At 40.3% G+C, this 109,767-nt stretch overlaps 1 protein-coding gene across 4 annotated transcripts; it reads right to left on the bottom strand.

Moving 5' to 3' along the window:
• Positions 1 to 4,366: 4,366 nt before the first annotated feature.
• On the bottom strand, positions 4,367 to 96,216 carry si:ch211-200p22.4 (phosphatidylinositol-binding clathrin assembly protein). Of its 4 annotated transcripts, none has more exons than XM_061710514.1 (20): positions 95,427 to 95,562; positions 68,197 to 68,339; positions 44,003 to 44,078; positions 43,749 to 43,851; positions 42,339 to 42,432; positions 41,752 to 41,863; positions 39,761 to 39,867; positions 38,592 to 38,633; positions 32,338 to 32,423; positions 32,043 to 32,166; positions 27,083 to 27,216; positions 24,924 to 25,024; positions 23,341 to 23,442; positions 17,247 to 17,390; positions 16,783 to 16,813; positions 15,570 to 15,702; positions 14,336 to 14,359; positions 8,853 to 8,909; positions 7,801 to 7,917; positions 4,367 to 6,229 (listed from the first exon to the last, which is right to left on the bottom strand). In XM_061710514.1, the coding sequence occupies exons 1-20, from the start codon at positions 95,554 to 95,556 to the stop codon at positions 6,215 to 6,217; spliced, it is 1,875 nt and encodes a 624-aa protein (XP_061566498.1). In that variant the 5' UTR covers positions 95,557 to 95,562; the 3' UTR covers positions 4,367 to 6,214. The 4 variants fall into 4 exon arrangements, with proteins under 4 accessions (XP_061566498.1, XP_061566499.1, XP_061566500.1 ...); XM_061710515.1 differs by lacking the exon at positions 38,592 to 38,633 and adding an exon at positions 36,309 to 36,329; XM_061710516.1 differs by lacking the exon at positions 14,336 to 14,359 and having other exon boundaries at positions 95,427 to 96,216.
• Between the last annotated feature and the right edge of the window lie 13,551 nt (positions 96,217 to 109,767).

Genomic DNA, 109,767 nt, shown 5'->3' with positions numbered 1-109,767 from the left:
ACAATGATGGTTGTCTTTGTTGAGTCAGCGAGATAAATAACAACCCGGGGCGGACTTAAGAAATTTGGGGCCCAGGGCAAAGGCAGGCATGGGGCCCTGTGAAATGAAAACTTGTCATTTTCCTCCTCTTTTCAGCATCGTTGGGGTAGCTTCTTTTCATTTTTGTGTTGCGTTTTCTCTTCTCGATTACGGTACTCTGCTCTTCCTCTCTCGGCACTTCGCGCCGTTTGTTTTGCCACCGTTTTCTTGGATCCGTTCTGCACATGCGCAGTAAGGACTGATCCAATGTGGTGACACTGAAGGGGGAGCCCCAACACACAATATGATACGCATTCTGCTGGCATTTTAGCGAGAGGATTTTAATCATAAATATAACTAATACATGCAAATAAGTAATAACTGTATAAGTGTGAAGATTTCACGGGGCCCCTCCACCACCTAGTTTTGCCTAACGGTAAATCTGCCCCTGATAAGAACATTGTGGCTACATGCCATCAAGGATCAGTGAAGAACACGAACTTCCCACCCCAGGTCGAGGCCCGTCACCCGCTGAACACGTGGAGCATTTAGAAATTAGGAAATACAAGCTTCAGGCAGATGAAATCAGGTGGTATTAGTAAATATTTCACTTTCAAAACTACAACAAACAACATTTCTAAATCAATAAAAACGGTGGTAGAAAAATAAGACAACATGGACGTGAACAGAAATATGTTTATGAAAAGTGCTGCTTTGTCTTTGTAGTATTTAAAACAAATATGTGATATTCACATGAGAAAGTGACTGTTGCATCTTTGCTGGAGTAAATTGGAGAAACACCACCCGCAGAGGCTGAATCAAGGAAGTCAAGGACAAAATAAATAAATACAAACTGCTTAGGAATGGAAAATGATTTTATTTCTTCCAAAAAAAGAAAAAAAAAAAGAAAACAAATCTCTAGAATAAACAAATATACTGCTGTAAAATAAAAGCTTGTAATTTTTGTCAACTGTAACATTTGGTTGCCTTTCCATGCTTGATACAATCCATATATTTCTGCTTTTAATAAATAGAAAAAAAAATGTACAAAGAGATGGGGGGAGGAGACGGAAGAGAAAGAGACAGATAAACAGGCGTCCTCTGCATCGCCCGTCTGCTGAACCTGCCCCCACCAGGTAGTAATCATCCTCAGATACCTCTGCAACGATGCTAATATCTTCCACGTTCAGAAAAACAAACAAAAAAGCGAGAGCAAATTAAAATAATGCGGTTATGAAGGTACGTCTTTAAGTTCTGTGTTTTGACCGTGTCCATTTCTTTATATACAGAATAATGTGGCAGCAAACTTTCTTCTTACCCAAAAACGCAGATTTAGAAAGAACAAAAAGAGATTTTGGAGTCAACTTAGTGACACTCAGGACCTCCGTCACGACTCTGACCCGCTGCTACACACAGCCACCCACAGGTGGCGCCGCAGCAGCAGCGGGGGGCTCTCGGAGAAGGCGTGCTGCAGTTAGAAAAATGTCTTTGGAAGAAGAATCAAAATAAAAATGGTGCTTTTTTTTAATGATTTAGCCGTCTTGGACTGCTAAAGATCCATCGCATCCGACCACTCTGGGGCCTGACATGCCAGATAATAAAAACGAGTCTGGCGTATCGTCATGCTTTTTGGGAGGGGGGGGGAATGGACATCAACAAGACTACAACCATGCACTCGCTGACCCCCCCTGAGGAGGAAGACCTGGCTCCTCCAGGAGGGATCTGCTCTCTGACGCAATCAGAGCACAGACGTAGCTGGACGTGACATCAAGGTGCGTCCTCCTGCACCCAGGTTCGTGCTACAGTGATGCCGGTGTGCGGCTGCAGCTTCGGGGATCACGAGGGGCCGCGGTCGCCTGCGCTGGGCCAACCCGTGGACCGGGCAGACACCGGAAACTAGCGGCTGCAGATGTGAGAACAAGTCTGAGGCAGGGAGAGAGACAGGGCAGAGCTCCCCTTCCCGAAAACAAAAAAAACTGAATCCACGATAAAGCTGTAATAATTACCGGCAGTTACATCGACGCGGGCCAGAAACGTTTAACGGGCCTGAAACCCGCAGCAGGAAGCTCGGCCACGCTCACGCGCTTCCTTGGCACTTGATCGAGAACCACTTGGGACGCACGAGAAGCATCAGATCCCACTTCCACGCTGAGCAATGTGAGGTTTTACTACAGATGCAAAGAGGAGACCCGACACAGACGTGCAGCTTTCCCCTGAAGCTCGAGCCAATCTGCTTTCTAATGAGATAATTACAAATGCCAGACCTCCAGTGACCCCGTGACCCGGCTCGGGTGCCACAAAAGCAGCTCAAGGATTAGAGGCAGTAGGACGGCTCGGATCCCGGAGCCACGAAAAGCAGAGAAATCAGCCTCACATCTCAGAAAGAGGAACCATTCATCTGAGGAAAACGATGTTAGTTCATATGAAAGGATGGGAAACGATGATAAGTGCCGTTTAGGAGGCTTGAGCCAAGCTCGGGTGACTCCACCAGGGTGTGGAAGTGAACTTTCGTTCAACCGTGTCTGTGATTACGGGACTCTTTGGCTCCGTCTCAAGACTTTGACATTGAATGACGTCTAAAAGCAGGTCCAAATAAGAGCTGGTGGACCTCCAGACCCCCCCCATCAGCTGCTGGTCTCTCCCGGGTAGGACCAACCCTCCGGAGGAGAAATCCCAAACATTAAAGCAACAAGGGGGGTCATATATCAGACACACCGGCTTTTATTTTGAAGTTGCACAAATGCTCTGACAGGTCTGAAGGACTGATCTGCATCTTCAGCTGCCACTGAACAAACTTGCTTATTTTAGTCCCAATCTTTTAAGAAACAGTTTTCTTTCAACAATAAAAAACAAGTCAGTTGTTTCCAATGTTTATGTCATAAATGCACCAGATTACAATGGTACACCTTCCACAGAACTTCAAATGATTTCTCCATCCATCATTTACCAAAATACTAAAGTTTACAAAGGTTTTTTTGTAAAACTGGGTAAGTATTAACTACACTTGTCCATTGTTTTCAAAACCTGGATATTTAAGCTCGTCTGCAGCCAAATCAGTAACGGTTTGTGGCGTGCTGACATCACAACAAGAGGCAGAAGTGATGATAGATGGGAGGACCTAAAGAAACAAACCAAAAACTCGCCCTAATAAACACTGCAGTAATGTTGACAAGCAAGAAGCGAACCACTGAGCCTGAGAGAAGCAAGAAGCCCGAGAGCCTCTGAACGTTTTCGTCTGGAGCTGAGAGAGGGACACTGATGGGGATGAGAGAGGACGGTTAAGGACGGGGGGGAGAAAACGACGAGGAGGTTAAACTAACACAAGACCATGACAAGACTTCAAAGAGCGGTATCTACCAACAGCGACAGGCTGGTTGTTTTTAATTTCTAACATATCTACAGAGTAAATAGAGACAAAAACAGGCCGAAGAAGCACTCGACACACCGACTAAAGAGGCTGAAGCGAGATTTCACAGAGTGGACAATGAGCTCGATACTGGACTATCACTGATGGGTGTCAATGGGACGAGAGAGGAAGAAAAAGAAACGAAAAGAAGCTTTGTTCATCGTTAAGAGTGGCAGGAAAAGCAACTTTCAGTTACTCGCCAAAGCGGCCAGTAGGTCATTTGTCTCCGAACAACCGGGGACGACTGGTAGCCACTTCAGTGCAACGTTCTCGCATTTGTGCAACAATACTCGACCTTAGAAAAACTAATAACCACACATTTTCTATCAAACTCAGGGGCTCAAGTTTGGCTTAAAATGTGACACTCAGAAACAGCCCTCGATGGGGGGGAAAAAGAAAAAGACTGTAAGGGTAAATGTGGCACAAACACACCGACAGACTCATGGGGACGGATGTGCCGGCTGAGGAGCAGCCACGACCTCTTCCACGAGTTGAACGGGAACTCCAGACGGAGTTTAGGTTCACTCTTTGTACAGACAAGTCCCACTCGCAGCCTCCAACTTTGATTCAGTGCAATTTAACTGGATTCAGAAAGATCAAACTCACCCACTCGGTGCTGCGTAATGTGGATCTGCCAAGTGGTTGCAGCGATGATAATAATAATAATAGTAAAAAGCTCTTAAGAAATCTTTGCAGTCTCAGTTTGGTTGGGAGAAAAGAAAAGAGCAGATCCACACCAGCTGCTGACGTCGCTGCCAGCCACAGAACGGGCCGTCATCCTGTTAAACATACTCAGAAAGCTGAAAGAGAGACATTTCTTCCATTGTTTAAGGCCTCGTCACACCACATTTATAAACAGCAATTTTATCAGCTGAACTGGCTTTCACTGAGTCAGTTGTTTTACTCTGATCTACAACCAGTTCATTACAAACACTTCTTGGCTCTGTTGAATCATCATCTTTTTTTATTCAGATTCCTCAGCTGGAATTTAAACTTCTGGACAAAAATGGGAATGTTTGCAGACCACACATGAAACATCTTGTCATTAACTGGATAAACTGTCACAGTCTGAGCTAACAGACAGAAAACCAGCCATCTTAACCCCTCCCCTCTTCCTACATGATCCTTTGACCAGATGTGTGGCTGCATATCCCTCTCAGACCAGGTGCAGCATTCGTTTCTCCCTTCAGCACTGCATCACGAGTGCATTAAATGTGTCATGAATCATTGATGGCAGCCGTGAAGCTTTTTTTTTTCTTTAACCATATGCATTTCAACAAATCATGATTCTGTTCAGCTCTAAAGGAAGAAGCACAAACTGAAGGAAAAAAAAAAAAAGGAAACATCCCATCTTAAAGGGATATACACACACATATGTGTTGTGTTTAAAAATTAAATGGACTAGTGCTTTTTATAATTTTTTTTTTTTCCACATTTCCCACAAACAAAATGCTAGAAGACGTTACTCTGGGGAGAGAAAAGGGTCTGCATTTCTCTGGCTCTAATACTTCCCTGTTCAGCGTTTTCCACACTGACAAAGTTGATTGGCTTCCAGATACAACATTTCATGTATAAACACCCATTTTTGTATTTTTTCTTGTACATATATTCATTCTCAGGTGAGGACAGTGATTAACCCTAACCCCCTAAACCGAGACACTCGGGTCTCTGGGAGCAGACGACTGACAGTATTAACATGTTACTGACCATGAAGCACGCTGGCCGTCTGCCGCAGATCCTCAACCAACCAAATTTTTCACACTCAAATGCGTTTTGCTGTGACGTTTTCTGGTGTGACCGGGCCTTAAGACACTTCCGTCCAGCGTGAGCCCCGTTGTCTTCACTAATCCTCGTCTCTTTTTGGGCATCCGTCGCTTTAAGAGCTTTAACGGGAGGAAAGAACGTGGTGTGAATAGCAAAGACTTCGTCCTCGAAACTCACGACGACCAACAACAAACGCTTCAGTAAATTACTGTACAAGCCCCGGGAAGATTAAAAAAAGGCTGGCAATGAAAACAAGACGGAAAAATACAAAGTTAACCCAACAGAGTGGAAAATTACAGGAAACACACTTGACAAAATTTGCCTCTAAATCTCGGATGGACAATTTTGAACACAATCAGCAAATGAGTGGGTGGGGGGGGGCGGAGAGGACGATCGGCTGTGAATGCATCGTCTGAAACAACTTCTGCACGCATGCACACACACACACACACACACACGCACATGCACGTGTCCCCTCATAAGTGCTCTCAAGTTGCTGTTGCAATCAGACGTCAACCCAGAGGGGACAAAATAGCACCATATGAAATAAAGCTAATTCTGCAGCAGAGACTCGACAGAAAACCAGAGGGAGGATTCCTGCAATCCCCATCCTCTGTTTTCTTTCTCCTTCTACTCATCTTTGCTCCCTCTCTTGAAAAATCTCTCCATCGGTACAATTTGAAACACAAACAAGACAGGAAAAGGACAGAAGCCCCACTTCCCCCACCCACACACACTCACACACACACACACACACACACACACACACACACACACACACACACAGGCAAACAGTTGTTTCAGACAACGACCAGCCAGGACGACGTCTCCCCTCCATCCCCCCCTCCCTCCGTTCGTTCGTCTCCTTCCGTTTCCTCCGTTTTGGTATCATTGGTTATCTTGTCCTCTGTCTCTTGAGTCGGTTCATTGGATCAAATCATTCCTCCGTCCACCTGATCGTCCGCTTGTGTGTTTTCTTCTGCTGTTTGTGTGTCACTTTTGGCACTCTGCTTACCCCTGACTGGATTACATGAACTGCATCTGAAGAAGAGAGGAAACAGAAAGAAAACAGAGCAAAACTTCATGAGAACCAATCTGGCATGATGTCAAAGGAACCAGATGACTAAGCAGATGCAGAAATATCCATCAAGAGTCATCTTTTTCTCTTGAACAACTGAATCCTTATTGTTTAAGTGTGGTCTAAGGACCGACCCCTGGGGGACACACGTGGCTGCCTGCACAGCATCCAACTGATGAATCTTTGTCAAACTGATGCATGCTGGTGATCTTTTGCGTTAATATTGCGTGAGCCACTGATGATACCGTCTAAATTAAACATGGCAGTGTTGCTTCAAGTGTAAAGACTCAACAAAATGATGTTGTTTTTAAGCTGCTTTCATTACATTTACATGAAGAGTGTTGTCCTAAATGTTTTGGTTGTTGCTCCAGAAGCTCACCCGCTGAGCAACCGCTGCATTCCTGTGACCGTACACTAGACAACTCAACAAAAACTTTAGACAGAATAATCAAGTATGGCATAAAGCATCCCACCACGTCTACAGAATGTGATCCAGGGATCCAAGTTAGACCCAACATTTAGCAGCTTTGGGACCTTACGGGGGTAACTAAACCACCAACTACACCAAACAGGTTGTTGACACTAATTATGCCACTGAACGAGAAACTTTGCATGTGACAAGACTAGGGAATTGCTGAGAATTTACTGATTCCGGTTCCATTATCAATATCGCTCATCAATTAGGTTCCTTATGGCTTTTCATCCAGTTATGTTTAGTATAAATGCCTTTGGTTGTTTTGAGACTTTATTTTAGAAATGCACCGATATTTTGCACTCAACTTCAACTAAATCAAAGCTGAAAAAAAGGATTTTTTTGAATTGAACATTGTGACAAACGCAGGTATTTCCACCCTTTGATGTGAGCAAAGCTAACAATGATTGATGTACAGTGGGCGTGTTCCCGAGTGAAATGGCTGCGCTCTGTACGAAGGAAAACGGGCTTCAAAACTGGTCTTCAGAAACCACTGGGTCACGTGACCGAATGTTATAACATTGTTATATACAGTCTATGGTTGCACCTGGCCTTAGTATTGTACTATTTCATGAAAAATAACCAAACTTTGGAGCATTTCTGCCTCAACGCCATGTTGAAAACATTCCGAGCAAAACTATGAAGCGTGTACATGACGTCATCACGCAAATGCGCCAGATGTTGGCAGAACCTATAAACGTAATCTTAAGGCAGACGGGTTAACTACTAGCTACTGGGTTCCCATCGATTCCCATCCCTAGACAAGGCGTGGAATATTAACCATGTTTGATTTTGAGGCTGAGACGCAGAAAAGACTACCTGTGATGTGCCCAACTCAAACAGGATGCTAATGAATATTCTCATAACTGTGGTAGTTTGTCTGGGACCTTGAATTACTTGTAAACTCACTGAATGTAAACAATCGATTACATAACACAACTCATTTTAAAGATATGTTTCAGCCTCGTCCCATCATTAGCACATCGATCAGCTGTCAGAGAATTAAATCTCTGCATGTGTGATAGTAAGACGTGTAATGGTGCCGGGGGGTGCGGGGATTACCTGGGCTCCTGGCATGGGAGCGAAGGGGTTGGTGGGTCTGAGAACAGGCTGGTTGTACATCATTGGCTGTGGAGCCATCATAGGTACCCCACCCATCTGACCCATCTGGGGAGGGACCTGAGGGATGGCAGGAGGCACACAATTACAAGACCACCAGAGACAGAGTCACCGAGGCCCAAAGACTAAACCAAACGTGGGCATGAAGTGGCGGTAAATGTACAGACTGAGGTAGGCCTGTGTTGAAAAAAAATCGATTTCCCAATTCTAAATCGATTCTCATATTAATTCCTAAAAATCGATTCATATGTCTAAAGATCGATTTTTTTTTAATTTATTTATTTATTTATTTTTTTATTCATTTATGTTTTTTTTTTTCATCATTATATTACAACTTTTGGTTATTTTTTTGTTTATCCCCAAAAAAGGAATGTTTTGTTGGACACGAGAATAACTGGTGCCATGTTTTTGCCTTTAAATATGTTTAAAGGTATGAAAACATTAAAGTGTTAGGTTATAATTGCATAAATTGTCTATATTTCATTACTTTATATACTGTCTTGGGGTTACATTTGCAAAAAATGCTAAAAAAACCAAATGCTCAAAAATTAAAAACCAAAATAGACCGAAAATGGAACCAATAAAAACGGAATGTGGGAAAAAATAAAACCGATTTCATCTGTTTGCTGCCCTGGATCTGTTTGGTAATTCTGACCCACATGATGTTTCTGAAAGCAGTTCTATCAGCATTCTGGGAGCTGATTGGTCCTTACAGCATCATTAGCTGCCAATACTTGCTGTTGAATCTCAATATAATACTAGTAGTAATATTTTGCAGAACTACAGTCATATAATTCATGCAACAGCTCAAAAAACAGTTTTAATAACACTAACCCAAATCAATATCGGAATCTATTTGAATCTTGATAATCGATTCTGAATCTTAAGAATCGGAATCGATTCTTGACATTTGAATCGATCCCCAGCCCTAGACTGAGGTGAGGGGGATTTGACTAGTATGCGTTTCACTTTTCCGTGCACCTGCGGATACTCACCATTCCATACACAGGCACTTGTGGTGTGGTCATGGGGAAAGCCACTGGAGCAGGAGCCTGGAAGGAGAACGCAGGAGCTCAGGTTATATCTCAGACAGGTGAAAACCTCTTTCATCCTGATTCCAACAGCATTCAGTTCATGTCTCAAATACAACTTGATGAATTAGATGAAGCAAAAGTCAAACTGAGCATCTTTAGAGATGTTGGCATAGGGTGTAGCGCAGCACGGAGGGAACTCCTCGTGTCTTGAGAACTATTCCCACCGAGGAAGGAGTTTTGCTGTCTTACAGAGACTTTTCATCACGACATAGTCTTCAAGTAACTCCTGAAGAATTCTCAGTTGTCGCCAATGCTATTCCATCAGGCACCTTAATGCTTTTTAAAAACAGTTGTACTTCCTCATCTAGAAATGTGTTTGTCCCATTCTCAACTGACCAATAGGTAAAATATGCTTTTCACTGACCCAAAAGAATAATAATAAAAGGGTACGTGCCTTATTTCAAAAAGATATTGTTGCTACCCCTAATATTACTGTTTATTGGAATCGTTTCACAGATCATATTGATTGGAAAAAAACTTGGATGCTTCCTAGCAAATTTTTAAGGTTAAGGAGGTCTCCTACAAAATCATACATAAATATGATCCTGCTAACCATTACATGCAGAAATTTAAAAAGGACATTAATACAAATTGTTCCTTCTGTAAATTACATCCAGAAACAGTTGTCCATTTATTTTGGCTTTGCTCTCATTCGAAAAAACTATGGGCAGATATTAGCAAATTTTATTATTGACTCCTTTGGTATAGATTTTAATTTATATTGGGAAAATGTTGTTTTTGGTTTCCATTGTTTCTCTAAAAAAAAAAAGAAAATGTTACTTTTTGATAAATCTGTTTTTATTTCTTGCCTAATTCCATATTCATAAGAGTAAATTTTCAAAGAAAACCCCTTGTTTTTTTGTTTTCCAGAAAGAAATGGAACTTTACTTGAAATTAATCCTAAAATCAACAAATGAAACGGCTATTAAAACCGTAGACTTGTATTATATGTTTATCTTCTTGAATAACAAACATCACCCCTGGCACATGTTCTGTTTTGTTATTTGTATACTGTTTTTGTGATAATTCTTTTAAATAAAGTTTAAAAAAAGAGAACTATTCCCACCTCTTAATTAGGACGGTGGACTGCCAGTTGCACAGTAAACATCACATTCCCTGAGGAGATTTATCATCTAATATGGTGGGAAGTTTGCAGTCATTGTTTGCAACCCACATAAATCTACATATTTCTGTCCAACAAATCTGTTGGAGTCTGGAATATTTGAGGATACGTTAATGTTAAAGACTGTCAAACCTAACAAGTAATGACCTGAACCTCTCATGAGTTGGGGGTATATCTTTCCACCCCATCACGTAACATTTCACAGCCCCTGCCGCGGTCAGGAGGGTGAGACTGTCTGATCTGCTGCAGGTCACCCTGGTCCCTCAATCCCAGCTCTTTCCAAAAACCCATTAAAAGCACATTGCAGAAACACACTGCTGCCTTCACAGAGATAATCCATCACTTTAAATGAGACTGTGGCGTTTTAACGTGGCTTTATAGAGCCTGGGTAAGTCCTACTGTAAGGACACTACTCCCCTCCTGTCACAGCGGAGCATCTCCGGCTAAAACAGTAGCGAACAGAGAGGACAACGGTGCGATATTTCCATCAGGTACAGGAGCTAGCTGCTCTGTAAAGCCACGGATTACAGAGAACGGTGGATTACATTCATCAAGGCAGCACAATGGCAGTTTCAGGCTTTCATGAGCAACTTGAAAAACCCTCGGATCAGACAGAAGCAAAAATAATTTTCTATACGGGTGTGCAAACCGCTAAATTATCAAAAATACGCCCCAGAAGCAGTGAGAAGTGTTTTGTAAACATTCTCCATTTTACCTACATGGACTTCCTCCCAGCAGGGTCTTATCTGTGTTTACTGTCGTCGTTATTTCAGATACAATGAAGTCACCACATATCTGTGTCTGATTTCATGAGACTCCTTTTACGTGTTTCCAGTCTTTTTGTTCATTAATCTGTACGAGGATGAAGCAGAAACATGTTCCTGGAGTTTTTTGTTAACTTGTTGAGAGTTAATCCTCTTTAGCAAATTGTAAAAGCACATTTTCCTGTCTTACGTTCCAACAATTTCATGATTTTTTTTAATTTTCTTCTTGGCAGACCTGTTCAAGCTCAACTAGGTTAGATGGGGCACGTTGGTGCATTTTATCTTTGCTATCTGTGCTTTTATCGTGGCCATCATGAGATCCTCTTTTTTGAGGAAAAGAAGAAAAAAAAGACAAAAAGGTTCGGGTTATCGTCTCCTTGAAACATAAAAGTTGGCTCCGGTCTGAGACCCTGAGCACTCCGGACAGCAAGACGGATGCACAAATCAGTCCTGATCTTTCCTCCTACACAGTCTCTCATGTCCTCTCAGAGAAATGAGGATCATCTGTGACCGCTGGGATCCTACAGATGGGATGCTTAGTGGCTGTTGGAACTTACAGACCATTTAATCAAGTCGGATGATTTTACTTATCACACCGAAAGACGTTTAAGATCATCTTGGCAGTCTCCCAGTGTGAGATAATGCACCTTTTATTAAAGAATGGCCTCCGGCACCACACAAAGGACTGAAGTTCCCTCTGTAAAAGGTTTGGCTGTCTCAACAAAGGAACTTTGCATTTATCCGCTTTAAAAGCTGCAGAAAGTTTGTGTCCTCCAGATATGCGTCTCAAGAGTCTCAGGTCTGTGGACATTTCTCTGCTTTGGATTTATGCCATTAAAGTAGACCGAAAGGCGGCCTGTCATAGGCGGAGAGATTAAATCACTTTTACAATGTTATTACATCCCACTCTCAGTTTCTTTTCCGTCACTACTCGAGTCTCTTAGCTGCCTAAACCGTGGCGTTCATGGTAGCCCTGCGAGCTAGTTTCAGTTTCATGCATGATCTATGAATATGCAGTTGTCTCATCAGATCGCCGGGAGAGTTATTCTGGCTGGTTTTTGACAACAGTAAGCAAATATTCCTTTGCATGAAATTGAAAATGACACCCTAACATTAAAGAAAGTATTTTCTGCTGCTTTAACTATAAAAGATGCTTTCTAGACGGGTGTGGACCTGCGTTTTTATGCCCAATAACTCAGTGAGACGCAGGTGGACCAGGTGGTGTTCAAGCACCAGAGCTCGGTCGCATTTCATGTCATATCAGGATCTGCTTATGCAAATGTGACTGCTTTTCTCTTATGAACTGTAGATTTATGAGATTATCAGACTGAATCCTGTGTAAGAGGGGTCTGAAATACAATAAGTGGGCTACTTAAAGACTCTACATGGGCTACGAACTAAAATTAAAGCCAGTCTGACTTCTACAAGGTAATTTACACATCTCCCCTTTTACAGTAACATCTCTGAAGTCTCATCTAACCAGCAGAAGAGCTGTGATGATACGCCATCGGAAAGGACACGAGGTTTGAGACCAGGTCAGGTGGAGCTGGGAACTGATCTCAGGAGGTCATCAGTGTGGCTGCTCATGAACATCGATCAAACCTTCAATCTGGCCGAGAAACCACGGCTCAGCTGAAATAATCTGTCAGACATATTTATGGCCAACTCAGTAATACAGTCATGGTTTAGGGGTTTTAGTATTTTTTTTTATTTAAAAATCATATATCGATTAAAAATCGACTTTACCATCACCTGCGGTTTAACCAGATTAGACTAGACCCCCGTTACTTTTCCTTAGGGCTGGGCGATATATCGAGATTTTAATATATATCGATATATTTTCAAACGCGATATGGTACGAGACAATATCGTTTATATCGATTATTAATTTTTTTTTTTTTTTTTTTTTTTTTTACGATTTTGATATAGCTTATTTTGTGACAAATTGACTTGAATGTTTTATTTGAGATTTGCACAAATGTTTTGTTATTTGCACAACTGTCAACCTCAGTGGAAAAGTCTGCCAGTTACTGTCTACATTGTATTAATTGCAGTGTATTTTAATTTAATTATGCAGGAAAGGAATATTTGTTTTATTTTATTCAAGAAGCATTTTTATTCTATATATGCAGGCAGTTTATTTTTATTTCATTTGTTTTATACATTTTGATATTGTGCAGACCTCTGTTAATAAAGGTACCTGTGTGACATTTGGCACGAGGCTTTGACTTAAAACTGACTGTTTTTTTAAGGGTTTGCCTCAGAAAAAAATGAAGCTAACAGAGATGCTATGCTATAATGCTTTGGGGGAAACCCCAATTAAGGCACAGAAAAAATATCGAGATATATATCGAGTATCGCCATTCAGCTAGAAAATATCGAGATATGACTTTTGGTCCATATCGCCCAGCCCTACTTTTCCTGAATGAAAATGGCAAAGTGGATTGGCATTAATTGAACTGTAATGGGCCGATTTCTGGCGACCTGATGATGAGAACCTGAAATAAATAATAATGCCCACCCAGGTCCCACCATCCTGCAGGATTACATCTACATCAGACCTAAACTGCTCAATACTGCACCCTGTGTCCGTTAATATAAACAGGATAGGTGACATGCTAAATTTGGATAATAAACAGCATATTCTGCAATGTAAAAGGGGCCGGAGAGAAAGAAAAAGTGAGAGCGGTTATGCACCACTACAGAAGACACTACATGCACCGCATCGTGTCACTCACGATGCGGTGCGCGTGATTGACAGCCAACCTAAACACTCTTCTGCTGCATTTCAACCCACGCTTGTCATTTTACATGTAATCACGGCAGACTGGGATGCCGGATTTTCCCGTCTTAGGAACCGTAATGAGCTGCTGTTTGCATCAACAACAGATAAAGCCGATTGGGAGGAAATATTCAATCTTTGCATCTGCTGATCTGGCCAAATGTTGGCTGAGCTTGTTAACCTGGTTCCTGCTAGGATTTACCTTTAAGCTTGTATTAGAAGGAAGAGAGAAAAGCTTGTGTTACTGTATTTTTTAAATTAATACCCAGAGGTGGTTTGTGTTCTGCTTGTAAGTGGAATGAAAAGTTAAATAATGCAGCCAGCATCAGTCCTTTAGATGTACATGTAAAAAGCACGGGAGGAAAAAAACTAGAGCTTAATTTTTTTTTTAAACCTCAAGCAATAAAAACTGGAGCTCCATGTAAGAAAAAAAAAAAAAAAAAAAAAACTCAAAGGCTCATGTTAGTTGTAATAAAGTATCTTTGACACTTTTGGGAATCAGTTAGGGCAAACTTTCAGCTTGTTGCTCATATGAGAAATTCGTGGAAGTTGTACAAAACACAGAGCAACATTTTTTTTCCCCCAATAAGCTTCTCGAGGGAACGCAAAGAAAAAGAGGAAGTGACAGAGGAAGGATGAAGAGGAGGATAAGCAGAGCAGACATTTGTGAGCAGCTTGTTAAGACTCGTCTTACTAAACAGAGATAAGTACTTACATAACTAGTATAGAACATTCCATTCTGCATCAGGACGCAACAGGAAAAAAGGACAGAAAGGAAGAGGTGGGAAGACAAGTAAAGAAAGGACACAGCGGAGAAGTAAGAGGGGGAAAGTCAAGGAAGCAGAAGTTAAATTTAGAACCCAAAACAATGAGACAGGAAAAATGAAGGAGGGAGGCAAAAAGGTGTGATGAGATAATTGAAGACGTGGAAAGAAGAGTATTGCAATGAGAGAGGGATATTGTGAAAATTGGATGTTGTGAAAGAGGAAGATGAAAGTAGCAGGATGAAAAGAGGAACAAAGGCAGGATGATTGAGAAAAAGGCAGTTAAGGGAAAAATGAAGTTAGAAAGTGTGCAGAAACAGCAGATTAAAGAGAAAATAAGGTCAAAACGGCAACATAAGTACAGGAAACAGGGGAAAAAAAGGTCACCAAAGGCAGTGTTCGGATGTCAAAGGCAGTACAGCGAAAACAGGACGAGCACATGACACAATACAGGATCGCCATGAAATAAAACGCAAGCAAAGGAGGAGGGAAGGAAAACGAGTGGATGACAGTGCAAAACAGCAGGAAGGAGAGGTTAGAGAAAACGACAACAGGGGTGAAGAGGACAAGGAAGGAGGACAGAAAAGGAAGGATCAACAGGAGAGGAAAATAAAAGAGAGAGAGAGGAAGTGGAAGGTTAGTGACAGTTTGTCTTTGTCAGCCAGAAATTGCAGCGCAGAGATCACGAGGAAAACCAGGAGCTGCCAAGATCAGCACACGCTCACGCAGCATGCACAAGCAACGGCATCCTGAAACGGGTTCATGTGTCCACATGCAACACTAGCTTCACCTGTACACGACACACACACACACACACACACACACAACTCTGGCACGCACAGACAGGAAGAGCATTCCCCATGGTGACTGTTTCTATGATACTGAATGTGATACTGCAAGGTGTCGGCAAGTTTCAATCAGTGCTGGTAATCCCACTGATGATGCTGAAACATGATCAAGAAATTCAGTTTATGCCTTTAAAAAGCAAAAAATACACCTTACAACTCACAATATATCACCACTCTGCACCATCACAGCAACCCTTCAATTTGATTTGAGTTTGGAAGAAGCCAAAAAGATTAAAGACAAGAAATCAACCAAGCCTCATGAAACTTGCAGACACCTTGATGGATTTCTTTGGGATAGATGTGTGTATTTGTTACTCTGAGTGTTTGAAATTCTTACCACATGTGGTACAGGCATGGGCTGAGGGGCCATGGGGGCCGGACCCCACTGGGTGGTCGACATGGTCTTATTTTGCCAGTTCTGACCACCAGTCAGCTTCTTCTCTCCGGGCTGGTTCCACAGCATATCTGGCCTGTGGAGGAAGAACAGAACCGAACACGATTGCAGTCAAGATGGTTTTTTTTCTTCATCTTATTTATAGCAACTAAACTTAAAAAAAGGAGGAATGTGTAAGATTGCGTGTCAAAATATCTAAAAATAACCAAAAACATATGCAAGAAAGAGAAGAAATAAGTGCAGTCATGTCACATAAATGATGACCATGGCTGCTCATCTCTCTGTGTTAGCGCGCTACGTAACCAGCTTTGGGCTGTTCACTCTTGTAATACCAGTTTCTGCCATGTGTGGCAGTAGTGAGCAACATGGGGGCCTCACTTTAACAAGATGACACTAAGAACTCCCATGGTTTGTGGGCGTACTTGTATATAGGTAAACAAACGGCAAAGATGGCTGAGGCGCTCTGGCGTAGAACTTAGCAACCCCCCGATTCACGGAAAAATTTAAAATAATCAATTTAATGTCAAATGGATTCATCTCTATGCCACACCTGCCCACATTTGACTGAGATGACGCTGATTTGACGCATTTCATAGTTTAACAATGCAAAAAGACAAAGCGCAACATTAGAAACGATGGCTAGACAAAGAAAATGTAACTGAGAATAATGATTGCACTCTTTGTTAGAGATTTGGATTTCTTGGTCACATATTCCGTTTGGATTCTCAGTACATTTGGTGTTGAACTGATGAGGCGGGACTGTTTCCTCATGTCTTACGTGCGTATACCCACTCACTTTGCACAGCTGTACTGACCCCATTTAGATTAGTGTGGAGTATGAATTTAATGTTTGGCTTCACATCACACATTGCTCCTTTAATAAATCTGAGGCCAATTTATTAAAAAACAGATGTGTAGGAGGGGGGAAAAAAACCAGAACTGGAAAAACCAAGATGAGATTCTGCCTTTCCCCTACAGATGGACTTTTTTTTTTTTTTTTAACTTGTGCTGATGAACACCTCAAAATAAATCATTTTTATAGTTTAACACCAAAAAGTGATCTCGGCTGCTGTCAGCACTCCCGACACCTGTAAAGATACATGCAAGATTTATCTTTTGAATGCATTAAACATGTGCACCACAGACAACAACTTACTTCTTGGATGGATTCCCACCAAACTGCAGATCTAAATAAGGGGAAGACGAAAAAGAAAAGAGCGATCAGAGTGCAATAAAAGCACAAAAATGACAGTACTTTATTCTTCTTTCTTCTCTCGTCCTTTTTTATACTAAACTGTCCACCTCTGATTAAACTTTCCATGAAGAGAGGTTTAAAGTTCTGAAGGCTTAATGAGACTAGGGAGTGATATAGGAAAAGAAATATTTTTAAAAAGTGCAGTTTGACTAGAGAAAGCAGCAAATGTAAGAAAGGCTCCTGGAATTCTATATGCAGCCCGTAAAACCACTGAATACGTTCTGGTTTATTTTATTCTTTTACATTTAAGGTAGAAATGCATTTGTTAGGTTATACCACTATTCCAGAGTGAAATTATAAAATCACAGAAAGTCCAACTACATTCTTCCCCCCAGTGTTAACACATTCACATGCATGACACTCACTGCCCACAAGGTTGGCCAGGGATGAGTCGAGGTCACTGGCTAACAGCTTTCCTCCAGGATGGATGGCCATTTGGGGGGGGAGAGGAGCAGGTGCAGCGTGTGTGGGAACCGTAGGCTTTAACAGGTCTCCCAGAGCATCGAAACCTGGGGGAGAAATCAACTCGTGCATGTCAACAAGCTGGGATGAGCTGTGCATGCCTGACAAGGCTGGTTATACAACGCTACAGACATTAGCAGGTGGAAGGTTTAAAAATACAGGCATGAAAACAGAGAAAAGCAAGAGAAAGCATATTTATACACTGTAAAGCTGCTTAAGCCCTTCACTGTTTATTAACAAGCACTGTGAAGCTTTGGTTCTCTCTACAAGTTGAGGGAAAAAAGTGATTTTCTGCTGCGGGAAAATTGGAGCGATCTATCATCATTTGGCTGTTTTTATGCAAGCCACACCATAACTAACTTAATGATTACATTAGCAGCTGAGCACTTCATTAGTCTGAGCAGAAATGAGAATGACCAGAGTTGATTTCAGTCTCAAGTAGTAGAATTATGAACAATGATGATCACTTTAAAATAATCAGCCTCAGAGGGCCACAGCTTCCCCATTAAGACACGTCAACTTTTAAATCAGTAAATGATGGAGATGAAGACTTTTATAATAAGTCAAGTTCTGCAAACAAAAACACAACAACAACAACAACATGCTTTAAAATGGGGGGATTGTTTCTACATGCAATAATGTTCTGAGACCAAAAAAAAAGGCCCCTAGTGAAAGAGCTGATGCGTGGGAACAGTCCAGTAAGCCCTGTAATACTACGTCATGCCACTACAGCAGATATAAATCATTGTGGGGTTTGATGCTCCACTTGGTCTAGAGTAGTACTGGCACAGTATGCCTTTAAATCCATTTTTTTGATTGAGAATCTATACTGCCTGATTGCATGAAAAAGATCCAAAAATAATTGCAAAGCTGTGAGCGGAGATCGCTGAGACGGCTAATCTATTTCTATCCAAGGCGTGAAAGTGATCCCCATCATTTGTGCTGCTGGACGGATCTGCAACATGAGCAAGCGACTCGGATGAATCAGTTACCTTGTTGGAAACACCATTAACTATGAGTGATAAGTATGTTTTGGTAATTTTGTACATGCTCTGAGTATTACTAGGGATATTTTCAATACATATTCTGGTAATAACAAGTAATAGAGCTGTTTCAAATGAAAATAGTCAAAAACCATCTTTCTCTCTGAAACGCATTTAGTATTAGCTTATGTCGGAAAGAAAACGCATTTTGGTTTATTATAAAATTTCATGAAGCTGTTGCTTCAAAAATTACTGAATTTTGATGATGATTCAGCACCCGTCGTCCCTGGCAACCGCTCAATCGGATGCCAAAGGAAAAGGAAGTGAGCGAAGAGACGAAAATACTACCAAGTTTTCAGATCAAAGCTATGAAGTTCTCAGAAAATGATTTAATGAAAGCCGACCCAAGTTCCTAACTACCCCCCCCGAACTTTCCAAATATGTCGACTCACACTTGGATCCTATTAATTAAGGGGAGGACAGTTTTGATCAAAGAAGTCTGCTTCGACGTACCTCCTTAATACAAAACCCAATTTGACTACTTGACTTTCTGTTAATTAAATTCCTCCTGACCTGGTTTTAGCTTTTCAATCCGTGGGCAGAACGTCCCGTTTAAAGCAGATTCTGCTCATCTTTTACAAATCGCTCAGCAGCACATAATCCCTGACGCAGCAGCCTGTAGCACCTCCTCTGGATGATTGATTTATCCGTTTCTGGCTGTCATGTTCACACTCCGACTCGCCGCAGTGATTGGTTTTGAACATGGACGTGATTCTGTCAGAGTGTGTAAGAATCGTGTTTGTCTACAGTTGGCAGGTGCAAATGGCAGAGTAATTTCCTGTGTGAGTGTGCACGTGTGTGAGATGTGTGTGTGTGAGAGCCAACAGCAACAACTCCATATGCCGGCACTCATCCAGCTCGAGGGTTGTTACTACTCTACTTGTACAGACCTGGAGGTGCGACTGTGTGCATAAAATTGAAGGAGTGTTCAACATGAGTCAAATAAAAGCAAAAAGAGGGCAAAAATTAGGGGGACTGAAAGAGAAAGAACACTTGACAAGCTGTGTTTTACCCTCTTATGTATGAAAATGGGAATTGAACTCATGCCACGGGCTTTTAAAAACAACCCAGAGGGTGAACAAAGCAGAAAAGAAACAAAATCATTCTGCTGTGAATGTACAATATGTCTACAACATCTGTGAGGAGGGGGGAGAGAAAACAAAGATGCAACCAACGGTAGAAAAAGAGGAGAGGTACAATATTTAGTTAGGAAGCAGTGTGCAAGTCTGACAGCGGTGCTGACACGAGAGATTCAGAAAACACTTTCCCTGCTCGCCTTGCAGATGAGAAAGGGAGGGAGTGGTGGGAAAACGTACAGAAGCAGAAAGAGAGTTGGGATGGAGACAAGACCTGAAGGAAAATGAAAAAAGAGCTGGGATGAAAAAAAAATAATCTAGTTTTCCCCCTCCACAATCTTTAATTCTCTCAACTAATTTCTGTCCCATTGTCGACACTGTATTGAAGCGCTTCTGTGAAGTGGCTGGTTTAAAAAAAATCTTTTGTTGTTCTTTAAACCACCATGTCAGTAGAGCACAGTGAAGTAAATTGAACCAGGACAGCAACACAGGAGAGGCTAAGAGAGGGTATAGAGGGAGGGGTGTGTGTGTGTGTGTGTGTGTGTGTGTGTGTGTGTGTGTGTGTGTGTGTGTGTGTGTGTGTGTGTGTGTGTGTGTGTGTGTGTGTGTGTGTGTGTGTGTGTGTGTGTGTGTTCTCAGTACATCACAGAGTACAGGGCAGCGAGACGAAGGAAGCAGCGAGTCAGGAGTAAAAGACAGATGTGATGATCAAGCACAAAGTTGTGCTCAGCTGGAAGGAAAATGATATCGGTAGAAGTTTAAGCGCTTCAGCAATAGATCTGATAGTCAATGTAGTTTAAGATCGAAGGAGGAAGAGGAAGTCAGTCCTTTGGTTTCAACAGATTAAAAAAACAAAAAACTTTCCTGTAAGAGCTCAACATCCCTGACTTTATTATACTAAAAACTTTTGCCGTTTTTCTTTTCTAAGGGTATAATTATATAAACTGTTACTTCTGTTGAAACAAAGAAATAAAATAAAGTCTGATCTATGCTTCTCCGACCCAGAGCCTCTCCATCGACGAGGAAGCGATAGCTAATGGCCATTGGCAGAGCCGACTGTCAATCATATTAGAAATAAACGTAATGCTTTATATAAACTATTCTGGCGTGGTTCCAAAAATTAACCCCCTTCAAAGTTATCGTGGAAGGGAAATCAATGAGACCAAAACGGGTTTTTGAACCAGGCTGTAAATATGTTTATTTCTGCTCTAAAGTTGGACATTTTAACATGCGAGTCAATGGAGATCAACCTGCTATTGGAGCCAGCCTCTAGTGGCCAGTCGAGGAACTGCAGCAAATCCTCTTTCAGCGTGAGACTCAATCCGGAAGTAAGACGATAGCAGTGATGGTTGACTCTGCTACATGCAGGAAGTAAACAAAAGGGAACTCCAGACCATTACCCAGAAGTGTAAACACCTATGACAGCTGCTATAAACCAGACTTAAGCAAGCAAGCATATGAAAACTAATTTATTCACAGAGGTTGTGAAACCAGTTCCATCTTTTCCAACAGTTGCAGGTGACAGAAAAAAGTCTGACCATACTATTTACTTGCCTCAAGAACAGAAAGACCAGAGAGGAAAACATGATAAACAGATCTTAGACAACCAGAAATGTTTAGGAGGAGTATTGTTTGGGGAGATGACACCAACATCAACCTGTTCCTGAGTAGTGGGGAGAAAATTAATGAATGCCCTGTTGAAAAATACATAAAATAAACGAGGAAACAGCATAATGGCATGAATATGAACATCCTCCAATGACACTGGGCTTACATATCTTCTGCTGGAAGATCTACAGACCAAACTATTATAAGCTTGTTTTATTCTAACACGATGATTACATTTTCTTTTATGCATAAGTAAATTAATTGTATCACAGAATAAAATGCGCATGTGGGCTTCTACAGAGTTACAAATTTGATAATGTTTTCAGACTCGTAATGGAGTATTCAACTAATACACAAGCGTATTCAGATTTACTGAAGTGATCACAGAAAAAGCTACAAATTCTTTCAACTTTTCAATAAGCTTTAATTGGTATTAGTTTCACTTGAAAAGCGTCAGCGATGAGCAGATATGAGGCTGATTAAAATAAATACAAAATGTTAAATTATACGGAGGAGACTACGGAAGCCTGCCCCCCCCCCGTCTGAAGGCTCATTCTCTGGGATGTTCTAGAGATGGCTTTGCTTTGGATCAATAGAAAAATGACACAACGAGGTCAAACAAAAGGAAAAACTCGTAAGAAATACAAGTATCTGAGTTTAAGAGTTGGAGAGATATGCACCCTGTGGTGTCCTAGAGGGGAAGGAATCATGAGTAAAAAAGAAATTCAGATCTAAAAATGGAAACAAAACTGCAGATCTCCCTCAGAGGGGGGGGGGGAAGAGAGAGAGAGAGAGAGAGAGAGAGAGAGAGAGAGAGAGAGGTATTTTAACTGTGAATGTGAGGAGGAGGAGAACGGAGGAGAGCAGATGGAGGAGTTGCCTGGGTGATTCTCGCCTTGTGAAGTGTGATGAGGAGACGACGAGGCAAAAACAGAGGGAGATTAAATAAAACGGAGGGGGAGGAGGAGAAGGAAGGTGGGAACGGGGTAAAAAAAAAAAACAACTAAACCACGCTGATGAGCAGAAAACAGATGGGATCAATTAAAAAAAAAAAAAAAAAAAAAAAGAAGACAGGCGTTGCTCATTCAGATGTGGGTGAAAATGCACACGAACCCAAACATAAGCATGTAAGCGGACGCATAGAAATACCCAGATAACACACGGATGCACGCATTCAGACATAAAAAACAATGGACGCACACACGGGTTTTGTGAGATTCTGCCAGAGTCCCAGATGGTGTACCGGTAGTTGTAATAGCAACTTTAACACAAGCTCTTATAATAGAAAAGTGTTAGTCTTTAAAAGCTGGAACCGGTGACCCGGCCAGTCTCAAAGATTCAGAGGAAAATTACCTTTTAGACATCCTTAAAAAAAAAACCTGCCCATCAACATTTGTGATTAGTGATCCATCTCTGGGAGATCTGAGCATCTGTCTTCAGGAACTACTTGTGAGAAAACAGCCTGACTGCTGAAGACGGGCCGCTAAGTTCAAACCCGAAATAGCAGTTGGAAATAGACCTCCCTCGGTTGTTATTGCTCAAAAGCTCAAGAGGGAGGAAAAAAAAAAAAATTATGAAAACAGAAAGAACAAAAGTATCGTGACAGTTTTCCTTACCTCTGCAACAAAGGAGCGGTGGCTTAAGAAGCTGACACTTTCAACAGAGATCTCCACTGAAACTATAAAATACATTCTGAACTTGTCCCCCCCTTTATGATGAGCGTGGCCTTGATATGACCCCCCGAAAGAAGCCTCTCATCTGCTGCGCCGACTTCCGAGCGGCAGATAAGTTAGAGAGCCTCAAAATTAATAGCTTGGCAGCAGAAACCCAGGACTTGAAAGGGCGGAGAGGCACAGAGATGGATCGTGTCAGTTACTGAGAAGTTAAAGGAAAGTAAGCTAATCAGAGAGCTGAAAGCCGAAGTCCTGCATCTCGTAGAGAAGGCATCAGTCTGTGATGGTACCACAACAGAACAAACGAAGCTGACGCTGAAAGAGGAATTATAACACCACACGACTCCTCCCTTCAAGACTAAGACATGGGTAAAAATGATTCAAGTGCCAATCAGCCCCGTGTCTTTTATATAATATTAGGAAGCAATCAACAGTTAGAAAGCAACAAATGCCCAGTGAGTTGCAAAAGTAACCACAGGTGGCCGAAACCTATCAGAGAGTTAGTCAAATGCTGCGCTTGCACTGCCGGCGAAGCCAAAAGGGGGTTTTAGTTTTCAGTCTGGCTCTGTCTGGACAGTCAGGCAGAAGGGGCTTTACCGGCTGCAGGCTGCGGCCCGTTGTTACTCGCTGCGGTCTTATTCCCGAACACGGCATCAAAATCTACGGAGATGGCCGGGGCGGTCTGCTGGCTCTCCAGTCCTGAGGAATGCAGTTACATACGACTCATTAAGGCCCTTTAAACTGCACGAGGCAGCAGCTGGAGCAGTTCTGTGTGGCACACTTTGATGAAGGACTCGGTTGTAGATGCATACCAACCGATTGTGTGGCGACCAAAAGCTCCACCACCTCCCGCTAAACTAATCCCTTTAGATTAGGAACATGAACATAGTATGCCTCAGTGCATTTCTATTGTTGTTGCTTAGTAACTTAAGAGCGTGCAAGCTCTCTCAAACATCAGGCTTTGCAGGAGAACTAAGGGTGTGCACATGGAAAATAAGTGATGCACCTTTTGGTTTTTTTCTCCCATCCTTCATTGAGATTAGAGGCTGTAGTCTAGTCTTGGATTGTGACAGTTTTTAAATGCAAAACAAGGCTGCCCCCCCCCCCTCCCCCAAATCATTACTACTATTGAGTAAATAACTACCATGCCAAAAAAGTTATTGGTGCTTTTGCTGAGAGATGAGTCAGAAACAGACATGAAATGCAGCTCATATTGCTGAAGGCAACGAGATCAGTTACCAGCTCCTCTGAAGCTGTCGATTAGCATATTACACCTCAACACTACGCAAACAGCTACCGCTTTATGTCTGTTCTGCAGCTTTCTCCTCCAGAAAGCTGCTCAACGTAGCCTCACTTTTCAAATAACTCCTTTTAACAATCAACATCCACAGTTTGACCCGTTTGCACATTTACTGTCCAGCTTGGCACATTTACTGAAGCAAGCATCCTTTGAAGGCAGGACTGTAATCGTGGCTCGTGTCAAAGACGCTGATAGTGATATTCACACTACGTTAAGTATCCGCTCCGACTATGAAATCTGGCCAAACTCTTTCTAAATGGCTTCGCTGTAATCCTGGGACATAAAGCCTTTAATACTGCACAGCACCAGAGCTTCAAGATGCATCTCTGTGCAGCGCTTTGATTCCAGACAGCTGATAGGGAGCTGAAATGTAAGCCGCCTTCTTTCAGAAAACATGTGGGGGCTACTCTACATCACAACAAATATGTGAAAGTGCTTAGCTTTTCTGCTGCAGCAACATTTTTGACACTAACGAAATGGAAAAAAAAAAAAAAGGAGGCGAGAGCGGTTGAATCTCAGGCGATGTTCCCTTTGAATGCTTTAGATTACTGCTCACTGTGCTCAGTGTGGAAATCCAGAGTTTCAGCACTTCTTATTACAGGATTCTTGATATTTACTCTGAAAACAACTGCTTTCTAAACTTGTTTCTATTTAAGAGACTGTCTGGGTCACAAATCATTAGATTCTTAAGAATGCAGGGAATGACTGTGGGTAGACTTTGGAAAAATGTGAAATAGATGGACTGATGGATGGGTAGATTCAATTATGTGCAAATGCGTGAAGGCAGCTGCCTGATGGACCCTGCTGGTGCCTTCGTATTCGTGTAACTCCGAGTCCGCATGGATGGATGTCAGAGTGTCTGTGTGTGCAGGTAACGTACCTCCCCAGGCACTGTTGGTGTTGGAGATGGAAGGAGTGCTCTGCACGGTGGGGACGAAGGCCGGCTGAAGATCAAACAGGTCACTGTTCAGGTTGGGCACACTGAGGGGTGAAAGGACGGCGGGACAGGAGAGAAGAAATGACAGAGAGAGAGGCGACAGACACAGAAAACGGCAGGAGAGAGAGAGAGAGGGGGGTTGAGAGCAGTGGGAGGAACAGAAATAAAATAAATCGTGAGTTAGTGAGAGATGAAAGGAGAAAGAAAATAGAAATGAAAAGGACGGATGGAGACTGAGGATTAATATTTAATCAACTGTGCATAAATAACTAAAACCACCACTAAAAATGTTCATTTGTCACAGATCAAGATAAATCCTGTCTCTATGGGCTGTAAAAACTTCAACTGAGCAATAAAACGGTTAGCTGCAGTAAATTCAGAAGGAGTTACAGGCTGTGCACATTATGTCCACATTGTGCTCCAATTATATAAAAAAAAAACTACTAAAAACACAAAAAAACAGTTACGTCTTTGACTCAGTTACTGTACATCTGGAGTAAAAAATGCCAAGATTACTTCTGCAGCGAAGGAAATGTAAGACAACCAGTTTTTTTTTTTTAATTCATGATTTACACAGTGGCAGGTGACACCTAAACTTTCAGACCTTCAGACTGTGAAGCTGTCAGGAAAGATCGGGCCACTTTCTGAAACCTTCTCCCTACAAATCAGCAGTCACAGGCTTGTCAAAGCAGCTGGTAGCAATAATTAATAACTGATAACTGATTCCCACAAGGAGGAGACACTTTAAGACATAGCTGTTCACATGAAGACATCAATATGACATCTCTACAGTTACACAGTGGTGAACTTCTTTGGGACTGTGATGCAGACACTGACATGATGGGAAGCTTTACTGATTAAAAAGAACTGGTATAATATCAAATTAGTACATTAGAAAGTCTAAAACAGCTGAAACATCAGAAATGCCCTAATGCAAGAGGATCAAGGTCCTAAACAATGAATACTGCACAAGCTGAACAAAAGCATAATTAAAACTTACAAAATGTACAAGAGATTTGAGGAACCAGAGGCCTTTTATAGTGGGGATTTTTCCCAGATGAGAACAGAAAGACTCTTAGTTCATTAAAAAAATGTAAGTTCAAAAGCTGTGACTTATACTGTACAAATTGGTGTAACTAAGAGGGACATGGACTGCATGTATAGAGCTACTTTGGTCTTGGACCGCTCAAACACCAACCACACTCACCTGTTTTACATAGAAGCACATGTATGACCTGGTGTGTGTGTATAGTAACATCTTTAAAGCCTTTTAGGGGTTCAACTAGGGCTGTGCGATTAATCGATTTTAAATCTAAATCGGATTTATTAATCAAGACGATGTTAAAAAAAGGAAAATCGGAAAATTCGATTTTCCTCTCCCTTTTTCATATACCGGTAGCTGGAAAAGAAGAAGAGAGCTGTCTGCATTACAGACAGAGCTCATCTAGTCATCTTTGTTTGGTCAAGAAAATTGTAAATGTTGTCACTTTACTAAACTCAAAGAGGATTTACAGTATCTTTCAATTGCACTTCATTCCCAATAGGGAAAATGTTTGCTATTTTTCTTTAAAAATAAAGATAAAATATTTGAAACAATTTATTCCATTGTCTATTGTAGTTTTACCAAAAAAATCAAAATCGAAAATCGGGTTTTCAGAGAAAAAAAAAAAATTGGGATTTTATTTTTGTCCAAAATCGCCCAGCCCTAGGTTCAACATATAAACCAACTTTCAGATTCCGAAGTTGTATGGGAAATGTTTGAGCTATTTAAAGATTTAGACTCCTATCATTAACAATACAATCTGAGGAGCCCCTGACTGGTTTCAAATACATCCTTCAATATGCCACTGACCTCAAAGGCCTAATTACAGTCATAATGATGCTCAGTATCAAACAATAAAATAAGAGAAAAACCTGATTGCAACTGTAAATCAAATATATCTCATCAAAATAAACTAATAAAACTGCACCAGTGACAAATTACAATGGAAACATATCTGTTCAATCAGAGAAAGGAGATGGATGACCAAAATACAGACATCATCATCATCATCATCATCCCCCCCGGAAACCTTTGATGGTGTGTTTGAGTCGGAGCCCACCTGTTGGCAGTCACCACGGAGCTGAACAACTCCGGGGTTTGTGTGATGTGGTTGTTGTTCATGCTGCTGATGGACTGGCTGCTGGGGGAAGCGGAGGGGGGAGTGTGCATGTTGATCTCCTTCAGGCGCTGGTCCTGGACGACAAACACGCCGACGCAGCAACAGGGAGCGTGAGGAAGACAGGACAGCGTGATCAGGGACTCTCCACACACTTGCAAATGAGCACGGAGATAAATAATGTCTTGTCTAACATTGAAAACCTCTCAGAGTCGTGTTGCTACGCATCACATCCCCAAACTGAATGAGACATCCAGGAGGGGTTTTGCTGTAACCGAGTTGGTTATTGGCTTCAGATGGAAAACAGAGGCAGAACCGCTGAATTTACAAAGTCAGTTTAGTTCTCGCTTCGATGGCCAAGGCTGCCTCGCGCTGCACATTTCAGCATAAACTACAATATCAGGAAAGACTGGAGTATTAAAGTGTTTTCAAACCAATTAGACGGAGTTTTCCAATGATTTATTACAGCGACGTTTAAAAAAAAAAAAAGGAAAAAACAATTCCTCTAGTATTTGACCCAGCTGCTGCTGAAATGCACATTATTGTTATCTCTGGTGATAAATATAAAGCCCGATGTGACTGAAACAGCAAAATTCTTTCATTCACCTCTAAATGCAGCAGGACTACTTGTGTTAAGACGGCCACAAGTCAACCAAATGTTATCTATTTACTCTCTCCACACACGCACCTGGTAAAGGGATTTTTACTTTCTTTTGATAAAGATTTGTGGGTTCTACTGGCTTTCGTCAAGCCTCTAAAGATGGGAAGGTGTGGAGAGAGCAGGGGAGTCGGTCAGGTGAAGGCCAAAGCAGAGACTCCAACCTCAGCCTACACGTGTGAGGACTTCTAGCTGATGTCTTTGCTGCTTATGTTGAATCTGTATTAAAGTTGTTTTCATCAACGAAAATTATGACTAAATATCGTCATCAACGAACCTTTATCACCTGAGGAAAACGAGACAAGACGCAATGAAAATGCTGGTCATGTGAGGATCACGATAATTAAATACATAAAGCAATATCGTAGAAGAATAAAAACGAGACTAAAATGTAGATTACAAAATAAAAACTGCTAAAATGTGTCTTAAATGTTCTAACAAAAATCCTCAATCTCCATGTTTTCAGTAGTTTCCTCTGGTTTAGTTCTGCTGCTGGGTGACATTAGTCCTCAATCCCAGTCGCTGCAGCGGGGAATCAGATCCAGAAGATGCAGTTGCAGAGTTAGAGGCTGATGCCGTTAACGCAGAGCTCTAAGTTCACGTCAATTAAAAACGAAGTTCATTAGAGACCATCTTTGGTTACACTTCCCTACATAGACGTGGAAAAGAAAACCGAATGCGTCTTCAAAAAAGAAAAAGATGGGGAGAAATGTGGAAAAATAAATGTGTTGTAAACTCAAATTAGAGTCTTCTGTATCTGGAATGAATGTATTCTTGAGTCTATAAGGTCAGAGTCAGAGTCAGAGTCAGAGTCATTTTTATTGTCCCTCTAGGGGAAATTATTTTAGGTAACAATAATATAATAATAAGATAACCTTGTTTGAATTGTAAAATGGGTTTGGCTAAATACAATCTTTGACTAAAACGAGACTAAAATGGACCTGGACAATTCTGACTAAAATAAGACTAAAATGCTCAGACTTTTAGTCGACTGAAACTTGACACAACTAAAAGGAGAATGAACATTACAAACTAATAAAAACTAAAATGATAGTTCGACCCAAAGACTCAACTAAAACTGAAACATGCTGCCAAAAACACTACTCTGCATAAGTGATTTTAAATCTAAAATAACGTCATGAACAATCCATACAGCTTTACACAATTCACAGAATATGTTGAACCTGGCAGCACTGTTTAATATTCCCTTAAGCTTAAATCGATTTTACTATTCTTGCCATCTTATGTTTGATGTTATGCTTTTCTCTCTTGATCTTATGCTCTCCTGCTTCGACAACACATCTCTGCGGAGTTCAACATGTGTCTCCCTTTTGGGAACATGGTTTGAGATAGAAGTAAAAAAACAAACTTAAACATTAACAGAACATGAACTGCTTGGTGAATGTGAATCAATTTCTGGTTTGGCAGCAGAGCAGATTATGAGAGGGGAAGGTACAGTCTATTTTATTTACACATGCCCAGCAGTGAGTTTTAATTTAGTGAAAGACTTTAAGAGAAGGGAATGTTACGACCTCCTCTACCTTTAAAAGGTTTGTGGACTTGGAGCAGATTAATAAGCAGGATCTCCTGCTGTACCAGGCTCAGCCGGCCGCCTTGTCCTCATTTATATTCCGACTGTGTAGCGAGGAACAAATGTGAACCGCTGTTATTGTTTGGGCGAAGGCCCCAGCTGGACAGTAGCTGAGTGTGTAAGTGTTTTTGTATGCACACGTTGAGTCCATATGGACACCAGAGAGAGCAGACAGCTGGACTGGAGTATTTGTGATGACCCCTGCTAACCCCGGCTCTCTCGCTCCGTTATGCTCCCACTCTCACTTTATCTCACCTGCCCTTTCCAACTAAACTCAAAGGTAATCAGTGGACCTTGTCTGAAGCCGGGGCGACCAAGGCCACGGAGCAAACAGTGTGCTAAAATCCAATCAAACTGGTAACACGCAGTGAATAATCCCACATGCTTCAAACACACAACGCTCAGAGAGATATTGGCAGCACTATTGAGAGACTGTATCTTCTCTCGTGGGATGGAAGCATTTGAAACATGCACGCACTCTTGGTGGTAGGGCTGTTCGATTAATCGATTTTAAATCGTAATCGCGATTATGTAATTAGAACGATGTTAAAACGTGAAACTCGTAAAATCGATTTTTCACATTTTTTTTTTTTTAATTTTTCACTTTTTTTTTTTTACCTTGTCTGCACACATATTAATGATTGATGGAAATACCTCTCAATACCTGCGACAAGTGCCCCATCGGAGAGGCTCTTTAGTGTAGGAGGGGGCGTTGTAACATGCCACCGGGCATCCCTCAAGCCAGATGCGGTAGACCGGCTCGTGTTCCTTGCAAAAAACTTGCAAATATGAATAGCAAATGTAATGACTGACATTACACACCTCTACCTCCTTCATGGGTTGCATTATTATTTAGCATGGAAAGACCCAGTTTAGTTTAATTAGAAAATGTCTTGTTTTATTTAATTGGAAATATAACTTACTGTATGTTTGCAAGTGCTGATTTGCTGATTTTTTTTTCCAGAGATAAAACTTTATATTTTATTATATTTTTTAAAACTTTTTTTCAACTTATTTTACAGAGTTTTGCACTTTATTAATTCATTTTTGGTTTAATAAGAGCAAAGTTTGCACTTAAAGCCCAATGGGGCAAATGTTCAATAAAAAAAACAGCATATTTGAAATCATTTTTTTGCCTTTTGTCAATTCACAAAATAATCATAATCGAAAATCGGATTTTGAGAGAAAAAAAAAAAACGAGATTTTATTTTTGGGCAAAATCGAACAGCCCTACTTGGTGGCATCCTCACGCCGAGCTGCTGTGTTGCAGCTCCACTGCTCTTACTCAATTCCAGTTTGCTGTAAAGGGAGGACTCCCCAGGCTGGAGCAAGAAATGTCAACACATTTTACACTTGACTTTTCTATTGCTCAGCTCGCCACCGAGGCAGTTAGCCTTTTATCCTCAACCCGAGTTCAGATCAGCAAACAGCACAGTAACGGGACGATCCATCAGCAACAACCTGATTTGTTGAGCACTACAAACATTATATATATGCATTTTCCAACAGCAATTTGTGCCAGTTATGAGGATGGAAGGCTGCAGCGAGTCTGCAGTTTATTTTCCCTTTGCCAGCAATGTCACGCTACGGCCTTATAGGGAAATTACAGCTGTTACCCTGATTGATGTAATGTGATATTTTAATGCATGCACATTCTCCTACTTCCCATAGCTAATAAGCCCTGCCGCGACCTGTTCCTCTGTCACTGTCAACACCTTTTTTTCAACGATTAAAAAGGTTTAACCCTTTCATAAGGAGTGGTCAATACAGTGGACAGCTTGAATGGGTCTGGATGGTTTAGAGGCAACCCATATCCATTCAATACATTGCATTGATCAATAAAGGCCAATTCGTGTCCCTTTAGCTATAAACTTAAATTGTTTGTGTTAAAAAGACACTTAACAAATGTAAAACCTTTTGATTCTGTCAAGAGCATGTGCACTTGACAGGAAACAGTTTGAGCTCATCATCATTACATTGTCAAAGAATTGTATCACGTCTACAGGAGTGAACGCCAGTATCTGTTAATTGAAAAAAATCTATTTGAAAGTACCTTTGAAAGAAAACTACCTTATTCTAAAAAAAAAAAAAAAAAGTATGTGTGCATTAAAAGGATAATTGTGTAGAAAGTACATTTACAATTTGATAGCTTTCGTTTGCAACTTTTGCGAAGCAAGTCCAGCTTAGATCTAAACCTTTTCAATAAAAACGGAAAAACAAATAAAAAAAACTATTTTGCTGCTGATACGAGTGATGGATTTAAAAAACACATTCTGCAAAAATACTTGTATAGACAAACATGGGTAGCACAAAGAAGAAACCCAACAGCAGAACGGATTTACATGATCATTTGACAAAAATGGGTCATGCACCATCTGCACATCATAAGTAAACTTGGCCTGTGATCAGTGTCTTGTGGGTACAGGGTTTCACATCTAATGTTTAGTTTAGTCCCAAGCATATATACATAGAAGAAAAAAGCCAATCATGTAGCAGAGGCTGTATGAAAAGATCAGTGCTAAAAACCTGATCACCTGCTCAAACAGAAAAGCTCCTTGACAAATGATGCGGCCGCTGCCCTTTTTGATTTCATAGATCAGAGTCTGCTCATGCACTTCAAAGGCGATGCGACTTTAATGCTGAAAATCTGTTACCTTGAGAGACTGCAGTCTGGCCTGCTCCTCCTCCAAGGCCAGCTGCTTCTCCTTCTCATCCATGCGGCTGAAGGACATGCCGGTGGAGGAGAGGGATGAGACGGCGCTAGACAAGGTGGATGCTCTGAATCACAGGAAACGGGACACATATTGGAGGAATTAGCTCAGGAAAGAACTGTAATGTTTCATAGACTAACAAGTACTGTGAAACTCGTCCTTTTTTAAAAACATTTTGAACAGATTTTCACGAATAAACGCGATGCAATGGCAAGCAGGTAAAATGTAAAATGTCTACCTGGTATCTGCATTCAACTCCTTTGTTTTCTTGCCCTCCAGAGAGGCCAGGTGCTGCTCCAAGGCCTCCAGCAGGCTGCTGGGGGCCTGTGAGAAGAATCATTATGAACGAAAAGAGAAAAGGACAAAGAAATTCACAAATCTGCTCAACTTTTCTGAAAAACACCCCATTTTTCAGATTCTCTCAAACGCTAAATCCCACCTACACACAGTTATACATACACAAGGCGCTCAAGAGTTAGTCGGTCTCACAGGAAGGTAACAGAGTGCATCAGTTTCCAAGAATAGCCATGGCAACATGCAGCAAACACTCATATTGTTAGCAGGAGACTCAAAGGGGAGAGACAACAAAGCAGGAGGTTGAAAAACAAAGAGCAAGGAAAAAGGTGGAGAGCAAAGGAGAGATTGCACCTTCCTCCATCGAGTTCACACAAGCAGAGGGCAACACCACCTACACTATGAGGTTTTTATTATTAGATACGTTTGGCACCGTCTCCTTTTTCTTATAGAGCCTTTCACTAAGCAAAGTCCATTCAGACGTGCAAACTGCAGCATCAGCATGCCTCTGCTACGGTCTTGCTAAGATACTCTGCACCTGTTGCAATCAGGACCTGACACACTCTTTAATCTTTAAACATTTCCCTACATTCTCGTCCAGAAAAAAAAAAAAAACAAGGCCAAGTTCTTTTTAAACGGTTTTTTTTTTTTGTTTTAACAGGCAGCAGTCCAACATTTGAGCTCGTTACTAAGACGTTGTTGCTATGCTACTAAAGATAACACACATTCGCTGAAAATTCAAGTTGAGCTCCAGTTTTTCTTCCTGCAAAACAAAGTCTTCAGTGCTCCTTAGGTGCCTCATTAATGCTCAAAAGAGCATAAGAAAGGAGAGGGCAAAAAGGAGCCAGACAGCTGCATTATTCAGTCCACAATCTGTGGTTCTCTGTGCACATCTAGAACGTCCAACACATGGGACGGAGGGGGAAACAAAAAATAAGAAGTGTTTGGCTAAAGAGAGCAGGGAAAAATTCCACTTCCACTGAAAGTATGACAGCATCGCGTCTGTCTCTCCGTCCACAAGAATGTCTGCAGGGCTGCAGACATGTATGCAAACATTTCTGGTCTTTTAAAGTCCACTTCTGGCTAGATGCTGGGCTCGTGCCAAACTGTCGCCTGGTTGCTAAAGAAAGGGCGACTCCCAGAAGAAAGAGGCCGTATTTAACCGTCGGGAGGTTTCAATGAGTGGGGAGAGGAGGCTGTGTATGCCCAGTCAATATTAATTCTAACACGCGCACACACAAACTGTCAGCATTGTGTCTCTTGGCTGTCCTCAAAGTGCATTTCAATCAAAAGCACCTGGAACCTAAACAGCCCAGGGCTCTTTTCAAGGAGCTGAAAGGATATTTCAGCTCGGGGCCTTTTTCATCTCCTCAGAGGTCTAAAGTACTGGGTAGCTTTCACATACATTTGAACATGGAGATTATACAAGTGGAGATAAAAATGCTACGGAGAAAGAAAGCAGATTAAATGCTGGGAACAGGCGTGTAAATGCTTCCACCGTACAAAAGGTTGTTTTTTGGGGGGTTGAAATATTTCCCCTGGAACTCTGTCCAACTCCTGGTTCCTGCTGCGCAAATAGATACCTTAATTCCTGGAAAACATTCCTATGGTTCAAGTGCATCTGTGTGTACGTTAGACTTGTAGTTCTCGAGACCTGTGTTGTTCTCAAAACCGGTCTCGAAACCACTTTTTTGTGGTCTTGGTCTTGTCATGGTCCTGACAGTCTTTGGTCTCGGTCTCACCAGGTCTCGGACCATTGAGAGTCTGTTGCACACCAAGGTGACAGAATCTTGTGATCACCAGTTCTTCCTCTGGTTAATGCACAGTTTTGTAAACTATTTGTATTTTGCATTTGCTTTAATGTTCTGATGCATCTGCATGTGTGTCTGTATTTAATTACAGTATAGTGTTTATAACGGCCTTGTTTGAATAAATATATGTTATCATTGGCCTTGGAATAATATTTGCATATCATTGTGATTAAGCATTAGGTCTATTTCAGTGGTGCTGATATACGGTGTAATCTGGCTACTATAATTATAAATAATGCAATTTCAAGTGGATAATTGTATATCTTTAATATTTAAAATTCACGTTTCATCTACAAATGAAGTATAATTTAAATCAGTAACATTTACTATTCAGACTTTTCTGAGGTGGAGGGGGGTGTTGGAGGCTTGTTATTTTATTAGATGACTTTGGGACTAGTTAGTAGTCGTGTCAATCCTTAAAAGCACTGGAGTCAATCCTCCAATAGTGTAGAAATAGCGGTAGTGCAGTCGCCACACATATGATCTCAGCTGATTGATGAAAACATTTATAGTGAGTTCAACATCAGACATCCACCTCTCTGTGTTATTGTGCTGCAGTTGAATACAACCTCATATGGAAACTAAGCTGCTGAACCAGGATGGTGCTGATGTTCTACAACTCACACAAGATGATGAAATAACTAGGCTTTTTTTGGTCCCGGTCTCGAGCTGAACTAGTCTTCTGTCTTGGTCTTGATACTCTTTGGTCTTTGTAGTGTCTTGGTCTCGGTTTAGGCGGTCTTTACTACAAGTCTAAGGTACGTCTCCATTAGGTTTGGGATACTATTTTGGGGGCTAGATCGTTGGCCGGTGTCTCCATTATCCATTGCAGGGATGTTCCTGTACAAACATCCCTGCAAAGTGGGTATCAGGAACCTTTAGGGGGCGAAAAATGTTCCTGTGGTAGGGAGTGTGACCAAAAACAGCCTACAGGAATTACCCTGTGGGGGTGGGTTCCGTGCTGATTGGGATTTCTGAATTACGGTGGTCCTTGTTAAAAAGGTTCCTGTCTAGCAGGTTTACCATGAATTCCTGTAAATAAAAACTACCTTTACAACTTTTTAAGAAGGTGATGACAATAATACCCACTCTATTCCCCATTAAACCCTCTCTGCCAAGCATGCTGCAGCAATGATGGCGTGCATGACGAACTTGACAATATCTAAGGAGGAAGATGGCATTTAAATGAGCAACTCAAAATTCAGAGCCAAATTTTGTTTTTCATGCGAAGGACAGAAGTCTGATTTCCTATTCATGAGGTTTCATGGCCTTTTGCTCGAGTCGCCGGAGCTATGCATGTGCAATTTGCCATGTGCGTGTTTGACAGCTATAAGTAAGCCACCTGATGCCAGCGCACACATATTGGACAGAGGCGACATGAAGATCACTCCACGCTGGAAAGAAAAAGGGGAAGCATGCCTCCAAGTGCCGGGGGAAATCGGTGTGCATGTTTGCGCACACACAAGTACAGAATATGCTGTTCATGCAGGGGCTGAAAGAAAATTTCCACTATTTTTTTCTTTTTTTTTTTTTTTTTAAACCTGGGCCCTTTTTCTCCCCTTGATTTGTTTACATAGGGACAATAATCTTTACAATCCAATGCTTCGTAGCAGCATCTATGAGGCTTCTTTAGATTTGGTTGAAGTATATAATCAGATATAATTGATGGAAATGGCAGTTTAAAAAGACAAGCAGCTAAAATAATTAATTCAAGACGTGGGACCAAAATACAAATCTAGATTTGATAAACTGCCTAAAAATCGACACAGACTAGACTGAGCTGCCAGCTTTCCATATGGAAAATAAGTACTTTTCATCTTATTCAAACAATACCAGAACGTACGGACATCATTTAATTTGGTTTGTTACTAATGTAACAGGATACAAAAACATGGGATGCCAGGTAGTTAACATTTGGGTTTACTTTCTGTTACATGAAGACAAAACAAACAAAATCATGCACATCCTCTTTGAAATATCATTCTTAGAGATTTTTGTCCCTATAATAAACAGTTGGAAGACCGGGCCAAGGTCAAGCATGCTGGAATTTTCCTTTGAGCAGGTTTGTGGGGTTAAATGTTACAGTATGCAACCCACCACCTACAATGTATGATCCTTTTGTTTTCTGCGACAGGAAGAGAAGAAGGAGAAAAGGTCTATTTTATGACCCCAGAAAAACGTGCAGCTTCAAAATGAGCTCAATACTCAGTCAGTACACATGCTGTTAACATCCTGCTTTACACCGTTTTCCAGTCGTGCACGACCATAGCTAAGCTCCACTGAAGCCGTGAAGGGAGAACGTCATTCCTCAGAGAGCGTTTTGGTTGTTTTTGCTCATTTCCCCTTGAACTAAAAGAAGAACACCCAAACTATGAATTATGCGCTGAGGTCCCTGCACTTAAACTGTTAATCTATTTAGGGCTGACACAAATTATAATTAGGCATAAATCAGGAAGCTAGGAATGCAAATCTTGAAATAAGTTCAACAAAACTGCCTTTATTACTTCACCTGAATGACCAGCATATAAGCTCAATGCAACAGCCAATATGTTCTACTGTGATACGTTTTGGGTTTTTTTGGCAGTGAATTCAGTTGCTTCCTGCTGCTGTTGAAGAAAACTAACCCTTAAAGCAAAGCAGAGACAGCTGGAGAGGCTGAATTGAATTTGGATTAGTTAAGTGTAAATCAGTCATAATGTACATAATATGACTTTGTATTATGAATTAAGTAAATGCCGGAGTGAGCGTGGCAAATCTAATCACTACATACTCAGTTAAGGGTCCAGTGTGTCATTCAAGGTGATTTATTGGAAGGGAGAAAAACAATGTTTACATAAAAACTTTGTTTTTTTTCCTATTAGTGTAAAAGTACTAAAGAAAAACAAACCTCTGGCTCATAAGTGGAGGCTATTCGATTAGTTGCAGTTTGAGATGGTGACTTCATGCGAGATATTAAAGAGTCAAAACATGTCCTCATCCACGTCATCTCAGATCAGCAACTTGTATACGTCAAGAAATGTTACAAGATGGTGACAAACATCCCTGGAGATATAGTTTCTTTCGAAAACTATCAACAATGATGATGATTTACTGACCTACAATCTCTAAAGCTCCATTTTTAGTTAATTTTCATCTTAATTTCCTTGACTTCAAGGTGATGTTTTAAAAAAAAGTCATATATTCCTTTATCTTAAACTTAAAGATAATCAATGACATAATGCTACAGGTCAGAGAGGATCAGCATTTAGAAACTGAAAGGGTATCAATTTTTCCAGAAAACACATTCAGAACAAAGGCCTAATTTAAATAATTATCATAAACCTGAGGAGTTTCTGGAAAACTTGAACCCGTTATTTGATGGTCTCTGAAGAAACTAAGGATGAAATAAATGTGAGGCGCCAAACCTGGTTTTGTTGTGAAATTGACATTCCTACCGTATTCATCATCATTTTTATGAATTTGCAACAGCTTTAGAAAGCATTTCTCAAACACTGATGTAATTCGAGACACTTGAGGCTTAGCAAACACTACTACTACTCTTTTTATTAAAGATTCTTAATTATTTTCTCAAATATGATAATCGGAGACTTGGAAACTAAATGCCTCTGAGATTTGATATTCTGGTCAAGAAAAAAAAAATGATAGTAGCATTTCATGTTAATAATTTAAAAGCATCAAGTGATGAAAAAAAAACACTAGTTGACACTGCTTCTTTTTCTAACATGATTTAAGATTTAAAAGATAAGTAGTATACCCATTTTTAATTGACCGCTTAGAAACGCTGCTACATGCAGAGAAGCATCTCTGACAGTCTAACTTAGAAACTCTCGTCTCCAAGGTCCACTCACACACCATGAAGTATAATATCCCCGCTATCAGCAACTCAAGTGAACTGCTTCACAACAGGATAAAAAGGCACTTGCAGTGTGGCCAATTCATCCTCTCTTACTATGTTTGTCTTGCGAATTCAAGGTTTGAGCTCATCGTTTGCTTTTATTAAAAGGGTTTCGTAACAAAGAAAACATCATAAAACTTTCATAAGGTCTGCTGCTGTTGCAGTGCTCAAGCAGGCTTTTAACACTTCTCAACCTGGATCTCTAAAGGGGGATTTGTGAAGAAAGAGAATGCAGGAAAGCAAAATCTATCACACCGGAGGAGAGTTGTCTAGATTCTAAGAGTAAGATCAGGTTGGAACAGATGGATGGATGGCGAATAGGGGCACTGGTAACGGTGGGAAAACAGGTAAAAGCATGGGTTAAATTAGGTGCATGAATGAGAGCATAAAAGTGGACAATGAAACCACATCTACTTGCTGAGGAACAAGGAAAGACAGAAGGAAGGGAAAAAAGAGCTGGAATCAGAGAGAAGAGGTGAGAGGCACACTGACCTGTGAGAGATCTGGGATGTCACCCTGATCTATTCCAACTTGCTGTTGTCAGAAACAAACAAATAAAAGAAAAAATAACATAGGGGGAGAAGAAGAAAAGTGGGGTAAAATGGAGAAGAAAAAGAAAAGGGCAGGGTCCATTTAAAAGAATAGAAGATGAAAAAAAAAAAACAAAAAAAAAACAGGGGCATCATTACTTCATGCAGTGGCAGTGTCAACATAAACAACAACAGAAATAAACAAGCAAATGTTTCCGACATCTGTACTGGCTGATGAGGCAGCCGATGCCCACGGTGAGTGACTGATGACGGCACGGTGGGAAATGTGTTTGACCGATGGAGGAGGCATGAATGATGGGAGGATCACACTTCTGAAAACGACACTTACTCAGATCCCAAACCAACTCTGGAGGACTGACAGCTACGATAACACGTGTGAACATGCTGACTTTTTGGACACAGATAAAGAACATCACGTCCCATATGTAGATAAAAGTTCAAAGAAATAAAAAAAATACTCAACATGATCTAAGACATGGACTCTAAAAGCAGAGCAGGTCATTTTTTAAACATTAAGTCGTAGCTAGCTGGGAGCTCCTTGATTATAAAACACAAAAGATCTTTGAATGGGAACATTACTGCAGACTGTAGTTTCCTGTGCTAAATTTACTCTGGCTGATTCTCCCCGTTTCAAGTCTGCTGAAACAGCGGAGGGAGGGAAGGAAAAAGTGTTCAAAAAAAAAAGGGATAATCTGGGAGTGCTGGTCAGAAAAGAGCCACACAAGTATCCATCTTTGTCAGGGGGAGAGCAAGGATTAGATGGAGGGTGGGGAGCAGAAGCAAAGGGAGCGCCCAACCACATCCTCCATCTTCAGGTTATTTTGGGGAGTAAAAATGTATGTCAGGTGCGCTTGTTTAAGCAAAAATGAGGCAGACTTCGTGTGAAAAATGTGCTCATTAAAGTACTGTTTGAACATTTCCGCCTGCATATGCATTATTGATGTATTCATACATGTTCAAGAGCTCATAGGATCTGAAAAAAACTATAGAAGAAGCATCGCTCTTTGAAAATAAAGGACATTAGGAGGTGTAGTTACAGCAGACTGAGAACACGTGTATTCCTGAAGTGTGTTTGTGCTCCATCCGTGTGTTTGTGTGGGTGAAATGTACCTCTGCCACTTTGAGGAACTCCGACAATTTTGTCATCCTGTAAAGAAATTTCTTGTAGATGTCCAGAGCATCTTTACACTGGTTCTTCTTCATGTCAAAGTATTTCTCTACAAGATAAAGGACAGTAAATTAGGATTAATACAAAAAAAAAAAGAGGGAAAGAGACCAGCAATGAGGAGAGTGGCAGAAACCATCAGGATACAATCAGATGGAGACAAAGAAGCATCTGGAAGCTTTAATGACAACTTGTCGAGCCCTGATGAGTTGTTGGGACTGGGAATCTTTTTAATTTATCATTATATAAAATAAGGAAACGGCTGATGAGTGTAACATCAGCAGCAAGACGTCACAGGTAGGGCCTATATTTGCAAGATGAGTAACTGGACAGACAAGATCAGCGTAGGGCTGGGCGATATATCGAGATTTTAATATATATCGATATATTTTCAAACACGATATGGTACGAGACAATATCGTTTATATCGATTTGTAAAAAAAAAAAAAAAAAAAATTTTTTTTAATGATTTTGATATAGCTTATTTTGTGACAAATTGACTTGAATGTTTTATTTGAGATTTGCACAAATGTTTTGTTATTTGCACAACTGTCAACCTCAGTGGAAAAGTCTGCCTGTTACTGTCTACATTGTATTAATTGCACAGTGTATTTTAATTGAATTGTTATGCAGGAAAGGGATATTTGTTTTATTTTATTCAAGAAGCATTTTTATTCTATATATGCAGGCAGTTTATTATTATAAATTATTATGTTTATTATTTCATTTGTTTTATACATTTTGATATTGTGCAGACCTCTGTTAATAAATGTACCTGTGTGACATTTGGCACGAGGCTTTGTATTAAGACTGACTGTTTTTTTAAGGGTTTGCCTCAGAAAAAAATGAAGCTAACAGAGATGCTATGCTATAATGCTTTGGGGGAAACCCCAATTAAGGCACAGAAAAAATATCGAGATATATATCGAGTATCGCCATTTAGCTAGAAAATATCGAGATATGACTTTTGGTCCATATCGCCCAGCCCTAGATCAGCGTCAGAACCGAGGACGCCATAAACCAACGTATGTCCAGAACCACAAAGGATGATGGTCCATTGTTTGAACCACTGGCCACAAAAATGACAAACTGGGGCTTCACAAGAAGCAAAACCCATCCAAAGATTGCTCATCAGGATGTTCACCCATCCTCGTTTTGGAAAATCACACCTGTGACGGTGTATAAATCTTGCTGCCGTAGGGATAATGCATCATTCTACACGTCCACACAGGTTATGTCATGTTACGCGGATGACAGCTCCCAATTTCCCTCTCCTCAATCAACTCACCGTCAGGCACGGGGTGCTACATGACACGCCCTGCGTTTACATTACCAACGCGGGTTAAACACGTGTTCATCATCCAGAGATAATAGAGGGATCTAATCTAAAACCGCCTGCTGCTTCCCAAATGTGCTGCTTCTCTGTTTAACTGTTTTTTTTTCCCTCTGCAATTAGAATGAACTAATATTTGTGGATGGATTTCAGGAATGTTTGAGGAACAAACCAGGGGCTTCAAATGAAAAAGTCGCAGTACTGCTGCGAGACAGATAAGAAGATCACAACATTCTTTTTCAAATATATAAAATAACTCTTTGATTAAAAGGAAAAGAGAATAAAAATGTTTGATCTCTGCCGTCTTTGTACTATTCACAGCATCAGCCGTGTTCCCCCTGCAAGTGCATCTTCATAAGTTAAGCTTGTTCTCAGTCCTACGGTATGCTATATAAATTAACAACCCTTAAGAGCACAAGCATTCACCCTCAGGTCTCCATTACATTCATGTTATGTGGGAAGTTTGACATTTCTGCGAGAATGGATGAAGTATAACGTCAAAATCTTTACAACCGCCTGTCACATTGCTATAAAAATCCCAGTCAAATTTATGAGCGTTCTTTAAAAAAAAAAAAAGGGGGGGGATTTAATTATGTGTCCTACCCAATAGGTTGATGACTCCTTCGTTGTAAGCAGCAAAGAGCCTGATGGAGTCTTTGAAGAGCAGCATGAAGGCTGAGTTGATCACTCCATTGGTGAGCTCGTTAGGGTTGGCCTGGAGAGAACAGAGGTGGAGGATGAGAGCGAAACGTTCACACGCTTTTTCATGCATTATATCATAATTACATCCACAACCATCTATCATATACACCTCTCACCCTTGGCATGAGGGCACATATCACACCACATAGATGTCTATATGTGATCAAAACATTCCATATAGACAAGGACACCCACGCCGAGACTCTCACACATCCACCAGCCTTTCTAATGAGAAACTTCCATCTCCAACCATTTTTATCGCACTTTGAAGCTCGCTGGCACAAACCACAATGCAACCAACATTTTCAGCAAATCCCCACCCAATCACCTCCTTCCTTCTGTACACAGATCCAAGTCAGAAATCTGTCCCCAAGACATGCTTCCTATGCTCCGTCGTTAAAATGCGCTCTCGAATATCCTTGTTTCAATTTACATTTTGATTGGAAAGTGAATCAGCTGCATAGCTGACAAGCCGGCGTGTTTCGTACCTGGAAATCCAGCAGCGCGTCGAGCTGGTTCTGGATGATGGGCAGCGTCTTGATCAGCTTCTCTGTGTTCATGGTACGCATCACACCATCGATACTTGCAAAACAAACACACGCAATTATACAGAGCACACGGTGGGGGAGAAGTCCCATGCTAATGTTGATGCAAATCAGGAACATTTGCAAGAAAAAAAAAAGTAAAAGATGCAAAACAATGCAAAGGAAACCAATATTTTGGAAATTAAAAGGGTCTTCAGTCGTTTCTAAATATTTAGAGCATAATGAGGTGAAACTTTGCAACAAATTGTGGGTGAAAACACGTTTTCCATATAAATAATGAGAACCTGCTCATTAGGCTCGGCAAAACACTCATTGTTTTCATTGTTATTTCTCTCTTCTGTGAGAATAAAACAATCTTGCAAATACAACTCCTCAAAAGGATAGACTCACTTTTACTTTAAAAAAAGGAGACATGTTGTTTTTTATTAAAAAAAACAGAATATAGTAAGTTTCAATTAATTATCTGATATTCTTTGGTCAAATTTTTTAAAAAGCACTCTTCTCAGCCATATCTTCACTCCTAATTATTGTGACTGGTTTTAGGGGGTGAATCAAGACTCAACTCCACCCCCTCTCTCTCTAAAAAGTGCTTAATTTGAAATTATTATAATTTTAAGTCTATGATGGCAGCAAACCCTGCAAGTCTTATTAGTTTGAAGTACTGAAACATAATATATCCCCTTTAAACAAGGGCGTTTGTCCGGTTGTGCAATGACTACCACTAAAATTGCATTTTACGTTTTTTTAAAAAGCCCATTCACTTCATAGCAAGATCATTATAACTCAAATATGTTTTTGACGACTATGAAACCATTGCTGGCTGCTGGTTGGGAACACTTGGAATTAGAGCTGTGCATGAAACGCTGCCGCCCTTGGTAACGAGCACAAGGAACAGTAAGTGAGTTAAACTGCTTTTTAATGCGTTACTGACGCATAATATTGAATAACTGTTGGAGCTGAGATCAAATAAGGCTATTCACCACTAGCTGGAAGCTGCAGCCACAGCAGATCGCAAATGCCCAGATGTTTTAAATCAGCAAGGTGGAGCGAGGGATGCATGCCATGTCCTACAGTAAAAACCGGTGCAGTTTATGCACTTTTTAAAGACGCGCTTCCTCACTCTCAGAGCAGCTTTCTTCTTTGCTTCCCAGCACAGACTAAAATCTAACGGCTTTTCATTTCCTGCAATATTTTAAATTCCTAAGCCTCCCTTTTAGAAAAACAGAAGAGTTGAAAAATCCCCCTCAACACTTCACCACAATACTCAATTTAAGAGGTTTCTGTGGCAAAACATGAACACCATCACCTGCTTGTGACAAGATGAATGTGCAATGTTAGTGTTACTGCCCCTACCCCCTCTTCATCTTGGTGAAATCCACAGCTACCAGTCTGTAGGACATGGCCTTCTCATTCAGGTAGCGGCTATACCGTCTGATGAAGGTTGACATGTCGTAACCTGAAGGAGTGAAACATTCAGAAGTGAGATGGTCGGAAGCAGGCTCATGCTCCGAGGACACAAGTTAGTTTTTCTGAAAAACAAAGCATGCTGGGAAATCTGTTCACAGGGCTTTGTAAATGCATGAATAAATGCATGAATGCGTTTTTACCTTGCAGAGCTCCCTTGTCCAAGAAGTTGTTGAGGTTAAACAGAGTGTTTCTGGAAGCCAGATACTGGATGAAACGCTGAGATGAAAAGAAGAAGAAGGTGGGCTTAACCAAATGAAGGCTCGACAATTAATACAAAAATAAAATAATTTAAAAAACAAATTAAACTGTGCCTGCATACATGAATGAAGCTAAAAACTACAAGTTCCATTAATGGGTGAACTGCAAATAAACATTTATGTGGACCCTTGTGAAATTGCCAACAATAATGTTTTAATTTTTTTTTTTTTTTTTTTTTAAAGGGAAAAAAGTGGCAATTATAACTAAATGCAGGGAGTCACCCTTTCCACAATATTAACAATAATCCAGAAGGGACAAAAGAAAGCCTGGTTCGAGAGCACGTCCTTCATATTTTGCATATTGCAGTCAGTCGAGTTTCTACCACCACATTTCCTCACATGGGATCTTTAGTTCTCTGATGATCTGATGTTTTTGAAGACCAAGTTTCAGTAACAAATAGAAAGTTCATGGAAACATTTTTAAAGTACGGTATGTGTACGGGTTACAACCTCCAGGTCTGAGGCAGATCGCAAAAAAAAAAAAAAAAAGAGGGCGGGGGGTCTCGAGTCATCGTACAGTAGCCTGTTATGTACTAGTACAGCAGAGTCACCTTAAGTTTAAAGGATTCATCCTTTGAATCTGAAGAAAAGGGTGAGCTAATGTACTGAATGAATGTTGAGCAATTTGGGAAAATCTCATTTTGAATCATCGAGTTTCAAGATCAAGTCTGAACATTTGTTCATGGCATTTCAGTCTTGAACACTAAGGGGTTTGACCAACCGACAGCCCAATACTGCCATGTTTAAACCCATCCAACTGAGGTTATCGCTTTGCCTTCTCATCTCACAAACTAACCACAACGTCTGACTGTCACACTTCTACTCTCCGTCTATCGGAGTCATGATTATGATACAGCTCTAAATAATATACACTTGCTTTTTTTTGGATATGATGTTAAGCTTAATCAATGTCTATGTAGTTACTTGTATTTGTTTTCAGAAGTTTCTGAAACAAAAAAATAGGGGTCCAGTACTGAATAAGTCAGTTCAAGGTCTTTAAAAATCAGTCATTACAGCAATCAATGAGTTGTGATTAATACTACATAGCTCGCTGCATGCTTTTAGTTGGATTTTAAAAACCCTTATTTTGTGATGTCTTGGTGTTTGCAGACTTCCTGAAGTTTGCACGTCACTGAAAACATTCAAGATGATGCTCTGAAACAGAATGTCTTGATTTTTCCTGGTGAATGTTGATTTAGACCTTTTTTCTTATGGTGCCTGACAAGGCTTTCTTGCCATCCATTTAAATAAGTCAATACATAAATACATAAATGTCTCAATCACATTCCCTTAATTGCGTCTTTAATTGTTTTTGGTTCTTTATTCTGTCATTAAATCAAATACCAAACTTTGTGTCCAAATAACTTAATTTCGATCTCATGCAGAGCATCAATTACATAAAATGAAGCGCTATACATTCAAGGACTCAGTCCCTGAAAAGCTTTTGAGATTACTTAATTTCAAACTATTGGTAATAGGTATTGTTTTTTCATTCATCCTTTTTTCGTTTGTCTTCTTACTTTTCTACAGAAGATGGAAGACGTTAATAGGACCTCTGAACTGCTGCGAACACAAAGACACATGTCCATTTCTCCACGCTACTGTAGATGGTCTAACTGTTTGTATGATCCAAGCTTCACAGACTTTATTCATTAACACTGGTTTTTCTTCTCTCCAGAAGCAATTACAGTTCCTTTTGCTCTTACAAAACTTTGTTGTGGGGCAATTATGGCAAGAGGAAGCGAATGAAGAAAAAAAAAAAAAAGGAAACTTTGGGCCGTTGAAAAGTGTCAGCATAGCAGAAAAACAGTATTTAATAAGTGAAAATGTGGATGAGATCCAGTCTTGAGCTAAAATGTCTTTTCAGGGTGGAAAAATCAAGTAATTTGCAGACTGACAACTTTGACAACATTTGAATTTGTGGCATAGCAGGTATGTGATGCCTCCATCTCTATAAAAATCAATCTAAACACTGGCTACTTGTACACTTTTAACAGATCTGATGTTGGAAGGTGTTCAAAGTGTTTTATGTTTCACTTTCCAAGGAAACTCTGCTCATCGTGTCCGCTCCTTTTTTAGCACCACTTCATCTCACATTAACAGATCTTTCACATCCTGACCGATGATCATTTGTCAGTCACGGTTACTTATTCATTTCCTCAAGCTCAGACTGGTGTGCCTGCAGCTGAAGATCCAGGGACCAGTTCACAGGTCCTCATCAAAACATTTAAAAAAAAAAAAAAAGGGGTTATCCTCTATTTTCAAAAGGAGGAACTAGGGCTGTTCGATTTTGCCCAAAAATAAAATCTCGATTTTTTTCTCTCAAAATCCGATTACGATTATTTTGTGAATTGACAAAAGGCAAAGAAATGATTTCAAATATGCTGTTTTTTTATTGAACATTTGCCCCATTGGGCTTTAAGTGCAAACTTTGCCCTTATTAAACCAAAAATGAATGAATAAAGTGCAAAACTCTGTAAAATAAGTTGAAAAAAAGTTTTAAAAAAATATAATAAAATATAAAGTTTTATCTCTGGGGAAAAAAAAAAAAAAAAAAAAAAAAAAAAAAATCAGCAAATCAGCACTTGCAAACATACAGTAAGTTATATTTCCAATTAAATAAAACAAGACATTTTCTAATTAAACTAAACTGGGTCTTCACATGCTAAATAATAATGCAACCCATGAAGGAGGTAGAGGTGTGTAATGTCAGTCATTACATTTGCTGTTCACATTTGCAAGTTTTTTGCAAGGAACACGAGCCGGTCTACCGCATCTGGCTTGAGGGATGCCCGGTGGCATGTTACAACGCCCCCTCCTACACTAAAGAGCCTCTCCCATGGGGCACTTCTCGCAGGTATTGAGAGGTATTTCCATCAATCATTAATATGGTATCAATCATTAATATGTGTGCAGACAAGGTTAAAAAAAAAAAAAAAAAAATTACAAAAAAAAAAAAAGTGAAAAATCGATTTTACGATTTTCACGTTTTAACATCGTTCTAATTACATAATCGCGATTACGATTTAAAATCGATTAATCGAACAGCCTTAGGAGGAACCTCCAAGTCTGTGTTACCAACTAGAACTATGAATTTACAAATCATTGCCAACTCCAGACCTAAATGTGAAAAGATGACCAAGTAAAAAGGTGCAGATCAAGTCCTGTCTCACCGTCACTGAGAAGAATGGGAATACTGAAAAGGTGAAGGGGCCCGAGTATGTACAGAAACATTATGTGAAAAGACTGAAGGACTTTGTGTGAGCAGAGGACAAAAAAAGAAGAATCATTGTCAACATTAAATACTGCTCGCTACCAGACAGCAGATGCTAATGGGATGTGGACATCCCCAACTCAACCTTGAGCCAGCTCCTGGACAAGACTGAGAAGTAGCAATATATAATAAAATAAAAACACCTTCCTGCTAGTGTGATGGTATATTTGTCAGCTTAAATCGGTGATCAACCACAGTGCAGACATCTTCAAGTTAATTCATCCGAGGGCTGTTTGCAAAGTAATGTTACGATTATGAACAGGATTTACTTCTATTGACATTAACTCACCCGCTTTAAACTGTAAGCCTCTTATTATAAAAGCTCATTCCATCCTGTGTAGTAAATTACATTTTATAAGATTCGTTTTATTTGATCTCCTTTCAGACCGAGAATTGAAAAGCTCAATATGTCTCAATCTTAGAGTAAAGTTCAGTTCTGCTGCTGCCATTAATCACTTGGATACACATTTCAGCTAGGATGTTTGGCCTTCTCGTCTTCTATTGGTCAGGACTTTTCTCAAACTTCTTTTAATGATTACTGCAGTTTGAATTAAAAACATCTGTGCTTACTCTCTGCTCTCAGTAAATATTTAACAGTATATACTACAGTACAATTGCAGCAAACTCTATAAACACCATTTTAAAGTCAAACCAGCGGGAAAGCTCCGAGCTTACATGAACTTTGGATTGGAAAGATTTGAGACTTAACTTGGACCACGTTTCTGAAAAAGACCAGACGTGAACTATTTCGTCTCGAGAACACATCTGGAACCATGTCTTCCTCACGATGCTGACTAGTAGGGCAAATTAAAAAAAAAAAAAAACAACAAAAAGTCTTGGCTATCATCACTAGTTCTGGGAACTCGGGCCCGAGGCTTCCAAAGACATTTTAAAGTTAAGGCCATCTCTGTCCAATTGACTTAAAGTGATGAAAAATTTGCCAGTTTTCCAATTGCCAATATGGCAGAAAACCAGAACACGCTGTGTGTGTGTGTGTGTGTGTGTGTGTGTGTGTGTGTGTGTGTGTGTGTGTGTGTGTGTGTGTGTGTGTGTGTGTGTATATAAATATGCTTGTGGGCATGTGTGCTGGAATCAGATGGGCTGACGGTTCCAGAGCTTCTGGGACTGTTTAAATAGGCAGAAAGAATGCCATTTTCTCTTTTTGTGTGTATGTACACAGACCATGGATTTAAAATAAAACCCACCAGCCTTTAAAGGATTTTATTAATGGATCAACTGACATGTTTGCCTGTTTCAAGGAAAGTATCAATTGATTTCAAAACTGATGATACAACTGGGAAAAAGGACAATTGCATTAAAAGTAAAATGTCACAATTTTAATTCAAAAAGTGTTGAAAGATTTTTTCCTGAAGTGTGTTGTCAGCGCCCTTCAGGATTGATGGGTTACTACCGCAGACATTTCCCCAGTAAGAGGGCCACAAAAGGGGCATTAAAGTTAAGCTTTTTTTTATTTTTAAATTGGGGATTGAGCACAAGACACTTCTGATGAATTCAAAAATGATAAATACACTTTATAACCAATGAATCAGATTTAGTTTAATAAATCTACAATGAACAGGTGAGTCAGCGGCAAAGTAGATGTCACATGTAGTGTGTCAGACTTAGGGTTGCCACCCGTCCCGTAAAATACGGAATTGTCCTTTATTTGAGAAAAAAATGTTGCGTCCCGTATTGAACTAATATGGGACGCGATTTGTACCGTATTTTCATTAACTTTTACACCATATTCTAGTTGAATTATTGAAATAAATTAACCTTTACACCAAATTCTAGTTGAATTATTGAAATAAGTAACTTTTACACCATATTCTAGTTGAATTATTGAAATAAATTTACTTTTACACCCTATTCTGGTTGAATTATTGAAATAAATTAACCTTTTACACCATATTCTAGTTGAATTATTGAAATAAATGAACCTTTACACCATATTCTAGTTGAATTATTGAAATAAGTAACTTTTACACCATATTCTAGTTGAATTATTGAAATAAATTAACCTTTTACACCATATTCTAGTTGAATTATTGAAATAAATGAACCTTTACACCATATTCTAGTTGAATTATTGAAATAAATTAACTTTTACACCATATTCTAGTTGAATTATTGAAATAAATTAACTTTTACACCATATTCTTCACCTGCAGGCTATATTCTACATCTGAGCTGATGTGGACATACGTAGCATAGGAGGCTATTTCAGTTGCTAGTATGGCTGGCTGTCTCTACAGTCATGCAAGTTCAATTCTATTAAAGCACTTTAAACCAAAGCATTTTGTTTTTTCATATAAAATAAACACATTTTTATTCAGTTTAGAAGTATAGGGGCTTTTTTTTTTTGGCTCCTGTGCTGCTGAAATCAGGGCATCCCTTATTCCTATTTCTGAAAGGTGGCAACCCTAGTCAGACTTCAACCCTGAAAATGATTAAAATGTGCCCTGAAGTTCTTAAAGATCAATTATCAAGTTATTGTTTTATTTTGCTTGCATCTGAACAAAATACTAAATCTGCACTTGCTGACAAAATGGAGCTAACGAGCATTCGTGTCCCGCCTCTTTCCTCAGCTCTGGCTGCAGCCACTCGTAGTTCAAATATGATTGATTTTTTTTGCTTTAATGGGTGACAAATCTTTGTGATAGAGATGTATCCAAACTGCCGGATGGATTAAGATGAAGTATGGACATTCATTTTCCTCGTATCCGCCATGGACTGATTAATAGTTGCATGTCTCACTAAAACCCTCCAAAACACAAGACATGTATTGTCTCATTAGCCTGGGCTGTGATTTCTGTCAAAGGGTAATTAGCAAAAGTAAGGGTGATCAAATGGTAAACGGTGATGGCAAAGAGATTTAAAAAATCCTAGCTGCTAAATGCAGCATGTTACCATGGTGATACTATTGAGCTCCAAGTGGAACTGTGCTTAAATGGAGCTTCACAGAACCACTTCCACGCTTGTTAAGATGGCTATTTTCTTGCAAAAAAACAAATTGATTTAGCCCTTCAACTGGTTGTGAGTCAATGCAACATCTGCTAATGTATTTCGAATAATCACACATTAAGATTTTATGACGAGTTTAGTCTTCTATGTCGAACTGAACAGGTTGCGAAAAACTAAGACTGAAAGGAAAATAAATGTATAAAGAAAAGCAAGAAAAGCTCTTGTTTTCTGTGCCGACAGTTTTTTTTTTCCCAAAACTCCCATCTAACAAGTCTTTTCTCTCTCGGTAGCACGCACAAAAGGTGGAGGCGGTGGGGAACCCACACAGATCGTGTGGATGCAGTTGAAAAGAAAAAAAATAATCTACCGAGGGCCACAGAAACATGGTGGTAGACTCAGAAAAACCTGCTGAGCCCCAGATTATTCAGCAAGGAAGATGATGGCACTCTTTGTGAGGAAAGATTCAGATATAGAAAATGAAGAGGGGAGTGAAAGCAGGAGACAAAGACAAGATGTAGAGAGACTTAGTGAGGGTGGGGGAGACGGTCTCTGCTTCTAAAATATTCGCTGTTAGCATACTGAAGAACAACCTAATGCATTATTGATACGTGAAGATCTTGGCTCTCCACTGCCTCTCCCAACCTTCGCTGAGCTTTCAGCATCCAGCTTTGACCCAGCCTTGCACTTGACTGTCTCCTCAGTTCAGCAAAGCTGCACAAGTTGCTTGTTACCATAGCAACCAAACACCATTGTCTCAGTAGTCAGCCTCTCGGTACCAGAAAGTCAAGGCTGGACATCTGCCAGGTGCATGAAAAAATAAAATAAAGGAGTTCCAGATTTCAAGAACCAAATCCAGAGTTCAAGGAACTCGAGAATCAAAAATATGCAATACATTTTAATTTGTATTATTTGGTATCCGTGACTCGTCATCACAAATCAAAAATATCAAAGCATCCCTTCATGTGCACAACTCTACCACACCTTTGGCCATGTGCAGCGGGCACTTTTGTTTCCAGAGAGGGATGAGCTCTGCTGCCATGCAGACGCTTGTCTGCAACCAATATTCAGCTGGCTGTTGTGTTCAGTACATGGAGTTAGAATCAACAGTGTGATATTTCAAACAAAAAGTAGTAACTAAATGATGCTTTAATGAAAAAACTTTAAGATGAAGACATCGGTAAGAAGATATGAGAAAAAAAAAAGATAAAATAAAAACAGATGCAAGTAACAGGAGACTAAAGGGTTCATTTCTGTATCCAAATGCTACTTAAAAGGCTCTCAGACTTATGTCTGATATAAGCTTTAAAACATTTTTTTAAATGCAAACACATCATGCAGCTTCACCAACTGATGTCCCCTAAAATTCGTGATGTGATTTTTTTTTTAAGCATCTTTTCCCTTTTGAATAACATCTCTGCTGCCAATCAAAGGCTCACGAACACTCAAAGTACATCTGGTCTTCTCATCCTCTACTGATAGCTCTAAACACAAGTTGTAAAACTGTGATTGTCCAAAATGTAAGACAGTCTTACAACTCAACATCTCAACTTTAGCTTCTGGGTGGTCCACAGACCCGATGTTTTCATCAGACACACCTTTTCGTTGCTTCAGGAGCAGTGGCTTGAGAACCTGTGATGGAAATTTAGCCTTGGCTGTTTGATAAACCAAATCTACTGTGATAAATATTAGCCTTGGCCTGGATACAGAGTGTGCAAGCTGATATTTTGTTCCTTAAAAGATTAGCTCTGACGTTACAATGACCCGTTTATCAGAATCGTAAGGACTAGTAATCATTTGTTGTGATTAAAATCATTATGCATCCTTTTTTCTGTGTCACTTCCTGCATCGAGACGAATGTTGCACGTTCTGACCCACTTGCATGCAACTGCTTAATTATATCTACTGAAATCTGGCTCATCTCTCAAGTCTTATTCTTGGTAACTTAGACACTCAGTTTCAGTCCAGATAGTAACCTAGTGGTTTAAACATATTATACAGAAGTGTTAAAAACACTCATAGAAATTGTTATTAGTTTTAAAAAAAAGAAATTGTATTTTTATCACCTTGTGCTTCATAAAATGAAAAGAATTGACACTTTGTTTTAAGGTGAGAACTATTAATAATGGAGAAGACATACATCCTGTAATTTCCGTTTTTATTATTTATTTTTTTTAATGCAGCAAAGAGCAGTGTCAATAAATAAAAACGACATTAATTGGGATTCAAATGTCTTGATCATCTCAACTTTCTCCATTTGGGAAGTTCCTCTATTTGTTGAAAGGAATCCTATCCAACCTAAAATAAGTCACGACTACTGAACTCAAGCTCAATTACATAATCTGCCCCCAGAAATTTGTTCTGCCCTGATTTAGATATCTTTCATCTCTCCCTCCTTCAGTTTTTATTCAAAAAAAAAAAAGAGGAAAAAAAACAACTTAGTTGGCATGCATGAGTGTGCCGTGTGCAGCCTACTGATGCAACATTACATGATATCTGGGAAGTTGAAAGATACTGCTCAACCCTCTTTGGACCTGCCAATGTGTACACACAGTCAATGAACAACCATCAGCACAGAAATTATTGATCCTGGCAGAGAAATTTTCTCTCAACTTGCCACCAAACCTAGAACTTTGATGGTACATTAAAATACCTCTGGAGCAAAGAGGTACTCTTGGTAGAGGGGTTCAAAATACCCCCATTAAACTTCAGAAGACGACAAAGTGCTGTAATGCCTGTTTATGAGGAACAAAGATGGGGTCACGTGAGTTTACACGTCTCCAAACAAGGATGAGGAAGTTCACTGGGGAAATATTTTTGGCTAGTGTGTTACTCCACTTTACTGTCGAAATGCCAAGTCGTCAGAAGTAATAGCAACCGTGTTTTTGTGAAAGGCGGTGACTCACACAAGCAGGTCGTGATGAGGCTGCTCTGAATGAAACCAGCTCTCATGAAAACACAGACGATGATACCCACGCATGACAAAGACATGCGGATAAATCTGTGCGTACACTAACTGCTTTCTAAGTGGTCTAAATCCAGCCTGAGATTCCTCTCCCTACTTCTGCTTCCTCCTCCTCCACCCCCCCTCGACTTTCTCCTCTTACACAATCGCCTGTTTAGCCTCTGTATCTAATCTAAGCGTGAAAGAAACAGACGTTCCATGGCTGCCGAGGACGATAGGATTAAATAAATGTGTCTAAATTTAAACATTTGTAAGTACACACCCGCTTCAGCAAAAGCTTTGTGCGTGTGTGAGTAACCATGTGCCCACAAGGTGACGAGGCTAATGGTGTTTGTGTGGGGGGGCTCCCACTCTCCAGGGAAGAGTGGAGTCTTTGTCGGTGGGTGAGCGTCATACAAGCAACATGAGTCATCTGAAACTAACAAGCACACAAATACAAACTATCAGTAAAGTTTCCCACCTGAACCACCATGTTTACTTGTAAATACTTCAAAGAAACCACATTTTAAAGGACTTCCAATACAATGAAAGAAGTCAGTACCAAATACAGATTAGGGATGCAAATTGTCGATTATTTCATTAATTGACAGTTGATAACCTTATCGATCGATCATCGATTAGTTGATAAGCGGCGTTTTTCCCCCATCTGAGATACAAACATAATTTTTTTTGCTTATATAAAATACAAAGGACATTTTAATGTATTCCTTAATCAAATGTTTATTTGATAGTAACAAAAAGACATTTTTGTACCACAAGGAATATAATATAAAGTGCACTTCAAGGCTATTAGTAGTAGCAGCAGCCATAATAGTGTCATTTGTGTCAAGCAAATTTTAAGTTCTAGTTACGTTTTAAGTTAGAGTTTTGGCAGTGTTCAAAATAAAATTATGAGACCTGCTGTATTGGAGCACATTTTCTTTTAGTTAAAACTGTAGCGGGGACAGATGTTTAGAGAAACCTATGTATGTACCGGGTGAAGGCTGATTTATGGTTCCGCGTTACAACAACGCAGAGCCTACGCCGTAGGCTACGGCGGCGGCTCTGCGTCGATTTAAGGCGGAACCATAATTCAGGCTTTAGGGGAACATATCGGAGAACAACCAGAAGAATATAGAGTGGATTAAAAATAAAAGTTAAGCACTGAGCTACATGTGTCTCCCGTCTGGGCCATTGCAGACTCATTGCCTGAGCATGATGTTACTAAAACCAAACATATCCGCCGTCTCTTTCTTCTAACTTTATGTGCGCGGCGCAGCGCATTGTGTCGCATTAAATGTGGTCCGGGCGTAATACCAGCTGGTGAAATTAAACGAAAAAAATAAATAAATAAATAGATTAATTGTAATCGTTAATTTTAATCGGGTAATTTCATAACGGCAATTAATCGAAAATCGATTAATTGTTAACATCCCTAATTCAGATCCCATAAAAGTAGCGGAACTTCGATGTGCCGTATCCAACTGGCAGTTTCTCAATACCTGAGATACACTTTGGCCAAAATACCACAGTGATATAGTGCATAGCTCCCTTTTCCAGTCATATATTCACACCTTTGTTCATAGCAGCAGGTTTTAAGGGGTGGAGTCAGTCCCTCCACTCTCAATTTTTCATATTATTGCTGCTGCCACTACCACTGCACTAATAACCTAATTTCTTGCAGAATATTGCAGTACAATTAATCAAGTCATCTTAAAATGTGAATATACAGAGTGGTGGCACCAGCAGAGTCAATTATAGCTAAAATCAACTGTATAGCCCCTCAATGCAGAATACAGCAATACAAAAAACAGTGTCAAGAAGACCTGAGCATCATTACATGCACTCCGGCACTCCACATGCAGCGAGGGTGAGATGACGATGCAGCGCTGATCCTTCTTTACAGCTTAAAACTCTGTCCTTTAAGTTAGAGTGGCAAGTGTTGCTTGACTTGAATAAATCATGACCTCTGACTGAAAACCATCAGACAGGAGTGATTATTTATATACATTATATATATAAAACCCTAACCATTATTTATTTATTTTTGCACAAAATGCAACTGGCTCATAGATAAAGAAACCAGACTGGACTGCTTAACCACTCTCATACCTCTCTTCTCACCACACATTCAATTACACCTTTTTAACACATCAAGAAGTCCAAAGCTCGACATACCTGCTGTGTCTGTACTGCAACTAGGCCCCGTTTACACGTAGCAAAAACGGTGGCGTTTTCATGCGTTTTGGCCATTCGTTTACACGAAAACGAAGCTAAAAGTCACCAAAAACGAACATTTCTGAAAACTCCGGCCAAAGTGGAGATTTTCAAAAACTCCGTTTTCACGTTTGCTTGTAAACGGAAGGAAACGGAGATTTAGGCTTCAAAACGTCACATTATGCAACAGAAACGTCACCAGCATCATTTGTGCGACCTGTGTTTACAATTTGTTTGACCACCGTCAATATTTTCTTGTATTTTACCTGTTTTATATTCTAAAGTCACACTTAAAAGTAACTCCACTTCTCTGTCACTCCAAACGAAAGACTCTCGTTCCGTCTTGGAAGTAACTGGCAGTCAAGGCTGATTTATGGTTCCGCGTTACACCAACGCAGAGCCTACGGCGTAGGGTACGCGGCGACGCGCACCGTACGTAGGCTACGCCGTCGATTTAACGCGGAACCATATTAGTCAGGCTTCACACGTGTCATTTGTTGATGTTTTTTTCTAGGATTCCGATTGGCTAGCATGACTTTACACTTCTCGTTACACTGCCCCCTGTAGGTTTGGCAGCTCATAGCACCTTAACAGCTATTTATGCGGGTTCGTGTAAACGAGGATATTTTTCAAAACGTAAAGGGGGAAATATCCGTTTTTGTAAATACCCGGCTATGTGAAAACGTGGCCTAAGTGGTGATTACGCGATCCCGGTATTGGGAATGAATTAAGAAAAAATGTTTTTAAATAAATCAGATGTGTGTTATGTCAGTAACACAAAATCACTCCAAAATCAGTAATGTGAAGCACTATTGAATACATGAGGAAGTTGGGTGTGGGGAAAAAAAGAAAAGGTTGTAGCATCTCTTCTCCACTTCCTGTTCCCTGGTAGTTTCTGGTTGGCTGAGTCTGCCGAGCCTAGTGGGGCAGCCACACATCACTTTCTCCTGTTGACTATCGATCACACAGATGCAGCCTATTTATCCAAGTTGGAAAAACTTGTTTATCTGCCTGAGGGAGCTGAAGCGAGTGTGCAGCGAGTGTTTCGGCTCCTGGAGGGTCACCCTGCAGTTTTCACTTTCCTAAAAGATATCAGAGCTGCGACAGAGGCTCCATCAAGCATTCCTAAATATGCACCCTAGTCACGGAGTGAACCCTCACCTTCTGCTAGTCCTCTTCATGTTTGAATGTCAGAAACTGATATAAAGAACAAGTGCAGTGACTCTCTGTATTGCTTACATTCAAGCGTTTCAGATTATCACCAGTGACTTCTGTTAGGAGTCAGGGTGACCCCCTGAAATGCCACGCAAACATCCTCCCCGTCTAGGATCCTCCGAAAAAGCTCGAGTCAGCAGTTTTCTACAACTCGTTTCCATTTCATCCTCCCTTCTTCCTTCCAGCCGGCCTCCTCCTGCTGCTGAGTCAAATGCCCACCTCTTGTAGCAGCTTGCAGTCTTCAGTGCAATGACGAGAGTGTGATGTCACTGAAGCAAATAGGCCGTTTTCTATCTGTGGCGGGGAGGCGGGTAATGGTGGTGATGAACACTGCCACTTTACACCGCTGTACAACCACAAAGTGTCGTCCCACGCTGTACTCCCATCTCTCTCCCTCACTCCAACACACACAAAGCACTCAGAAGACAGGAAAGTAGTGTGTCTTGCTGCCATCAGCACTTTCAGTGTCCTCGTCAGACCAACCTTGTCTCCTCTCGTCCTTATTGACACTTGCTCTGTCTATTCTCTCACCTTTCCTCCCTCACTTTGCCACCCTTGGCTCACACTTTCAAACACTTCACCTTGTCCCTGCATCTAGTTTTGACATACAAAAATCCCATCTCTCTATTCTGTTTCTCATGCAGTGAAAACTCTGTCAGACTGCCTTTTTAAGTACGTCCTTAAATGCAAACTCCCCACAGTACCGTGTTGCAATGTACGTTGTGATCTGGGAAATCTTTAGCCCCTGACATTCCTCAAAGTCAAGATACACTGAGGGAAAACGGAAAACCGAGAGTTGATAAAAAATGTGGTTCCTCCTAGATAAAGCCTCAGTGTGACAGCTTGGGGTTGCAAGGTATATTTCATTACACTCACCTTGCAGTTCCCTTCATAGAAAAGGACCAGGTGTAAAACTTTAACCATTCAGGCAGCTAAACAGAATCAACCTCTAAAAGCTAACGCTGACTAGTAAACAGTGTTTGTATATCAGTTTTGTTCTGTGTGGAGAAGACAAAAGGGTCATAATAGACAAAGTCACTTTTGATAGCAGGTGACAATAGCCATCTTTCTAGTATACTCTGTGGCTGCCTCTACGGTAATTACAAATAACAGCATATTGAACACATTCACATTGAGACTTGTGTCCAACCTAAATTAAGTTTTAACACTAAGTCGGTGTGGTGGCCTCTCCATTTTTAAGTACTATTACTGGGCAGCTAACACAATGGCTATTAATTTTTGGACCAGAGGACCCCTCTGACAATCAATGTAGCCATTCTATCATGGTTAAAAATTAAGATCTTCACTGTCAAAAACAAGAAGATATCACTGTCTGCCTTATTTTCTAAACCTGTGCTCGTACACAACACTATTTTGCTTCAAGGGTGTCTGGAAGTAAAAGGTATTGTGACCCTTGCATTTCTATATTAATAGTCAGTCTGAATCATTGGCCCAGAACGTGGGTGGCTAACCCTCACAAATATCTTTGTATTCACATTTAGCTGTCATTACAGTCTTATTTAAGAATCAATTGGAAGAAATTTTGCAAAATTTTACACAAAAAGCCCATTTAAAGAAATGCTTATAGCTTTTCAATAATCAATTGTAAAATAACAAGCACATACAGTATGACCAGCATGGTCACCTGAAACATCTTTTTCCAGTTCTCAACAGGCCTCGAACCAACTCTCTCTTCCTGTATTCTCTTTCCATCGATACAGACTTTTCAGTCTTGGGTGATCAAAGATCTAAAAGTCCCACAAGACAAACCCAAAAGCCTCGCTCGAGGGAAGAGAGGAACACGGCGGTTGGAAAATGGCTTTCACAGCTATTGTTTGGAGTTTCCTGTCAAGATTGTTTTTGGTACATACTGGCCTGTAATTAAAAAAAGAAAACCTTGAAGGGAGACGCTCATGCTGACAAATAACTGATACAATTGCCAGACAAGGAGTCGGGTCAAGACATTTATCACACGACTCCCTGGAAGTTAGATAACTTATTTGAATTTTGTCTATTAGTTTATCTGGAAAGCATAATGTAAGGGGGAAGAGAGCGAAAAAAAAATCCTTGAAGTAGAAGCTATTAACTGATAAATCCAGATGCTGCAGCTCTGTAAGATGTAGGATTAAAGTGGCTTAATAACAGCACAAGAGGAAACCGTGGTCAAAGATATTGGCCGCCTCGCTCAAAAAATTCAGCGTTAATAGGGAAAGAGCCAAGTTTGCCTCTTGGAAGAAGAAAAAAGGAAAAAAGAAAAAAATCTTTTTTAATCTATTCACTTTCTCTCCTAAAAAAAAAAAAGGGAAAAAAATACTGTCCAATTTAAACTTTAATTCACAAATGAATAAACATACTGTATAAAGTAATATAATAAAGTATATTGTAAATACGCAATAAAGCATAAGCAGCATCATGGCTGGGCTTCGATGTGCTCGGCATGTGAATGAACACAGGCTTTTTGTCACTATATTGTTAGTGGGCATTAATAGTATTCACCTATTTGGTTTAAAGTAACTACTTTCAATAACAGACCATGTTATGGATAGTTGGCTAAAAGCATTTTGTGGTTTGATTACAGCCAATATAGATGGCCAGAGGTCCAAGGCCAGCTGATGGTAATAAATAGATCTGATCAAGAACAGAAGTGCTGATCAGAGGTACAACGTCCTTGAAACAAGTCAAGCGGTGATCGATGCATGCTTTTTACTGCACTCCGAAATCTTGCATGTGGCTTATATTATCATGCAATTATTTTTTGTTATAGCACAGGAATAAGATCTTGGGAGTCTAAATACTTCCCTGAAACGCTCAGTTGTAGTTCTGTAGCTCTTCTAACCTATACATATTTGCAGCATTCTGAGCAATGCCATCCATTAACTTTGATCAAGGGCCACCTCAAGCATTGCACATTAGATGTGGGTTCAGTGCGTTGCAGAGGCACTGTAGTTTGAAACTTTTCATGCTTTTGCATGAGTATCAATCACATTGTGGCTACACAAGCTGCGTTTCCACTACACTTTCGTGGAAAAGTAAAATCGAATTTCTGAAATAAAAAGGTAGCGCAACAGGGGCTCAGTCTTTCCATTGATGTTTAACTCTGCGTATCTTGTCCTGCGAGACTTCTCTTCAAAATGATGAAAAAGAAAATCAACGTTGAGGAAAATTAAGAAAAAAAAAGTGTTTTAGTCTTTGATAAATTATTGTGATTGCCACTACCACTGTTGCCAGAAATGCAAAATGCTGAAGGCAGGGACAGGGATTCCTTGGGTAGAGTGGAAAGACTGGATTGTTTGTTTACGATGTGACAAAAAGCAAAAGCTGGTGCTACTGTGTGAACTACTGATCAGAAATTTGACACACTGTCAGTTCAGTTTTCCATACGATAGCTTTATGACACCTTCATGAAATATATATATTTTTTTTTTTTTTAATTCTGCAACTGTCCAAATAATAGAGACACACAGCCACTTCCTTCTGTACCAAATATCTCTTACATCCATGAAATAATCATCCATGCTGGCGATGTCAGTCAATGCTTATACTTTAGTACAGTGTTTGAAACAGTCACAAAAAGCTGGGCGATCTTGTGCTCTCTGATCAAAATCTGTTTAAAAAAGAAAAAAAAAGGAATTACACTAAAACTAACTTTTATTGGATTAAAAGTAGTGTTTTTTTGGTTTGCTTTTTTTTTTAAGCAGAAAAAAGATTTAACTTAAGTTAAACATGCAAAGAACATGGTCAGACATTTTAGCCCCTCACATGACCACTTGATGAACTCTGCTCTAATTTCATGTTGTGAAGCACGAAACCATTCATTAAGCGCTGTGCATAGCCATCTTTATTGTGCAAACTAAGCTGCAACCATCCAGCACATTTATCTAAAAAGGAAAATGTAAAGTCTATTGACCCCAATTCTGTTGGTCTGTAGTTTCTAATTTTACAGCTGGATTTTTCTCAGCTCTGCCTATAATGGATGGAAGAGCCACGAGGGAGCAGGGACACCTGGCCCCCGAGCCCCATTCAGCACCACTGTCAGGTCTGATGAATGCAGGCTGACAACAACAAGCTTGCACACTACTACAACCTGCATTATCACTCTCTTGGGATAAAACAGAAACCCACCAACAGTAATCTACCATGCATGTGTTTGTGTAATGAGTTTTTGAATTCTGAACGCTTAGTTAAGCACGCTTAGTTCCTTCATTTAGCAACCAGACAGCAGCAACAAACTGGCAATAAAATATTGCATTTTATACATCTGTAGCAGTTACAATTATGCATGCTTTGCATACCACTGTATCCTTAATTTGCAAGGCAGGATTAAAAAGAGTTTGCCCAACCAGTCCACATGTGTTTTGTGGACCTGGAGAAGGCTTTCGACCGTGTCCCACGTGGCATCCTGTGGGGGGTGCTCCGAGAGTATGGGGTCGGAGGCCCTCTGCTGAGGGCTGTACGGTCCCTGTATGACCGGAGCAGGAGCTTGGTTCGCATTGCCGGCAGTAAGTCAGACCTGTTCCCGGTGCGTGTTGGACTCCGGCAGGGCTGCCCTTTGTCACCGGTTCTGTTCATTATTTTTATGGACAGAATTTCTAGGCGCAGCCAGGGGCCGGAGGGGGTACGGTTCGGGAGCCACTTGATTTCATCTCTGCTTTTTGCAGATGATGTGGTCTTGTTGGCTCCCTCGAGCCAGGACCTTCAGCATGCACTGGGGCGGTTTGCAGCCGAGTGTGAAGCAGCTGGGATGAGAATCAGCACCTCTAAGTCTGAGGCCATGGTTCTCGACCGGAAAAAGGTGGCTTGCACCCTCCAGGTCGGGGGAGAGTTCCTGCCTCAGGTGGAGGAGTTCAAGTATCTTGGGGTCTTGTTCACGAGTGAGGGGAGAACGGAGCGCGAGATCGACAGGCGGATCGGTGCGGCGGCCGCAGTAATGCGGTCATTGTATCGGTCCGTCGTGGTGAAGGGGGAGCTGAGCCGAAAGGCAAAGCTCTCAGTTTACCGGTCGATCTACGTTCCCACCCTCACCTATGGTCATGAACTCTGGGTCATGACCGAAAGAACGGGATCCCGGATACAAGCGGCCGAAATGAGTTTCCTCCGCAGGGTGGCGGGGCGCTCCCTTAGAGATAGGGTGAGGAGCTCTGTCACCCGGGAGGAACTCGGAGTAGAGCCGCTGCTCCTCCACATCGAGAGGAGCCAGCTGAGGTGGCTCGGGCACCTGTATAGGATGCCCCCTGGACGCCTCCCTCGTGAGGTGTTCCGGGCATGTCCCACCGGGAGGAGGCCCCGAGGAAGACCCAGGACACGCTGGAGTGACTACGTCGCTCGGCTGGCCTGGGAACGCCTTGGAGTCCCCCCGGAAGAGCTGGAGGAGGTGTCCGGGGAGAGGGAAGTCTGGGGATCCCTGCTCCGACTGCTGCCCCCGCGACCCGGACTCGGATAATGCGGTGGACAATGGATGGATGGATGGATTAAAAAGAATTGCCCGATCCACATTTGCTTGAGGTAAATGTGAAATTTAGGAGACAATAAACAACCCTGGCACTGCACCTGCCATGAATTTTAATAGACCAAAATATGAGGCATATAACTTTAAAATCCTAAGTTCATAATTGATTGGCAACAGCAGAGTTGTGGAAATTATATAAAACTGGGGGGTGGGGGTGTAAATAGCTTCATCTATGTAGAAGTTAATTAAGTCAATATAGCTGTCACACTGGAAATCCACAGAGTAAGGCTTGGTGATCATTACCGGCTTGTTTGCAATGCAGAAGCAGAGAATTACCATAGTGCTGCAATCACTTTAAAGACAAGTGAAATCTCAGCATCAAAAATGTTTAACCTGCAGTAAAGACTCAGAGATAAATGAGCGTACAGTTCTGGGATCCCCCCCCCCGCCTTGCCGCCTCCTGCTCTGCAGTGGCCTACTTATAGTGATTTACCAAAATCATTGCAAGACAGTGCTGTTTTTCCTTTTCAGATGGAAACAAAGGACAATGAGATGTCTCTTAACTGGTAGGAGATTTCAGCTAAAGTAGATGAAAATGTCTACGACATCCTTTGGTCAAATCCCAGCAGAAATACATTAAAATTGTACTTTATATAAACATTAGTTATTTATGTAGCAGGTATCTTTATTTAATTTTTTTTAAAAGGTAGTCATCAGCTACACTCCTGTCCATTTCCCGCTTCTGTGCAGTCCGTTTTCTTCCGTTATTGAAACATACATCCCACTGTGAAGTTGTGTGGAGATAACTCTGTGGTTAAATTACTCTTTGATCATGTCACAGTATCCTGAAAAGCTGATAAGCTCACCAAATTAAGTTTTTTTTAATTATTTTTAGACTGTGGTGGTCCCAAACAAAAAGGGACAGGGCTGCGTTGGAAACGCCTTTTTGATTAGGTTCTCTTAGACGCCCAAATACATACTCTCTCCCATAAACTTATCCCATTTAAAGGTCGTCCCCGAGAAGGAGCCCCTTTGTCTTGTGTGTATTTACACATCTGAGATCAACACTTATTGTGATTGTTGTACTTAAACAAAAATAAACTTATAGAGTTTCTGTAATACACGTCACACAGCTATCTCACATCCAGTTCTTTCCTTTTTCAGAGGAAATTTATGTTAACACAGTAAACAATGAACCACCAACAGGATGTCTTATGTAATGTCGACAAGTGATCCTAGCTAAAAGAGGGAAGTAATGCTGCCCCAAAATTAACGGAAATTTAAAGGAATGTTCAATAGGGAGTGTCAGCTTTTGGTTGTGTTTGGAGTTTTCTGTGATGTCAGTTTTGCATACCAACACTAAAATCTACAGCAGCAGTGAATGAACACTTCAGAGTGGTTGAGCTGCTCCCACTACAATCTGGCACTGAGCCTTTGAAAAAAAAAATGTTCAGATGCTAAATCTATTCTCATTTATTCCTAAAAATCAATATGGATGTTGAAATGGATATTGAAAGGCTTATTTGAGTTAATTATGTCATACAAATAACTTTAATAACTAAATTTTTCATACCTCTGTTGGCTGCCCTGGATCTCTTTGGTAATTCTGCCACACACGATGTTTCTGAAAGCAATTATATCAGTATACTGGGAGGTGATTGGTCCTTACAGCCATAATAAGCTGCCAATACTTGCTGTTGAATCTCAATATAATACTAGTAGTCATATGTTGCATAACTACACAGTCATATAATTCATGCAACAGCTCAAAAAACAATTTTAATAACACTAACCCAAATAGATATCGGAATCAAATCAAACTGTGGTAATCAATTCTGAATCTTAAGAATCAGAATCCATTCTTGACATATGAATCGATCCCCAGCCCCATCTGGCACATGTGGGAATTCTGGCTTATTCACATCCACTTTTTGGAAAAAGCTAAGTGGCATCTGTCAAAGTTTTTGATGTAAAATATCACAAAAAAAAAAAAAAGAAAAAAAAAGGATATTTAAATGTGTTTACAATTAACTCAAAAACGTTACATAAAGTAAATGTCATGGCTGGACTTGAATACAGTACGTGGTATTCGAGTTCGTAGTCTCGTCTTCCTAGAACTCCCGCTAGACTGCTATTTTTGTTAGTTCCCAACTTTTAGATGACATAATTTTCTGCTAAAGCAAAAGGGATTTCACAGCTTGAGATTAATAAAACTTATCAAGCCATCCATCTTTGCTTAGCATTGAAAGTTAGTCAGCTGCAGCGTTCAGCGCTGATGCTCACCGGCAGCCGTGAAAGTCACCCTGTGGCTATACTTTCATTCATTTTAGCTGTTAAAGATAACATGCCAGAGATCTCAGTTGTGTGGTACAATTTAAATTAAGTGATGACTAGTTGGCAAGATGTAAACAAAGAGTTTTCTTTTTCTTCCCCCCTTCCTGGTCAAAGTGTCTCACTTGTTCACAAGTGGGTCTTGGGTCAGTTTTAGCGCATCATACAACTGTCTAAACCACACAACACGTAGCAGCTGAAGAGTCAATGAGCAGAAACGGTGCCAAGCTTTACGATCGGTGAATCAAAGCAATAAACGTTCAGCTCCATTTGTGTTACAGTGGTTAAACTTTAAGGCTTATATGCAAGAGTAAAAATAAGACATAAAAACTTTCAACTTTGTATAAAAGTGAGCAAATAACACATTAAGTTAAAAGCCAGCTCAGGACACGAGTCCTGGTTTGATTGCTCTGTGTAGGCTGGTGTGAACAGAACAGCAGCCCAGACTACGATGAAAAGATGTTTCACTTAACTGCATGTGATTTAAAAATCAACATCCACTTTCTTAACTTAAGTTTCTCTTTCTCTTGTTCAGCTCTACCAAAAACACCTCTGTACTTTGAGGGATATGACATTCTTCTTACAGGAATGAATCAATTGTCAACAATGAAATCATTTATCTTACAAGGGAAAACGGCAACCTATCCCCATAGATACCCAAACCAACCATGCAACACCTCCAAAAACCCACCAAGCAAGACTTTAATTACCTTTCTACACCTTGTGAAAATCAAACCTGCAAATGTTGGCAGTTGTGTAAACTAAGTCACTAGGATCAGGCTGTGGTCTCAAATTTTGCCAAGCGCCAAACATTTTGGATCTATTACAGGAATTAGAGGGTCGGTCACACACACACACACACACACACACACACACACACACACACACACACACACACACACACACACACACACACACACACACACACACACACACACACACACACACACACACACACACACACACACACACACACACACACACACACACACACACACACACACACACACACACACACACACACACACACACACACACACACACACACACACACACACACACACACACACACACTATATGTAATATATAAAGTATCAGTCAGAAATGTGGTCACTTCTACCCATTAAAGTTGAATGAGTATGCATGGTCATATAGTTGACTGGTATGATTTTATACATTAAGTATTACATACAAATTAAGTATTATGTTGCAGCCAACCAGAACTATGATGTCCACGTATTTGGACGGCAGGTCTCAGGAGGTTAAACAAACATCTGACTTGCTAAGTACCGTATCTTCACGACCATACGGCACGCCGTATGAAAAGGCGCCGTCTACACACACACATATGGCGCACCGCCTTACAACAAAACACAAAGCATACAAGTGTGCATATTTAAAAATAGAGCGGGAGCAAAACTGAGTTTGATTGTGCTTTATTTAAGTCTTTTTTACAATCATTGCATTAATTAAACCCAATTCCTCATCCTCCATTTCTGCATTAAACAGCTGCGCTAAATCAACTGTGCTTCGCTGTCAGTCATTTTCCGTGCCGTGCGGCCCCTCGGAAATGATGCCGGCTTTTACGAAAGCTCGAACAGTAGTGCCAGCAGACACGTTAGCCCACGCATCTACAATCCATCCGCAAACTGTGGCGTAACTTGCCCGGCGCTGCCTTCCACTCTTTGTGAAACTGTGGTCTCCCTCAGTCATCCATCGCTCCCACGCCACTCGCAGCCTCACTTTGAACGGCCGGTTCACACCGACGTCTAGCGGTTGGAGTTCCTTTGTCAGACCTCCCGGAATAACAGCAAGCACAGCGTTCATTTGTTTTACTTCTTTTTTCACATCGTCTGTGATATGGGCACGCATAGTCATAGATCAACAGCGATGGTGATATCAAATCACCTGGTCGGCAGCCTTACATACACCTGCCTCAGCCACTCTTTCATCATCTCTTCATCCATCCAGCCCTTTTCATTTGCCTTAATAATGACTCCTGCTGGAAAAGTCTCTTTAGGCAAAGTCTTTCTTTTAAAAATCACCATAACGGCAGTTTCTGTCCATTAGCGTGGCAGCCAAGCACAACAGTAAACGACGACTCTTCATACCCCGTTGTGCGTATCGCTACCGTAACTGGTCCCCTTCTCCACCGAGTGATTCACTGGGATGTCGAAAGTGAGCGGCACCTCATCCATGTTGGTGATGTGGCTGGGTTGAAGGCGTTTGTCAGTGATGTGTTTGCTGCAGTAGGAGTGGAAGTTTGCCAGCTTTTCAGTATAATCAGCCGGACGTTGCTGCACTACCCTTGTCCTAGTCCGGATGGAAAGATGGCACCGTTTCATAAAACTAAAGCGCCAAGACGGACCTCCTTGAAAATGTTCAATTTTAATTTCTTCCGCTACCGTTACTGCTTTTAGTCGAATAGTGACAGTCAAAACGCTCCTCCCACTCGTTCTTTCCTCGATGATCCACTGCTCAAGTCTTTCCTCCAAGTCGGGCCACCCCGCCTTATGTCAGCTGCGTCGTCTTCACCTGTAGGAGTTCGTTTTCCAGCTTCCTCCACTTGCGAACCATCGACTCAATCCTAAATTCTCTTGCGGCTGCTCAATTTCCATATTCCTCCGCGTAGCTTATAGCCTTCAGTTTAAACTGTGCTTGATATGCGTGTCTCTTTGCCATTTTCAGGGTTGTTAAGACAACAATGTTCTGCATAAAGCACATACCTGTTCTTTTATACACGCCCATACTTCTCCCTTTAACGTTCCCATGGTGGCCTCAACTACGTCTGCCTTACAATAACACACATTGGGCGCACTGCGCCATTGGGCGTGCTGCACATTTTGAAAAAAATATAAGACGTTTATGGTCGTGAAAATACTGTAATATAAAATGCATGTATCCAAAAAGAAAGACAACAGTATCACGCATGAGCTGCTGTTTTCATAAAATATGAAATATGAACAGTAAGCACTGAAGGCCACGAGCCCATCTGAATATCAAAGTACACTCAATTATGTTTTAAGGGGAATAAGTTATAAATAATTAACAGCCTTCAAACTGAAGGATCGATATAAACGCAAACTAGTTTATTTGAAGAACAAAGCACACTTCTGTCTAGTTAGAAATTATTAAGTCTGCAGAGAATTAAACTACAAATCTCTTCTCCCCCTTTCAGAATTTGCACTCTTGCATATAAACAAGATATTTTGCTGACAGGGGGTCTTGATCAGAACTCACAATAAAAAGTTCTTCACAATATGAGCTCGAGTGTGTGCAAACCCACAGAGACCAACATTTTTTTTCCCCCCCGCTTTCTAATCATGTTTTTGTTAAACTAATTTATTTGATTATTCATTTGCTACCATCTCGCCTCCAGCTCGTACTGAGCCAATTAATTTCTCTGCTATCCACAGCTATTTCAATCATTCACGCCTTTTGTCCAATATACAGTATACACATCCTCAGTAGCACCACATGCTGTTTGCATCTTGTATGCATCAGTGACTCTCTCCCGCTCACCTACTGCTGAACATAATTGTGCTGTAGACATGAAAAAAAAAAACAACAAATGTACGTGTTTATGAACCCGAGTCCCAGGCAGAGCTGAGTAATATCACTTATTGATGTTGCTGGCACCGACTGCCCTGGAGGATTGTTGGCCGTGTGGAAGAGCGTGTGCCTCCTACCTCGTTGCCGTACATCATGAGGTGGTGCGTGGTGATGAGGGCTTTGAAGACAACCACCCAGCTGGAGTTGGCTGTGCGCTCAAACAGCGTGTCCGCCAGTTGGGGAATGTTCACGTTCATCTCATTGGTGCAGTGAATCAGATCTAGCCCACATAAGAGAAGAAAAACAAACAAATAAAGACAACATAGTTATACACCAGCAGAATTCAAAGACAAGCGATCAGAAAGGCAACCAAGACAAGGACCTAATGAATTTTCACAATTACATATATAAAGAAGAACATGCTGTGGGAGTAAAGCAAACAGGACATGTGCTACTTTGACAGGTTTTTAAAAAGCTCCCCTTCTCTGGTCTTTCAGGGTCTCTCGGGATTCAAAAACAGTTTCTTATTCAGTGTGTATGGTACCTCCAGCTGTGATAATTTCAGGCTGCAGAACTGGCAGCCTCAGATACCAGAAATAGGCAGGGCTCAATTAGATGCCATTATGTTGGGACGCTAGCAAGTACACAAGTCTGATACTGCACGTACTGCAACAGGATACACTAAGATAAATAAATTATTAAATATGTACATTAGTATTAAAAATTGTGAATTTTGACCACAACTGGGAGATTTTTTGACCGGTGACTACCACTCACAACCCCCAACCTTACTTTATCAAGTCAATGAAGCAGGCAAATAACAGCTCGGGGAGTCAGGTACAAGTTTGAAAAAAGACAGGTTTTACCAGGTAAAGAAAGCCCAAAGCTAACAATTTGTAATCTAGTAATGAGGTCTAAAAGAATAGTGGAAGAAGCTCAAAAGGCTGAAACTAAAAAAGGTTTTGACAATGCAGTACAACCAGAAAGCAGATGAAGTATGATGCCTTCTGTTCAGTCAATTACAGTTTTCCATAAACCCCTTACTGCCACCTAAACAGGCTACTCCATTCAGGTCCAGCTGTTGCCTTTATGAGACCTTTTATGATTTCATAATCTGGTAGTAACCGTGTTCAAGATGCCATTTGCCACAGGTACTATTACAACCTCTTGCATCTGCTTCAAAACAAACAATCTGAGCAAGGGACCCATCTGTGATTCTCACCCACATGTGCTGAGTGTCTATGAATATGTGTGACTGTATACTTTAGCACGATACTCTAATAATGATAATGGTTGCATAAAACATGGAGGCAAATCAATAGGTTTTTTTACCCTTTAAAATAAAAACAAGCTGGCTAACTAGTAGTCTGAGGACATGCCAAGTAATGTGTCTACATCAACTTCTTTTATAAGTTTACAAACACACAGAGGAAACTAAAGTCACAGAGTAAAACATAAAAATTATAATGCAGTGGTATTAGAATTGGAAATGTGGGCTGTAGAACCAAATTTCTCGTATTTCTAGATACTTCATGACCTTGTGGAAAGCTGTGCATCTATTATGTAATGAATAATTTAACAACCTAACAGGTCTAAGAGTAAATCGCGGACTTTTCCTTCTGAATAATAAAGCCAGCTAAAAGAATCTTCTGCTTCACCAACTCGCTCCTCATTTAAAAAAAAAAAACATATTTGGTGTGTATCAGTTGCTTTGGTTTCTACCAACTATATGAATTAAAGAAAAGGCAGAGGAAAGAAACAAAATGGTCATTGACAATGCTGGTGGAAGACTTGGGCAAGAAGCAACAAAAAGAGGAATGAACGTTGGAAAAAAACATCTGCAATGTGTCTCCCAGGGAGCTCAGGTCTTAAAGGTATTGTGACATCATTTTTAACATGCTTTTAACACTATTAAAAGTCTTGGCCAACATCCCTCAAATGTGTCTAAAAGAGTGTAACAAGAAAAACTTCACTCTAGTACTCTTTTCCTGGCTTTTTATTACAGTGTTTTTTTGCGCCGTGAAAAATGCTTCCTTTTCCCCCTTTCCTGTCAATCATTGCTCCGCTCCTCCTCCAAACCTCCTCCTCCTCCAGCCATACGCTCACAGCGGCGTCGGAGAGTTAAGCCGGGAGCGACAGGCGAAGCATGCACGGAAAAGCAGGAGGGCGAACCACAGCAAACAATCATAAAAATAAAGGCATGCAAGCAGCACTGTCCCCTTATCTTAAGTCCAGTCAGTGGCCGCGGGTCTTCTTAGCAGTTTTCCTCCGGTGATTAGAACAAAAGAGGCTCTAAACAGCTCCGTGTTAAGCCTCATTTATGGTTCCGCGTTAAATCGACGCAGAGCCTACGCCGTAGGGTTCAGCGTATGGTGCGCGTCGCCGCGTAACCCTACGCCGTAGGCTCTGCGTCGGTGTAACGCGGAACCATAAATCAGCCTTTATATGGTGCGCTGGAGAGGAGAGGAGACAGGGAGCTGGGTGGAGGGGGCGGTGATTTAGCGGATTGTTACGTAACGATCCGCCACCAAACCAGGTGCGCCGTTTTTGCATAGTTATGCGGAAAATCCCAGAAAGCACACAATACACTGAATGTTAAAAGTTTGTTGTTTTTTGGGTGTAATTGATGTCAAGACACCCAACAAAACACAAAGAAATCAAGAAAAATGTGTTTTTCATGTCACAATCCCTTTAAATAATATTTTAAAAAAAGGATTTTATATGACAAAGTTCAAGTTCCTTTCAAAAGGACGCATTTTATTGTGTAGGAGACAACTGCATTGAAATTTGTGTCAAAATTATGTTGCACTTGAACTTTTACAGTTTTACAATTCATGTAATTACAAGAGGCATTCAAGATGAAGCCCTTGTGTGGCTCCAATGCATTTTTCACACGCTACGAAGAACGCACACCATTTCTTCGTTCGCCAGAGTGAGCATCATCCGGTGCTGCTTAGAAAGCATGCATGAAATAATGAGAGTTGGCTCAGTGTTTCATCAAACAAGCAAGCACATTCAACATGTGGAGAGAGGATAAATCCCTCGATCTGCAGGGAGGTGGTTAGCCCGACACAGGTCACCACAATGTTTTTTCTAATTTTAGCAGAAATTAGTCTGAGGCTCCACTGTCACTCCTAGAGCAAACAGACATCTTTTTTTTTTACCAACGATATCATCCTTTAAAAAGGGCTTTTCTCCTGCTCCTCATTTCACTTTAAAACCTCTGTCACTAACATTTTGTAAATTAAGCTTACTGGTATTCCTAAGAAACAAAGAGCCTAAAAAAAAAAAAAAAAAAAAAAAAAAAAATTGTAGTTGATTTTTTTTTTTTTTTTTTTTTAATTCATGTGTTTAGAATCACATCTTGTGCTGTGACTATTCAGCATACGTCACAATACAGATACTAAACTGCACAAACTGGGCATCCCTGATGATGGTTTATTAACAGTATGGATACATTACAAACAATGTTGACAACTGTTTAAAGCAAAACGGTACATTTTGACCAACAGAGTCAAAAGCTTCACAGCCCAAGAGCCTTTTTTTCTTATTTAAAAAGGCTCCTTTAGCCATAGGTCTCTCGCCTTTCCTTTTAGATCTAATGGCGCTTTTGCATTAGTATCACCTCAGCTCGGTTCTACCCGTTTTGCGCTTTCGCACTAGGGCTGAGACGGGTAGATCCGCTCCAAGTCGATACTTTTTTCTGTAACCATTTCAGTGAGGTTCTGAAAGCGGGCTGAGCAGGGACTATTTCTGACGTCACCACCTCCACGCCTCTGATTGGTCGGGGGGCGGGGCCGGCAGACGTTTGAATCAGGAAGCGGGAGTCAGAGCGAGAGCGACCCGCGGCTCGCAGCGATTTTATTATAAAGCGCAAAACGTCTGTTTGGTGATCCAACTCTGAGGTGCAGATGTTCATAAACCTGGTGGCTGTCGAGAAAAATTTAAAAAAGCGATGTAGACGGGCTGTTTTTTTGTCAGCCGCTTGCGGCTCCAGCTGATTTCTGATCAGCGCCGACATGAACAAAGCGGTTGCGCAATCGAGTACTTCACAGCAGCTTCACCACAACCTGCCCGCTTCTCCCCTGGCAGTGCGAAAACACACGTGTGGGGCCGTGTAAAGCCGCGCCGTGCCGTGCCGGGCTGAGCCGATACTAGTGGAAAAGTGCCAAAAATGTACTTGGTAAACTCAGTAGGTTGTGTCTCACTCCTCCACGACTCTCCTTGATGGCGTTGACATGTTTGTGGCTTCTAAAATAACCAAGTGGACATAAATGAGTTTTGATGGTGTATCTTCAAAGAAACATACTTTACAAAATTTACAAGTAACTGAAAATTACTGAAACAGAAAGGTAGAAATAAATGCTTTAAATCAAATTTTCAATATTTGATACGTTTTTAGAATTAAATTACACATTTGAAATGGCAGTAAAAGAATGGATTATGTTTTAATGTACACAGTATTGCCTGATCAGAACCTTAAAAATAAAATAAAAATGTACACCGGACAAAATGTCTATTTTACAAAGGAAACAGGGAGGCCAGATTTAATTTTCCCCCATTTTGGCCGGAATACAGTAAAGTCCAAGAGCTTACCGAGCCATCAATATGTCCCTAATGCGTAAAAACCTCTTCAATTCCAATTTTATCACAAAGGTGCCCAATACAATGTGAACAGAGTGTAACAGCTTGGCTGCTCTTCACTGTTGTCCACTTTAATGGAGATCGATTTGAACAGACATGTTCAGGTCCCCCTGGCTTATCATAAAGATTCAGTGTCTCCCCCTCGCCACGTGCAGCTAATGCAGTGAGCCTCTCAAGCACAAACATCAATCCAGACTCGCAGCTAAATTGATCATTTACATGAGATAGAGCTTTTTTCTTTTGTCATTCTTCTGCTTTCTCTACTCATCCTTTGTTCTTCACCTGGTACAGAGGCAGCTTGTCATTACAATACTGGAGGACTGCGGCAGGGAGACTCAACAAAAGACTTCATTTTCATAATCAGTTGTGCAGAGTCCATTTTTTGCCCTTTCCTTCACTTATGGAGCCAAATCAAGGCCAAAAGTTTTGCTAATTTGAAAATAAAATTTGAACCTGAAAATTCTTTTTTACAGTTTCAATTTTATTTTTTTCAGTATCAGATCTTTTTTTCAGTTTCAAATCTTTTTATTTCAGTTTCAAATCTTTTTTTCAGTTTCACGTCTTTTTTTTTTCAAGTTTCACGTCTTTTTTTTTCAGTTTCAAATTTTTTTTTCAGGTTCAGACTTTTGGCCCCGATCTGGTGTGGGGGGCGTGGCATCAACTGAGAGGGGCGTGGCATCATGAGTGACAGCATAACAGAGAAGGCGGGGGACGTTCCTCAGTCATGTTGCCTTCAGGAAACGTAGGTTGCAGAAGTTATCAGTAGAAGTATGATTCAACACTGTATATACACCATATTCATGTGATTGGCAGTGGAAAAAACGGATACTAGTGACACATTTCTGTTTAAAAAGCTGTTTTAGATCGTACTTTGTAGTATATGGAAGTGGGAAATGTCAAACTTTAAAGTGTGACTGTTGAACTGTACAGTCTGGCATTGTTTATTGCTTTTATACTGCGATTGGTGCCAAGTACGATCTAAAACAGCTTTTTAAACAGAAATGTGTCACTAATATCAGTTTTTTCCACTGCCAATCAAGTGAATATGGTACCGTGTTGAATCATACTTCTACTGATAACTTCTGCAACCTACGTTTCCTGAATGCACTTTCCATTCGGAAATCTCAAAGTGCTTACAGGAAAAAAAAAAAAAAAAAAAACATTCAGATCATTTATCATAGCTTTTAGTTGTGACGGGTCACCAGAGGGTTAAGTGGCATACTCAGTACCTAAATATCCAATGTTTGCGTCATGCATCAACATGTTGAATTGATGTTTTCAACAGCAGTCCAGCCCCGACTGTTGGCCTCACCTCGCAGTCTCTCAGCAGTTTGTGATGCTGCTTGAGGTTATAGCCATCAATTGGAAACGATATCCTTGAACTGGAACGAGACTTAATCACGTCTGGTGGCTTTGTTAAGGAATTACTTGCCTAGCTTCTCTTCCATTTACCATTCTTTCCACTCCATCTTTTAATCTGTTGCTCCCGTTTCTTTGTGCATCTCTGTTCTATCTGCCCATCTTGCCTCCTTTTTATCACAACTCATGTTTTTTCATTAGGTCTGGAGTGGTGTGAGAGAGAAAGAGAGGGAGAGAGTACTAAGAGAAGGACTGATTAGGTCTGTGGGGATGCGCGTGCACGAGTGTGTATGTGTGCCTGTGATAATGTAGGGAGGGTGCACGTGCCGACTTAATCAGGCAAAGAAAGCATCAGATGCCAGGAGAAAAGGCAAGGCGAGGCAACCGTGAAACGTACGACCAAGAGAGAAGATGGGGTGGAGAGAGGGAGAAAGAGGGGAGTCCAACGGTGAAGAAAGAGGGAGGGGCAAATAACGAGAATCAGACGAGTGATAAGGAGCAAAGGAAATAAGACAAGAGCATGAGAAGACATGTGAAAGACGAATGTCTCCTCATCCAGATAATTTGCAGGAATCCACACAGCCTCATCCTTCTATCTCTGCTGTCCATCTTCACGTAGTCCACCCCAGGAACACTGGGGTGAATGTCAGGGGGGTTTTGTTTGTGTGTTTTCTTTAACACCGTTAGAAATTACTCTGACTGCACTAGAGAAAAAAGGAAATAAATCACCATCAATGCTCAGATAAAAAGCCCTGCTCAACTATGTCAACATGCAGATAATTGGTACCCACACTTTACTAGTTAATGAGACAAGTGAGGGCTGAAGCACTGAGTGAACAAGTAAAATGTCATAAATCTTTTGCAACAATTGTTCCTCCAAAGCCAATTTTAGGGGTTTTGGGAGACATAAGCTATCTGATTTTGGATTAGGTTAGACATTTTAACATTACCATGCATACTTTATGACTTCTGGATCCAAAGCTAATTAATACAACTGCATTGGATTGTGCTACAGTGTGATGTTTTAAATGTTTCAATATAGTTTTCTTTTTAATTCATTTTATCTACAGCAGCAAAAACTTAAAGTGCCTTAAAAGATCTCATCAAACAGATATTGTTCAAAATTCTGGCACGTGGGTTTTTGATGCACTGAAAAAGTTGTCTATTTCAACATTACAGGAGATCATTAGCGTCACTTAGCATTCAGACTAATAATTTTTTTTAAAGTCAAAAGTGTCTTGGATCCACTTCAAAGCGCATTAATTATCACATTTTGTTTACTCCTAGTTTCTTATATCTTTAGCCATTCACCAGCAAGCTTTAGTATTCAATTCAGCTTTATTTATATAGCACCAAATCATGACAATTGTCATCTCAAGACACTTCATTATATTACTTCAAGATAGTATTTCATCCTCAAAACACCAGCCAATGTTTACAACACAGAAAATGTGGAGTGTTAAAGAGTGGAAGGAGTGATAAAGAAGTACAGATGGTGGTGCAGAGTCACGCAGTGCCTTCCCCATTTAATTACAAACATCTTGGTGAAATTATATGTACAGCAATGTTTGAACTATATTAATTCCGACAAAGGCAAAAGTCGGACGCTGTTTGCATGAGTTGCTAATCTTCAATTACAGTCATTCATTTCACATGTTACAGAGCTTAGTGCAACTAATGATTAACATCTGCTTAACTTCCCTATACGGCGCTGAAAATGTTTTTTGTCCAACCATATCCCTCAAAACCGCATTTCCCCCCGATACCCCAAAACTGAGGTTATTTTCTGCATACTACTATACTCGTACATATACTGTAGATTTTTCCAACAACGGTAGCAGGGAACATGCAAAATGCAAGCAGTGCAGTCTGTCATCTTGTTCAGCACCAACTTTGAGATTTCTAACTATATTGTTAAGCAGCAACATGCTGCCGAAGTTGAGCCGATTACAAAAGACTGTTTAGATGGTAGTAAGGTTGTCGAGTTAATAGAAGAACACTGATGTGTGTGGTAACACTGATGTGTGTGGTAATCTAACCATGACGCCATCGCTGTAATTTTGTATAGACTTCTTTTCAGAAGAACATTAGAATAGGTCAGGCCCCATTTAGTATACTTGCATAACTCGTGTTACACAAGCTTGAACTCTCAGCAGACAACCAGCATAATCAATCAATCAAAATTTTCTATTCCTGTAAGACAATTTGGAATTAATTCCCTGTGCAGAGCAAAAATGTTTCAGCAGTCAAACAGTCGATTCACAACTTTGATGGAATAAGGCACTATGGGTTTGCCAGAACATTAAATAAGTTAATAAAAATCGTGTGATTTCAGTGATGAAGTAAAAGCACCAACCACACTAAACAAGAGGGCTTGATCTAACATGATGACATGACAAACTGATTATACCAATTTACTGCATCAAGCAGCTGAGCTGGGGTTGATCATCCAAAGTTTAAAAACAAGCCAGCTGAATGTTGAACCTCATTTTCATTAAGAATGATTTCAAGCGGACATCTGCAATGTTTAGCATAACCCAATAACTGCAACCTACAGCCAAACAACTTTTTAAAAAAAATGTGTTTTTATTATTATATGTGCAGCATCTGTGTATTTGATCTCCTTTTGTTCCCATCGCCTTTTATCTGTGAAGCTGCCATGTCCAGAATCTTGTCATCTGACACAATAAATCAGCAGTGCAAGTACCTCTGTAATTCAGTCACAGTCGCACATGTGAGAGGAACGGCCGCTCTGTTAACGTGATCTCATTCTGAACACTGACCCTCTCTGTTCTAATCTGATTTGAGGTCCATTGTTTGTCGAATGGTGACCTCTGTGCTCTATGTCTGAAAAAACAACCAAGCAGAGTTCCAGAGACTTCCTGGTACCGAGGGACCAGTAGGGGAGCTGGAGGAGCCAGGTTTGGTATCCGTCCTTGCAGTGAACATGGAGATGCGCATCAATATTCTGGTTTGTTACAGCTGGGAATTAAATCCTGAACGTTAAAAAGGATTCCTCTTTTTCTATGTTTGAGTTGGTGCGATATCTTCTGAACTGCAAACAAAAACCACCAGCTATTGGAACTGGCCAATTTTCAGCTTGATCAGCTACTGATCCTGATCAGTAGCCCCCAAATATCTGGGGAACTATGAAAAGCCACAAAGGTTAAGGGTCTATCATCTGGTGCATACAGAGCAGGGAAGGACAATACTGTTAAGGCTGAAATATGGTTCTGCGTCACACACACGCAGAGCACACGGCGCAGTCGTGACGCCGTGCTGAACCCTTCAGACTTCTCCGTCTCTCCATTTGGTCGCGGTGCAGTACCCCCCGCGGCCACTAGTTAGCGATCTTTTTCTGAATAGTTTATCCGACTTTTTCCGGTCACAGTAAATCAAAGAAATAAGGACAACTATTGTGCAAAAAACAAAAACAAAAAAAATCACACATAAACGAAGAAAAAAGCCCTGGAAGTTCACTACTGCTTCAAACCGGAAACCGGAAATGCTTCGCTTTCAAACGAACCAATCACAGCCCTCTCGGTCTGCGTCTGGTCTGCGTCTCCTCGACGCGTAGTTACAATTTTCGGGAGGTGCACGTCACTGACGGCGCATGTGACGGCGTGTCCTCTGCGTGTACAAAACTTTCTAAAATCTGCCCCATATTTAAAGGAAAAAAAATGTGCATCAAAAATAATGGAGAAATTGTTGCACCCCTAGTGTGCTGAAATCGATCAGCAGAGGGCCCCGCCAGTAAAAGGTTCCTGAAGGCTACTTCTTCAGGATCTTTCCTGGGATTAGAGACCTGCACCAATAACCAGCCCGTGAAAAACCCCCACTTATGGAAACACACCCAATATCCTATGAGGCCTCAAATTAAGATGTCTAGGAAATTATTTCAACAGCTGTTATTTTCATCTGTTTCTCATCATTTCCCAAAAGTTGTCATTTCACCACTATAAGCAGCTCAGATCATTACTTAAACAAACCCCAGATGTAGACACTTCTTATAATTACAACCAGCTGATGAGCAGAATTACTAGAGATGAAGGGAAACCTAAATATGATACTTTCTGGACCACTGATATTTTCAATCCCGTGTATGAGAAACACGTTTGCTGCTGCAAGGAATTCGTTGCATTGCTAAAAGACCCTACCAGAGGGACACAGATAATAGAAAATCCTGAATATTATTGATGCTGAAGCACATCGTCTCCAGCTATTCAGCCATAAAAAGAATCCTAAACTGTTGGATGGTGGAAACATATTATCAAGGTATAATAAAAACAGTTCCATGAACATCGCCACAGTTGACTTGAATTCATTCAAACATCCACACAGATGCAAATGTGCACAAGAGACATCACAGGGATAAAGAGCCAGAAGGTGATGGCACCCTGAGGAGCAGGGCCTGAATCAGTTGAAGATTAACACTCCCCAATATCAGCACCTTGTCTGCCATACTAGTAATCTCCCTCTCTTCTCCGTCTGTCTTTGTGTTAGAACCTAAAAATGGGTTTTGTTCAAAAGAGGATTCCATGTACGAGGCTCAACTTTCTCTCAAATCCTCCTGATAAAAAAAAGGAATTAAAAAGAGAGGAATCAAGAATTATACAAAAATTAAAATGAATAAACCTGATGAATCAGAAAACGTTTGGTTTTTTTTTTACACTTAATTTTGGGGGTTTTAGAACATTTTTTTTACATTTCTAAATGCTTTTTTAAAAACCGCAATGTGTTGCTGATTTAGAAAGACATGAGACCACTGTAGTGTTGACAGTCTCTGAAGGTGCTGTACTCGTACAACCAACATAACCAACAAGATTATAAAAAATCTTATTGGGATATAAAAGTGAGGGCATTTAAAAAAGGCATAATATACTATATTATACCATAAACTATACTACTATTGGCTTTTAACATACTGTAAAAACACTAACCATCCACCAAGTGTATGCTTTTACTTCCACAAATTGATTTTATTAAGAGTCGTATGCCGCAGTTATGCTTTTCATATAAATCAAGCTACAAAAGTAGCCTGATCACAAGTCGTGAAAGGTAGAATTCTGCCTTTGGGGGGGTAAAAATAAAGTCCAGATATCCACACTGAAATTCAAACATCCACCAAATATACCAGATATTGGAATATTCAGGTGCAGCTCTGTTAGTTGTGCCACAATTTTTTTCCCCCATTTATTTACTTGAATTCAATTGTAAAGAGATGTAAAATATGATAAAGAGAAACTGTATTATCAACCATCAGTATCGATAAATAATAGCATGGATACCAGTGTTAAAACATAATAATATTGCCCTAATAATATTGCCCGTAATCTTGAAGAGATTTCCATCTTACAATAACTACAGGAAAAAAAGATTCATTAAAGAGTTTAATTAACTAATATTATTCTTAGTTCTGGGAGGACCTTAATAGAGGGAAAACTGTGGCGTGTGGTGCAATGATTGCCCTTCAAGTGTGAGAGTCAATGGTCAAATGTTGTGAATTCTCCAAGCACTTGCTTGTTTTAACGACACAGAAAGAATGTATGGTGTATGATGGTTGTCAACGTCTCTTTGCACAAAACATATTTATAATGCAATTCTGTAATCTAGTTCCTGAAAGCAAATTCAAGAATGAGGATGTTTATTTGAAGGATAGGTGAGAATAACGAAAGACTGAGGTGACAGGATGAGTCATAATGAAAAAAAAAATATGCTTAACAAGGAAGTTATGATAGAAATAAACAGGGAAGGGGAGAAAATATGACTGTCAACCTAAGTTGATCTATTAATAGACTAGCTGGTTCTTCAGCTATAATTCTCCACTTGAAAGAAAAAAGCTTGTCTTTCGTGCTCTCGACACAAAGAGTGAAAAGAGAGAAACCCTCCTCTCTTCCCCAACAGCACAATTTTCCAGGGGAGATCTGGGAAAATTGTCAAGGGAATTGAATTAAAGTCTCCGTGTATGTGTCACAATGAGAATGTCTCCGTGCCAACTTCTTGGTATGAAACATCCTGCAGTTTCTGCTATAAAAAAAACCCCAGAATGACACTAAGGAAGAACAGCAGGCAGCTGTACATGCATGCAGGTAAAGTACGGGAAGAAAAATAAGCAGTTGAACCCAGTCAAAGGCTCCTGAGAGCGAGCACAACTAAAAATAAACAAAGACAACAGATCAGGACGGGAACAGAAGCACTCAATGTTCCCAAAAAGGTTCACAGACGCACACAAAGCCTATTTCAAACTGTGTGTTATTTCCAAGTGAGACGGAGACGACTATTCTTAGTTTCCTACATAGTACAGTACATTGGATTTGTACAACTAAGGGTTCTCTTGAGGACACTGAACCCCAAACAAGTCCCATGAAGTTTTTCCCAGAGAAAAACTCTTATTGCAACTGTTGTGTCAGGTGTGTCCGCAGATACCCAGGAATGTAAAAGGTGCGTATCAGAGCCAACTCAAAATACAGCATTTAAATAGAATCGCCTCGTACGGTGGCAGTATATTTCCTGCAACAAAAGGCTGCTGCAAATCACGTCACTATGGCAACTGATGACAGGATTTACAAGGGAAAGTTGCCAAACAAAAAAAAAAAACCACAACATCTGAAGGCTCAACAGACGGTACCGAAAATTGAGTTTTGTGATAATTATCTGTAGATCATATGACTCATTATTACTTCAAAAGTGATTACTAGTGCAGATTTAGCATTTCCTTCCTGAAACCGCACTGCAGCAGACCTAAATATCTGCACTGTATCAGCGGCAGGAAGTTAACTCGCCACACAGGTTTCTAAGAAGCTAGTGAATGCTACAAGGGCACGTATTTTTATATTTCTTTCTGTAAAACAAAAAAAAAGTGTGGAGATCCAGAGCTTTCAAAGCACTGAATTGTGTTTTAGGTTGTAAATAATATGTAATTGATGATGCTCAGAATCATAAATGAGCACATCAAGGATAAGATGGGTATAAAGCAGGATAAAATGAATGACATGGAGACTTTTTAGCAATGGCTTGGCCAAGATAAGACATGCATACGGACAATTTGAGTTTATAATACTTATCACAATTATTTTGAGGATTGTGAATTATGTATTGCACACATACACAAAACAAAACTAATACAGCTCCTCTGAGTTGCTTTGTAGCATGGCTGAATATACAGTCATCAATTGAAAGTTCACTCACTACTAAAAGTTGCTGTGAATAAATTTATGCTCCCCCACTGTAGTATGTTTCCAACTAACTCAATATACACTAAAATAGATTGAAGCACAAGCCGCAAAGACACAATGGCAGTTTCACTCCCCTCCCCCCCACACACATCACAGTCCACATCACGTGCATTCCCTTGGGCTCGACTTGAAACAGAAGTATCCAGACAACAGTCAGTAGTAAGCCGTTTTCCTGCCTTGCAGTCCAAGCTGCGCCTATCTCTGCTCTGCAGTCTGGGAGGGGCTTTCCCGCTCTGTTTAGATAGCATTAGACTCACCTACTATTACTTAAGACACAGGCGTCTCCACCATTCTGCTAAGAAGCTACACCCACAGCAGGTCTATCGGGGCTGGAATCATAGCAAAACAAACTGGCAGGAAATGAGCAGGCCTTTTTATGTCCTTACATGTCCCGAACTTCACCAAACCCTTTCCTATACTAAAAAAAAAAAAAAAAGTAGTATTGTGGTATTCCATGGATGGTAATAAACCACACCATGATTGTAAAGGCAAATCTGAAGTGTAAAAGCAGACAGGCATAAAGCGAAAGCATGATAGAAAAATTAATTTATAGAAAACTAATTTGATTTTTCCACATTTTTAAATTTGAAAAACAACAAACCTGCAATAATAATGCAGATTATGTACATATGTTACCAATTTTCAGAAAGCAAAACCATTTTTAAACATATTTGTGGAGAGTGTGTCTAACCCTCAGGCCAGATGTGCAGTTTTCCCCAACTCCAGCGTGCAGTCTGGAATTTCTTCCTTCTTTTCCTTCCTTTTTTTTTTTCTTCTCGACAAAGCCACAAATCACAGGCTATCGACAGCAAGAAATGTATGATGTGCCTTCACAAATGTTGAATGTTGTAATGGGGCAGCTGTCTTAATATAGAAGCTAGCAATCTAGGCTGAAAAATGGAAGCTACTTAGTTCAGCAGTTTAAAGCTGGTACCGCTTCAGGTTTACCCCAAGCTTCTTTTTTTTTTTTTTGGCAGTCAAAACTCATGGGTGTGAAAAATGTTTCTAGCGTGGCAACATCTTTTTTTCCTGTCTTGTTCCAAGAACCGATTGCGTCAAGGACTGGACAAAGGACTATGGTGACTAAACTCAACTCAATTTTGTGAAAACAGGAACTATTGCTTCATGTTCAACCAAGTCAAAGAACAACTAAAAACATTTCCTTGATATAGATGTGAAATCAAAGCAGCGTTTGAAAGCTGGAGTTATCTCAAGGGCTTCTTGGTTTTTCTGGAATTAAAACAAAAAAACACGACTCTGGGCTCCAGGTGCGAGCATATTTGTCCACGACCACCTGTATGTCTTAGCCTTTTAATGGGAATATTGTGGTCAATAAAAGAATAAACCAGTGTTTAGACCAGTGTATTGGCATCTCCTCAGTCAAGCCGGTGTTCTGCCAATCCTTGCTACCTGCCGAGAAATGCTACTTTGTGGTTGTGCGCACGCGCACAGTCGATTTTCAAAGTTTGATTGCCACGCCCACCATTTCTTGCACAATGTAAAATTGATAATATGGGATGTTGAGTATTTGATCCTTCAAAATACACTACCCATGACATGAATTGCATTACACTTTGTGAACATTATACGATAAAGAAAAAAAAAAAAAAAAAAAAAAAAAAAACAATTATATCGCTTTATTTGATATTCATTCAGTCATCCGCCTTTATTTAGCCAGGCAGGTCATTAAGAACACATTCTTATTTACAATGACGGCCTGGCAAGCAACAAGGACCATTTGGGGGAAAAGGAAGTGGGCTAGGGAGTAAAACACAGTAAAATTGTAGCTCTACAAAAAAGGTAGAAAACCATTAGGTAGCATTTTTTGGCAAAGCAGTAGAAATTGGCAGAACACTGGTCCCCTACCTCTTTCAGATAAAGATGACAGTGTAGGAAGATGACACAGACCTCACACTATTCATGAACGTCAAAAGTCCTGCATTAGGAGCTGTGTGACATAGAAACACAGCCGATCCAGGGTTCAAACCGGACTATGTTAGCAAAAACAACATAGTCAGTGTCTATTCTATAGCATATTCAATTTTTTTTTTTTTTTTTTAAGTGATTTGTTCCATTATCCAATAAAGCCCCTCCACACTTGACCTCAGGGCCTGCCTGCACTGCCCCCTGGAGAAAGCAAAGAGAAAAACAGGCAACTTTTGTTTTTTGTTGTTTTTTTTTGTTTGTTTTTTAAATAAAACGTGCCTGCAAATTTTTGTCTCTTTTCAGCAACAGACACTGTTCGAATCCAAATGTAACTCACATTAGACGTGTATCAGAGAGAATCTTCACAACTACATATTTGGTGGGTCGTAAAACGTGCAGATAAGAGCTTGTTTAACCATTTAGCCACGCCTTAGCTACTTAATTTCAAGCTAAAAAGCATATATCATTGGATTGTTTATTTTGTTTTGACGTACCTCAACACTAATGCTGGCATCCATTGAAGTCTGGTTTGCATAATGTGATGTTAGCCCCATGTAATGAGAACAAAGTAATGAGAACAAAATGAGGCAGCAACCCCATCTGATGCTTCTTCTCAAGATCATGATGTTGACATGAAGCTAAGGCTGGGCGATATTGACAAAAATGGCCCAGATGGTGAGGGGAACGAAAAGAAAAAACATCCTTCTGTACTGTCAAGGAAGTACTTCTATCACTGCAAGAAGTTCCCCATCAGAAAGGTTTTTTTTTTTTTTTTTTTTTAAATATTGCAACCATGCCCGTGTCCTGCCTAAAACCTGAAAATGTTGACTGGCTACTATTTTTGGCTAAGAACCTTTAAGAACTGAGTGAATGACATTGGTGACAGAGCACCAAAAAAAACTAACAAAAAAACTGTAGTCAACTAATCCAATAATAATAATAATTTAAGCCATTACAAACCCCCCCGAAATGTTGATTATAATTTGGTATTATCAACATCTAAAAATATCAGATCTTTACACAATATGGGATGGATATAGGCCAATGCAATATAAAAGCCCTGGTACCATCATTGCTTATTTCTAAATTGTCACCAGTCCTATTGTTATCAGCATTATTAATGGTAAACTGAATTTTGAATTAGTCACTTTTAAGGGTTTAGTTTTTGAGGAAGTCAGAATTTCAAACCCCATGAAGATTAACATTTTATCACAACCCTGCAGCCCTTGAATTATCTTGTTTTAGTTTTAACCGACTCAGACATCAAATCTAAGTGGTCAAACTGTGACGACAATACCTTCCTCAACTTGTTATCTACTGCTGTTTAGACTTAAGATTATAAATATTCCACCATTGTGTGCATACATGAACAATGGATAAATGTCAAGATGGCCTGCAAGCCTTTTCTGAAATAGAGCTGTAAAGTTCAGACTGGCATTGGCTGGCTGCAGGCAGATATGCAAACCACTTAAGCCTGAGCTGAATAACTTAGTGCACCCAGAGAAAACGTGGACACGGTAGTCCAGACAGACAGAATGTTTATGTGAAGCACTACTCCAGCACTGCATCAATTTGTCATGCAAGTGTGTAACCTAGTTTTCAGGTTTGGCTAAAAATGGCTCAACACAACATGGTGTCAAAGGACATGTGCATCAGCAGCTCAGTCAGTTGGTAATAAAAAATGATGTGGCATATTGTGTTAAGGAACCAAAAACTTGGCTACCACTTAAGAGAAAAGTGTGTGTGTGTGTGTGTGTGTGTGACGGGGGGGCATCTCAACAGGATTGCACAGCGGATTACTTGAGCTAAAAATGCTGTGGTTATAACCCACAGACACTAGCTACAGATTACAGTAAAAAGGGTTATATTAGCTCAAGGAAAAGGTTAAAGGCTTGCAACCTGATTGATAACTCCCCCTCTAGTGTAATCAAAGCAAAAAGAAGTATAAATCAACGTTTGCCCGATGTACTACTACTATGTGCATAGTTATGTAGATTCATACAGATGGACAAATGTGTTAGTACCCTTCCACTGAAGTAAGTAAAGCCCAAAGTAGTCAGACATAACCTAAAAATTACACACAAAAAAAAGACTAATTAAAGACTAAGATTAAATATTGAGTAATGAAAATAGCATTAGTATTGAGTTCAATTATATTATTTTTTTGTTGTTTTCCCAGACTGTTTGGTTAGCATTGTATTATACATTCCTAATTTGTTATTAAATGTCCCTTCCTACCACATCCAGGGAGGTTGGCTACAGTCCGCTGCTCGCTACATGTCTGATTGAAATTTGCAAATGTCACAGCGAACAACACGCTGCTAGGTGATGGTCTTAGCATTTACCTTTAACATTTTTGTCTACAATTTTCTTTGACTTCCTCAACTGAGCTTTCTCCTCTGCCTTCTCTGGTCCATGTCCAGCATAATGAACACTATGATAACAAATAACAGACCTTTACACTATTGGCACTGGACTAAAATTACCTCAGGACCTGCAATAATGCCCCACTAAAATTACACCCCAACATCTCCATTTAGTTCCATCCATCCGTGCTAGATGAGACGAGTCTTGGTTTACTGCTGAGTCCTCGCACTTAATTAAACAATTACCTTTTAGCAAACATTAAATTTGAATATTGCGTTATAGTCATCTGATCAGACACTCAATTTAGATTTCAGCAACTACATGTCACATTTTAACAAGTGACAAAAATTTGAAAATGGCGTATTGACCTATGTGTTTTACATTGCGATGGTAACATTAAACTTAACTGTAAAAACAAACCATATCTTTCGCTGACTCCCCAAACGGTTTTGCGCTATCAGATAGGGTTCAAGCTTGATTAAGGATAAAACGTTTCTTAGTGTGTGATACAGCCAAACGTGACATTTCATTGTCGCTCTTCTGCTGATTTGAACGTCTTGTTTTAAAGTCTGCGTGTGAAGCTTAATGTTGATCATAACTCTGCATCATCAACACCTAAAAATATCAAATCTTTACACAATATGGTTTGGATATATCGATGTAATATAATCTCTCACTTTTACTACAAATCACAGCCATGGTGGAGTCGCAAGGGCTTAAAAACACAGACATCCTCTGTGATTATTAGAAATTACTGCAGGTCCCCAAATAATTTTAACCCTGTGCGAATGGGGATATATATTCTTTTCTTTTTTTACAAGAGTACAAGATTGGAGACACCTGTGATGCAGGACACATTTCTTTGTCTGATCAGTTTATAAATGTATCCAGGTGTGTAAATCTTTTTTTTTTGGTCTGCTTGTTTTTTTTAAACCTGGCAACACATGGCCCTGATGAAATGAAGTTCTCATCCTAGATTTCACTTGGTAAAAGGGCTGCAGGGAAACATTTTCAGGATGTTTTTGGCAGCTTTTGACATTCCAAAAAGCACTTTGATGAAGAAAACAACATTATTAAGGAGCATCATGACATTTCCTTGATGTCTCTAAAGTTCAAGACTATAACTCAGCCAGAACTTTTGCAAGCTTTGCTTTTGGGGGAAGACCAACACAAAACCTCTATCTGGCAATGCATTTTTCAGTTGTAAAATTCCAGTAATGTTTTCCTGGAAAGTACAACTGCCGGTGTAAAACTCAAGGTATTCTTGTGTTTAGTTTCTCACTGAATGGGACAAGCATAGTTGGCTTCATCTCAACTCTGATTTTGTTCTCATTCAGTCCTCTGATGACGATAAAGGACAGAGACGACTAATGATTTAGGAACTAGACAGTACAATACTTAGCAGCCACTTATTTCATCCACACTCCATGTATGCAACTTTAATGAGTCTTGACTACCAAGTACCTCTCATGTGACTTCAATGTGTGAACTCCTCTCAGAGGTTGAGGACTAATTCTTCTAGATGTCATTTAGTGTTTGTTAACAGATAATTACTTACATGAGATTCAAAATCAAAAGAAACATTCAATTGGTTAAACAAAAAGGTATGTGTCACTAATTTCAACACCCCCCTACTTCCATTGCGAATTAAAGTCCAATCAGCAGCAGATAACTGACTAGGTTAGCCATCACAACAGAAACCTGGAGAGAAGGACGCTAGACTTTAGTCTGACTGTAAGGCGGTCCTTCTTGGACTGCTACTGCCTGTACTTGTCCATTAATGCGACTGCTGCAGATGACACTTGTGTTGAAAGTGTGTAGATTACAAGGTCCTTTCAAGTCAGAACCCCCCAACAACACTGGTGGGGCACTCTGCTGCCACCAGTATGATGAAAGCGGAGCATGTCTGAAGGTGTCTGACATGGTTATCGTTTCACCAAAGAAGCAGCCTCCCAAACATCTGCTGATGCGTGCTAATCATTTTGCAGCTCAAAAGGAGATTAATAAATCTCACCTTGAAAACAAGAAAACTTTAAGCAAAAGTAGGGAGATGTTTTCCAATACTCTCTGACCCTCCTTCATTGATTTTCATGACATTAAAATTCAAAAAACAGAAGAGCTCTTTAAACCTGGGGGGAAGGAGTCGCAGTTTTGCAGCATGACTCGCATGCTGGGGTTAATTGAGGTGGACAGGCTCAATCATGACACTAAATGGCTTTAAAATGGCATTTATTCTCACCAGCGGCGCGTGAAGGTCACGGTTGCGCCAGTAAACGGCCCCCTCCAACCTTCACTGCTGGCAGCTTTGAGACGCTGCTGCCAGGTTTATACGATTATTAGGTTTAGATACAAATATGCTGTTGAAATCATTCGCAGCTTGCCGTGAGACAGAGACTTCTGCTTGTAGTGAACGGCTGCCAAGGCAAGAGCCAGGGAAAATGACGCTCGTCTGTTTACATGGACGTGCAGCGTCGAGGGTTTCAGACTTGTCAAAGATAGATACTAAAAGGAAGAAGGGAGGGGGAGAAAGAAAAAAAAAAAAAACAGGCCACCAGTAACACAACTTTCCCCAAGTTTATAGAGAGATGGTTTGCCAGGTAGCCCAGTTTCTCTCTGATCACTGAGACCTGTTGGTTCAATGTTTAAAGCCTGTTGAACTCATACTAAAGAGACCAGGAAAATCCGCAAGAGTGGCTGCTCAAATGTCAGTCTATTATTAAAAGGATAATTTCAGCTATGAGAAAAACAAATTGTATTGAATGACAGCTTCCACTTCTCTTATGGGAAATACTTCCTACTTTCGTTTAACATATAATTACTGATTATATATATATATTTTGGCTTTATCAAGCAACAAAATGGAGGATGAAATATGAAGTACTGAGCTCACAGAGAGCCATAATATGAGGATCTCCTTAGTCATGAACCAGCTCCACATCTTAAATAAACTCTGGACATACAAATTAGTGTTACGCTTATATACTCGTACCCGTTATGGCTGTGATTGGAAGATATTTATTTCAAGAATTAGCAGTCCCAGTTGTGTGTAGGGTTGGAAAGTTGTGGAACCGCTAGAAACTCTACAAGTTATGTTGGAATTAACTTTTGAGTCACCTGGGGTCGGGTCTGGTACCCCTCCTATTCACAGTCATTTCCATCAGTACAACTGGGCACGTTAAATTCAACCCTGTGGGTCTGCAATGACACAAATGTCTGCAAATCCAACAAGGTTTACAGAGTAACATTTTCAGATTTAAGTGGTCTCATACATAAGCCCCTGACTTGTAGCAGACTTGTAGCCATCTTCGTTAAACCACCTCTCTTATAAGTTGAAGGGAGGTACCACAAGACACATAACATGCCAGCATGGTGGAAACTTTTAAAGGATAGGAGTGCGTGCAGCTCACTTTTACCAAACACAGCACCGTTGAAGGCATCCAGTGCATCACCATTCATCCACTGAGTGGAGTGACAATGCGATGCCAACCTGACCGCTGGTTGGATGTGTCGAACAACTTTCAGCTTTGGACGCATCGACACACACATGGTTACACAGCAAGTGTTTGCTAATTAAATTTGGGGGGCGCTTCAAAGTATGCAGATCATTTATGGAGCACATAGACAAGACATTTGACTGTTTTATTTTTAATAGTATAAGGAAGACATGTCAGAAGCACAACCACTCATGCATTCATACAACACAGTTACTATCTTTTGGTGGAACAATGGGGCATTTTTGTCGTGGCCCAGTTCCTCCTTGTGGACTATAAAAACAACAATGGACATAGCATTTACTCATATGGCTCATTTCCTGAAGAGTGGTTTTCATGTCTCTTTTTCTCTGTGCTGAGCGTGGCCATGTTGCTCGGGATCCCGACAGGAACACGCCCACTGCATGTCAATCAAAGAAGTTAGCAGTGGCTACCAGCTCCTTTAGCGGTTCCCAAACAAAAACAGTTAGAGCTACCGGCACACGTTTACAGCAGTCAATATCTCACTTCCGCAAGAGACAACCTGGAAGTTAGATGGTTGATTCTTGGTTCCCCCTCAAGCTTTTGCTTCACAGCAAGGCCAAATACAGGCGAAAATAACCCACCATTGAAGTGCTGTGTGTACAGGGTTGTGTTATGTCACCTTATTTACTGGCTGGCCACTTTAGGAAAAACAAACTTACGTAGGATTCTAGGAACCATATTTACATGCAATGGAGGATCACACAGGGGTACCATCAGTATCTGTAATAAATATAACTTAAAATGTTTTCTACTACATTACTACATTAAAGTTTCCTGTCATAGTATGAACAGTAATTTTCCAGTTTATTCACAATAATTGCCCTATAGTTTCCAATAGGGCTGGGCGATATATCGAGATTTTAATATATATCGATATATTTTCAAACACGATATGGTACGAGACAATATCGTTTATATCGATTTAAAAAAAAAAAAAAAAAAAAAATGTTTACATTTTTTTTTTTAAATGATTTTGATATAGCTTATTTTCTGACAAATTGAATGTTTTATTTGAGATTTGCACAAATGTTTTGTTATTTGCACAACTGTCAACCTCAGTGGAAAAGTCTGCCTGTTACTGTCTACATTGTATTAGTTGTACAGTGTATTTTAATTTAATTGTTATGCAGGAAAGGGATATTTGTTTTATTTTATTCAAGAAGCATTTTATTCTATATATGCAGGCAGTTTATTTTTATTTCATTTGTTTTATACATTTTGATATTGTGCAGACCTCTGTTAATAAAGGAACCTGTGTGACATTTGGCACGAGGGATTGTATTAAAACTGACTGTTTTTTTAAGGGTTTGCCTCAGAAAAAAATGAAGCTAACATAGATGCTATGCTATGCTATAATGCTTTGGGGGAAACCCCAATTAAGGCACAGAAAAAATATCAAAATATATATCGAGTATCGCCATTTAGCTAGAAAATATCGAGATATGACTTTTGGTCCATATCGCCCAGCCCTAGTTTCCAACTTGAAACTCTTTTGCAAGCCAAATACGGCCAAATACGGCCAAATACACCTGCTGGCCTGACCCTCTCCACAACTCATCTACAAACCGGTGGGTAAGCCTACAACCCGTCTAAGTCCTCCCGCCAGCCGTTCTTTCCTCCAATACCAAGATCACAATGAAGATGACAGCCTGACAACGTGGGACATTTACAGTAAAATCACGACATGGACAAATAACACAATGAACAGACCTTTACTGACTGTTCCCTCCCTATGGCACAGAGGTTGTTGCTCTCACAGAGAAATCAATAACAGACAATGATTAAGCTCAACGTGGAGGATTGGCCGTTAAGGGTCTGGCCAAGTTCACAAAGGAGCGGAGACAATGTATGACTTTTTGTTGAACGTCAGCAGCTGAGTCGTGTGAGTTAGGAGGCGTTGACGGATGTGAGGAAGCCGAGCCAGTGGATCAATGGAACGACGTGTGCATCCCATGCCAACAAAGGCAGTTCCCAGAAACGAACTTCAGCACATTTAGTTCCAGCAACACCTAACGCATGCCGCGTGATTCTGCCTAGATTCACTTATCTTGGATACATACGTTCACCTTCAATGTGGCTTAAGTTAAATTTAAGTGGCCAGTGGGACACAATAATCCCCTTCAGCAGGATGTAAGATAACTATCATGACTCAAGTTTTAAAAAAAATGTCATTAAAAAAAAATAAAACCCTGGCAATTTTTTCTTTCTTATTGATCTAGGAGAATGTCAACAGCTCTGCCTGTTTGTCTATGTGGAAACAAAGTAAGCACACACTGTCCTTCCTGGGCTGCTGGTCTGATGAAAGACAGAAATGATGAAGAAAATGACAAACAGTGAGGCTGTCTGTGACATGAAGTTTGAACAACAGGAACCTGCAGCACTAATGTGGTGACAGAGCCACAACCATAAAAGCAGATGATGTTGTGGAAATCCGTTATGACGCAAACCGCTTTGATTATACGTTCAAGTTCTGTTGGAACTTCACCATTACAACAATCAATAAGTGAAGCTTGGCTAATCTTTAACCAGGGGTTAAAGAGAAAACTTTCGTTGAAACTAAATTCTTTGATTGAAATGTTTTCTGGTTTCTTTGTTCCTGTATGATGACAAACTTACACATCAAGGTGTGAACAAATGACATTCAAGCATGTCATTTGTGGTTCTGGGAAAGAGTCACTGGCATTTCTCCACAATTTGTCTTACATGTATTGGCTCAAACAAACAATCTATCAATTCATATCTAAAGAACGATCAAACAATGATGGCCAAAACAACCAAGTTTTGCCGAATAAAGTGGAGCAATGAATCAGTCAAACTTTTATCTACAATGAAAATTATCTTTCACTGTAGCATTACAGCATGAACATGCAGTCCTACTGTAATGTCTTTTAAGATCATCGTATATATATATATATATATATATATATATATATATATATATATATATATATCTTGTATTTTGTTAAACCATTCACATTTTTCACAAAATTTGAATAATGATCCAAATTTTAAAATGGCTTTTTTTGTGCAATTGTGGAGAAATATGGAATTAGAAGTATAAGCTCATACATGCCACAGTTGAACGTGTGAAAACATAATTTTGACAGGTGATAAACCTGATAATGACACGTGCCATGGTGACAGTAAACAACACTAATTTTGCCTCAAGTTAAGGCTTTGTGCAAACATTAACATTTGATTCAAGAATTTCTTCATGCATGCTGCTACATCACACTATCTCCGAACAAAGGTTTACCATGTCAGGGTTTTAAGAAATAAAAACCATCCAAAAAAACAAACATATCCACCACTTAACTGCCCAATTAAAACTAGCCAACTGTGACCCGACAGCCAAGTCGGCAGTCTGATTTCATTACGGCTGAGAGGACCACACTTCACATCTGAAGAATGACGTATTACACTTGTTTGCACTGCCAAACACGACAGACTGCCAAGAACATGGACATTAACTCAGTGCCTCGTGTTCAAACTCAACTCAATCATTATGCATTACTTTTTTTTCCTTTAAAATTGTCATTTGTTTTCTTTCCCTCCCCGATTCACAATTACGAAACTACTGGTTTTAGATCAAGGGAATTATCCTATTTTGTATCAAACCAAGCATTATCCAACTAAATTTAAAAGACATGTCAATAGATGCAAATTAAAATATTCTAAAATGCACTTAAAAACTGGTACCATTAAATGGTAGAAACCGAAATGAAAATGAGGCATACAATCATGGAAATGTGACATTTCTGTCAGTTTCATCAAGATGATTATAAAGCGTTGATGGGAAATTATCCTCATAGTTATGCAAAATGATCACCGTCAGCTCAAATAACAGCTTTCAGTTGATTGAATGATAATGGTGATGGGTCGTGCACGTCCTCTGATGAACGTGTCCTACTCACGAGGTCATCCCTGACACACTGATGTGCAAGGTTTAAAAACAAGATGAAATGTCCATGATACTCAGATTAGGTTTTCTGGAAATGTAGGTATCTTGAGCCCCCCAATAAAAAAAACCACCATTTCCTTGGTCCTTTCTTCTGGTTTCAGGATTAAACAAAAGAGCATTTGGAACAATTTGTTTGGGATTATAGCTACATTAGTCACACTTACTAATTAGACAAGCTCCAGTATGCTTGTTTTTATACTTTTGCCAACATAGTGAAAAGAAATACAAGGTTTTAAAATCAAGAGGGTTCTCATTCGGAAGATGTTTATTTCAGCCTAACACTTTCCTTAATATCTGAAAAAATTCAAGACCAAAACAATGCTCCAAGCTGAACAGGTGAGTGAAACGGTAGCTCAAATTTGACATCAGGACAGCCAAAAACATACCGTACATTCTGAGAAACATCCAAAGAGGCAATAACTTTTGCAATATTACGACACTTTTTCTATCCATACAATTCTATTTATGGCACCGCACTTTTTATTATTATCTTTATATGGGTGTTTGGCTTTTTGAGTGTTTGATTTGTAAATGACAGTGTTGTGTGTGTGAGATGGAGATGTCAATTTCCCTGAGGGAACCTCCCAAAGGGATTGATAAAGCGTCTGAATCTGAATCTCACTGATGCCGTCCAACCAGACAGGTAGAGTGAAAGAATGTGTGCATTATAGTCCAGAGGGAGACAGGTGTGCCTCCTTTTGAAGACACACACCCACAGCAAAAACTTACCAGTAATATTTGTCATATTTCTAGTTAAAATGTCTCATTACACTTAAAACAAGAGTCATTACCAGAAAAATAAGTTATTTGACAATTTTCACTTGAAATAAGTAAAAAAATCTGCCAGTGGGACAAGATTCATCTTCTCATTACAAGCAAAAAAAAAAAATCTTGTTCCACTGGCAGATGATTTTTCTACTTATTTTAAGTGAAAATCTACTTGAAACAGGTGAAAATTGTTGTTTTTTTCCAGTGATGTCTTTTTTTAAGTGTAATGAGATTTTTTTTGACTAAAAATGAGACATTTTAACTAGAAATAAGACAAATATTCTTGTTAAGAGTTTGAGTTTTTGCAGTGCACACAAGTGCACACATACACACACAGCAAAAACTCAAAATCTTACCAGGAATATTTGTCTTATTTCTAGCTAAAATGTCTCATTTTTAGTCACAAAAAAAAAAAAAAAAAAAAAAAAACCATATTACACTTAAAACAAGAGTCATTACCAGAAAAATAACTTATTTGACAATTTTCACTTGAAATAAGTAGAAAAATCTGCCAGTGGGACAAGATTTATCTTCTCATTACAAGCAAAAAAAATAATCTTGTTCCACTGGGAGATGATTTTTCTACTTATTTTAATTGAAAATCTACTTGAAACAGGTGAAAATTGTTGTTTTTTTCCAGTGATGTCTTGTCAAAAAAAAATCAAGTGTAATGATTTTTTTTTTACTAAAAATTAGGCATTTTAACTAGAAATAAGACAAATATTCTTGTTAAGAGTTTGAGTTTTTGCAGTGCACACATACACACAGCAAAAACTCAAAATCTTACCAGGAATATTTGTCTTATTTCTAGTTTAAATGTCTAATTTTTAGTCAAAAAAAATTTCATTACACTTAAAACAAGTCATTACCAGAAAAACAACTTATTTGACAATTTTCACTTGAAATAAGTACAAAAATCTGCCAGTGGGACAAGATTCATCTTCTCATTACAAGCAAAAAAAAAAAAATCTTGTTCCACTGGCAGATGATTTTTCTACTTATTTTAAGTGAAAATCTACTTGAAACAGGTGAAAATTTTTGTTTTTTTCCAGTGATGTCTTGTTTTAAGTGTAATGAGATTTATACCAGTAACATTTGTCTTATTTCGAGTAAAAATGTCTAATTTTTAGTAAAAAAAAAAAACAAAAAAAAAAATCTCATTACACTTAAAACAAGAGTCATTACCAGAAAAATAACTTAGTTATTTGACAATTTTCACCTGTTTCAAGTAAATTTTCACTTAAAATAAGTAGAAAAATCATCTGCCAGTGGAACAAGATTTTTTTGCTTTACTTTTTACTAGAAATAAGACAAATATTCTTGTTAAGAGTTTGAGCAACACACACACACACACACACACACACACACACACACACACACACACACACACACACACACACACACACACACACACACACACACACACACACACACACACACACAAAAAGGTAAAGCCTGAATTATAGTTCCGCGTTAAATCGACGGCGTAGCCTACGGCGTAAGGTACGCGGCGACGCACACCGTAAGGTCCGCATCGCCGCGTAGATTACGCGTTGGTGTAACGCGGACCATAAATCATCCTTTCTACTCACAGTCCAGGTGTTTCTTCTTGGGGCCGCTGATCTCGTGTGTAGTAGCCTTACACACCGCCTTGCTGATGGCAGATCCAGTCATGCTGTGCTGCGCCGCTGCGATCCGGTCCGTGATAGATTGGCCCGACATAGTTATCTATTTCTACCTCTCCTTTCACAAAAAAACTAAACAAAACACCCAGAAAAAGCCCAGCAGTGATCCTGTGAGCGGCCCAGTGAAGTTACGTTTGCAGCAAAAGTCAAATCATCCGCAGACTTTCGCTTTTCCTTTAGTAGTTCAGATGTTTAGTTTGTGATATGTATCTACTAAAGCACCAGGAAGAGCCTGATCCTGGTCCTTCTAGCTGGTGTTCCCTGGAGTCCCGCCGTGGACTTTGTAAACACTTAAACACTCGAACATCGCTGGATGAGACGGGTTTGGGCTCAAATGCAGGTAAATCCCGGTGGAGCTGTAACAGAGAAGAGGAAACAGAAGTTCTTCTCCTCCGCCCTGCTGCTCTACCACCGCCGCACCAGCCAACCGCTGCTCACACGTCCTCTCGGGCCTGGGAAGTCCCTCGGAACCAGACAGAACATCGTCTGGAGTCGGTACCGGGGCTGGTGCAGCTGACACGCCGGTGCAGGACCCGGGTCTGCTGCTGCTATAGGGGACGACGGCTCCCTGGACCAGCTCAGTCCGACCCGCCGACTCCGACCACGAGGCTCGGTTCTCTCTCAGTCCCGGCCCGGTGTGACTGTGTGTCCCGGGGCTCGCTGGGCTCGGTGGTTCGGCTGGTTCCGTCCTGCTGCTGCTGCTCCGCCGGACAAAATGGCAGCGTAGAAAATCAGCTGATATCACAACCGCGCTGCGTTCACGCTCCGCCCGCCGCCTCGGAGTTTACACACTCCTGTTCAGCGTTCAACTCTGAATCAGAATCAGACAGGGGTGCAGATCCGATGTCAGGATTGGGGGGGACCAGAGGTGGAAAAAGTACAAAAATATTGTACTTAAGTAAAAGTACAAATTTTCTGCTTGAAAATTACTTAAGTAAAAGTAAAAAGTACCCAATAAGAACATTACTTAAGTAAAAGTATAAAAGTACCTCAACTTAAATATAATAAAGTACCAAAAGTACATCTCGTAAAATGTACTTAAGTACAAAAGTACAAAGTACAAAGTACAAAATTCAAAGTACAAAATTATTTTCAAAAGGATTGCAAAGAAATGAAGAATCCAAGAATTTGCTTACAACTCTAAATAATGGTGATATTATTCTGACCCCTTTAGCGTTTGTTTCCATTACCCCATTTTAATTTCACCCTTTGCTCATCACTGCTGCTGTACCCCATTGGCCCCGCTGACAGGTTCACCCCCAGCCTGTAGTATGCAGTGACAACATTAAGCAACCCCAGCTGATAAAGGATGAGACCTTTGAACTTTTAAATGGCAAAACCACCTTAGAAGGGGTGGAATCAAAGAATGGTGCGCATGGACACGCGTCGGCTGCCGCTCAAGGCTGATTTATGGTTCCGCGTTACACCAACGCAGGGCCCGTACCCTACGGCGAAGCTCTGCGTCGATTTAACGCGGAACCATAATTCAGGCTTCAGTCCTCCTCGGTACTCGACGCGACAGCGTTTCCTCCGGCCTTCCGGCCCGCCTCTGCGGCGCAACTCTCCCGGGAGCTGCGGCTCCTTCTCGGTATATTCACGCGCCCCCCTTCCTTCCCGTCCGCCTTATGGTTCCGCGTTAAATCGACGCACACCTTACGCCGTAGGCTACGGCGTAGGGTGTGCGTCGCCGCATACCCTACGCCGTAGCTCTGCGCCGGTGTAACGCAGAACCATAAATCAGCCCCCGCTGTGCTGTTCTTTAATTTGTAGCGAGTAACGACGTGTCCAATTTTAAATATAGCGGATTAAAAGTACGATTTTTTCCTTGAAAATGTAACAAAGTAAAAGTAAAAGTACAGAAAAATTTAAGTATCAATAAAAGTACAAATTCTCAAAAATCTTACTTAAAGGAGCTTGGGGCTGCTTTTAAGAAATGAGACTCTCTATCGCCACCCTTCACCACGGGGTACTGCAGCCAACAGTGAAGCCGGCACAGGAGAACGGGGAGAACGTGCATGCAGCGTCATGTGACGTCACATCCGCAGCCCAGCGCGGGAAAATCGGGACCGACTTGCATTACATTTTGCAAATAAAAAAAACAGCCTCAAGCTCCTTTAAGTACAATAACGAAGTACTTTTACTTCGTTACTTTACACCACTGGGGGGGACACCAATGTGATTTTAATTTTTAGCCAATATGCAACTCATACCATGCCATAAATTGGTCCATTGATCCACCAATTGATTATTGAAAAGGCTTCGTTGAAAACAGACGCATACGACCGGGAGGAGGCAGGAAAACAGCGGAGAAGTGAGCCACATGTTGGCTACGGGCAGGTACGAATGTAAACAGAACAAAAAGTCATTGTCGAGCCCGTCAAAAATTTTAAAAATATTAATTCAGACTAAAAAAAAGATTTATGGACTAGCAATACTTTCATTCTGTACACCTCAAAACGCACTGTGGATGTATTATTTTTTTAGAAATATATTTTTTAATAAATATTCTACATATTCAATTAACCTTTAAGTCTGAAAACACATTTGTTCAATTTTGAATAATTTAGGGTATTTTTATTGGGGGGGACCATCAGGGGTTAATTTGTGCCGGATCCTGCCGGAACAAGATCCGGCACCTCTCGATTTTGGCCTCCCTGCGTTCCGGGACTTATTTGGGCAGATCCGGCACCTCTCGTATATATATAAAACAATAATAATATAAAAAAGTTTTTTTTTAAAGGTATTGTGACATCATTTTTAACATGCTTTTAACACTATTAAAAGTCTTGGGCAACATCCCTCAAATGTGTCTAAAAGAGTGTAACAAGAAAAACTTCACTCTAGTAATCTTTTCCTGGCTTTTTATTACAGTGTTTTTTTGCGCCGTGAAAAATGCTTCCTTTCCCCCCTTTCCTGTCAATCATTGCTCCGCTCCTCCTCCAAACCTCCTCCTCCAGCCATACGCTCACAGCGGCGTCGGAGCGACAGGCGAAGCATGCACGGAAAAGCAGGAGGGCGAACCACAGCAAACAATCATAAAAATAAAGGCATGCAAGCAGCACTGTCCCCTTATCTTAAGTCCAGTCAGTGGCCGCGGGTCTTCTTAGCAGTTTTCCTCCGGTGATTAGAACAAAAGAGGCGTGTTAAGCCTCATTTATGGTTCCGCGTTAAATCGACGCAGAGCCTACGCCGTAGGGTTCAGCGTATGGTGCGCGTCGCCGCGTAACCCTACGCCGTAGGGTCTGCGTCGGTGTAACGCGGAACCATAAATCAGCCTTTATGGTGCGCTGGAGAGGAGAGGAGACAGGGAGCTGGGTGGAGGGGGCGGTGATTTAGCGGATCGTTACGTAACGATCCGCCACCAAACCAGGTGCGCCGTTTTTGCACAGTTATGCGGAAAATCCCAGAAAGCACACAATACACTGAATGTTAAAAGTTCGTTGTTTTTTGGGTGTAATTGATGTCAAGACACCCAACAAAACACAAAAAATCTAGAAAAATGTGTTTTTCATGTCACAATCCCTTTAATGTATAAAAAATAATAATATGCATAAATTCATTTACAGAAATAATCCCAAGCATTTTATGTTGTTTATAAAGATTTAACGTCATTTGAAAGAGTCGGAGATTTGGTGAGGCAATGAAAAGATGGGCCAGCAAACCACGCCCCTGACCAAAAAAACTTTGGAAATTTGCTGGATCTGGGGAGCAAGCAGCGAGCAACGCAAACATGTCAAAAAGACAGTTGAATTTACTGTCTTTTTTCAAAAAGAAGGAAGAGTTGCATGATTCTTCAAAACGAATCAGAAAAGCAACAAGCGGCGATGATGGCAGCTGCAGCACAATCAATGTGGTCCTTGCGCCACGGACCACATACACATGAATGGATTTGTGTCGGTTTCAGTGTGGATTATGTTCTCACTACAAATAAAAAAACGGGCTGAAGCCCCCCATAATTTGATCTCAGCCCCCCCAAAATTAAGAGGACATTTTTCCCTTTCCAACGATACCAATATTGTGTTTGTACAATTTAAAACGGCATTATTTTGGGGGTTGATACAGCCAGACGCGGCGGTCTGGCTGTCACTGAGCACTGTGCAGCAATGTCCCGCCCACAGCTCCATCTGATTGGTTACACACAGAGACAGGCACGGGAAACAGCCAATCAGCGGTGAAGGCTGTGGATGCTCTGTGCTCACACACAAACAGAGGAGCGGAGAATATTAGTTATTAATTATTTAGTTATTAATATTAGTTTAGCCGGGTAGAGAAGCTCCGGAGAGGATATGTTTCCAAGGTAAGTTAAGGCAGCAGACACCCTATTATTGTTATTCTAGATTTCCAAAGTGCACCAGATTGATGCATTTAAATGCATTATGCTCAAAAAATTTCCCGGGGGGGGGGGGGGGGCCCCCCGGAAACCCCCCCCCCCCCCGCCGGTACCCCCTCGATGTTCCGGGACCTCTTCATGGACAAATTAAGCACTGGGGACCATTCATGTTTTTCAGAAATTGGGGGGGACATGTGCACCCCGTCCCCCCCGGGATCTGCACCCATGTTGGTAGGGTTGCCACCCGTCCCTTGAAATACGGAATTGTTACGTAATTGGGAATTAAAAGTTGCGTTCCGTATTGAACCAATACGGACATATATTATGCTCTTATTTATTGATGGCATATTATAATATACAGGCGAAGGGCGGAAAACTTTGAATATATTGCAAAACTTCATTCGTAGTAGTAAATTCAACTAAAGGTGAAACAAATATATTATTTCCCACTACATTCAAAGTGAGATATTTCAAGCCTTTATTTGGGGTGGGCGGTATGGACTAAAAAATGTATCACGATAATTTCTGGCATTTATCCCGAAAAATGATAAAAATGACGATAAAAAAAAATACCAATTCAACTCCACCTTTGTAACTATAAATCTATCACCACATTCAGTCTTTGGAGCCCCCAAATCACTGCTCTAAAAGAATACTAAATGCTACTAAACGTCATCAATTATATTGAATTGATAAAAACCAATTAAATGAGTCCACCTGTACTGCAAAACTGTAATGACTCAGATCTCCTTTCTTTCTTTCTTTCTTTCTTTCTTTCTTTCTTTCTTTCTTTCTTTCTTTCTTTCTTTCTTTCTTTCTTTCTTTCTTTCTTTCTTTCTTCTCTCTTTCTTTCTTTCTTTCTTTCAGGCTCATATCTTTCTTTCTTTCTTTCTTTCTTTCAGGCTCATATCTTTCTTTCTTTCTTTCTTTTTTCAGGCTCATATCTTTCTTTCTTTCTTTCAGGCTCATATCTTCCTTCCTTCCTTCCTTCCTTCCTTCCTTCCTTCCTTCCTTCCTTCCTTCCTTCCTTCCTTCCTTCCTTCCTTCCTTCCTTCCTTCCTTTTTCCAGTGATGAGTCTTGTTTTAAGTGTAATGAGATTTTTTTTACTAAAATGAGACATTTTATCTAGAAATAAAACAAATATTCTTGTTAAGATTTTGAGTTTTTGCAGTGATCCATTTTACTTATCCTGTGAAGGACAGAGTCATATTGATAAGTTCAGAAAACATTTCTTTATTTTTGTGTTTTGATGAATTTGATGTAAGCCCAGTGGATATTTAAAGCTTACAGAAGGCTGCATTTAACTGCTGCTATGTCATTCCTGCAGTATTTCTGCAGGTGTTTTGGTCAGTGCTATTATTGTAATATATTATATTATTTGTAATCAGCACAAATTATCTGTCCCCATATGATAAAATCCACCACCCCCCCCCCCCCCCCCCTGATTTCTTTTTACAACTCGAGTACTGGATATACAATAGTGTATCTTGCTACAATAGCAAGATACAACATTAAAAAAAATAAAAAATAAAAATAAACAACAACTGCATAAACACATACAAACATAGTCTTATTCATGAGAGTCTTAAAAGGCACCCATATCAATGTTTCCATAGATATGATTGATATCTGACCGAACTGCACCTGGGGCTTGTGAGCTTCAATATAATACAGTTTTGTGACTCATCAAGTCAAGACATAAATGTAAACAGGTTCCTCAAGAGGGCCTGTAAAGTGCTTAGCCCTGAGTCACAAAAGAGTTTACTAGCACTGCTACTCCTGGGCTTTTTCAGCAGTATCCTCAGACAGTCATTATATGCTACCTTAAAGGGGTCCTATTATGAAAAACACGTTTTTTCTTGCTTTAACATATATAAAGTGGTCTCCCCTCAGCCTGCCAACTCAGAGAAGGAGGAAAGCAACCAAATTCTGCAGTGTCTGTACAGCCGCCCGGATGAGCCATCCAGTGTGATGTGACTTCTACAAGCCGTTCAGATTCTGATGATTTTCGTTACGTAACCAAAATGCAAACCACGCCCACAACTATAAAAGCGTGCTCTCTGTCCATCTCCCTCCAGCCAGCTGCCACTTTATTGAGGTTTTTGTAGTGAAATGAGGAGGAATCATAGAGATAACTTCTCATTTCAACTAACTGGATCAGCCGTTCCTCATCCATGACTGTTTCCTACAGCGCTTTCAACCAGCTTTCAACACGAGCGGCAGGAAGAAAATAGAAGCAGGGCGTCCGACAAATGTTCAGCTCAAAACGGCGCGCTGCGTCGTGTCGCTGCGCAGTGTCGCTGCGCAGTGTCGCTGCGCAGTGTCGCTGCGCAGCGCTGCGTTGCTGCGGCCAGTTAGGACAGTCCAATAGAAAATAAAGCAATGGAATTGATTTAGTCACTGACGCTCGCTCGCATCGCATGCAGTTATGACACGGTGTAACTCCGCCAGCCGGAGCTTCCGACATTTTTTCGTAGCAGTGTATCGCGTCATTCAGGCAGCCAATCAGCATAGAGCCTCATTATCATAGCCCCGCCCACTCAGGATCCCTCATAGATAATGAGGTTAGAGAATGGGAAGATAAAAACATGGTTTGGAGACTGAATTTCTCATTTATTTAGCAAAAACAATCAAAAGTTTGTTTTTAAGACATTCAAGGCCTGTTTAAAATAGGGATTAGATGCCATAATAGGTCCCCTTTGAGTTTGCGCAGGGTCTCCTTTTTGTAGCTGACCCATAATGGGGCTGCATACATAGGGGTGCAGTAAGCACGAAACAAGCTCACTTTCACATCATCGGAACAGTAATGGAATTTCCTGACTAACATGTTTGCTTGGATAATTTCTTAGAGTACGGTATTTGGGTCACATCATAAATAAGGATCTATGTGATGATGATGACATCCAGCGTCAGTGCTGTAAGCTCTATGCTCAGGCCAATATGCTGCCCGTAGATTCCATATGTGCACAGCTGATGTTAAGGTAAATCTATTCAGAGCCTATTGTACACCTCTTTACACAGCTCCCCTTTGGTGTAATTATACCACCACCAAGCTAAAAACGTTGCAGGTAGCATATAATGATGCGTTCAGGATCCTCCTTAAAATTCCAAAATGGACAAGTGCAAGCACTTTATTTGTTAATTGTTATGTCCCCACCTTCCATGCTCTGCTGAGGAATTTTATGTTTAAATTTATGTGTCGACTCCATGAGTCAGAAAATTTTCTAATAACTGCACTCTAACATCAAACGGAGTGATACAAGGTACACATCTGGACTATGGAAACATTGGAACAGATGTTTGCATGTATTTTAATGTGTGACCTGTCATTTTTTATGTATTTTATATGGAACCTTTTGAGTCTGTAATAAAGTATTCATTCATTCATTCATTCATTCATTCATTCATTCATGCATTCATTCATTCATTCATTCATTCATTCATTCATTCATTCATTCATTCATTCATTCATTCATTCATTCATTCTTATTTGTTATGATGATAAGGGGAGTATTTGTTATGGATTGTCAAGGATTTGTTATGACGATAAGGTGTAACAGTCTGCCAGCACGGTGAGTATCCTCCTGGTTTCCATCTGAATACACGTCAATACCAAAGCCCTAACGCATCTTATTGTACCTCAAGACTAAGAAAACGCGTGTGACCCGCTCTTTATAAGCAGTTTATTGTCGTCTGACTTTTTGTATCAAATTTATGGGAGGATTGAGCGGCTGAATTTCCTTTCACGTTTCCCCCAAACGCATCTGCTGCTTTCACTGACCCATCAAATGTGTCATTTGTCTCATTTGTTTGTAACTGCATTTGACCCTAACTCACTGGGATTTATCATTCATATAGATCCATTTCTATTTAGAATATAGATAGATCTAGGTTGAATAAGAGCTAAATTAGAAATCTGGCCCATAAATCCAATGCTGAACGCCTCATGCTTAGCTGAAATAAATACCAAGCCAGTAATGTAATGTATCAAAGCTTGAAGACAGAATAAGAGGAAAATGTAATCAGAAGTTGACATTAAAGTGCGTTTTTGTAAAATAAGCAGGATGAGTAAAGTCATAAATATACATGCTAAAAAGTATTTATATCCCTGATTGTTAGACTGGATACAATTCATTGTACCCTATGAATACTTTTCATAAATAAACCACATTTAAATATTTGACCCCTGTTTTAGTATTATTTCCATTTGACGTTGTCCTGCGTGTGTGGATGTCTGTGTTAGAAACAGCGGGAACCAGGTGTATATTAATATATTTTGTTTACTCTGAGATTCCCTGAATGAAGAGTGCTGTATAAATAACATCTATTATTATTATTATTATTATTATTATTATTATTATTATTATTATTATTATTATTATTATTATTATTATTATTATTATTATTATTATTATTATTATTATTATTATTATTATTATTATTATTATTATTATTATTCCTTTATTTATTTGACTTAACAGTCCAACAAGCAGGACACTTAAAATATTTAAATATATGAAAGTTAAGAGAATATCGTAACAAAATAAATACATATCCTATATAGCCTACCAAAGATAAAACCATGTAGAGATTCAGAACGATTTAAAATAACACTATATGAGCCAAAGTAGATGTGAAATACCCAAAAATGAAACAATAAATGGCCCTAAAACTATAAACAATTGTATATATTTTTAAGGTAAACTACTGCTATGCTACTTGTTTTTGCAACCATCTTGTGAAATATGATCCTGATTGCATTCAGCCTAATATATCACAGCCCTAATTGTGTGGGATCTAAAAAGAAACTTAAACTCTGAAGAATAATAAACGATCAGGTGGATTTCTTCAAGGGTGCAGAGGTTTCAAGTAACCGTTATCTATACTTCACTGGAGTAATTATTTTTCAGACGACTTTTTACTTTTACTCCTTACATTTTCACGCAATTATCTGTACTTTTTACTCCTTACATTTTAAAAACAGCCTTGTTACTCTATTTCATTTCGGCCTTTAAAAAAAAACTATCCAGTTAAATTGCTCCATCCGGATAGAGTGAATTTGGTTGTGGTTGTTTCAGATGTTCTTGTCCAGTTTTGTTCTTACATCCGTTGCGCTCAGATTCCTGCAACTAAACTTGGATGTACATTCCAATAAAGGTTAGGATAAATGATAACATGCCTCTGAAGTTTGACTTTTTGCACCATTACAATACTTATAGGCAACTAGTCATCATATCTTCTGCTCCCTGAAACACATGTTAATGCTCAATAGTACACATATATGGTTCTTTAGGCCTATTTGCATTGTATTAAGATGCATTCATTCTCAATGGCTTTTGTCCTTAATGGCTTTTTTCCCCCTTACATTACTTTTACTTTTATACTTTAAGTAGTTTTGAAACCAGTACTTTTATACTTTTACTTGAGTAAAAAACTTGAGTTGATACTTCAACTTCTACAGGAGTATTTTTAAACTCTAGTATCTATACTTCTACCTGAGTAATGAATGTGAATACTTATGACACCTCTGCAAGGGTGCAACAAAATAGCACTAACTCTTCTCCTTTTTTTCCGCTTTTCCTAATGTCTGAGGCCTTTATGAGAAGAATAGCTATTGTTTGATTTGAAAATATAAGGGGTCAGTGTAAAGGCAAGAACATAAATCCTGTATTTTGTGCCTGTGGCGCTTCCTATAGAAGGCGTTCCGGAGTTAATTCAATTTCCGATGGTTTTGAACGTCTCAAAAACCTATTCGCCAGATTCCAAATAGCGAGTGACGCCTTTCAGGTGTCACGCTTTAAACTGCGCTGGGATCTACAGGAAAAGGCGCACCGGATTACAATCTTTTAATTATGAAGGTTTTCTGCAGTAGCTCAGCTGATGCTTAAACTTAAAAAAAAAATAAAAAAAATCCCCTTCTCATGCCCACGCCTGATCAATGCAGGGCTGCCGTGTCCTTGCTCGACTTCACACTTCATGGCACACGGTGTGCTGGAAAATCCACGGGAATCGCTCGTAGTTGGTCTCACGCCGGATCTGAGCAGCTGAATAAGTCAAATATTCGGCAGGGGTTGACTTTATTTCACACAATTTAGCCTGCGGGATTTAATGAGCCAGCATTGGAACTGCCTCCAACCAGAATAAGCAGTTGGTTACAAATGCTTGCATGCAAGAGGTGAATGCATCCATGCATGACCCGAGACTAGGAGTGCATGAGGTTATGAGGAGCTGAGAGATGATATACCTCACAGGAGAAAAGCCAGATGACCGTGGGCCACTTCTCCTGTGAGGTATCAGCAGTACTCGAGTTGAGGGGGGATGAGGGGGATGGCATCCCCCCTGAAATAAAAACGGTCCAAATCATCCCCCCTGTAAAACTACCATCCCTTATGTCATTTCATCAATGAATGTGGTTTTACTGCTATTTCAACATTTAGAGTCATCACCAGAAAAATAACAACAGAAAAATTACTTATTTGACAATTTTCATCTGTTTTAAGTAAATTTTCACTTGAAATCAGAAGGAAAATCTGCCAGTGGGACAAGATTTATATTCTCATTACAAGCAATAACATCTTGTTCCACATGCAGATTTTTCTACTTATTTTAAGTGAAAATCTACTTAAAACAGGTGAAAATTGATGTTTTTTCCAGTGATGAGTCTTGTTTTAAGTGTAATGCGATTTTTTTTACTAAAATGAGACATTTTAACTAGAAATAAGACAAATATTGTTGTTAAGATTTTGAGTTTTTGCAGTGATCCATTTTACTTATCCTGTGAAGGACAGAGTCATATTGATAAGTTCAGAAAACTGTTTTTTATTGTTGTGTTTTGATGTATTTGATGTAAGCCCAGTGGATATTTAAAGCTTACAGAAGGCTGCATTTAACTGCTGCTATGTCATTCCTGCAGTATTTCTGCAGGTGTTTTGGTCAGTGCTATTATTTGTAATATATTATATTATTTGTAATCAGCACAAATGATCTGTCCCCATATGATAAAATCCACCATCCCCCCTGATTTTTTTTTTACAACTCGAGTACTGCTCACAGGAGAAAAGCCAGATGACCGTGGGCCACTTCTCCTGTGAGGTATCAGACTGTGGCTTGTCATTCTGCAGCCTACCAGCTCAAGTTTGCAGTATTTCCCACCATGGTGAGAAATACTGCAAACTGATCCCATCAGCAGCACCAGCAGGTGAATTCCTGGGACTGTGGGAACACCCCCTCTTCCTGGATGAAAGATCCGCTGAGCTGTCGAGGGTGGATGATGTGAAACAGAGAACATGTGAAAGCTCATCCACAGACGTGTCAATGTTCCTGCCAGGTCTGATGTAGGTGCTGACATATCTGAAACAGTGCAGAAGAAAAGAGGAAATAAGAAATGCAACTGCGGTTTATGCCAGTGGTTAGTGCTGTGCAGCTTGAACCCCGGGCAGGGTTCAGTTCCCAGCCTCAGTGTGGTGAGAAAAATAAAAACGCTTGCATATTAGTTGTAACAGAAGACTACAGCAACTGTTATTCATCATTAAGGAGGCTTCATTGTTGTGTTCTTGCAGCAGATGCTGACCTCTCAATCTCATTAATTTCTATTTTAGTTCTCAGGAGATATAAGAAAGAAAAGCACTACTTCATTGAATAGTGTTTAATAAAGAAAGACCTTGAGCTGATTTGCAGCAGCTACAGTTACATTTACATTTGCATTGAATATCCTGCTTCATGCAGCACCCATCAGGAGACAGTTAAACCTTGGCTGAGCTTTGCAAGCCATGAATTCAATGCACACTCTGCTTGTGCCACTCAGAGCGCAGTGTTGCCATCTGCAGGCGGAGGAAAGGCCCGAGCGCACTATATCCATGGCAACTGCACGTTTGGACACGGGGCGCCTTCCCCGCCTCTTCCCGTAGCCCCTGGCAACGGTGTCTCTGCCAGGGATTGGAGTCCTATCAGCAGCTGTCAATCACGGGATGCAGCGTGTAGCTGTAGGGCCAACATGCTCAGAGAGATAGGAGGAGGGACACATCCATCACTGGCAGGTGACGGGGACGGGATCCCCTGGAAGCACCCTGGAGACCCTGAAGGGCACACGACTCATCCATGATATGTAAATGATCTCCAGGGTCTCCAGGGTGTTGGACAGGACCGTCTGCATCATCAGTGGAGCGGTCAGGACAGATGTGATGAACACAGCTGGCATCTTGACCTTTACGCTGCCTTTTCAAAGGCGTCTAGTCTCGAATAAAAGTTTTCACTAAGGCTGCTTCTGTGTGAAGACGAGATGAGGAATTTTATAGCATAAAGTTTAGTCGTAACAATTGATGAAGTTTATGAAGGCAGTAAAGAGGACGGTCCGGGCAGATTTTTGCACTAAATCTTTATGATTTTCAGTTCTGAATCATTAAGAAAATATTATTTAACATTACAGTGAAACTACTTTATGGGTCTTTTTCTGAGGTTGAATATTGGATACTAAGAACTCCTACTTCTCATCTGATCGTAGAACCTTCCAATCGATATTCTGCTTCAGGGCGCGTCACAGGAAGATGTGTGTGTCTGTCATTTCATTGGAACGAGGTGCTTAAACCAGGAAGAACATGAGGTCCGGAGGACCGCAGATCAAAGATTCAAGATTCAAGATCCTTTATTTATCCCAAGGGAAATTACTGTGCAACAGTTGCACTACTAGGTGGATGGGTAATACAGAATAACAGCAAAGAATATGATGCTCGCTACCTCCAACCGGTAGAACATTTCCAGCATGGTGTTACAAACGTTGTATGACTAGAGCCTCCTCAGGAAATACAGATGACTCTGGCCTTTCTTGGACACAGCCCCAGTGTTCTTTGCCCAGTCCAGTTTGTTATCCAGTTATACTCCAAGGTATTTGTAATCTTGGACATCATCCACCGTTACACCGTTGATGGAGATGGGTGTGGGGACAGATTAGAATAGAATAGAATAGAATCCTTTATTGTCACTGTAAACATTGTTTCCAACATCGCTGTGAAAATCTGTTTAGCAGTTCCACATGACACCATAACACACAGAAAGAATCAACACACACATAAACAACAAGAATAATAAATAAATAAAATCAGTTATGCAAAATTGTAATATAAAATATAAAATTAACTGTACATGTAGTGCAGGGCGAGAGATAAATACTATCTGGGGCATTATTGCACTTGGTTGTGTGTGCATGTATGAGTGTGTGTGGGAGGGGTTGGGGGATTGGTGTCAGTCCATGTCAGGTGGGCTGGGTTAGGGGGGGGGTGATGGCTTTGACGGCCTGATGGAAAAAGCTGTTACTCAGTCTTGTGGTTCTGGATTTGAGTGTGCGATATCTTTTTCCAGAGGGGAGTGGGGAGAACAGGGCATGCCCGGGGTGCGTGGGGTCAGTGCTGATGTTTCTGGCCTTCTTTAGAAGTCGACCAGTGTAGATGTCTCTGAGGGCAGTGTGGTCCCAATGATCTTCTCCGCCGTCCTCACCACACGCTGCAAGTCCTTCCTGTCCTTAGCAGTGCAGCTAGTGGACCACACTGTGCAGCAGTAGGTCAGGATGGACTCGATGGACGCACGGTTAGAAGTTTGCCAGCAGGGGGCAGGGGAGGTGAGACTGAGCTTCCTGAGAAAACAGAGTCTCTGATGGGCCTTCTTCAGCTGAACAGATGTGTGGGTGGTCCAGGTGAGGTCGGCTGAAATATGAACTCCAAGGAACTTGAAGCTCTCCACTCTCTCCACCTCCTCTCCTCTGATGGCGAGGGTGGGGAGCACGGACTTAGATCTTCTGTAGTCCACAATCAGTTCCTTGGTTTTGGATGTGTTGAGGTCCAGGTTGTTCTGAGAGCACCAGTCAGTCAAGTGCTTGACCTCCTCCCTGTAGGCTGACTCATCGTTGTTCTTAATCAGTCCTACAA

The sequence above is a fragment of the Cololabis saira genome, chromosome 20 (assembly GCF_033807715.1).
Source record: "Cololabis saira isolate AMF1-May2022 chromosome 20, fColSai1.1, whole genome shotgun sequence".
Taxonomy (NCBI): Eukaryota; Metazoa; Chordata; class Actinopteri; order Beloniformes; family Belonidae; genus Cololabis; species Cololabis saira.
The sequence above is the reverse complement of the archived record's forward strand: the minus strand, read 5'-3'. Positions and strand labels throughout refer to the sequence as shown.

What these genes read in the sequence shown, in the direction of transcription:
- si:ch211-200p22.4 (XM_061710514.1), bottom strand. Translation starts at nt 95,556, where the DNA reads ATGTCGGGCCAATCTATCACGGACCGGATCGCAGCGGCGCAGCACAGC. An exon ending in TCCGTGGTGACTGCCAACAG is followed by an intron (nt 25,025 to 27,082) that starts GTGGGCTCCGAC and finishes TTCACCCCTCAG; the next exon opens with TGTGCCCAACCTGAACAGTG. An exon ending in GGTGGGAATCCATCCAAGAA is followed by an intron (nt 15,703 to 16,782) that starts GTAAGTTGTTGT and finishes CTTCCTCCACAG; the next exon opens with GCCAGATATGCTGTGGAACC.